The sequence below is a fragment of the Chelmon rostratus genome, chromosome 1 (genome assembly GCF_017976325.1).
Source record: "Chelmon rostratus isolate fCheRos1 chromosome 1, fCheRos1.pri, whole genome shotgun sequence".
In the NCBI taxonomy this organism is placed as follows: Eukaryota; Metazoa; Chordata; class Actinopteri; order Chaetodontiformes; family Chaetodontidae; genus Chelmon; species Chelmon rostratus.
The window spans coordinates 8,349,732-8,462,534 of NC_055658.1; the positions used below are offsets into that span (position 1 = coordinate 8,349,732).

A 112,803-nucleotide genomic window follows, 5' to 3' on the forward strand; every position below is an offset into this window, starting at 1 on the left:
TTTTTGAATTACTTTTTTAATATATTCTGCATAGGGCCGAACAATTAATCAAAATGTCTAAACTGCAATAAAGGCCTCACAACATGCTACTATAAACTACAAATCAAATTCTCCAGATGTAAGGAAACATGCTTGTTATAAATATTGAACACTCAGCAGCTTTTCCACATTTTTTTGTTTGGGCTCTAAACAGTTCATACTGACATGAGTGGAGTGGCAAACCCTAATAAATCTCATCTCCAATCTCTCTAATCACCTGATTCCATTGGAAAAGCATGTAAATGCATCAGTAGTTCATGTGAAGCAATGCACTGAGAAACTGAACAGCTAAAATAGTTGCACACAAAATTGTACTGCAACTATACGATTGTTTAACAGTTAAAATGTGTTGAACTGACACTGTGGTGGGTTGTGGCTCAGAGTACAAAAGCTCAACTTGGATTGGGCACTATTCATTAACAATGTTTTTGATCAAATAGCTCAATAAACTGTGATAGTGTTTGAGTTCACTGACATAGATGCATTAATGAGGTAAATTATTAATGGTTCACGTCACTCAGCTACAGCAGTCAGATAAGCTCAGAAATTCCATTGAAGGGCAGCATCAAACTCTCCAGTACTGTGAATGGACGCTTATGTTAATTAACATGATTTACTGTGATCGGAGCACGTCGGACACCATCCAGGCCACCAAGCTAACTGTGATTCTCCCTTTCATTTGAACACAACCTCATTTTCCATGTTTTGTGTCTGTATTTTGTTCAACTTTAATAATAATTTTACAAACTACTAACATTGTGATTTTTGCTTGTGTGTTATGTGAATAAATAATTGAAAAACAAAGTGTGAGATGGTCTTTCCGTCCCGCAGTATGTTGGCATGCTCAGTGATGTTTCAGCATTAGTTAGACCAGTCTGGACAGTGGGCTGCTTTGCTTTTTTATTTAAAACATCTCATTTTACTGTCCAGTCGTCTTCTCTGTGCAGACAGATAATGACTGTCCCATCATCCCCGCCTTGCTCTCGTGTTTGCGTATCTACAGTGTGATTGTTCCCTGCAGCACGGTCACAGTCTGGCCAGCTATGTTGATTCTTCCGTCGTCTCTCACTTCTAGTTTCAGCTCCCCGCCTCGACTGGAGCACTGGTAAGCTACACAAACGCACAGGGAACGATGAGAGTGTCAGTATGAGTTAGTTCAGTAGCAATGGACCATTTATATTGGGAAACAGCACCTGCCTTCAAGTGAATGACACATTGTGTGTAATGGATGGTAAAAGTCTAGGGCTTAGTTGAACTGCACTGGTACAGAGTTTGACATGTTGCTGATCAAATGTTAATGTGGAAATAGTTAAATTAATCACCCAACATCTTCTTCTTTCCCAGTTTCATAGACCAGTAGCTTCCCAGCACAGTGTGGGCGGAACCTGCAGGGACAGAGGAGACACATGTATACACTGTGGGTGACTGTTTTGCTCTTTGCTGTCCCTCTATGTTAAAAAGTGGTAGCAACTGATGGCAGGATTGGTTGTCAATGGCAACCCTTGTTGTCGAACCCTGGATCACACACTTTAACCCAACAGAGTCTGTGTGTGTAGTGGTAGTAGTAGTAGTAGTAGTCTACCAGTGGTAGGATCCTCAGGGATGCCGTTCCATGGAGCAAAGTATCTGGAGTAGAAGTCATATCCTTGCTGGCAGTCTGGGGATCCTATTGGTCGATACAGATGGACTTTGATTGGTTTGTTGTTTTTGCACAGGGTTGGTCTCAATACGGTTCTGTTACCAATAAAGGGTCCAGAATGGGCATTTTAGGCAACAAACAAGTGTTGAATTAACTTTGGCACCACAATAAACTTAAAATTACTTCAAGTCATAAAGCTACAACAGTCTCCACCTGGTCAGGCTAAAGGATGTCATTTTTAGCTCTGGCTCACCTTTTGTGGTGATGATTAGTCCTGTGACTCTTCCACTCCTCTCACTTCTCTCAAGAGAAACAGGGTCAACTTTCAGACTGGCCAGCACTGAACTGGAGAAAACACATATGCAGCACTTAAGCAGAGTCACAAACAAACCTGGAAGGGCACAAGAGAGACTAGCTTGTGTTGGAGAGGTCGGTGGTTTGAATTTCTGGCTGGCTCTGGGTACATTTATGGGAATGTGTGTGAGTAAGCGGCTCCCCAGCGAGGCACTTTATCCCTCTTGTTCCTGTGGAGCTGCTCACAGGCCAACAGTGACAAACAGCGTGAAGTGTGAAGTTTAATTACTATAGTGCATACTTCTATCCACTGGTCTTATTGCATGCATGTGTGCATGTGTCTTGATTGTAACCTGTCACAGCTGTCAGCCAGTCGAACCAACAGTTTTTTAGTGTTGGAGCTCAGATAAACATCCTGGACTGGGTGGTTTCCCACTGCAGCCTGTATCACACATGCAGAGGCAGAGACACAGGTAAGCATGCAAACACAAGAACTCAAGAAGGTCATCACACTGGCACGTACTACACATATAGAGGGGTTAATGTAGACCATGCAGCAGGAAGCATTCACTCACAGCCACAGTAGGTGTCTGTTATAAAAGTAAAAGTCTTACTGACCTTGATGATGTCTCTGAACTCATTGGGGTCCTTGGAAAAGGGATTTTCGAAGAAAAAAAAAACCTATTAGAATAATAACATTTTATAGTCTGCAAACAGTTTGCAAAGGTACTGAAACACTTTCTTGCAGTGCTAATGCTAATCCAGCTCCAGCTGTATGTTACATTATCGTAGGATGGTTACAGAGTTTCTGGGTTTCACAAAAGCTGCTTTCTTAGTAGTGATGCTGATTTACATGATGGTGTTGTTGGCAATGAAAATGAATGGTAAAGACTGGCAAAGAGGACTGAGTGTGTGTGTGTGTGTGTGTGTGTGTGTGTGTGTGTGTGTGTGTTTGTTTGTTTCACTGAATGACTGTCACTATATTGCTTTCTTTCTAGTGCTCAGTTGCATCCTGTTAGTTATAATTTTGTACCTTTTAGCCCTGCAGATCCACAATGTGTCCTTAACTTCTTGACATTAATACACATGAAGAGATTATAATCTTAACTGACCACATACTGTACCTGCTGGGTGGATGGGTTGAGAGGAAAGTCCATGACGTACCCTTCCCCCTGCCGGGTGACAGCCAGATCTCCACTCCTGGTCTCAAACACCACGGTGGGATTCACATTCTCTAACAGACACACACACACAAAATATTATGCTCGCAGGATAGCTGATTAATGTGGGTGTATTGACCAACAATTCTTCATCCTTTCTTGTATTTGGCTGTGCTCTGTTTTACATTGAAGAAGCTCTGTGATTGTCAGTAAACCACTACAAATCAAGCCAATGCTTCAACTGGAAATAAACCTTGATATGCTGTCCATGCTGGTGTGTGTGTTCATTTAGTATCTCACTCTTTTGCTGGAACAGCACTGCTGCAGAGGCCAGAGTGGCATGACCACACAGATTCACTTCAGTGGTTGGTGTAAACCATCGAAGGCAGAACCTTGATCCTGATAATCACATCACAATGTCAGACAAACACAAACTTTAACATGAGGTCCACACGTACAGTAACTGTCCACAGAGAGTGACATTTAAAACCACAATTATCTGGAAAAAAAAGATCTTTGCTTCAGAATTGTGCATGTCCACAGTGAGCTGCAAGCACAGACAAAGGCAGACTGAGTTATATTCACTTATAAGTTATATGATGCTAGTTCTGGGATGACTGCCTTTATACCAAATGTCATGCAATGTCATCCTGTTTCTTAAGAGCCATACAGTTTATCCAGTTAAATGACTTCAATAAGAAATGTAGTGCTTGTAAAATTGATTATTTTTTAAGTATCATTATACTCAATTTGCCTTTAACAGGATTTTTGCATGTAAACTGTGCATATATACAGTTGTAGGTTTCATCATCATCAAACAACATGAAGCCTGAGGCATATTCAAATCCTGTGGTGATATACAGTGACTTTGGTGAAAATGTTGACATTCTTAAGCTGTGTCTAAATGACACTGACATTCCTCTGTGTGCAGTTGTACCATATGTGAAACACTGACAAAACACACACTGCATTTTGAACTGACAACTCATTGCATTGTTCTTCCCATACCTAACAATGCAAGTCTTAGCTGTGTGTTTAACATTGTTACCTGCCAGACTGCTGAGGACAGGTGTTTTTTTCAGTTTGTGCACACACAACAACACACAGAGGCAAAATGGCCTTTTGGGGGTGTCCTATGATTCCTGTGTCTGCTATGCTTTATGTACTGTAGTCGCAGCCACACAGTATGCTCAACTCTGCCCATTTATTTTATGCAATATGCCAAGCCAGCTGGAATGAGCACATTATCTTAAAATTGACTGTGCACATTAGACACTGAGTTTTGTGCACAACATCTCTAAAAGTTGATCTGTTGTGAAATTTGATGTGAATATGGGCAATCATCAGAGCCTGAATTATGAAAAAAAAAGCTCAAACAAAAATTTGTGCATACCATCAAATGTTTGCAGATAAACTTAGAAACCTTTGGACAGAGTGATTGATTTTATGGCTTGTTCTATAGTGTCACTCTGAAGACACATTTTCACATGTTTAGCCCTATTAATCTTGAGGCTATAACCATAGCAACAGTTCCAGCCAACACTTTAATAATTGGAGTTAAAGTCAGTGGCCACTAGCAGGTATTTATGGCTTCATTCTTGTGTCTTTACAGTTACAAAAATAAATTGAATTGCTAACAGCACTTTTATCTCCATTCAAACATCCTCAGTAACAATACAAAGGATTGTACATATTAGTTGAATCCATCTGTTGAATCCATCTGAATAATAATCGAAAATGATAGCTATGATCCATAATAACTGCTGTCATGGTGATACACTGAACAGAAATGATCTGACCTGTAGTAAAGTCATCAGAGGGGTTGATCCTGGTGATGAAAGCAGTTTCTGACAGGTTCATCTCTGCTGCTATCTTCTGATACAAGTCATCACTGAGCTCCTGTTAGAGACACAGACATACAAATACAAACCCTGTGTTGTGACATGTAATCTCTATACGCTGCGGGGCGTCCACAGATGGAGATATAAAAATAAAACTAAGGAGCAGCTGTGATCCTTGAACAAACAACCTAATACACAATTCAGAAGCAGCAAGGTGAAGCATCTCGACATCTTTTTCAATGCTGTTACATTTTCTAAAGCCCAACTGGAGGCTTCATTATGGCATGACTATACTTAAACCTAACCATTCTTACTCACATGCATAAGTGGACAAACTGCCGCGGGGTTTCCTTTGAATGGTAAATTAGTAAAGGCGTCTAATGTAATTACAGGGATCTCCATGGTAAGGCTAAATCTGAAAATAGGTTGAAAATGAGAGTCTCCAGTAAATGTGGTGGTGATAGTCGTCCCACTGCTGCCGGTGGACTTTGCACCCCGTCTGTTTTGTTTCAAGAGACGCCCCTCAGCGTCACCCTCTGACTGTCACCTTGCTGGGGTTGCCAGATTTTTAATATTAAGCCATAAAATGTACATTTCTAGGTCTGACGTTAAATGTGACATTATACATACATGACTAATAAACCAACACCAGAGTGATTAATACTTACAATAAATGTCTGAGTTGTGCTTTTATAGATAAGAATAATCAGTCTGGTTGTGGTCTTATAGCCATGGCGTGTATAGCATTCAAAGTGCTCTGCCCGCCTGCCTCTCGTCACTTGTTCTGCGTGTTATCTGAGTGAAATAATGTGTTTCATGGATTGTAGGCTTTGCCTTCACTGACAGCTCTGAAATCTGCCTCATTGAACAGGGACAGAAGACACAGCGAGGCTGATAAAGTTCAGGTCAGAAAATGACCACCTGTTCACCGGGAAGAGGCGTCCAGCCGATAATGAAGCCATTCATTCTCACGTGCGCTAATAAAAGTGTTTCATACTTATGTGCTAGTGCTGGAGACTGTTTTCTAATAATGAAAGGGCGGGGGAGGTGGGGGTGTGAATATAACGGTGAAAGCAGCTGATCCAGCTGTGTTACGTCATCAGAAACCGACGTCGCTTTACGTGACGCTCCAGAAGAAAGGACGTCTCAATCCTCTTAAAACTTTTCCTCGTTTCTTCTATCCTTGCGTGGTTTCCTTGCGTTTCTCCATGCATCCCCTGATGGGGCGGACTAAGACGCAAGGAAAAGACGCAAGTGAGGGAAAATGGATGCATTTAAGAGAGATGAGATGCACCCAGAGGAGGTGACGCTGAGGGGCGCCTGCGGAAACAAAACAAACGGGGTGCAAGTCCACCGGTAGCAGTGGGACGACTGTCACCAACACAATCCCGGAAAATATTTTCAGATTTAGCCTCACCACAATGGAGATCCCTTTATTTACAATAGACGCCTTCACTAATTTACCATTCAAAGGAAACCCCGCGGCAGTTTGCCCACTTATGCATGTGAGTAAGAATGGTTAGGTTAAGCACAGTCATGTCATAATGCAGCCTCCAGTTGGGTATAGCGTATAGAGATTACATGTCACAACACAGGATTTGTATTTGTATGTCTGTGTCTCTAACAGGAGCTCAGTGATGACTTGTATCAGAAGATAGCAGCAGAGATGAACCTGTCAGACACAGCTTTCATCACCAGGATCAACCCCTCTGATGACTTTACTACAGGTCAGATCATTTCTGTTCAATATATCACCATGACAGCAGTTATTATGGATCATAGCTATCATTTTCGATCATTATTCAGATGGATTCAACAGATGGATTCAACTAATATGTACAATCCTTTGTATTGTTACTGAGGATGTTTGAATGGAGATAAAAGTGCTGTTAGCAATTCAATTTATTTTTGTAACTGTAAAGACACAAGAATGAAGCCATAAATACCTGCTAGTGGCCACTGACTTTAACTCCAATTATTAAAGTGTTGGCTGGAACTGTTGCTATGGTTATAGCCTCAAGATTAATAGGGCTAAACATGTGAAAATGTGTCTTCAGAATGACACTATAGAACAAGCCATAAAATCAATCACTCTGTCCAAAGGTTTCTAAGTTTATCTGCAAACATTTGATGGTATGCACAAATTTTTGTTTGAGCTTTTTTTTTTCATAATTCAGGCTCTGATGATTGCCCATATTCACATCAAATTTCACAACAGATCAACTTTTAGAGATGTTGTGCACAAAACTCAGTGTCTAATGTGCACAGTCAATTTTAAGATAATGTGCTCATTCCAGCTGGCTTGGCATATTGCATAAAATAAATGGGCAGAGTTGAGCATACTGTGTGGCTGCGACTACAGTACATAAAGCATAGCAGACACAGGAATCATAGGAAACCCCCAAAAGGCCATTTTGCCTCTGTGTGTTGTTGTGTGTGCACAAACTGAAAAAAACACCTGTCCTCAGCAGTCTGGCAGGTAACAATGTTAAACACACAGCTAAGACTTGCATTGTTAGGTATGGGAAGAACAATGCAATGAGTTGTCAGTTCAAAATGCAGTGTGTGTTTTGTCAGTGTTTCACATATGGTACAACTGCACACAGAGGAATGTCAGTGTCATTTAGACACAGCTTAAGAATGTCAACATTTCCACCAAAGTCACTGTATATCACCACAGGATTTGAATATGCCTCAGGCTTCATGTTGTTTGATGATGATGAAACCTACAACTGTATATATGCACAGTTTACATGCAAAAATCCTGTTAAAGGCAAATTGAGTATAATGATACTTAAAAAATTATCAATTTTGCAAGCACTACATTTCTTATTGAAGTCATTTAACTGGATAAACTGTATGGCTCTTAAGAAACAGGATGACATTGCATGACATTTGGTATAAAGGCAGTCATCCCAGAACTAGCATCATATAACTTATAAGTGAATATAACTCAGTCTGCCTTTGTCTGTGCTTGCAGCTCACTGTGGACATGCACAATTCTGAAGCAAAGATCTTTTTTTTCCAGATAATTGTGGTTTTAAATGTCACTCTCTGTGGACAGTTACTGTACGTGTGGACCTCATGTTAAAGTTTGTGTTTGTCTGACATTGTGATGTGATTACCAGGATCAAGGTTCTGCCTTCGATGGTTTACACCAACCACTGAAGTGAATCTGTGTGGTCATGCCACTCTGGCCTCTGCAGCAGTGCTGTTCCAGCAAAAGAGTGAGATACTAAATGAACACACACACCAGCATGGACAGCATATCAAGGTTTATTTCCAGTTGAAGCATTGGCTTGATTTGTAGTGGTTTACTGACAATCACAGAGCTTCTTCAATGTAAAACAGAGCACAGCCAAATACAAGAAAGGATGAAGAATTGTTGGTCAATACACCCACATTAATCAGCTATCCTGCGAGCATAATATTTTGTGTGTGTGTGTCTGTTAGAGAATGTGAATCCCACCGTGGTGTTTGAGACCAGGAGTGGAGATCTGGCTGTCACCCGGCAGGGGGAAGGGTACGTCATGGACTTTCCTCTCAACCCATCCACCCAGCAGGTACAGTATGTGGTCAGATAAACACATCAGGACATTTGCAATTAGAGTTAAGATTATAATCTCTCCATGTGTATTAATGCCAAGAAGTGAAAGACACATTGTGGATCTGCAGGGCTAAAAGGTACGAAATTATAACTAACAGGATGCAACTGAGCACTAGAAAGAAAGCAATATAGTGACAGTCATTCAGTGAAACACACACACACACACACACACACACTCACACTCAGTCCTCTCTCTGCCAGTCTTTACCATTCATTTTCATTGCCAACAACACCATCATGTAAATCGGCATCACTACTAAGAAAGTAGCTTTTGTGAAACCCAGAAACTCTGTAACCATCCTACGATAATGTAACATACAGCTGGAGCTGGATTAGCATTAGCACTGCAAGAAAGTGTTTCAGTACCTTTGCAAACTGTTTCCAGACTATACAATGTTATTATTCTAACAGCTTTTTTTTCTAAAATCCCTTTTCCAAGGACCCCAATGAGTTCAGGGACATCATCAAGGTCAGTAAGACTTTTACTTTTATAACAGACACCTACTGTGGCTGTGAGTGAATGCTTCCTGCTGCATGGTCTACATTAACCCCTCTATATGTGTAGTACGTGCCAGTGTGATGACCTTCTTGAGTTCTTGTGTTTGCATGCTTACCTGTGTCTCTGCCTCTGCATGTGTGATACAGGCTGCAGTGGGAAACCACCCAGTCCAGGATGTTTATCTGAGCTCCAACACTCAAGACCTGTTGATTCGGCTGGCTGACAGCTGTGACAGGTTACAATCAAGACACATGCATGCAATAAGACCAGTGGATAGAAGTATGCACTATAGTAATTAAACTTCACACTTCACGCTGTTTGTCACTGTTGGCCTGTGAGCAGCTCCACAGGAACAAGAGGGATAAAGTGCCTCGCTGGGGAGCCGCTTACTCACTCACATTCCCATAAATGTACCCAGAGCCAGCCAGAAATTCAAACCACCGACCTCTCCAACACAAGCTAGTCTCTCTTGTGCCCTTCCAGGTTTGTTTGTGACTCTGCTTAAGTGCTGCATGTGTGTTTTCTCCAGTTCAGTGCTGGCCAGTCTGAAAGTTGACCCTGTTTCTCTTGAGAGAAGTGAGAGGAGTGGAAGAGTCACAGGACTAATCATCACCACAAAAGGTGAGCCAGAGCTAAAAATGACATCCTTTAGCCTGACCAGGTGGAGACTGTTGTAGGTTTATGACTTGAAGTAATTTCAAGTTTATTGTGGTGCCAAAGTTAATTCAACACTTGTTTGTTGCCTAAAATTTCCATTCTGGACCCTTTATTGGTAACAGAACCCTATTGAGACCAACCCCGTGCAAAAATTACAAACCAAGTCCATCTGTATCGACCAATAGGATCCCCAGACTGCCAGCAAGGACATGACTTCTACTCCAGATACTTTGCTCCATGGAAAGGCGTTCCTGAGGATCCTACCACTGGTAGACTACTACTACTACTACTACACACACACTAACTCTGTTGGGTTACAGTGTGTGATCCGGGGTTGGACAGCAAGGGTTGCCATTGACAACCAATCCTGCCATCAGTTGCTACCACTTTTTAACATAGAGGGACAGCTAAGAGCAAGACAGTCACCCACAGTGTATACATGTGTCTCCTCTGTCCCTGCAGGTTCCGCCCACACTGTGCTGGGAAGCTACTGGTCTATGAAACTGGGAAAGAAGAAGATGTTGGGTGATTAATTTAACTATTTCCACGTTAACATTTGATCAGCAACATGTCAAACTCTGTACCAGTGCAGTTCAACTAAGCCCTAGACTTTTACCATCCATTACACACAATGTGTCATTCACTTGAAGGCAGGTGCTGTTTCCCCAATATAAATGGTCCATTGCTACTGAACTAACTCATACTGACACTCTCATCGTTCCCTGTGCGTTTGTGTAGCTTACCAGTGCTCCAGTCGAGGCGGGGAGCTGAAACTAGAAGTGAGAGACGACGGAAGAATCAACATAGCTGGCCAGACTGTGACCGTGCTGCAGGGAACAATCACACTGTAGATACGCAAACACGAGAGCAAGGCGGGGATGATGGGACAGTCATTATCTGTCTGCACAGAGAAGACGACTGGACAGTAAAATGAGATGTTTTAAATAAAAAAGCAAAGCAGCCCACTGTCCAGACTGGTCTAACTAATGCTGAAACATCACTGAGCATGCCAACATACTGCGGGACGGAAAGACCATCTCACACTTTGTTTTTCAATTATTTATTCACATAACACACAAGCAAAAATCACAATGTTAGTAGTTTGTAAAATTATTATTAAAGTTGAACAAAATACAGACACAAAACATGGAAAATGAGGTTGTGTTCAAATGAAAGGGAGAATCACAGTTAGCTTGGTGGCCTGGATGGTGTCCGACGTGCTCCGATCACAGTAAATCATGTTAATTAACATAAGCGTCCATTCACAGTACTGGAGAGTTTGATGCTGCCCTTCAATGGAATTTCTGAGCTTATCTGACTGCTGTAGCTGAGTGACGTGAACCATTAATAATTTACCTCATTAATGCATCTATGTCAGTGAACTCAAACACTATCACAGTTTATTGAGCTATTTGATCAAAAACATTGTTAATGAATAGTGCCCAATCCAAGTTGAGCTTTTGTACTCTGAGCCACAACCCACCACAGTGTCAGTTCAACACATTTTAACTGTTAAACAATCTACAATCAACTATTTTAGCTGTTCAGTTTCTCAGTGCATTGTTTCACATGAACTACTGATGCATTTCCCTGCATTTCCAATGGAATCAGGTGATTAGAGATTGGAGATTAGATTTATTAGGGTTTGCCACTCCACTCATGTCAGTATGAACTGTTTAGAGCCCAAACAAAAAAATGTGGAAAAACAGGAAAAGCTGCTGAGTGTTCAATATTTAAATTTGATGATACAAAGCCACCGCTTTCTCTAAGTGCTTTGTATAATAAAAAATTTAACCAGTATGGTGCAGACCAGAGACCTACATGTTCCTCAGGTGTTGATTAGTGTCACCTGTATCTCCAGTTATACTCCACCAAACGCTTGTTAGGAGGGACACAAATAACCACAGGTGGATAAGGTAACAGTGGCATCTGCAGCCCACAGCCTCTGAGATACTTTTAGCTGAATTATCAGTTCAAAGATGGACGGGACCACAGTGACGTCTGAGCCTCCTGACAGATCACTGTGCAGACCAGCAGTACCCCGTTGAGATGATCCACAGCCGCTGGCTGCTCCTCTGAGAGACAGGTGAGCTGAAAACACCATCATGGCTTCATAGTTTTCTGTCACAGGGGAATGCTTGGTAAGGCCTTGTGGGCAGCTGGTGGGAGCTGGATAATGTGAAGTAAGAGTTCAGGAGAAAACTTTATAGACACAAAATTAGACCTTAAAGATACAGTATGCAAAAAAAAACAAACATTGCAATTATTTTGACAGATATTGTGATTGTGATATGAGTCTGGGAATGGTCATTTTTTCACTTCATTTTCAATGAATAAATAAATAAATGATTACTATTATTATTTTTTTTTTTTGCTGGGGTCTGTACGAAACAAGCATGTTTCCTTACATCTGGAGAATTTGATTTGTAGTTTATAGTTGTATGTTGTGACACATTTGACCTTTATTGCAGTTTAGATATTTTGATTAATTGTTCGGCCCTGTGCAGAATATATTAAAAAAGTAATTAAAAAACTGAAGCGGTAATCAGCTTCGTATAACACCAGATTCTGCATTAAATGACTGGAATTAATGCCAACAGCACTCCCATTCAAGAGTATCTGAATTTGTACTGCAAATGAAGAAATGTTTAGTGGCAGCGACCAGTTATAACAATTATTTAAAGGATATCATGTTCTCTTGCTGGAGATGGTTGAGTAGTTTCTCCACAGGTGCGTAGCGCCGTAGTGTTGCGGCAGAGCCCACCATCAGCAGCTTGTGTTTAGCCCTGGTAATGGCTACATTCAGGCGACGCCAGTCCTTCAACAGCTCTCCTAACTGTGAATGGAAAAGCAGGAGAGAGTCAGGTGCTTGTTTATCCATCTAGGGATCGAGGCACAGAGAGCAGGACAGACAAAGATGAGTCAGGAAAGGAAGCAGGGGAAGAGAAACACTCACGGTTCCTTCCTCTGCAGTGCTCCTGACAAAGGAGAGAACGATCACACTTTTGTCTCGTCCTTGGTATCTGTCCACTGTATTCACCTCCACACCGGTGAACACAGAGGACTGCAGCAGAGCAGAGATACTCTTTAACTGCTGCCTGTAGGGGGCGATAACACCTATATCACTGGGCTTACACCCTGCCTGAAAAAAGAAAAATAAGAAGGGGTCAGTGTGATAAGAAGCTAAATCACTTCCTGCTATACTCTTTTACACTTTTCTCTACACTTTTTTCACAGCATTCAAAATAACTCATGACCCTAAAAACTAAGCCAGGACTAGATTATGAGTTGGGCTGCTGATGTACCTTTATCAGCAGTGACAGCAGCTTGTGAATGAGAGCAGCCTCAGTGTGATTGCTTATGCCTCCCTGCTCCACAGACTCCAGTGCTGGTACCTAAAGGCAGCAGCAGAGAGAAATTAGATGTAGACCAGCATATTGTCCATTGTCTTGCTCACAACAGCAGCCCTATGTCACATGTCGCAAAATCTCTCATAAATCACCCTCTTCTGCAGGTAAAGCAGCTGACTTAATTCCTTGACCTTTCATCAGATAACAGAACTAACAAAGCCTCTGTATCAGTCGTCTGAGCTAAAAACGTGGCTAGCAAAAGCCAGATCCAAACTTTAAGTATTTTAGCACAACTCAAAACATTCAACAGATGTTAGGCTGATGTTTTTCTTTGATTACAGAAGCAGTTTGTACACTGCAGGAAATGCAATAATTGACAGAGGTGCTTGATCACAGATCTCAGAAGCTTTGGATGGTTTCAGATAACCAGCACCTTCATTCACACTTTAATTTTCCAGTCAAATACCAACTTCTTTTCTCTGAATCATTTCTAGTTCAACCCAACACATTTCAAAAACTACTGCTTGTAGTGCACTGTATATCACACCCACCATTGAGCAATCTAGGAAGCAAACAGGGTTGCTAGGCAACAAAGTGGCCTGTATCCAAGCGAGGTCGTGCTGGGGATCAGTCTCCGAGCAGGAGCTGAGCTCCGACTGGACAGAAAGCAGGACGGGCAGGGTGAGCAGGGCCGTGGCCGTCCTCTCTGACCCACACTCCAGCCGGCCCTCGTACATCAGGGAGTTACTGAGAGACATTATCTGCCTGAAACACAGAGCACACACTGTTGACCACAGGGCGCCAAAGCCTTCCATTATCCAGACTACTCTTGCCATGCTGTTTTGTATTTGTCGTTTAACAGAATTATGTTTTCTTAGTCTTCTAAATTAGTTTTAAGATTAACGTGCTAAAGGATGAGCTCCCAAGAAAGAAGGCTGGATTACCGAAGCATATGGTGTTGCCTGTGTATGTGGCTTTACCTGTTCATCCGGTACTGTACGTTGAGTTGGACCACTGCTTCACTGTGGAGCTCCAGTCGCTTAAACAGACTTTCGTCCATTCCAAGTGACCTGGAGAAACAAAGACATTCATAACTGATATTTATATGGACACTATTTTAACTTTCCATGGAGAACAGAATCTGTCCATAACCATAAATTAACATGAAGACAAATAAGTACATAAGGTTACTTAAGGCATTAACTTTCTCCCCAGCATGCACGTACGCACATATTACCTGGCTTCCTGATTTTGTACTATTGGTGGCAGTTGTTGGTGATCTCCAACCAGGACAAATCTCTTGGCATAGAACAGGGGCCCCAAACAGATAGGCTGGCTGATCTGTGAAGCTTCATCAACGATGCAGAAATCAAACCGGCGGTGTGTGAAGATGGGATGCTTGATGCCCATACAGGTGGTTCCCACTACCAGCTGGACAGAGAGAGAGAGAGAGAATTGGCATGGAGTGGTTAGACGCATCTTGAAGCAGGAAAAGACTGAGATCAGATGTCAAACATTCTGTGATTATAATTCTCCACAATCTAACGCCTCACCTCCTTGTTGTAAAGCTGCTCCAACTCTGACACAGTGTGAACTCCCGTCTTCCTCATACTTTCCTCCGTGTAAGGCAGGATGTCTGGATGAACCTGGAGGCACAAAACAAGTCAGAGGGGGGGAAACTGTAAGGGGGCAAAACAAGAAATCTAGACTTCTGTGTTGTTAAGATGCTAATTTTTTTGGGTGAACTGTTCCTTTAATATTTTAAACACAGATTATTCCAATGCACAAATGTTACTGTTTTTGCTCACCTTCTGTCCCTGCCCAAGACGCAGAAACCCAACGCGGAAACGCTTCAGCTTTAGCAGGATGTTGTCAACGGCAGAGTGGGTGTAGCTGGTCAGCAGCACGCTGAACCCACATGCGTGAAGGATGCGAACCTGAAAGAAAAATGTCAGTAAGGGACAAAGGTCAAAGGAGGAAGGGGAGAACGGTGGAGGGTGCAACATCAGAAGTGAAAGAAAGATGAGGGAGAGAGGGTCAGAGTTCTCACTAAGGAGAAGATGATGTTGAAGGGTATAGGTCATGGTTAAGAGTTTACCAGGGTGCAGATGGTTGTGGTCTTGCCTGTGCCTGGCATGCCAACAATCAGTGTGTAGTCTTTAGATAACAACACCTTCTTCATGGCCTGCTTCTGCGGTTTGTTGAGACCTAATCACACACACATACACACAAATTGACCAAACAGACACAAGTGATGAGCTGTCACTGGTGAGGACAGTGTTCTGTCTGCCAGTTGTTGTTGATCATTTATAGCGTTCTCCTCCACAGCAATGGGAAGTAGAGCAAACCTGAATATAGAAAAGGACAAAGGAAAGAAGGCAGCGTAGAAGAACAGAGCAGCGCTGTCACCTTTGAGGATGTTGGCCACAGTGTCCTTGGCCTCTCTGGGCAGAACAGAACTGAGGTTGGAAATAAACTCTGGAGGACGAAGGTCGACAACCAGCTCCCTCAGACGATCACTGCACAGACAGACATTTCTATTACATGACATCTTTTAACATTTTCAGGACAAAGTCGGATGGGCTATTTTCACACAACAAAGAATAAAAACAAAAAGTGTGACTGTCACAACATTAATTTCTAATGGAGAAGTTGGTTTTATCCTCATAGCTTAATTTTGCTCCTGTGCCTACCTGTCCGGACTGTTTTCCATCAGTCTGGAGAGATTGGTGAGGTGAGTGCTGAGGCCCACCACACCTTCATCACCATCCAGCCGAAACAACACACCACTGAACTTAGACAGGTCTCTGTAACACACATTAAACAACAAATCAGGCTAATGATTTCAATTGACCGGCTGGTGAAAGAAAACTCCAAAAGTTTTAGTTGTCCTTTGGTTAAAATACTGTACTTCAGGCAGCAGGTGTACGTGGGTTCCCTCTCACCTGTCCAGAGTGCAGCTGATCGATGCCCTGCTGACCTCACGCAGGTAGCCTGTTGCCAAACCAACCAGGCGACCTTCCTGGTCGCTAACGACGATGCGATCCCCACTGGCCAAACCGCTGTTGGCCAGACCCTTCTGTGGCACTGCGCCGCTGCGCTGGAAACGATGGAGGTAAACCCCTTCGGCCTGCACGGTGACTGGGCCACCGAGCTGCACATTCCCCACACAGCTCCCATTCTTCTCACTGGAAACACACGTCCGTGAGTACACGGAGGGAAATAATTTAAATGGGCTCTTAAGTAAACACTGCAAAGTGTTTTATACAGTTTTCACTGTATAAAACACAGTGTGGCTCACAACAAGACCACAAACATGCTTCTTACCTCTCCTCTGCCGTCTGAAGCCACACACGCTTTCGGCCGTTTTTGCTCTCCATGGTGGCAGCCTCGAGGCAGCAGAGCAGCAGCCAATGGGAAAAATAGCTCAGGTGCGGTGGGGTCAGGTGACCCGTCTCCTGCTGCAAGAAGTCTTGCACAACATCCTCGGGGACGTCTGCAGAGCTGCCGCCCACCGCCCTGCGGGAAGGGTGAGCACGGGTGTCGAGAGAGGGGAAAGAGGGACGATGAGAGACGTCAGGAAAAGAGGACAAGAAAGATGGTAAGAATGAATCATAGCTTAATGAGACCATTTAACTACACATAAACTGAAGTATCGCTGCTGATAGGTTTATTAAAAATGCTAACGCTTGAGATTTCCAAAAGGTTCACCTCTCATACAGAGCACAGTTTCTCCTCTGAGGACAATACTGGCAGGTCTGTCTGTTCGTCAGGATGTCAGGAAGTCGGGACAAACGGCTCCGCTCCGCCTCTTTCTCCACACAGTTGTGAATGTGATGAACCAAGGTGTTCCTCAGCTTCAGCAGCTCTGAGATAAACACAAGTTAGCGGTAAAGCTGATGGAGGGTGAGCAGACAGGACTCTTCTTCTTTGGTTTCACTGCACCACGCGACTACAGTGGGTCATCAAGTTCTTTCTAGATGTCCGACCTTATTTTGCTGCATTACAAAGATTCTACCATTACATATGAAAAAAAGTAATTGGATACGATTGTTCACTAGTGGTTGGTTAAGATTAAACACATGTAGATGTACTGTACCTCTGCGGTCCATGTGGCTGGCCACTACAGGGTGCAGGTTGCCAGTCTTGAGGTACAGCAGGAAGCCAGCTTCAGGGTTGTATCTCTCCAAGCTCATCAGAGTGTAAAGAATCACCTACACACAGAAAAACACGTCTTGAAACCATGGTTGTGTGAATAAATGTGCATATTTTAATGTAAGCCTGGTGTTTCACCTGACCCCACCAGGCTACGTGTGTGGCTGCCTGGTTGACCACGCTGCGGTCCACAAACCTGACTGCGGTGCTCTATGGAGTTTGACTCCCTCCCAGTTTTCAGCTCCAGGGGCACGGTCCTCTCCTCGGAGATTCTGTGGCTGCCGCCTCGCGGTCTTTGGATTTGAACCCGTGCCGTCACATCGATTTTCCCTTTCAGGCCAAATCTGGGCGACCACACATTCTCTTCTATATCTGCCAGCTCTGTAACCGTGACAACAGTTGGCGAGTCCTGACACCCTCTTGGAGCTCTGCTGTTGTTCGGGCTGAGGGCATTGAGACAGAGACAGACATACAATCAGCTCCTGACGTTGACTAAACCTTGTTTAACCTCCGTTAGTCGTTTTAGGTAATTACTTTTTAAGCTGGGATGAAATTATCAAACAACTATTCTCACTCACTTCTGAAGCCTCACTTTTGACATCCATTACAGCTCCCGCAGAGCTAATGAAGATTAGTTAATAAATCTGTAGCTCTGTGTGTGTGTGTGTGTGTGCGCGCCTACATTTTGAGGCTGACAGCTCTTGGTGTTTGGGAGTCGAGGTATTCCTTTGCCCAGTTTTCCAGGGAGGGCAGATAATCATGCAGCTCCTGCTTCATCTCATCCTGGCTTACACCCAAACTGTACCTACACACACAAAACACAAGCACACCTGATACATCAAGCACTTCAATGAGGGGTTCTTTTTTTTTTTTTTAGATTTTCATTCAAAATACAAAACACTGAATTGCATCATTACAAAGAGGGAAAGCTCTGCAGCACCTGCAGAATATAGTCTAAACACCTACATGTCTCCAAGGTACTGAGGACTGTGCAGTGTCTGTTCAGCCAGCATTGACAGCGTAGCCAAAGAAAAATCTTTAGCTGTAGCTGCTCTCTGGAAGACCTCGTGGACCATGGTGCCGTTCAGCATTTGCTTCGAGCCACCGTCGAAACTCTGCATCACAGCGAACAGAAAGAGCAGGAGCAGGTAAAGAGAATAGCATTTGTTCTTGAGGTATTTGTATTCAAAATGAGATGGACACTAGACAATATAATGTCATTTAAACATCAAACTACAGCCTAAAAGATCATTTAAAGCAAAACGTCTTTGAAAGAGTCTTTAAAAGATAAGCACCTTTTTAGATACTGTAGGTATTAATCTGATATATATATATATATATATATATATATATAGGTGCTAATGTAAACTGCATATTACTTTCTCCTCTTAGAACAGGCTCTCCAACCACTACTACACTCAAACAACCCAAATTCACCTTTTCTGCTACTGTACATAGCAAGATCTTTAAGTACTTACTAAATACTCAAATAAATACTAAACGTGCCTTATCTGCCTTAACAAATCGTTACAAGCTAGCTTTCAGCACGCGAGCACAAAGCATGGCGGCGTAAAACAAACTGGATGCAGCTCAAGGAGGGGCAGCGAGTTAATGCAGGCAGAGTGGCCAAAGGTGTCTCCCTCTCCCCTCCCACACTTACAGATAAATAGCCGTGTTGTCACTGACTCCGGTAAAATATATCCTAAAGTCTGTTTCATTCCCTCTGCTGTGGGCTCTGCTCTGGAGTTATGCTGCTGTCCACTCTGTGAGTAAGGAGCTCAGCAGACAGACAGTGACACCGAGAGGCAGAGAGGCAGCAGACTGACTCTATTTCTGCTGAGTGATTGGCTGTCAGATCCAGAGCACATCTATATCTAGATCACCACTAGTGAGATTATTAACATGTAACTGTAAGCGTTCACATGGTACTTTCCACTTCAAGATGAAATAGGAAAATTCACAATCAACAACAAAAAAAAAAACAAAAAAAAAACAAAACAGGAAGTTGTATCAAGTGTATTAGTACAGGCTTTTACCTTGAACATATCTCCTAGTACTGCACGCCTCATGCAGCGGATGGAGCTCGAGATGCTGGTACCTGAGATGAGGCTGTCAGGCAGTAAAACCAGGAAGCCCTGCTCCCTGTCCACTAACCAGGATCCACCATCAGGGTGGCCCTCCAGATGCACCACATCACCACGACAAACAGGCGTCATCTCCCTGGAAACGACCAAGAAATGATCGCTTTATACAAACGTAAAGACAAAGAAACCCACACACACACACATACGTGCCTAATGAAGAAAAAAAAAACGGCACCAGCTCATAAATTAACAGCCCCACAGGTTACCTTTAAATACCAGAAGAAAAAGGAGAGAATAGAAACAAATGCAAACATAAACATACAGCGCCCACTGAATTTCACCCCGTGGTATTATGCCCTTAATTTAAAATATTGGGCTTTCGGTGAGTAATTAACACATAACAAGACATCAAGCCAAATGTTTTCATGATTAAAAGAATGAAAGGCTGAAACATTTTGAGTTGGCACCGACACTGCACATATTGAAGTTAAAAACATCAGTGTTACTTTCTGAAGGGAAAAATGTGATGTACTGTACATTACTATGAAAATGAGGAACTGACTGGCAGCAGAGGACTCTGACAACCATCATTACCATCCATCTTTCAGCAGACACGTCTCAGTTGGATGGAGAGATCTGGAGCACGAGATAGTCAGTGTTTTGTGGCCAGGCCTCTCCTCCACGTCCAAAACCCAGTAACGGTTGTTTAGGCCTCCAGAAAGGATCACATGATCTGGCACCTTCCTGTTGGGACAGAGAGACATTCCCAGTTTCTCCAATAATCAGCAATGCATCATTTTTTTCCTTAAGCCAGTGCAACACGTGTTTCTTACCGAGGTTTTTTGGATTTATCCCCTGTGACGAGACCTTCGTTATCGTCCATCTGCTCTGCAAACCAGCTCTCGTCCAGCCGTTCGTCCACAGCACACACTGCTGACATCCCTGGATTTTTGTGTGTGTGAAAAAGTCACAAAATACGTTAGAAGAAAATAAAAACATACTACATTCAAAGGAAGTGGTGTGAATTAGAGTTGTGTATATACTGCATTGATTTCTCATTAATATCATAATATGGCACTCAATAAACAGCCATTTGGGACTTTATGACATAATTAAATAGCTTAAATCCTGTTATCTTCTTTCACCATGTTTTTACCTGAAGGTCTATCACACACCTTTCTGAGGAGAAACACTTTTGTACGATTTTCAATGAAAGACGCCATCTAGTGATTTTTTTTTTTGGTAAAAACAATCACAATTCTATACAAAACCTGCAGGTGAGAGTCAGAGTGTACCTCCAGCTCGCTGATGACCTGATGTTGTCACGCTGTCTCCGTCTTCATTTGATGATGCTGTTGCTGTTCTTGCGGCTCCTTTCTTGTTAAGCTCAATCTCTCCCTCTTCTGCACTTCTCTGCGCTGCTGGTGTGATAGCTTGTGCGCTCGATTTGAGCATGTGAGCAGTTAGAGTGTGAGTGTCCTCATCCAGGCGAGGGCGTGGGTTTCCCTTGGCTTTCACCTCAGTTGCCCTCTGCTCTGTTATCACCGTGAAACCAGAATCTTTCTTGTTGTTATCACTCTCTTCCATGTCCGTCTTCCAAACGGACGTCAGTGACATGATCAAGTTTTTGTTGTCATTAAAGACCATTTTATCACCTCTGCTGTGACCGTCTGACCGGTCACTGGAGAAACGAGGCGTCTTCTCAGGGCCAATCACAGGCCTTGTAACTTTCAGGTTGCCACCCGTGGGGCTGAGCACGGTTCTTTGTGCCGATGGATTGGCAGCTCTTGGTTTCTTGGCATTGTGGGACTCTTGAGGAGGGCTGATGAGTCTTTTTATGGCGCCAGAACATCCCTCTTCCCTCTTGGTTTTTCCTCCATCCTTGGTCATAATTCTCCGTACACTCTGCCCTTTGGATCTGGGACTACGACAGATGGGGGACAGCTGGTTGAGCTTGTGCAGGATCGCCACCTCTCCGCTGAGCTCTGGGCTCAGTTGACCTGGATCTCTTGAGGTAGAAAGCCTTATCTGACTCTTAGGGGTCTCAGGCACAGAGAGAAGAAGATCTGGAGAGGAGGGCGGGAGGTTTTCAAGGACCCCGAGGATACTTCTTTTTAAGGGGGAATGCGATGTGAACGAAGAGATCCCACCATCTTTGATCTGAGGTTTAGTCCTGGCGAGTGCAGTGCCGGCGATGGATAACTTTGTGGAAGATGACACGGCCTAAAAGCAACACAGTCAAATAAGTATTTTAATACATAACCAGGGTTTTCTCTGACTTTTCCACAAATATCTTTAAAAAAAAAAAAAAAAAAAAAAAAAAAAAAACCCTACAGCCTTTGCCACCTGGCAGGGAAAACCCTGATAATCTGAAAATGATTCATGGTAAACTGTTGATGTAAATCAGAAGGAAATGCAACAGTGCATTACAGCAGAGAAGAAACAGATTAAAGAAAAAGATGCAAAACTAAAAGTACACGGAAATAGAAAAGATGACAAAGAGACAGGTGAGAATAAAACACAATAAGATAAATAAAACAGCAACATCCTCGGTACAAGCAACTACAAGAGACGCGCGATGAATGTAAGAGCAAACAAGAACGTGCTGCCCACACAACAAAAAAAAAAAAGCACACAGGAATTAGATGTGGCAGATACATTATTGATGCTATATGAATTTTCTAGCAATTGTGTTGTCCTAACATGGTGATATGGGTTGTCTTTTCCTGGTCTTAAAGGTTGTAATGCAGCAATTTACAGTGAAGTGCTATCATTTTCTGAACTTCTCATTGTTTTTGCTGGGTGGCATGAGCAGTATGTGGCTGTACTTGCTTCACAGTTTTACAAAATTATCATTGTATCATGATCATGGTAAAAGTATTAAATAATTATCAGATGTCAACAATTAATGGACTAATTTCCCTTATGTTTAAAAGCAGGCTTAAACTCAGACTAGATGACTACTCAGAAATCCAGAAAACAGTAAAAAAAAAATCAGCACAATTTAATCTATTAAAAACATTGTCCGAAAAAATATTGTGTATCGTGTATAATACAAGAGCCATTTGAAACCATTAATCACATTCTCCAATATCCAAAAAATACATTAAATACCACTGAAATACGTGGCATTTTGCACTGTTCATTATGAACATTACACATTATCCTGTAATGTGTGCATGAATAAAATATTAATAAGTTTAACCGACTGTGTATCTGGTACCAATAAGTGAGGGTCGCAATGTTTTAATTGACTAGCTGACTAATCACACATCCCTCATCAACATCTGGAAGAAATATGGGGGGAAAAGACAAAAAAAAGGAAAAAGGCAGTAAAGAGACAAACATATTTACCTCCTGGTGGTTTTCAGAGGAAAAGAAGGAGGAGATGTTCTTCTGTCCTCCTGGTACCTGACAGAAACCACACAGCAGCAAACAATTAAAAGTATTTCACTGGTGCCATTTCCACAGTCAGACTGTGGAAAGGATGCTGGGCAACATCAAGTCATCACTAACATTTGTCATTGATAAACTCCTGGTGACATCAATAAATCATTGTCCATGTTCATCTAGACAACACGTGCAGGCTGCTTATTTAGCTGATGAGCCATTTAAACCCTCAGTTCTGTGAACGGTATCGTTGTTTATATATAAATGTATGAATAAATGTTTTCCTGCCTCTCACATCCTACTTTGTTGACCACACAAATAAAGAGATGGCTGCACTGCAGGGATGAAGGGAAATCAATCAATTAAACCAGACACACAGCTGAGTTAATAAGAGCCTTTTGACTTAATGAACGACGACAGGTGACGGACATTTAACCGTTAGCACCCGTTAGCTAAACCTGCTGAACTCACCTTGGTTTTCTTCAGTTTGGTCCTGTTCATGATGACTCTGATTAATCCACAGACAGGTGTTTGTATTTATGAGCGTAGCTTGTCCAGCAGAGGTAAATTGACTATTAGCGATGTGTTTTTAGCTAACGGACCGACAACCGAGAGCTAACCTGACCGGCATCAGCTAACCGTACAGCGATCAGAGGAGAGCTTTCTTTGTTAAACTTTGACCGATTGTGCATCTCCATAACCAGGAGGCTGCTGACTCCCGATATCAGCGTTAGCTACCGGTTCTTTTCTGTGAAAACTACCGGACCGGTTCAATATTCGGAGTCATCTTCCTTATGGTCCTTCTGCTGTTTCGGGGCGCCAAAGTTTCATTTTTCGCGCAACGGAAATGACGTTATGGCACTTCCGCTAAAATAGTTACAAAATAGTGACAAAGTAAAGCTGCGTACATCAGCAATACAGATAATTGAATAAATCAAATATACATAAAATCATATAGTATATTTTCCTATAAGTTGTAATAATTTATCTCATGTGAAACAATATTCGTTTAATAATGGAAGGACAGATAAACAAAAAAAGACAAAAGAAAACAATCTGCTGATGGAGCTGTGAAAGGTTTGAGATGAACACTACAGAAAGGAAAACGAGTGGACCTGATAAGATTTAATGAAAAAAAAACAAAACAAGAAATCTTTGATTTTAAACCCTCATATACTTTTTGTCGAAGTTGTTTTAGGAACCAGATGCCATTTGTCAACTGGGAGAAGCAGTCATAAAATATTATTTCAGAATGTACAGATGATATTCCATCAAAGGCACTAACTTGTTTTGTATTTTGTCAGAAAATAAAATGATGCAGTGATACCTTTTAGTTTTTCTGTGTTGAAACATCTCTCAGGTGTTCTGTGGACCATTTCCGTCAGGAAATGTATCCTGCACCATGATAGAGCTACTGACAGGGTGACTTTCTTTGATGGAGTGAAAACAGCAGATAACTGAGTTGCACTTCTCATCTGCCCTACCAATCTGTTCTGTCCTACAGTCATCATGCAACTTCTCATCTGTGAGGCATGACATCCAAAGTAAAGTGCAATAATGTCCAGTTTTGAATATCTGATATATCTAAAAGCTCATTTGCCTCTAAGAATTACGATCAACGAACATGAATACATCCTCCTTCCTCAAATGCAAACTTCTCCAATCTACAGCCTGCAAGTTGGCCAGTCATCATACAACATAAAAAAAAAACAATAGAAATGATTTTTCTTAAGGTTTCACTAAATAGCAACCAGTTAGTATCACATGAGTTAAAATTCACAAAAATGTACATGATATACTGAAAAGAGAATAAACCAAAGACTTCGGGAACTTACACTGCTGGCTACATTTAACCAACAAAGCTTGTAAAGGATCCTTCAGCATCATTCAGAGACATAGGTACTAGAATTCTAGCAGAAAATAAATACTATTAGAGCACAATAAGGTTAAAGTTACTGCATCTTCATAAAAGTACACGTGTAGTTTTCTTATGTAAAACAAAAAGAGAAAAAGTACCTCAGGTAGGTAAGTCTGATGGTGCTCAGCTTCCAGACAAATGAAACTGAAATTCCCAGCTCAATTTCAGTCTTTGATGTGGACTTTGACAATGCATCATACAAGTTAATGATTGATATGAACTGAAGTTGAACGGTGGCAACACTTTTCTGTGCTTTAGACTTGACCTTATAGCAAAAAATGATGGAGAGTAGCTGGCTCCTCTAAAGTCTTACAGTTAACCTTTTTTTATGATTTTTGGACTCATGGACCCGCCTGGCTATCATGTGAGTCATTAAGGTCACATGATAGCCAGAATAGGCCTCTTGCAGGGTCCATGGCCCTGCAAGAGGATAAATGCCTGAGACTTCCCACCAGTCAGTTAGAACTGAAGAGGCCTTTTGGATGAGAGGCGAAACATCTTCTAGAACCTCTAACAAGTCGACTTGTCTTTTGGAAAAACCTTAGAAATTTGAAGAATTCACTCACTTTTTTCACTTACGATCAACTTCACACACACATGCACATACACACACACTCCTCTAAGAAAAAAATTCTATTGGTGAACAAAAGTCAACATGTTTTAACAAAAGCCTTTCAAAGGGTTAAATAATTTAAAATTGACCTTGAGACAGACAAAAAGCAGATATATTAACAGTGGTTTACTTCTTTCAAACATATTTCAAACAAGACATGATAAATAAATATAAACACATTCTTCGCAAAGGGAAACTCCACATAAGCATGAGTATTTATACTAGGCGGAGCATGTTTGATGGCAGCTTTGTCTGGACATCACCGGCAAAGGCAGTGATCACTGATAATCTACGATCTAAATCCATTCAGCCATCTATGATCCCATCATTATAAAAAGACCAGAGGATTCCATTTACTGTTCGTTGTTTCATATACAGACCAAACAATTAATAGATACTACTAACAAGTACTGTCTATCAAAACACATCAGAGACCACAGCGTTGCACAGGGTAGTATGTTCCTTCATTACCACGAGCGTGGTAACTGTACATTAGTGAGTCAATCCCACATACACCACCCTGGTGCTGGAAATACACACTACAGCACCAGATCAAAGTCTGAAATTAGTCCAAACAAATACACTAATTACTCCTGTTTGAGTAATGTTTTAAAACACGGAAAGTACACATGAGGACCAAGAACCAGACCTGGGGCGTCAGAGCCTCCTCTATAGCTGCCCCCCTCCGCCTTGAACTCTCTCCCCAAACACATCCGACACTGCACCGATCTGTAAAAGTTCAGATCACTAACTCACCTCATCAGAACTTTTACTGTGTGACTAATGTTGTGCTCCAAATTTTAGTGTCTTGCGTTCTACGACCGTCTTACCTTCTGTAAAGTGTCTCATAGGCGCTCTATAATAAAAAGGATGACAATGACAAACCGCTGATGATTTTGAAGGAGGTAAAAATGCCTTGTACTTTGTTTGACTAGTTCATTCAACATCTGATGACTGCACTCCACATAAATAATAAACAAAAAATATTACAACTTGCTGAACATTCATTCTGCAGCACCAAACTACATGGCAACAACTTCAAGACAAAATGGTTTGCACAAAGTTTGGGAAGTGGTTAAAAAAAAGTCCTTGTTCTAGAGAGTCTCTCCTGCATGAGTCTTCATATGAATGATTAAATGGGAGCGCCGGATGAATCTCTTCCCACAAGCCGTGCAACTATACGGTCTCTCCCCTGAATGAGTCTTCATGTGGCGCCTGAGATTAGACTGAGCGCTGAATTTCATGTTACACACGGAGCAAACGTAGGGTTTCTCGCCAGTGTGAATAATAGTGTGCTTGATGAGATCTGCTTTCTCTCTAAAGCTTTTGCCGCAGTCGGTGCAGCTGTGAGGTTTCTCCCCCGTGTGGATTCGTATGTGCGCATTCATGTTTCCAACCTGCGTGAACCCCCTGCCGCAGAAAGTACACGTGTACGGCTTCTGTCCGGAGTGAGAGTTCATGTGAGTCTGCAGATAGGAGCGCTGGATGAAGCTTTTGCCGCAAACGCTGCAACTGTAAGGTTTCTCTCCTGTGTGCGTCTTCATGTGGCGAGTCAGAATGGACTTAATCCTGAAGTTCTTGTTGCAGACGCTGCAGGTGTGCGGCCTGTCCGCTGCCTCGCCAGCTTCCTGCGGTTTCTTCTTGTTTCCGCCCGAGTCAAATCCTCCGCCGCCTCTACATTCATCATCGCTGAATTCACTCCCCTCACAGTCACTGTTTGGCTCTGATGCCCCACAGCCTTCATGATCAGGTTCTGATTTCAACTGCTCAGATGAGCTGCCGGACAAACGGTCTCCTTTATTTTCATCTTCTTGGTTTCGATGTGGGTGCTGTCGCCCATCTCCATCACCTCTCTGCACATAAATTATGTTGAACATAGAGTCTTTGGTATCATCCTCCTCCTGCTTTTCACCCGTCTGAGCAGCCCACAGTTCCTCCTCCTGCTCTTCTTTAATCTGCGGGGCCTCCTGGTCATCCTCACACAGGCCAGTCTTCCTCACACAGTGATCCTGCCTGGAGTGGGCGTCATTTTCCTGGACAGGGAGCTGCAGGGGGGCTTGGCCGGTAACACACAAGAAAAAAGAAATTAAGGCTTTAGCTTGATTTTTTGCTAATTATACAGAGAGCTAGAGAAGACAAGCAGGACACGAACATGTGTCACAGTGTTTAAAGCTTTCAGAGTTTTGTCATGGTTATGTTCTGATGTGTAGGCCTGTCACAGTTATCACATAACCACCTGATCGGAGATATTTGAGTGTTTGAGCTGATCGATGATGTATAAGATGTATAAAAACAGCTGGATGACAACTAACAGAAATGTCATATTTCCATCAGTATTTACATAGTGATTTCCACCGTTTCAGGTTTGACTGTTACTCTTTTAATGATTTCATCTCATTGTTCTACTACTCTCACTGCGTTGGACAGGTTCCTTTGTTTCACCTTATATGTCACCATGTTTTTTGCTTATTGTGGCATAAAATGAACAGAGAAAGACAATTAAATTGTTAATCACTATAATTTATATGACAATGAATCAGCAACTGAACTTTCATAATGGTGATGGTGACTGATGAAAAAGATGGGAGCAGCAACGTGTTTCTACAGTCTGCTTCTTCTTCTTGCCAAAAAAAATGTAGAAAAGCAAATACAATCAATGTAAGACGAGTTTACATGCAATTATTTAAAAACAAAGTAAGCCTCATTAGAGCTCTCACTTTGTTATAACCATTAGTATAACTCGATTCATGGTTTAATGAGACCAAAGCTTGGGGTCATGGGTCATTGTGTTTCTGATGCAGCGGGGATAAAGGTGGTTAGTGTGGATCTGTGTTCGTGTTTGGCCACAGAGCATCACAGCAATCAAACAGTCTAAACTGCATCTGCAGTATGTAAGTATGTCAGGTCCCATGTGAACCAGAAAATAAGCTATTAAAACATTTAAAAACTGACAGCTTGGGTGGAAATGTTCATTTTGTATCAAACTCCATTTAATTAAGCATGCAATTTAAGAAGCTGTCACATTTGTCTCTGTGAAACCCATCATTTTCAACTTAATCATAAACAGTAATGCAGAACAAATCTGTTGAAGCTGTAAATGTGCAGTGAAGCTCTCGAGGAGTCTTTGGGAACATGCACTGCCATCTTCTTCTTTCTCTGCATCAACTGTGAGAAAGAGGCGAGCAGGTGCACTGAGGTCTTTTGACAGACGTCTCCTTTACACAAAGCCTGTTTTCATGGTGGTGGTCTAGACTAGAATACTATTATCATAATCCGAAAACAAACATGCCGGGCAAAATGACTAGCTAATTCATGTGGTTTAATGTTTGGCCACCATTCATTAACAATGAACAGGATGCACAGCAAAATACTCACATCACTGATCAGATTTTAGACAGGCACCAACACTTGTCATGAGACATATGGTGGACTAAGGACAGGACCAGAAAGACATCTCTTTATGATTGCAGAGAAAATAAGAGACTAAAATAATAACAATTGTTCTCCTTTCTTCCTTTACTCCATTCATCCGTTTTCCTCTCCATCTGTCTGACAGGAGAGGTGTGGAAGTGAGGAAGAAGAGAAAGACAGAGAGGTGGAGAGGCTTTGGGATCCACATCCTGTAACCTGTAGGCTAATCTGTGCAGTTCACTTAGCAGCATCTGAGAAGAAACCATTGTGCGCCACTGACAGCCATTTTGCATCCCCCTCCTCCTCTCAGGGATGCAAAATGGCGCTACTTGGCGCCTCCTGTGTAACGGGCTGAGCGTTCAGGGAGCGGCCCAGACGACTGAAAGCAGCGGAGCCTGTGAACCTGTTCGGACCAGCACTGAAGACCCTCGGTGTTTGCAGTAAAGTGCTGTGTGGAGGTGAATTTACCTTTCCAGCCGGCCAGACTCCGCTGGTGGTCAATCTGCTGCTTCGAGCGAAAAACTGCCTCCTCATATTCTTTAATAGTTTGTTCAAAGATGCTGAATACTTCCTCGGCGGCGGCGGTCAGTCGCTCACTCACCAAAGCTTTTAGTTTGTCTGTTTTGAACATGTTCGCGGGTGACAGAGGTCCTCCACTCCGGGTCCTGGTGGTCTTAAAGGAGACTGGCTGCCTGCCGGGTCGCCAGATATCGCGAGACAAAGACGCAATCTCATCCGTCAAACGTTAAACAGGCGGTTATTTGTCCGCTCACCTTTTATTGTATTAAATCAATCACATCATGTTAAATGAGCCTTGGTGGCCGTAACACAATCTATGTATTCATACTAAAACGTTTTTTATTTTATTTTTTAGATTCTACATTAAGAGAGTATGTATAAAGGCACAGAAATGTTGAAGATGGTGGTTGATGGATTTCATTGTTTGCCACACCGACTGACAATTGTTCAAACACCCTCATCTCTAATTGATGGAATTGGCCAATGTCTGTGCTTTATGCAGAAGTAAAATGGCAGTCAGTGAAGTGGATATTGTTAATTTTATACGTGATTATTCATTCATAAATATTATTGATCTATTTAAAGGACAGACAGAAGCACAGACAAACAAAAATGTGCAAACCATGTCCAGGTAAACTGGAAGCAACACTATACACAAAGTCTCTTATAATAAATGGACATGGCAACATAGGCCGCTGACAGAAACTGCTGCTAGGCACACAATGGAGCCAGTTCCTCTGCATGATGGGGCTTTGCTGCCGCCTACTGGCCATGAAACAAAACACTGAAGTAAGAGAGCACATGTTCAGGACGTTTCAGCAGTGATTCCGCCAGATCACATCAGGTGATGAGGAAACCCACTTTGCAGTTTACACCTAATGTGGAAAATTCAAAAGATTGAAACAGGAACAAATTAAGAACTGTTTCATTTTGTCAACTGACCTGTATCTACCTGTAATTAAATGTGTGCCTGCCTGTCTTGGTAAGAATAAACCACTTTGTAGTTTGCAGTTGCAGTTGCTGACCATGAGATGACAGCAGATGTCCTGGTTAACCATACAGTCTGAGAGTGAAACTCATGAAACATAAAAGAAAAGTTTAGGCTGTGGCAGTGCTGTTATGCTGTAATCTGATGTGAATATTTGCCTCAGTCAGAAAGCAGGGTTATCGGGATAGATGATGCAGAAACAAGGTGGGATGGGCTACCTGACACTTCCAGCCAATAGGATACATGTTGCAGATTACAGATCATTCTGAGTTGCTCTTTTTGCCCCTTTTCTTCATTTTTCCACTCAAGCCCCAGGTTGGTTGACAGATGTCAGCCAACCTGCTTTAACAAAGCAAAGGTGAACCAAAAAGCCAGAGTCATTAAGTCATGCTTTATTATTTATTATTTAAACTTATTTTCTAACAAAAAATCCAGTATAAAAATGGTTTCTGATATTTTACAAATTATCATGAATGAATCACTATTTCAAATGTATTTATCGTTATTTTATTTAATTTGTTTATACTTTGATTTTTTTTAGATTGTTCCTTTGTGTCCCCTCCAAGCTTTGAAAAATACCAGAAATACCATTCATGGTATTGTTAGTTTAGACATGAGGAATACAGTCCACCATGTCAGCATGGTCAGACAATAACATACCAGTGGGGGGCCCACACACACACACACACACACACACACACGCACACACAGCAGAACAGCCATCATGTAAACTTTACATGCCTGCCTGACGGATGCTTCCACACCAGCTCACTCTGCACAGACCCCACGTCTTTTCATAAAGTCCAGCTCAAATGAAAATTCTGTTTTCCACAGGAACGTACAGTTTTGGCATCTGCTCTGTGACCTCAGCTGTTAGTCAAATGGAAAATGGAGGGGGAAAAAAGAGAAGTAAAATACAGCTTTTTTGTGTTTTTGTGAACGTGCTCACAGATGGCACCCTCGTGAATATTTCTGGTATGTGTCCAGATGTGACACTGCGTCCTGTGTGTTTACACTCTGCTGTGCACTGGTGTAACAGAGACACTTGCAAAAGAGTGCTCAGTAAGTAAGTCTAAAAATAAAGAGGATACCCCAATGTTGCATCTTCTTTAAGCTCATATCTGGATAGTAATCATGTGAAATGGTGAGTGTTGGCTGTGTGGTTTTGGGACAGAGACCCAAAGTTTTTTTCTGTTCCAAACAAAATAAATTGAAAATTAGTAAATGAAGTCGATCAACTGGAACAATTGCTCTTAAATGAATGAAATATACCAGATTTGCTATGCCTCTGTAAAACCACTGCTAACAAACCACTGTGACATAACTTGTGAGCAACAGTCACCACAGCGTTTTCTTTACATCTGTCCTCCTGCAGGAGCAGCTGTCAGTCAAGCCTTTGCTTTCAAGCTCCAGTTTATTGTATTGCTGTTAACAGAAACAGACAGAGAAAGAAAACCTCCTTGTGTCACTTAGTGTTTAATCTTCCTCGCCCTGCACTCATCAATCATCAGTGATATTAAGACTGGTCTATTAGCTTCATTTTAGTTCAATTTTCAATTCATATCTGAGCTTCCTCAGTTATTCTGCCTCTCATAGAAGCAGACGCTCTGCTGAAACGTGAAATAACCATGGTAATTTCCTTCTGGACAGCTATGTTGGATGTTTGCCAAAGAACTGTAATATAGTTATTACACTGTCAGAAAACTGAGCATTGCTCTGTCATTGCACCACAAGAATCAATCCTCCAAAACATACAAGTACAACACAACTGTGCTGCTCAGTAAGAAATAGATGGCTTGTTTATTCAATTTCTTTCATATTGATCAGGTTCTTCTTGCGTATCACAGTGTGTGTAAAAATCCACACGACATACTGACTGGAAAAGTGACAAGTTCACACAGTGTCTCTTGGTTTTTGAGTGGGCATTGTCGGACACTATTGTCTCATATTGCCACGCACAGAGAGAACATAGGAGCATCTCACAGCTGGGACACATTAAACCTAATTACATGTGGTAATGACAGTTTATTTTGCACAAAGGAGCACAAAGTTTGGTCTAGTCTCACTTCCCTCCATCGCAAAAACTGTGAAAGAGTCGCCTAGTCTGTTTACCAGCAACCTGCTCGAGTCCAAAACCGAAACTAAAAACTAAAAGCAGGAAATATGTGTCTGTCCTTTTAATTCCCACCATTTTATTGTTCATTTCTTATATACGAACTGTGAAACAGTATAGAATGAAGATTAGTTTATAGAGCATTACTCGATAACACTCAAGTGTTGCAGCTGTTTAACTGGGCTCTGGTGGGATGACTCAGCTGGCATCACTGAGACTGACTTGCCAATAACAATGGAACAAGATATTGCTGCTAACACGGATGTCATAGAAACACTAATCAGCAGATTGTTGTCAGTCTCTCTCAGATAACACAATTACTGCCCAATCAGTTTTGATAGACGTGCTCATTGTCTGATCACAGCACACACTGCAGATAATCATGTCTGTCTTCTTTTTTGGTATTTCGATGTAACACAATGAGAATAAAATGTTTTAATAAAAAATAAGATCATGGTTTGACACAATCTGTGGCAAACCACAGAAGGATCAATTACTCCTTGATTCTAATGTACAGCTGGCAGAAGTCACAGATCTCGACATTTCTGACACACATGTTGTCATTTGGTGTGTATGGATATTGATTTGCTGCAGAGCTGTCAGGTCACTGCTGGTGAAACTGTTATCTTGCAGCAGCTCAGAGAGATTACTGGATGGGTCTCTAACACAGGCTGGCTGTGACCCTCCATAATGCATTTATCAAGGAGCTAAAGCCCTGTGAGGGGTGAGGATCACAGTCAGTGAATTCCAGTGTTTACTGCATATTAACACAGTCTGACCCGCTCACTCTGCCGCCTCATTCATTCACTTCCCTTCTTTGTGCCGTTTCATTTTGTCTTTGTTACAGGCCCGAGACGTTTGCCCGCATCACCACCACGTCTCGCAAAGGTCACCACCAAATTTAGAGAAGGAAAAGAAAGAGAGACACACATAGAAGGCAGAGAAAGACAAGAGGTAGTTGGTCTTTGGTAGACTCATTAGCAGCACACATTCAAAGGGGAACCTGATAGCTGACTGAATTGACCTTTCGATCTCTTTCTACATATTGATGATCAAGCTTTTTAATACACACAGTTATGCGGACCTCTCATTCAATGTAGTTTTTCAAAGACTGGATTTCTGCAGGCACGTTCCTCACTTCACAGGGCAAAACTTTTCATTTTCAGCATGTAAGAGAAAAAAAAAATTCATCTTCTCCTTTCTGAATGTTTGTCTCCATGTGGACAGAGTGTCCAAAGTCCAAAAAAGCCCACATGGCATGAGTCGAGTTCTCTTTCTGTTTGGTGAAGTCAAGCCTGAAATCATCAAAGTCATAAATGGTGAATTGAGTCCAAACCCCTGAGAAACACCAACAACAAACCAAAACAGAACAAAGCTAGCAGGTGTACCTGGAGAACAGTTTTATGTAAATATACAGTCTCAGCTACTGATGACCTCAAATCACATTAGAGAAATAATTTCCTACCAGGCAGAAAAACATTCACTGAGAAGGATGTAGATTTGAAACAGGCAATCGTGATATTTGACTAGAGGGTCTTGTTGCCCTTTAGAGCTCTGCTTTCCTGCCCGACTCAGATGTTGTTTTTCTCTAAATTGTATTATATAGGTGATGAAAATGCAACGTAAACGTCTGGACTTCCTTTTAATCAGGAAAGTAGTTTCATTTGTTTGTAACTTTGATCAAGAATTTGAGAGAGATGTGTAGAATTAAAGAAGAGACTCACTCTCACTCACTCAGAGAGGGAGTGCAAGTCCGGACACTCCCTGTAGTGACCAAGGAAACTTCGTATTAACCTATAATATAACCAAATAAATCCTAGTAGGCTCTGAACAGATGTGCCACCACACACCAGAATATTGATGTAAAAGTAGTTCTTGTTCATTAATTTTTAACATTACTATTGCTACCTTGATGCCAGCTGAAGGAACCAGAACTCCCTCTGAGCCTAACGAGCCTGCGTTAGAAACTGTAAATGTCACCCAGGAAATGTTGATGGTTGGAGAAAGACTGACAAAATGTCAGACCAATTTCCTGGTCTTAGCTACCATGTTTGCACACATATGATAGTTGGGATTTAAAGTGACACTAAGTGTCACTTCAGTGTTTTCTTAGTGAATCAGATACCTCACAACATGTTAGCAGTGGGGCAGCAGGTGGTGTACTGTCGTAGTGGTTGACGCTGGTGCAGCCACAATGTTACATCACAAATTTTATTTGTGCTTTTGCATTTGAATGGAAATAGTAAAAGACAGCTGGTGTTGTATATGTGACGGTGGGACGTGACAGACCTCCATTCAGCAGAAGTTCTCCACCCGCTGATCAAAGGTGACAGCGGGTGGAGAACGTGTTGAACTGAGCACGTGCACTTTGGATGAGCTATAAAACCAAGTGGGAAAAACCCAAATTGGCACCATGAGTACAACACTCACCTGAGACAGAGGCTGCATGTGGACATGTGACAAAAATCAGAATGACTGATACATGTTTCCGTCCTCAATTACCTCCAAGAGAGGAGGAATCAGGTGGGGATGAGGAAGAGCTTTCTTGGTAATGACACATAGGAGGATTTAGTATGAGCCTGTGCACATTTTACACCCTCCTGCTGAAGCTCCTTGCTGGCAGGTGAAAAGGAGCAGCTGGTGACTCCATATGAGCTTCCTCAGCCAGGTGACACAAAGTAGTAAACGCTGTCGCTTTCCTTTGGGTCACTTTGAACAGTCCATTTCTGAGGGTAGCTTTGTGGCTTTATATTGTCCACAGACAAAAAAATGACCTGCAAGAAAGGTGACTAAATAAAGTACAAAGTTTCTTTTTTGAATAGTGTGAAAAGTTATGCTGTTTACAGTTGTCCAGCTGCTGTCTCGATCACACAGCGGCTGATGTTTCATGTCCAACCCCAGCTGTATAAATCACCACTGCAGCTTTGCCACAGAGAACCATACGGCCACGCCTCACTCCGCAGCAGGTGCACGATGAACCATACGTTCACTCACAGCTGGACTGCATTGCTGCACTATTTGCATTACTGTCCTGCAAGCACAAAGATTAGCAGAGCTGAGCTCCACATCCAGATGAGGAGGAGAGCTTTTGGTGAACTGCTAGCTGGTCATTTGCAGAAACTGAACATTGTAAAACATGTCCTATGCTTTGGGAAGAAGCGCTTGGTGATCTCCTGTAGAGTGCATGTAGAGAAAACAACATCAGAATGTATTATATTCAATAAATCATTCCTATTTTCAATAATGAAAAGCTTAAAGTAGCAGTTAATGTCTGAATACAAGATTTGTACATTGTATATGATAGCCTGATCCTGATCTGAACCTTCAGCACACATGTGAAAATCAAACCTGACCCACATGTCAGGACCAGTGTGAACATCTAGTCCACACATTAACTCTTCAACTGCAATGGCAGTTTATCTGTGTACACATGCGTGCAGAAGCAGGTATTTATGTTATTATAATGTCATTGTTGTTATGTGGTTATGTGTGTGTGAAAGATTTCAGGTTGTTAGCACTTTAACCGGAGGGACTCTGACCAATCACAGCTCTCCTCTGGTAAAAAAAAAAACACATTATGTAAATGTCATTCAGGAAGCGATAATATGGCTGGAGAAAAAATGTCAGAAAAATTTCATAGTTAATCTGTTCGACTCATTATGGAAAATTACCATCCCCTTCCTTTCTTCACATATCTATTCTGTTTCCTCAGATTTTTTCGCCCTGGTATATTTCGGTCCTCTCATTTCCTCCCACTGACATTCTTGTGCTCTTACCATGTCAGGTGTCTTTTGTTCTCCTCCTCTTGTCTTCTCAATGACTCCATAAAATCTGACTTTACAGTGGTCAGGATGATTATTAGCTTCGCATAAAATGCTAAAAAGGATTAGAAGAAATCACATAATGCAGCTGCAGTGTAAAGCATTTAATCAACTAAACTGTTATTGGAAAATCATACATACGAACAACTTATGTAAGTTTTTTTTTTTGCAGCCATTTAATTCCATGTATCATAAAATGTAGCCAAAGCTCAAATAACAATCTCTTTGCACCTTGCAAGGCAGTACAGCTCACTGTAATGAAATAATACAGTTTAACACTCACGAGACAGTGATCCTATAATATCTGCCACAGCTGTGTGTGAGCCCGCAGGAAACTCATAACCAACTGGAAGTGGACAATATTGAATGACAGATAATCATAATGTCATGTGTCAGATCAAATCTGCAGTCTATTCATAATCCAGCGTCACCTTTGGGGGCTGAAGATGTATGTTTTGAAGACATTGCTTATTCATTTTACAAATCTCAACATTTACATATTTTACAAAAAGTAATATGCTTTCTCATCTTTTACTGTAAAAAATACATTAAATCTGCTCTTAATTCTTCACACAGTTCTGTTTACTGACATGCAGTTAAACAAGTTAATCTCACATTCAAAATGACTGAACACTCTGACATTTGTCTCCCAAAAGTAAGACTTATTACTTATTAATAATAATAATGACCACAAAATCACTTACAACATGAAGCATTACAATAAATCCCTCTGTTGTATTTGTAAAACTATCTTTTATTTATGTAATATGACCCTGATCCCAACGCCACGTTGACCAATCAGGTCCAAACAGAGTTTTTGAATATCTTCATCTTGGAAGGTGTTTTCCAAAAGCTCTGTTTTCAGTAAGGCTAAAACGTATGCAAAAAGCTATGTTCTGAAAAATACCTGTGGATCTGTGGACTAGGCAACAGGCAGCTAAACTGAATTCACCATCATTCATTTCATTATTTACACCTGTGACATGTCAAAATGTTGCCTGTGAAAAGGCCTGTGGTGCACTAGAAGCTGTGTGTAAAATGTACAATATTCAAAGTCTAATAAGAGGCACTGGCAGATGACCTTAATATCACCTTGTGAGAAGAACAAATTTATTTAACCTCACACTTAAACACAGGTGAAAACACCTTATACATGCAGGTTTAGGTTTAATCAGCCATAAAGTCAATGAAGGAGTGAAAACAGGCTCAGTGCAGAGCAGCATCAGGGGGCTCATGTGTAGTGACACACACCCAGCCATGTGGCAGAGGGTGCATGCTGGGATGTGCAGAGCGGGAGGAGACGCCATTAGAATTAATGAGGTGATGAGAATGTCATCACATATATGATTACAACAACACACACACACAGGAAGTACAAAGCATGGAGACCACGGCACACACCTCCTGCCTGCAGTCATCATGCTCAGTCAGCACCCTGGTGGTTAGGCCATGTGAGATTCTCACACTATAGTTACAGCTTTACTCTCTGATGCAATTATTACCACTTTGGTGCACAAGTTGCACGAATTCAAGCCAAACCACGCTGTCTGGATTTGCAAAAGGGATCTATGAAAGAAAATAATTGACACCACAATTTATAATATCACATCTGGAGCTGCTTGAATTGTAGTTATGAGTCCACTTCATGTCAGTGCAGTTCTGCCACTAGTTTTTACAAAATCACTGAGAGGCTGCTTTAAGTTTCACTAAACTGGTCTCCCATTTGCTGTCACTGTGAATTTCCTCAGTTGTGGGGGAGAACGTGTAGACTTCAAATGTTAATCAAGGGATTAATGGGCAGCTACTATTAACTGTGACTGTATGTTACAAATTATCTCATACTTTTAGTTACTTTGACTCCTGTGCTCGCTTGCTTACAGCTTTTCATGAGCTCTCAGTCATAGTGCATGTTGAGGTGTTTCAAATAGGTCAGGCTGGTGGTGTACTCATCTGGAAAAAACAAGATATAATTGACAACTGCAATTTATCTAAATGTGGCAAATCTTTAAGCCAACTCCCAACAAGTTCGAAAAGGGAAGTTTGAATAATTTCCGATGTATTTTTCCAGATTTTCTCAAGACAAAATAGTATAAGACTTTCCTGTGTTATGTTATTTTAATGAATGCCACTGCCTCCTCTGCCCATGCTGCTCTGTGTGGTGCTTTTGTTAGCTGCCTTCTGTGCAGCTTTCTGGTAAAGTCAATGCATGTGCTCTGACTTTTGTTGCAGGTCACCCCCCTGCACTATTACAGACCAAATGCATAAAGAAAAAATCCATGGGTATTTATTCTCTATTTTAAGACCATTAGTCATTTAACCTTTGGAGGTTGGAGGTTGGTATTATGGCAGGATGTACAGTGTCCCCGCTAGCTTTCACAATGGCTATGGAGGTAATTATTAGGGCTTCCAAGTGGGTCGTAGGTGGAGAGAGACGGCAGAATGGAATGCGTCTTCCACCAATTAGGGCTTATATGGATGATATGACACTGCTAACTTCAACAGTGCCATGTACAAGGAGGTTGTTAGATAAAGTCAATCAGAATCTCAAGTGGGCTAGTATGAAGATTAAGCCTAGTAAGTCAAGGAGTATTTCAATATACAGAGGGAAAGTAAGTGATAGAAAGTTTGCTATAGATGGTGAGGAAATCCCAACAATTAGGGAGAAATCAGTTAAGAGTCTAGGACGGTGGTACAATGTGGACCTGAATGATGTTGAACAGGTTGTGCAATTTAGAAAGGATGTTGCAGAAGGGCTGGAGAGAATAGATAAATCAGGGCTCCCAGGAAAACTGAGGTTGTGGTGCTTGCAGTTTGGCTTGTATCCTAGGTTAATGTGGCCAATGTCAGTATATGAAGTCCCATTATCTGTAGCAGAGAGAATGGAAAGGCTAGTTAGCTCTTATATTAGAAAATGGTTGGGTGCTCCCAGGTGCTTAAGCAATGTAGCTTTGTATGGGAAAGGAATGCTTCAGCTGCCAGTATCCAGTCTAACAGAGGAGTTTAAATGCACTAAGGTTAGGACAGAACTTTTATTATCTGGGAGTAAGGACATGTTAGTTAGCAATGTGGTTCCGAACCCTTCTGGGGGGAGGAAATGGAACCCAAGGGCAGCAGTGCAGGAGGCAGAGGCAGCTCTTAGGCATGCAGAAATAGTAGGAAATGTTCAATTTGGCCAGGGAGGCTTGGGGCTTGGCCCAGGCAAACCAGTGTGGAATAAAGCAGGTCTAAAGGAGAAAAGAAAGCTTGTAGTGGAACAGGTGCGTAGACAGGAGGAGTTGTTAAGAGGGGCAAAAGCAGTTGGTCAAGCCAAACAGGGACAATGGTTGAATTGGGAAGGTGTTGAGAAGAGGAAACTTAGTTGGAGGGACCTGTGGAATATGGAGGAAGGCCGTATTAAATTTCTGATAGGGGCGACATACGATGTGTTGCCAACCCCGCAGAACCTAAGTCTCTGGGTACAGGGCGATCAATCGTGCCCACTCTGCTCAGGTACAGCAAGTTTAAAGCACATTTTGTCAGGTTGTAGAATTAGCTTATCACAAGGCCGGTATACATGGCGGCATAATCAGGTGCTGAGAAGCTTAGCCGCAGGCATTGAGGAGAGAAGGAAGCAGGTGAATTCTGGAAGTTCTAGAAAGGAGAGGTTAGATGTGCAGTTTGTTCGAGAGGGGGAGAAAAATAAAGCTGCTAAGTCAGGGAGAAAGCAGGTAGGTGGCTGCCTGGTAGGGGCTGATGATTGGCAAATGCAGGTCGACTTGGGAGGAAAGCTAGTTGTGCCCCAGGAAATAGTTTATAGTAATCTGAGGCCAGACATTGTCTTATGGTCCATGAGTAAAAAGACTGTGTATTTTATTGAGTTAACAGTCCCTTGGGAAAATTCAGTGGAGGCAGCTTATGAAAGGAAGAAGACTAAGTATGCAGATTTAAAGACAGAATCTGAGCAGAGGGGATGGAAGACCAGGGTCTGTCCGGTTGAAGTGGGGTGTAGAGGTTTTGTTGCAGGGTCAGCTGTTTCACTGTTGAGGGAGCTGGGAGTGCATGGGCAAAATTTAAGAAAGACAGTGAGGGAGATGTCAGATGAGGCTGCTAGGTCTAGTCAGTGGATATGGATCAGGAGAAATAATAGTAGTTGGGGGGTGAAATAGGGACAGTGAGGGAGGGGGGGGGGCAGAGGACATGCATGCCTAACCCGGCAAGAGAAGAGGTTAAAGTCTGAACAAGACACCTCTCCTCTGCTCTGCTTTCCCCGCCCCATCTTCTCGCTCTGCCAATAGGAAGAGAACCAGGAAGTTTAGATAAGGTGGGGGTGTGGCCAGCTAGAGTCTCTCTTTGGGACCATGCGGCCTGTTCAGGTGAGTGTGCGTGGTAAGATACAGAGTTGGCTTGTTTTTTGATCTTTTTGGTTGTTTTCCTGTTTTGTTTGCTTCTTGAAGGAAATGTTAGGGTTTGTTTTCCTGCTCTGTTTGCTTTTTGAAGGAAATGGTAGGGTTTGCTGCTTCTTGAAGGAAATGTTAGAAGAGGCTGTTAAATCTAGTCTGTGGTTTAGGCCTCCACCTTCAGCACCCTCTAAATTTTCCACCCCCTACCCGAACAAGGGTCTGTATCCAATCCCTACTTTCATCTTTTGACTCTACCTCTTTATTTTCCATCCCCTACCCGAACCAGGGTTTGTATTCCCACCCCGCTTTTTCTTGGTGCAGTTGGTGAGAGGCAGGGGTAGATGATGGTAGTGTGGCAATCAGCAGTTACATGTGGCATCTAGGCCTGTGGTAGCATTGTAGCAGCTAACAATAGCTAAAGCGGTGAGAGTACGATAGTATCTTAGCAGTTAGTATTGGTAGCTAGCAATTAACATTAACAGTATAGGTGAATCTAGCTTTATTGTCTTCTTCTGTTCCTCTTAGCAGGTAGCGGTTAGCACGTAACATTAGCTAAATGGTAGCATCGGAACTGTATTGTCTTCTTCTGTTCTTCCTAGCGGTTAGCATTAGCATTAGCAATAGTTAAATGGTAGCATCGGTACTGGCCACTACCTGGAGCATCTCTGGGTCAGTTGAACGTGGCGGTGCTGTTTGGATTGTGTAGGAGCAGTGTGAACTGGCACTAGGGGGGGTGACTCTGGGACGCCGGAGTTCACTGCCTAACCTCCTGGAGGTGTAGTGGGACTAAGTAGGCGAAACACTGTTGAAGGGAGGTTTCCACCTGATGACCCCCAGAGACGTGTTAGGAATCACTGCTCTTTGGCAGGTAAAGAGGCAGATTAGAGCTCCAAGGTTCTTCACTGAGAATGAATCCTCTTTTTGAGCACAAGTATCTTGTGTTTAAATTAACTCTATTTTAAGACCATTAGTCATTTAACCTTTTCGGAAACACCACATATCAGAGAGCATACACAGCAGTTCAGTTCAACCACAAACATGTACCAGGGGCCACTGGGCAGCTCCACTAGACGAGGTGGAGGGGGACATTTTTCAAGGACATCTGTGCAGAAGTTATTAAAGGAGGGGATGGTGTTACTCAGATCATTCATCAAAGTCATCCTGGCCTTAAACCTGAACTGGCAATTATCAGGTCACAAGTGTGCCTTTTTCTTCAGTACCATTATCTCCAAAGACTACAGCTTTGATGCTTCAACACGTATGAACATGAGCTTCATGATCACTGCCATGCACTTCTGCCCCTCTGCAATCATCCCTCTGCTTTGCAGCCCCTGCATCGAGCGACGCTGAGCTCAGAGTGGGATTCAATTTAGAAAGCTGTTGTGTGATAACAACAAATAAAATAAAAATAAAAATACATTTTAATGGAATTCTACACTCTGCAGTGCATGCAACCCAGCCCCCCCACCCAGCAAAAATTAATCCACCTATAAAATCAGCTTCAAGCCAACGAATCACACACGAAACTCAGTACATGACAAAAATCATAATGAGCCAGCTACATGACACACACTGAAGGCTGCACAGCGATATACAGCAGGAGGCTATTGGCTATTGCAAACTGTGTGAGGAGGTTTGTGACTTCAGAGCACGTTCCTGTTTTTTATGTCAGTGCTTTAGGTTGTCATTAAAAAAAAAACAATGTATTCAAGAGAGGTTCGCTCAACTGGAAAATTTCAAATACACTGAATGGAAGTGGTTGTCACTTCATTTCAGGGTAATGGTCTGTGCAGACTGTTTAGCTATGACCTCAAAGACAACAACTTTGCCTTTGCAGTCATGGCGACACAATGCTTCCCCAAAAGTATGTCACACCAGTGACACTTGTGATATGGAGCAGAAATCACAGTGCAAACTGGAAGACACTCTAATACAGAAGGAAGTACAAAGCACAGTAAGGCTTCACAAATCACATGAGCAAAATCCAAACCACCATAACAGATACAGCAGACAGAGGAGAGACATAGATGAAGTGTCTGCACCAAAAAGTTTGATTTACTTCCCTTTTATCATTTTGTGTATTTTGAATATAATTGTCATTGGACATGAGTGCAGAAGCTGGGCATCACACTTCATTGTTACCAGTTTCATGTCTTTTATTCATAGATAATTTCCCGGTTTCTCTTCTGGGCGTGGTATATAAATATAATCTGCACTATTAACCGTCACCCTCCTGGCACCAGAACTCCTTCCTTCCCGGTTGAATCTTTGACATTAGGAGCTCTGCTGGTGGAGAATTTAGGCTAAAGAGCTTGTTAAAGAACCATGAAGTCACCTAGAAGTATCTGATGGCATCACCTAAAATACACTCTTTCATTTCAGAGCGATATCTCAGCGTAGATGATGAGAACAACTGCTTTAGTGCTGGAGGTGCATGACTGAACGTACTTTAATGGCACACTATATGACAGAAAAGATAAAAAACGATCTAGGTTGTATATAGTCAGTGTCTGTTCATCTAGATTCTGGTTCATCATTTAGTTTCCCTTGCTGACCTTTTAATTTTCAAGCTCATTGGTTCACAATCTTTTACAACTTGGAACTCAAACAGAGTAAATATAGTCTGTCACCTGGGGCCCATTTTCATTCCAAAAAACACATTTTCATTTGGAGACCCAACAGAAAACTGCCTGAATCCAGAACTATAAACAACTCATTTTCAGTTTCCCTTACTGCACGGCCATTTCAATTACTGCCGGTACATGGAAGCAGAGATGGTGTACAGGCATTAAAGACTGACTCTACAAGCGTTGACCACACATTTAAAAGTAAAAGCGGCTTTTATAGTGGCAGGAAAAATGTCCAAAACGTAATTTGTTTCATATCATGTGGATGATGATATATTTGATTAGATCTGTGCTGTGCTGTTGTTGCATTTCAGACTCAATCTATTCCTGCTGTTAGTTTATTGAGTGTTTTCATCAGTGTTAAATGCCAGCGTCAGATCAGACTGATTACCAGACTAATAAATGAGTCTCACATAATATTGGTTGTCGCTGTGCAGTCATTTGCGTTGATACATTCAAAACAGCGTGTCTGCGTGCTGAAGAATAAACCTTTACCCGGCCACAGTGAGCGGAGGAGTACAGGCAGGTGGAGCATACAGTCGTGGTCCACGGGAACGTTTTTGATGTGGTGCGTATACACGCATGTGTTGGCTGAACATCTGTTCCACTGCTAAGAGGCATGAAGAGAAACAAGTAGCATCATGAGCCAGTTATAGTTCAACTGTGTAAGTGTGTGTAGGACCATGTGGCTCAAATGATACATCTGTGCTCCTGCTGCTTTCCACTCTAAAGGGCTAAATGTCAGCATCAGACCAGACAGCAGACTATTTACCAGACTAACAAATGACTAGCACCCTCCCACGCACTAATGGACACAGTGCCACAGTCAGTGAGTGTGTGACACAGTGTGTGTGTGTGTGTCTACAAAGTTGGAAAAGAAGAGAAGAGAATATATATGTGCAGGCAAAATGATATTAATGTGCTCCTAAGCTGAATGCTCCATGATTTATTATTTTCCTACAAGAAGAACATCATAGTTGGAGTGCACAAAACTCACATGGATCCAGCTGTTTGAAGCGGTTTTCTCTTGCTAGTTAGAAATTTGTCCCTGGATATATGTTATATCAAAAAAATCCTTTCCTGTCAGCTAAATTAATTAGAAAAAGTCTATCGTTCCTGTATGTGCTGATTAGCTCCCTGACTGAACTGATCAGACAAGAGCTAATAGTAAACAACCCATTAGGTATTCTAAAGCAGCTCTGTGAAAATTAAATGCACTTTCTCACATTTCAGGAGGGGTGGGTTATGTTGGTGGGCAGGCAGTCTAATCCAGATGAGCCTTTGGAAAAAGATTAATTTAAATTCAGTGAGTTCACTTTGTGGAAAGTGAAAGTTCGGTCATGTAACATCAATAACAGCAGTTACACGATGACATTGGCTCATACATGACAAAACGATGCGTGAGTACAGATGTGTTACGTTAGTTTCTGTTTTGCCTCAGGTTTGTTTTACTTCACATTGATGAATATGGCTGAATTAACATTTTCATTTTTGGTGAATGTATCAGCAGTTTCTTTACATTGTTTATATTATTGCATCAAATGATGATGATTTTGTTTTTTTGAAGATTATCTGCTTCTTGATCCAAACCTCAAACATTTAACCAAAGCTTCTATGGTTATAAATTCTCATATTGCAGTTACTGAGATGTGGTATTATTGAGCTATGTGCATTCCTACAGCTATGAGCATTTCACCGTATGTATTGATAACTGATATGATCAGTGGCTCGGATTTGAATTGAGCTTATCGGGCATGTTTTTAATGTAACAGTTTAGTAGTTGTGCCAGGACCATTAACTTCATACAAGCAGTCTATTAGCAGAGGCTGAATGGGCAGGAGGAGAGAGCGCACTGTTTTTGTGTGTGGGGGGGGTGTATGTGAATATGTGTGTATGTGTGTGTGTGTTTGCCAGCTTGGTGGGTCCAGCTGTACCCAGAAGAGTAGAAAAAACAGAGCCTGTGTGACAGTTCTGGTTTCTGTATGTTGTGTTAAAGCTAGACAGTCATAATAAATAGCACTTGATGAAATGCCTGAAAGCCATACCTTTGCACGCAGGCATGCAGACAGAGAGACAGACAGAGAGACAGACAAGTTTGTTCAAATGGTCTTTTGTTGCTGATGTACTTCTTGCTTTCAGCTGAATAGATAACTGCTCAGTTTGAGAAAAGTCTTAGCAAATAAAATCAGCTACTCTGCACTAATAGCAGTGCAAGCTCTGGCTGCCACTGGGACAATTTAAACCAAAAACTACATTTGGCTCAGGAGGGTGCACAAGATAAAAGTCAAGGCCAGTTTACAAGACTTTGTGCACCTTCCTGAGCCAAATGTAGTTTTATGGCAGCCTGCTCTACATAACTGGACTGAGAATTATATTACACCTGTTGGTCGTACAGCTAGACCATAGTCAACATGCTTTCAGTAACAAAATATGTTCAGCATCAATGAATGGCAAGATTACAGAGCCTTCCATAAACATGCTTGATGTTGTCTTCACTATGAGCATCTCTCCTGATACTGAAAACCTGGAGGTGAAAATGTTTGGTAAATCACTGTCACTGAAAGGCTGTACTAAAGACTATAAATGATAAATAAAAAGGGGAACAAAATGTAGATTGAAGCAGCGGTGTACTGACGGAGCACAGGCCTCACTCCCCTCGGCTCTCCGTACATCTGTCTGCTCATGTGGTTCAGCGTGAACAGCTGAAGAGGAGAAGTGAAAGTCAGACTGAGAGTGAGTCACACGGAGCAGCTCAAAGTTTCTCACAGCAGAGAGGAAGAGAGGGAAATAAACGCTGTCAGCAAGGTCAGTGACGGTCCGCACTGTAGAAGAAGACTGTCTGATCTCTCATTGGTAGTTAGTATCAACATCAACAACAACAACAACAACAACAAACGTTATTTGCATAACACCTCCCATCCAAGACATGTGAAGTGCTTTACAGTGAGATTACAAGCACCAACTGCTTCATGTTAAAAAGACATAGAATGGACAAAAAAACACCAACAGGTGGAAAATAAGACGGAAAATAAAACCCACTGAGAAAATAAAACCCTAAAATATGATCATAGCTGACAGGATGACAGACAAAACTACAAGTAAAAAACCATGCATGAGATTGGTCCAGTTTCTGAACAATTGCGGCCATATTGGACATTTCTACACCTGCCAGCATTTGTGCCAATGCATGAAGCAGCGAGTTCTATGCATGTAGCAAAAAATAGGGTGGTGGTGCATGAGCGTTTGGCATGTCAGACTCTGATGCAGGAGATGACAGCTCACCTCCTGTCACAGGCCTGCAACAAACACTTCATTTAACACATTTTTCTTTATCTGTAAAGCAAAAAGGCAAGAATTAAAATGACTGTTGGCAGTGGACTTAAAGAATCTTGGAGCTTGAACTTAATGCAGGGTTCTGCAGAATGATCCTGCACTTGTCAACCACTGTGGGCTTGACAGAGGAATGTATGGTACATCTTGTTCTCATAAGCTCGGCTCGGCTCGGCAAGGGAGACAAATAGCAGCAATTTTTAAAACCTACTTTATCCAATCCACGACAACAATTAGTGGGTTGACATCGCACGGAATGAGAGCTGGTGGAAAAAAAAAACAAAAAACAGTTATTTTAAGATGTGCGTTGGTGGAGCGGAGCTACGTGACCGCTCCATCCAGACCATTCACAGCTTCTTCCTTCCTTGTTGGCATTGCAGGAAAATCATTTTCTCTTCTGTGGTGGTGGTAGGAGTGAAATATTAATAGGTTCCAAGCAGCAGGAAGTCCTCAAAGCAGCAGGAGAAAGGGGAGTAAGAGGGAAAAAGAAAACACAACAGGAAAACACCAAATAAAGACGGTTTGCTCTTCGTTGGGACACTTTCCACACAAGCTCTTCTGATGTGTGAAGGAGTTGTTGGTTTAACTGGGATCAAGTAATGCTGAGGTGACACACAGATGACGCCTGTGCATGAGAAGCAAATGTATGTTTCAAAAGGACGCTGATGGAAGCACAATCCTGCCTTCATTCACATGAAACTTCAGTTGTTTTTCATTATTAAACCCCAGTGAATGGTTACGTCTTCAGTGTGAAAAACAATGACATTTTGTTCTGATTTAAACACGCTTTCATTGACACTAATGTTGTTCGCCACTTATTCTACAGTACAGCTCATTCTTCATTTGCATATTTTGGAGGACTTTTTAAAAATTCACGAAGAGGTTTGATTTGTGTTCCAACCTTTTTCACTTCACAGAACTTGTAGAAATCCCTGTCAACAAATCAGTTTCTTTTCCCGAATGTTTGTCTTAATCTTCATTTGCTCATCTTCGAATCTGCAGTTTGTTACAAACGCAACGTTTTAGATAACACAAGAACTTGAATGTCACTACTTTTAATTCAGCTAATACGCTTTGTGATTTGTATATTTTATTTTTCCATAAACATTGTATTCATACTACAAATGTGCATGCATGAAAAATGTATACACTGCTAGTGGCTCAGGGTGCGGCCTGCCCTAGAAAATACACAGTGTGATGCCGTGGTAGCCATAATTTATTTAACAAGCCCCGACCCCCAAATATCCCTTGACAGGAGGATCAACTCAGTGCTACAGCCAGATGAAGGTAAACAACAGAACTCATCAAACAGCAGTAAATCACTTTATTTTCCACCCTCTACCAGGCAACATGCTTCTATCAGAAAGTGTGGTTTTGTGCAACTCAATGAGCTGAAGATGACACCACAGACTGATACTAATAACAGAACTTTGGACATACATTTGTGTATCATGTTAGACAACACTGGCACTTTACCTGTGATAGTAGGCTATAGTGATGATTAATGCATCATCACTACATTCACATTACAGCCTTCAGAAAACTTTCAAGCATGAATGGACTGGGTTTGGTTTTAAGTCTTACAATAAAAACACAAAACTGCCTCTAAAATAAATAACATACTTTTTTATCAGAGCTGGATCAATAGATTTTAAGTTTAAGAAAGTAAAATTGCTGAGAGTTTTATACTTCCAATTCCCCCGACACGCTGGATGACCAGTGAGGCTGCTAAATGTGTGATGACTCGTTAATTAGCCAAGAAGGTCGTTTTAGCTTCACCCCCATTAGGTATGTCTGGCTTAACGAGGCAGACAAATGAAGTAACCCGAGTGGAAACAGTCTTTACTTCCTAATCCATTACGTCATAAAACATGAAAGTCAGAGCTTCTCTTCTCGTTGCTGTTTCACCAGCGAGAAGCTGTGGTTTGTTGCAGTACATTGAATCTGATGTGTCTCCTAATTACTGATATTCAGAGAGATATGCAGCCATACTGGCACATATTAAACAAACCCTCAACAAATTAATTATATACACATAACTTTTACCTTCAACCCAGCAGCCAACAGTCAAGTAAAGACTGAGCTGAAACATGAAAAGACACTTTTCTCATGAAGGCCTGCCAGACCGAATCAGGGTGACGGACAACACAACATGTTGACGTTAAAATCAAATGTATTCTTTTCCAGCAGCCACCTGGACATGAGCTGAATGAATTCAGCCGGGATTATTATACAGTGTGTCTGGCCCTGGTATGTGACCATGCTAATGAGGATAAAGTCCATCTCTAATTGACTGTTCAGTGCAAACAAGGCTAACATGTAAACCCTGGTGAGTCCTGTTTCCTGACACTCTGTCTCCTACAAATTACACTTCTAATCATTTTCCCAAATCTGTTATTGGGCCAGTGTAATTGTAGAAACTGGGGTTTGAATCCTGAGGCCTGTGTGTGCTGATGCGTAGGCAACAAAACAAAGAATGAAGATTGAATGCAGCCCACTGCTCCTGTGTGTTCACTGCATGTTGCATGTGTGTGTTTCAAGTACAGTGATGGGTGAAATGCAGAGAATAATTTCCCAGTTTGGGATCAATAAAGTGAATTTAAAAAAAAAAGCTTATATTTAGTCAAATCTCCGAGTAGTTCCAGCTTTATATACAAATAAGGCTTCCAGATGAAGATGATATCTTATTCTACAATACCTAGCAGTTTACTTGTTTTTGCAAACAGCAGTGAGTCAATGATGGGACTTGCTTCATCAGTGGTTCTATAGAGGAGTCAAGTGACATTTTAATTGGCAGCAGAAGATAAAAAATGAACACAGATCAGAAAAAGGCCAGTGCAATAGATTGTGGTTGTGTGATGTGACAAATGTCATATTACAAAAGTAGAAGCACCAGTGGTTGTATTTCTGTGATTATCCCTGAGACTGTCTGAGGCACAACGTGGCTAAAAACAAGCAAAGAACTCTCATTTCCCACTCATGCATTAGTACACTGTAAGATAACACTCAAACTCTCAATAAACTGGTTCATGAACAATTTCTTCCTCCCAAAAAAATAATTTTAAAAATCCTCCACAGTGGAGTGAGTGTATGGTAAACTTGCAGTCCAAAGGCAGGCTCCTGCAGTGGCTGCGGCAGTCTCTGGATCGACTGGACTGCTTTAACCAGCTGAGCATTGGCTTTTTGGATTCATCAGTCGATCTCTGGCATACACTTGAACCATTTTGACACACGGCCCTGCCTCTTGGATTGTCTTTCATGCGTGTTTGAGTTCAGTAGTCCGTCCATGTAGTGACCGTACTCACTGATGGCGTCTTCCACGCGCGTGATGTACAGCCAGCTCACGATCACGCCGAAGAACTGGAGAGAGAGGGAGTAAGAAAGTCAGTGTCAGAGGGGAGGGAAGGGAGGCCATCATGGGTGCTTCTCATTTGTCTTTAGTCCCTCCTTTGTGAAAAGAGATGCAAGGAGAGAGGACTCGGGGAAACACACTTTTAGAGAAATGAGAGTCTTTTCCTCTGAAGTGATGCTGGTTTCTTCGACAGTCTGCAGGTGTTAGCAGCTCTGTAGCCTCTGGATTTTGTATTTGCACAGATAACGTGATGCACTGTTTACATAATAATAAAGTCACTACTGGCAGTGCAGCAGTGCAGTGAAGGGAACAGGAAATATCTCTGCATGTTTTGTGATATTACACCTGAGTTGAGCCTGTTATTTGTCCTGCTGTAAAACTGTGGTGATGCTGCAGCATTCAATCACTGAGCAACTTCTAATAAAGACATCCTCAAAGGATGGTCTCTTGTGTCCTCGACCTAGTCGCCCTCCTTGTGGTTGCTCCTCCGACCAGAAATAAAGGAACTGAAACGTCGTTCATTGTGGCGGACCACATTGACTTTCTGGTCACGTGAGGGGCGAGGAGACATGAAATAAGACGAATGAGAAGCATCCCATGTTCAGATTGGACCACTGACTGAAAGCTTCTGCGCTCCTTTCCTGAACTCACAGCTCAGTGAAGGCCAACATGCTTATTAAAGTCAGGCGCAATCTACATTCATACATTCACAGCTGTCAGTGTGTGTGTCTGAATATTAATGAGTCATGTGATTTCAAACGAGATGAAATAGGGCAGAAATTAATGAAGAAAAGCTTTCATGTCTGTCAGGTCTGCACCCTCTAATAGTCTGGTGAAAAAAGCTGAATATGAAGGGAACATAGCAGATGTATAATGTAAATGAATAATGGATGTATATATATGTGGTTTTATATGTTTCACAGTGCCTTATTGCTTTTTAATGCTAGAAAAATAGTAGGACATTTATCAAAATCAAACATTCAGCGGTTTGACTTAAATGTAGAGCAAACATATATGAAATGGACCAGCCTGCTGAGCATTTTGTGAAAACTGCACTGCACTTTATCACTGCTGCTGCAGTGGTGTTGTCAGATGTACCTGATGGGAGGCAATTCACATTTTCTCCTACCTCGTCATCAGAGTTGCTTGCTTAAAGGCTGTAATTCAATGTGCTTCCAATGTTCACGGACGTACTGAAATTAAAGCTGCTCGTGTGAAATCCCTGCCAGCTTTGACATTGTTGGTAAATACTGGAACAAGAGTACATGAGTTGTTCTGTGAAAGTCACACGCACAAACAACAAGCCTACCCTTTAAGTATTGCAAAAAAAATTATAATAAAAAAGTATGCACACACATGCCGGGCATTGAGATGAGACACATTTTATAGGACACCTCAGTCTTATATCAGAATTATAGTTGATGGTGTTGTGGGGACATAAAGCTGCTTACACACTGCATCACACTGTGGGGAGCTCCATGTGTGGGGTTAAGCTTGTACTGGTTATGGTTAAAGTTAAGTCTTTATGGAATGAATGTGAGCCAATGTCTCTTTAGTTAAGTGTCATGCACATACAAGTGTTCAGGCCACACGGGGCAGGATAATTTAGTGGAAAAAACAAAAAATTTAACAAACAAAAAATACAGTTGGAGCAGTGAAGCAATTGTTGGATCTGAACATAACGCCTTACACCACAAACAAAGAAGCATTAAAACATTTTAGTGAAATGTGTAGCCCTTAAATCATCACATGCTGATCAATAAAACATGAAATGGACTTCATCCTCAATCTCAACAGTATCACATGAAGTCCTCTTTCTTCAGTAAACCTGCCTGTTTCTTCAGCTAATGGCAGTGAATATCGGTGTAAGTGTGCACACAGAGATCTTTGACTTCCAGCTCAGTTCAGCTCCACACTGTTACTGTCTTTCATCGCACTGTATGTTCACAATTTTTGGTTTTAACCAAACATCAGCAGACCATTTTTCTTTACACATAAGGAACAATTTGTCCCGAGCTCCATGAGTATTACACTGACTTCAGTGATCGTTAGTGGCAGGTATAAGTTTGTGTGTGTGTGTGCGTGTGTGTGTGTGTGCGTGTGTGTGTGTGTGTACCTGAGGCAGCAGGATGCCTAAAAGCAGCCCTGCCATAGTCTTATAGTTGTCCATCAGCCAGATGAAGAAAGCATCGGTGCAGCCTCTGATATGGATGGTTTTGATTAAGTCCAAGCGCTACAAGACACAAATCACCTGTTAGCTTTAGCTTTCACTGTTACAGCCAAGGAATTATTATTTTACCAGTCTTTGTAAATTATCTAAGACCAGCAGCACATCAGATATGAATGACAAATGCACTGGTAGTGAAGTGTGCATCAAGTTTTTTAAGACGTTTGGTTTTTTACATTATTTCATACTAAATTCTAACTTAAGAGGCCTAAATTTCTAAATGAACTTTTCACTTTATAAAACAACTGAAAATAATCAAGTCCCAGCCACAGTCCTGGACCTGTGCGACCAGACCTCTACTCAAAAGGTCAAACTGGAGAGGAGACATCCCCACTTCCAGAAATATAAAAGCTTTGTTTCATTTGCTGATTTAATTTTGCTTGGACTCATGACTGAAATGTCTTTATTTGTGAGTTGTGCTCTGCTGAGAGGATTTGCAGCAGTAATGGAGAGTACCACACAGTGCACGGGGCAGCCCATCACTGAGCCGAATACACAGAACAACTGCCTGAAACTGCCACTTTCAATTAATAATGTCTCACTTTCTGACATTACAGGCAAGGGGCTGCGCTGGCATTAAAATGATATCAGTCTTTTCTTTTTTCAGTCTTACCTCTTTTTCCAACACCTTGTACCCACACAAAGTGTTGGCCACTTCATTAGGCTGGAGGGGAGAGAAGCAGAGAGAAAGAGATCAGGTTCAGAGGTATGAATAGTAAGTGAGGTTTCATCACTCAGCAGCAGACAGAAGAACATACGTTTTCAGTGAAACTTTATCTTTCAAGAGGGAAACTGCACATAAACCAGAGACAGACTTCCAGGGAAATACTGTTGCCTGCTGAAAGCTCATAAGGCCTAAAAGGCAGGCATAAAAATGTCTAATACTCAAATTTTCCCCAGACGTCCTGCGTTATTCCAGGCCCTGCTGTGTAAGTGTGGCCTCTTTGTAGCCCCTGATTGTAGGAAGTGTTGTTGCTTTTGCATGAAGACTGTGTGAGTGTGTGTGTGCATGAAAAGCTGTGGATGCGGGTATGTGCCTCATGACTTTCAGCTTGTAGCGTTCCATATTCAAATATATTCAAATATTCAAATAAGATACAATAAACTGACAACCTCCTGTAGCCTTCTGACACCGGAGGAAGAGGAGGGGAGGAGGGACCACCTCTTTTAAGTCATTATACACCACAATGTCACAATTTTTTGCCCACGATTCTCTGATAAACAGTATCATGTCATGTATCAAGTGAAGAAGAAAATCCTAGAATGACAAAAACCAGGAATCAGTGGCACAGATATGAGCTTGGCTGCAGGTGTTGTTGACTCTGGCCCATTCATTTGAATGAAACAGATGGGTGAACATCCTCTGTCGAAGCAGAAAATGAGATGCTCAATCAAGTGCAGTTAATTGCTGCTTCGTGTTAATAGGAACATGCAGGCGTGGAATTACTAAGACTAGTTATTTTATTGATTACAACAATTATAAATTAGAAAACTGAACTTCTGAAGCGTCGTCGTCGACCAGTCACTGGGGCTGATACCGATGGGCAGCCACTGATTATGTGCAATGAATAGATGTGAACCTAAATGTGTACAACATATATCATCTAAAAACGGATGAAATGAGATGAGATCTTAAAAATAATTTACAGAAACCTTTCATCTGAATGATTACTGATGGACAAGAAAGACGTAGCTTTGATCCATGAAGAAGAACAGAGTACAAATGCATTTCACTGTTCGTCTAGGAAATGACAAATTACTTGTAATTGCATTATGTCAAATGTAATAATGTCATTTGTTCTATATTGCAATGTGCTTCTTTTCAACAATGATATGGTGTCTCTGACTTTCACCTGTACTTAATACTTGTAAGGAAGTAGTGTTATTGATAAACCTCTAAATCTGTGAATTTCTTGTTTGTTCTTAATGGCTCCAACTATAGCTGAGCCCTTTATTAACAGTTCTTGTAGAATACATGATGCTGAATAAAGGAAATAACAACAAACCAAATAGAGAATCAATTCATTATTAGCTCATTATTTTACCATAACTTCAAACTTAAAGGTTACAATAAACATATTATTCTGGCTGCCTTTATGCTGCTTAACAATGTTTCCTCTACAGTTAATAGTGGTGAGCCTCTACTGCAAGAACCCGACATTAATAGGGAAAACATTTACTGTATATATGTTATGTATTATACTGTAACAGTGGAGCAGAAAGCAAAAAATACTTGACAGGATAAAGGAGCAGTGGTTTCATGAGTGCAGCTGTGAGGCGGAGTTGGCCGGTTCATCAAACTGCAGTCTGTCTATCTGAATACGAAAACGATGTAGTTTGTTCTGTCTTTCCTGGGAAACTCTGGGGAGTGTAGGTGTGTAAATTAAAGGGTGTACATGTGCTGTTGTGTGTGGGAGAAAATTGCCTGTGAGTGTGTGTGTGGAACAGCGAAGGCTTAATCACCATCATAAACATGATGAGGTGCATTTCAAACATAACTCCACACTATTACAGCTATTAATGTAATGACATACAAACTGAACCGAGTGTTCGGGGCTTCACAGGCTCACTATAAATGTGGTGATGGAATGTTTACTTTATACATTTTGGCAGACATAGTTGGCAGAGATTGAAGGTTGCTTCATAAAGTCATGATTCCAGCATGTAACATACATGAAAACTGGCATGTTAGACTCAATTGTTCCAAGAGTACTGCATTGATTTAGCATCGCACGTCTGCGACATTATCAGACTCATGAGGGACAGTCAACAGAGGATCACAAATGACGCAGCAGAAACCAGATATCCTCCATACATTCTTCTTCATACAGCTCAACCGCTGACACTTCAGTGGGGTGTGTTACGCTCGTAGCGTCTGATGTAGCCTCGAGTCGCCAGCCTCAAGCAGAGGTGAGGAGCGGGCTACGGATGTCTGGTCGAGTGCTTTCTAACTCCACATCCCTTCAGACCCAACTGAAGCTGACTCAAGGGACATCACCGGTGGCCATTTATCAGACTGCGTGCCACAAAGGCACACATTCTCCACACATGCAGTACTAATCCCCATGCTCTGTTCACAGAGTTTGATGTGTAAAATTTGGTGCTATTCCCCTTTAATTTAAAGTGAGATACAAAACAGCACATGAAGTGAGGACATCCTGTGCCCGTGTCTGCAAAGCCTCTGAGCTCATGATGGCACGGATGCACATTTGCTGTTTTCTAGGTCAGTGCTCTTTGTTTTATATATTATATATTTATTTATATATTTTGTCTCTGCATCTTGGACCTTTGCCGAGATATAGTGTTTACAGAAAAAAAAACTTGACATCGACAGACATAATGTTTGCAATACATCTTTTTATGAGAAGAAAAACACATGTTGGTTTGGTTTTAGTACTTGAATTCAAGCTGTTATATAATTGTCATATTTGCTGCTATGTAATGCAGTAGCAGTAGTACAAAAGGGGCAGAAATGGTCAGAACAATCCCTGATAAAACAGGAAACCCATAAGAGAAAGCCAGCACATGCTGCTGCACAACAGTTACAGCTGGTAGATAATACTAACAGTAATGGTAATAGTGATACCTACCTTAGTTGTGATGCAGCAGGTATAAGGGACACCGCAGGCCAATGGACCAGGTGCAGAACAGTTGTGGTACATGTTGACCGACCAGTCTGTATACTCTTGACCTCCACAACACTTAAACTGCCAAGAGACGAGAAAGATGTCAGAGTAGAGACAAGTGCAGAAATTGGAAGGAGAGGGAAAGACAAAAAGAGAGATTAAGAGAGTGATGGAAGAAGATATGTGATGTGAATAAGAGAGAGAGAGAAAGGAGACAGGAACGAGGGAGTGGGGAGGGATGGGAACGAAAGCAAACAACTTGATAAACAACATTGTTCTGTTGTGCTGGCATAAACCCAGTAACATTATGGGATGAAATGAGCCATGATTAACTAGAATTTGCATGTACTTACGAGTCTGTTTTACGTGTCAGTGCAAAATCAGTGCACAGGTGGTGGCAGGGCTGGGCGATACGGTTGATTTCAATATAATATTAGAACGTAAAGTTTTTAAAAACTCCAAATCATCATCAGCACCTGAAAATATAATCCAATCCAGTACAACAACCCAACAATGAACCCTTCCTTTGTGTAATGTTCTGTGTTGTGTAATGAGTCCATACTTTGTGGTGATCAATCATATATATAATTATTATTATTATTATATATAAAATGTTTCCAGTTGTACGTAGCATTTTCACCCTGATCTACGTAGGAAAAATAACCACACAAAACATCCAAAGATCCGGTTTTCAGCAGTTGTTACCCAGATTACATGCATCCAGATCAAGACCTTTGCAGTTCAGTGGGACATAAAGCTCTACTTGTCCTCTCGCTCAAATTAGAAATAAAAACTTTCAGATTCACACACTTTTAGTTTCTGCTGCCAACCCCACACAACCAGCCAGCACTTGAAAGCAGCAGCCTCACAGACAGAAGTGTTTCCTCCAGAATCAATAACACTTGCAGCTTAAAACAACCAATTGATACCAGCCCACCTCTTGTTTTTGGTTCACAGGCACGAAATAGCGCAACATCATCCAATTCACTTTTATTGCCCCTTATTTCAGGCATTACTGGCAAACCTTGAAGAAAATAAAATACCATTACTTCACAGGGAAAACAAATGAGCTTTGATAAGCCATCTAAAGGAAGATAATTATTATTGGTTTTATCTGAGAGCTTTTTAGTCACATTAACTAAATGCTTCAATCAACTCAATTCAGCTTCATCAACTGTATTAACTGAGTGTTTCTGATTCATGTCGTTAGAGGCTGTCTTGTCGACCACCCTGCTGGGCAGCCGCAGTGATATCACATACTCATCAAAAAATGGACAAAAAAATATGACTGAAGGCGAACCCTGTAAATAACATCCGATCATCTTCTCCGGGTCATCTAGACCTTTCTCAAGGTGGGAAGTCTGATTTCTGATAGCCGCAAAAGCACAACAAATAACTTAATGTGATCAATTAAACCCATGCTTGACAAGTCAAAATATACACAACCTGAAAAATCAATTTATATACAACATCTGAGAATAAATGTTTTTCAACATTTTAATAATAACTGACACTCGACATAAATTACACCTACTCTATAAGGCCCCCCATTCAATAACTTCCATTCGATTCATACTGTCTGTGCGGTAGATAGCAGCCGCACAGCACTCAGAAAAACACTGAGAGCCACACTTTGACTCTGTTTTGCAGCAGTTAACAAGACCATATTCCATTGGCATGGAGAAAGTGAGTCAGAGAGACTCAGTAAGAGAGAGAGAGAGAGAAAACAAACAGGACAAAGGGTCAGACACCGAGAGACAGCAAGAGACGACAAGAAAAAAGATAAAGAGAAGATTAATAAATGAATAAATATGAGGCTGCTCTTTGCAAGGCAGTGTGATCAGTATGCTGACATGATGCCAGTGTGGCAGCCAGTTACTCCCTCTTGTCTCCGGTGTGACTCCACGGAGGGTAGTTTTTCCAGCCCTGGGTCAGGAGCCAAACAAGGGTCAAGCAATTATGATTTGACTAACGTAGAAGTCCAAAAACAATACAGCTTCACACCGAGTTAACAGTTCAGTGGGCGCAGCTGAGCGGTGTAATGCAATCAAACAGTCCTGCAGTACATCATATCTTTGTGAAGATTGATATCGACTTCAGTTTGGGGGATTTGGCATCCTCATGAGACCAGCCCGATAGACTAATCCCTCAAAACACCAATGAGACGGCAGGAGACGAGGGAAGTCCCTCCACCATCTCAGGCTGTGCAGACTCTCCCTGTCACTTTCAGACTGATGACTGGATTACTCAAGTTATTGTAAAATACAACACAGATCAAATGAAATGTGACGAACATTTCATGCTTTTTCCTTCATTCCTTCAGCTGCCACACTGACTGATGACCAGCCGGCCACTGGCCGACTGGGGGACTAACTGGGTGGCTAATTGGCTAGCTGAATGCTCAACGTGTGGGCAGCGAGACAGAAGTCAGTCCATCTCTCCCTGCCTTCATTATTACATGGCATGCATGAAGAAACGTTGTGACAGACCTTTCATGCGTGACTAGAGGTTAGCATTTATAAAAATGTAATTAAAAACAGAGCCATTGGCGATCGCATAATCACAATTAAAAGCCGTCTATTTTGAAAAATTAGATGTGACAGAGCAGATATTTGACTCCTTCCTTTCTGAGACTCTGAGTTCTGTGTCGGCTTCCAAAATCAAGCTTTTAACCAGTAGCTGATGCTCTCTGAAATTATGTTGGGACTAATAAACCCACTCAGGCCTAAAAACAAGCCGAAGCAAAGTGCTAATATTCAAGTTATTAACGGGTAGCTTTTATACGATCCTATCTGATCTTAAGTTACCTGTATTACCAGTTCAGATAATTATACTCTCTTCCTTTTAGGGAATTACTGATCAGTTTAATGAGTTTAATAATCCATAACTCCTTTTGGTCAAAAATAGAGTGATGTAGATAATATACAGGGAGAGAAGACTGTATTACAGTCAGTAATGTCCCATTGCTTTCTTTCCTTACTGACCAGTTATGGGGGTTCAATAATGAGGGATCGACCGCTGACAGAGTCTGCAAACTGTTATCTTCTTTTCACAGTAAACACTGCTTTACATGCACACTCAGGTATTAACTTTGCTGCTTCAACTTCCAAATGGGTCTAAATCAGCCCAGTAATGATGGATTTGCATGAAAGTTAACATCCCTATTTTCATTTGAACCCTAGGGAGCTATAATACAGTTTTTTTTAGGGCCCTCCCTGTGATGCTTTAGGCAACATGTGTACCTATCAAAACTGCCATCAGGCCCACTTAGGTTGTGTTTCCTGGGGAGTTCTTTAAAACAATTATCCATAATTCTGCCAAATGTCATGTCCCTGTCATGTGCTATCCCAAAGCAATTAGAGAGCCAGCAGAAGAGGAAGCAGAAGAAAACAAAAGGGTCTCAACCCTACAGATATCTGCTGTCACTGCAACATCAGCTGATAAATTGAAGAGGGAAACCACCCAGGTAATTGAAGGTTCTGGTTACAAATAGAGCAGGCTGTGGTATTTTATATTATATGTTTCGAGAATCAGAGGCAATTAAAATGTCAATGCTTTGAAAAAGATGTTTTTTCTAATAGACTTGGGGTAAGGACAAAAAACACTTACTCAAGTGAGCTGCTACTGTTGCAAGTGGTGCTGCTATATTTAACAATGTTTCTCTCAGCAGAAAATACCTGAAGTGTCCATAGTCTTTCCTCTATTTCTCCATCCATCTGAACACATTCCAGCTATTCCTGCAGACAATCTAGTTTCATCTTCCTCTCCCAAACCTATTTCCTTTATGGTTTGCCTGGCAGGAGCTGTGGCTCACATACTCCATGTTTTATTCCTTACACAAATGAAGAGTTCAGCATGTGAAAACCCCTCTGTGCACTGGAACAAGCAAGGGCGATGCATTCAATGATTTAGGGGAAAGTATGTTTTTGGCTGATATATGCTGACATTATGCATATCTATAGCACCTTGCAGAGACTTTATGAGTAAAAATAAAACATACAAATAAACAGCTTTGCCAGCAAATTTAACACTAACAGTGTGCACATGATTGAGATTGCTGTATTTGACTGCTTAAAGCTCCGAGTGTCTCGTCTTGTCAAGAAAGAGTGGCAGCAACGGAGGCTCTGCAGAAATACGACCTCACCAAACGAACAATCTATCGTACAGCCTGAATGATGGCATATTCCCACCAATCCTTACACAGCCTCCAATCTGATGGCTGAACACACTGTGTAGATCAAACTGATCAATTAGGGCTTCTGTAGGCGTGATAGATGAAGCCAGCCAGGTGTCAATAAAAAGACAAACAGAGTGACTAATTAGCTTTTCTGAGAGGGCAACATTGACCCATCCATTTTAAATAACACCACACTTAGATTCTGATCGTTTTGTTGGTGTTTATTGTGTTGGTGTTTTCCTACAGTTGCACACCTCTGGTTACATAGTGCCACCCAGTCTTGTTTAATACTTGTGTGTCAGTCAGGAGATTAATGAATCATGGAAGATGACGCACACTATTTATGTGGCCACAGAGGCTAAATACTTCTACAGACAAGATGGCAGCAAAGGTAACAAAAGCAGGCACTAATTCATCTGTCATTGTGCCTAACTTGAGTGCATTATAACACATCGGGTATGGAGTTAACCAGCAGATGCTCTGCTTCAGGACGAAACCAAACTTTTCTATTGATGTCAGTTTTTGAGCGACAACAAAGGCCAAACTGTTTGGCCTGGTTGCTGAAACCTATTGGCGAGCTGTCACTTTGCTGTTTTTCTGTGTGCTGTTATTGCATTTTCTCGTGTATTATTTATCAGATATTCATATACACACACTGCGTGTTGCTGTACGCAATTTTACTGTCAAGCACATTGGTTTCCTTCTAATAAACTGTGCTATGTAAATACAACTGCTTTGCCTTGCTTGCCTAAATGCCACCAACGCCCGTTGTGATGAATCCAAAATGAACTTATAAATATGCATGACCACTTTTGTGTCAAGCAACCACACAGTGCTGAGGAAATGCAGTCAGTGTCTGTCCAAATGACTGAATGGCTTTGTTGTTTGCACTGCTGTAAGACTTTTTGACATAAACCACAAAATCCTCTGTGACTGATGTGTGAATAAAAGAATGGTCTGAAATATTGTAGCTGAATTATCTCCTCTGATGACTTCTTGCTATAAGACACCTCAGTAGTCAACGTTGTGATCTTAGCAAAGAAAAGCTCACTGTCATTCCCAGCGCTGAAGACAAGGTCTGGTGGAATCAATGTCACATTTCCATTAGAACACTGCGGCGGAGCGGATGGAAAGGTCATCTTCAAATTAACATAATACAGGATGTGATATGACCTGCCACTAATCCAGTGATTCTAGTTGGGGCTCCGGGAGGAGATTTTTCAAATTCTCTGTTGCTGCAAACCTGACACAATTTAGGGCTACACCTGGAACAAAAAGCTTACAGGGGGGGCTGCAAAAAGAGAGCTCCAGAGAGAAGTTCAACAAACTTCTGCACACTTGGCTGATCAGTGCATGAAGTGATGGTGCTTGTCAGATTGACAGTTCGGGAAAGGGTCACAGGTTGGAATTTGTGCTCTGACAAATGACACTGTTAAGAAGGCGGGTCCTTCATCATCCCAGGAGTATTTTGGTTTGGTTTTTGTGTGTGTCTGTTTGTCCACCTAAATGAAGTGGAATCAATGCAGAGCTCAGTGGATGGCTGGTCTGGCCAATCCAGCCAAGTCAAGCTCACCCAAATTCAATTATTTTCTGCAAAACTGAGAAAAACAGCTGAACGTGATCTCTTCCAATTCTGATGTCGGAAATGTGTGTGGAGAGGGAATATTCGACGTTCCGACAAGCACTTTGCTTGAGGCACGCTAAAGCTTCAACACGGGCTTCACAGCCAACTTTTCAGGTAATCAAGTATGTTTTCAAATGTACAGAGTGGTCATGACAGTCAGCCTCTGCTGCTGCAGTGCTCAGGAAATGCCACAGCATCTGTTGCTCACCAAAATCAAATCATGTCTATCATCGTGGTGCGTTTCCTTCCTCATGAAACATTTGTAAGGCCCATTTTTTAATAACAATAATTCAGAGTTGTTATTGTAAATGACAGCTAATAAATGAAGTCTCTGAAGACAGCAAGCTGCAAACGGGTTATCACGACCAATACTGAGGTTCATGGTTAAATAATTGGAATCATCATGAAGGGAGCAAAGAGGGAATTTTAGAGAGCAAGAAAATCTGCATATGGAGGTGGTGGGGTGGATGGACGGGTCAAACAAAGACAGGACTTTCACCCAGGAGAATGCTGTTAGTGTGAAACCGAAAGCCAACACAAGCTACATCACACACATAACAGTAAGGTACTTATTTTAACCCAACCCTGATCTTTTCCTAAACCTAAGTTCGAAATGTTAACCACGTGAGGATGAAGGTCTGGCGCAGGTAATCTCCAACATTCAGATGAGTAGTTTGAGATGTCATTGGCAACGGACCTATTCAGTCATTTAGGCATGAGGAGGTGTTGCTCTGATCACACACACAAACACACCCAAAACTCCCATGCAGTCATCAACCCATGCACAACAAAAGTTTCCATGTTAGATGTGCCACCACTGACTCATTTACTCAACAGAAACACATGACCATGGCTCATGCAGGCCATTGTCCTCACAAACGGAGACACAGTAAATCCACAACGCCCGTTTACGTGTGGAAACAGCCTCAAAATCCCACAGAGGTTTTCTGATTGTTTTTCATCCTCAGGGAAACACTTAAATCTCCCCTATAGCAGGGTGTTGGAGCTAACGGCAGCTTTAAACCATGACAGGGAAAATATACTGTAGAAGAAGCGTCATGCTGCTGCCGCCAAATGGCTTATCATTATTACTGAAACACTGTTTGTTACCAGAGCGAGCAGATCAGCGCGCCAGCAAGTTCAGATCTTCAGAAAATCACATCACAAGATAGATATTAAACATCTGATGCCAAAGCAAGCTGGCCTTCGTTTGTGTGGAGTGATAATGAAGTGGAAATGGCTCTCAGGGTAATATTAGAAATCTGTCAAAGCTGTTGAGAACGTCAACAAAGTGTGGCAAAGCATTTTTTTGACCTCAGCTTGAACTGCACCAGCACCGGCTATTCCTGGCAGCCCTGCAACAACTGACACAGATGCCAAAGTCTCTTGATCAACTAAGACATTAATTTGGCCTCTTGTGGGGCAGTTGGAAAAACAATCTGTGAACATATCATGGCATATTACCACGCTGTATGGGGAACTTGCTAGTTTACCATTTCCATACTCAGCTCATTTGGAGTGATACTTTTAGCTCTATTTTGGTCTCCACCCACTCCTGAGGGAAATATCTGGCTCTTTAGCTAATTGCTCCAGTGTGTTCACCAGCTTGTTGTTAACTGTGTCTGTCTGCTGTTTGGTGCTGGGCGGATGGCGCACCGCTGCGATCCAAAACAACGCTATGAGAGAGGTGAGAGTGAACCAAAACGTTCAAGATGACGTCAGCTGATCAATGAGCTGAAACTCTTTTAAATACTTGTTTATACGGGGAAACGTGCCTGTTAGGTCTGCCAGTCTACAAATGTGTGGCAGCTCAGACTTTAAATTCCAGTATTTAAAAGCTGTCCTGCTCCATAGTGAACTGAGGCAGGTGCTACTGCAGCATCCATTTGCCAACCAATTAAATTATGGCCAAAAAAAAAACTACCAAGAAACAGTCAAGAAACCCATTCTGGGCCTTCAAGCACCCAAAATATCATTAAATCAAGCCGCAATCCTCACACTTCTTAATTATTGTATGGCATGTAGCCTGCTGACTGATGGATCATTTGTCTTTTCTCTGCTGTTAATCAGTGGAGATTGTTGCAGGCTGCCTCTTAATTCCAATGTGTGATCAGTCTGCTGACCCCAGATTCAACATCATCATGTGCTTGACAAAAGTTGGTAATGAGATCTTCAGCTTCAGGCTGTGTGTGGCAGCACAATGTCTTCTGGGAGCAGATCCACACGATGGATCTGCTCTTTGATCATTTTGGACACGACTTGATGTGATCAGGTTTGTTGCATATTTGGAAAGCTAATACAGACCTTTCAGTCCTTTTACTCCTTAAGAGAAATGTTCAGCGGCACAACCTCACCTTCTTCTGTACGAAGTCCATGATGTTTTTGAAGTCCAGGTCATCGTAGTAGTTCACTATGCCTCTTCGGATGTTCTTGTTAAGCAAATCCACCGTCTGTAAAAGGGAGAAAATAAAACAATGTGTGCTAAATGGGACGGAGGAGGTCATGCTACCACATACGTTTTGTTTGCACGACACAGCTGAGCTACAATCAATGTGTCAGACCAGCAGCTCTGGAGAGGAAATGCTCCGATTAGTCAAGGTGACTGATCCACTGGACTGGAATATTAAAGCATAACAGTTTGACAGCTCACATCTGTCAGTCACAATCTGGAGCAGCGGGGTCACATCAGGTTAATGTATCAGTTGACAGAATAAATATTTGCAACTTGGCACTGAAGCTAAGTACATTCATGGAGAGCTTTTCATTAAATGTTTTCACTTATTCCACTTGTTTCACTTCAGTCCGCTCTTTGTTTGTGGTACATTAGTCTCATTTATAACTCATTGGAAATTGGGACAACATAGCATCTGGCTTTTTTGCCGATTCAGGCCTGCGGATTCGCCGTCATTTCACTCTTCTAACCACAGATAATGAATGTAGAGTGCTCCCCTTGTGGGAGTCACATCACAGTGAATCTATAGAGGCGAGGCTGCCACTTTTAAACCACATTACAATGAGCAGAGTTACAGACTTGGTGTGAGTCAAGTGAAGCATTCCCTTTGAGACTTGGACCATTTTTTTTCAACCTAAACATCATGTTTATGGAAATGAGAGCCCGAAAAGAAGATTGCATCTTTATAAATATCTCATTTCGCGTTTCCTCATGCAGTGCTATGTCGTTGCTGTAATCTCAATGTAAATGAGATTACAGTAAAATAAAGATATGATATAATAACAGCTGGGTCTTTGTTGTATTTTAAATAAAACTTTTCATCAACACACTGAAATGTGCAACCATAATGTTGATAATTTAGCTTTTCTTTCTTTCTCACACATACATTAACATTAAAATACATCACTTGATATTATTAAAAAAGTAATTCTCAGGCAGGCCATTATGTTTAATGTAAGAGTCATGTAATTGAGATGATTGAACGGACACTCAAGCTTTTCCCCACAGAGCCACATTAAGATATTCATTAATGAAAAGTGATGGAATGAAGATCTCACTGGTGGACTGTCATAATCCATTTGGCACCATAATCATAAATCATGGTCACGTGACCACAAGTGTCTATCACAACTTCCTCCCAATAAATTTACACTGTGAATTGAATTCATTTCCTAAAAGGCCTTTTTACATACAGTTCAAAAAAACTTTTCATCTGACAAAAATAATATGGAGTCTAATGACTCACGCACCAGCAGTTGTAACATGCATGTAAATGAGACGTAGAAAAAACTATTTAAAAAACACAGACATACTTTGCGCTCCAGTATTTTTTATGTTCGATACATCTTCAAGTGGCTTCCATAAAATCACACAAATGCAAAAAGACTAAACTAGTGTTGATGATGGGTTGCTTTTCAGCACAAAGGACTAATTCCAGAAACAGCAGGAACAGATGTGATGAAACACAGTTTAGCAGCAACCACAGTGAAGAGTTCAGTAGCTCTCCTACAAGTCTGGATGCAAATTTAAAGCTGTTTCATGCAGTTATGTTTGTTAGAGAACAATGGTGAGCACCTGAACTACTGTGAAAAATCAGGTACAGTCTTTGTCATGTGCTAAATGTTTATAGCAACTGATAATAAACATATATATAAAATACTGGATATTTTGAAATATAAGTCAGAGTCCATAACATGAACATTTGCTTTGCATTAAAAGTTAAATCAAGGTTGGTGAGAGTGTCTTCACTGTATTTGTTTGGGAAAAGTTTTTCATTCATTTGCATAACTTCATAACAAGGCTTTCATAACATAACGTAACAGTTCTATGTGTTCACCCAAACTACAACAAGCCTTTTCAGACTGTGGCTTCCTCTTCAGCCAATCCTCCCTTTACTATATCATAATTATTATATATATAACACAGAAAGAATGTTTGAATTAATAAGCAATTAACTAGCACCATCACCAACCATGGTGACTAAGGCTGCACCTGTAGCTGTTTCACAATATAAGCCTTCAAGACATTTGCCATAAAAGGCTCTTAATAAGACGAAGCAGTAGGAATTGCTTGGTTTACATAAATAGAAGCTCGTTGAAGTTCCAATAGAACAGCAAAGGAGAACATTCAAGTCTTGTTGCCTAATCAGCATTCGCTGGCAGGTGGTCGAGACTCCTGGTCTGGTTACTGCACTCAATGTTTCAGTTATTTCCGGCGATGGAAACTCCTGATCAACTGATAACTTTCTGTCTTTGCAAGTAAAGTAACTACTATGTAGGCTCTCTGGGTCATGCTAAAGTCTTTCCTTTCTGTTTTCCCACTAAAGTATTACTCGTGATGGCAACCTGTTTCGGAGGAAGCTGCTTGTCTCGTCACGACCGCATAAAAATGGCCGAGTACACTGTGCTGTTACACAGAGGAACGCAGGGAGGGAAACGAGAGATAGTAAGCGTTACAATAGGAGAAACAAAGGAAGGATGTGAGAGAAGGATTAGGAGAGAGATATTAAAGACGGGTCAGGAGGCAGAATGTTCCCTCAGCATACTCCTATCTGCTCTTTGAACAGATTAATTCTGAATATAATGTGCACTTCCTGACTAGAAATATGAGTAAATTAGGTTTCAACATGGTGCCAGTGAAGTCTCCATTTAATGAAGGATATTACACTATATCAACTTCTTAGCTTGCGTGGTTTAGTTCATTATGTGTCTGAAATACACCATTTGGTGAAGAATCATCATGACATTCATTTTCTTTTGTTTTCTAAATCATGGCATGGAGTTTTTCTCAGTCTGATCTGATGTAATTAGGTGTGGCTCATTCATCAACAATACCTGCATTCATATTGAATATAAAGAAGAAACATGCAGTGTTTGGTGCATGTCAGTGATACTGAGACCAATCAATAAGCTTTATATCTATATATACAGTTGTGCTCATAAGTTTACATACCCTGGCAGAATTTATGACTTCTTGGCCATTTTTCAGACAATATGAATGATCACACAAAAACCTTTCTTTCACTCATGGTTAGTGTTGTGCTATAGTTATTTATTATCAAACAACTGTGTTTATTCTTTTTAAATTATAATGCCAATAGAAAGTACCCAAAAACCTTTTTTTCGGGGTGCAAAAAAAGCCCTCAAATAACTTCAGCTGAAATACAGGAGTCTCTGAAAAAAGCTGACGCGGCTGTTTCAAGATGCACAATAGGGGGCACTTGAACAAAAATGGGCTCCATGGTCGAGTCGCCGGAAGAAAGCCCTTTCTACGCAAATGCCACAAAGCATCTCACTTACAATATGCCAACAGCACAGAGACAAGCCTCAAAACTTCTGGAACAAAGTCATTTGGAGTGATGAGACCAAAATTGAACTTTTTGGCCAAAACCATCAACGCTACATTTGGAGAGGAGTAAACAAGGCCTATAATGAGAAGAACACAATCACTATTTTGAAATACAGAGGTGGATCGCTGACGTTTTGGGGATGTGTGAGCTACAGAGGCACAGGAAACTCTGTAAAAATTGATGGCAAGATGAACGCAGCGTGTTATCACAAAATACTGGAGGAAAACTTTCACTCATCCTCCCAGAAGCTGCGCATGGGACGTACTTGGATGTTCCAACATGACAACGATCCAAAGCACAAGGCCAAGTCTACCTGTCAGTGGCTACAACAGCATAAAGTAAAGGTTCTGGAGGGGCCACCTCAGTCTCCTGACCTCAATATCATGCGCCACTCTGGGGAGATCTCAAACATGCAGTTCATGCAAGGCAGCCCAAGAATTTACAGGAGCTGGAGGCTTTTTACCAAGAAGAATGGGCAGCTTTACCATCTGACAAAATAAAGACCCTCATCTACAACTACCACAAAAGACTTCAAGCTGTCATTGATGTTAAGGGGGGAATACACTGTATTAAGAACTGGGGCATGTAAACTTTTGATCAGGGTCATTTGAGTAGTTTCTGTTATCAATATGATTTAATGAGAGTAAATACAGTTGTTTCACAATAAATGGCTTCACCCAACCACTTACCATGCATGAAAGAAAGGTTTTTGTGTTATCATTCATTTGCTATGAAAAATGACCAAGAAATCATAAATTCTGCCAGGGTATGTAAACTTATTAGCACAACTGTATATATATACATACAGTATATTTAGCAGGAGCTAAAATTCTCTGCTGTCAGCTTACGGATCAACAGCTCACCTGGTTGCGGAACACCAACGCCAATATTCCTCCCAGCAGCTCCAGGATCAGACACACGGTCAGGGTGTACATGAACTGTGACCCAACAGACAATAGAGAGGAAGAGCGGTTATACACTTCAGATTTCAGGATTTATCTGCACCGCTGGACGCAAGTATGTGTCGCAGGCGCATCACATTTTCAAATATTCCTCATCCTGAGATGTGCTTCATTTTCATCAGATGTTGCTGCAGTTCTTTGGTCTTGCATTTGTAAAAGTGTCTGCCTTTATTTTCTCAACCACCTTCCATTTGAACGCCTGCATTTGTTTTAGCACATGAGGGAAGAACAACACGCCCGCCATATCTTGAATCACTAATATACTGTTTCATTACAACTGAGTTGCTGGAAAACAGGTTTTGTAGTGTTTAAAAGGGATTTGTTGTTTCAAATAGAGGTAAATATTAACACACTGGTTCATTACTAACGCTTCGTAAATATGAAAGTAAACACAGTGAAAGCTTGATGCATTTTTCAATGCAACTGTGTCATTACAAAAAAAAACTACAAACAAATACTACTACTAACATTTACAGACACATCCTGAGCATCCCAGCAACCACTTTGTTGTGTAAAAAAGATAAATTACCCGGCGCTCAGCACACCACTCACCACTTTCAGCAGGGTTAGATTATCCCTCAGCGAAGCCAAGACTCCAATGAACGAAACAATAAACATGACGATCCCCAGGAGGATCAGAATTATAGCTGGGGCCAAAAACACTCCATCCAGTGTCTTGTAGCGTTGTCTCTCCACCTCAGCATAGATGCCAATGGCCAGGATGAAGCCGCCGATCAACTGGAAACACAACGAGAAGCAGTCAGGACGAGTTAGTTCACTAATTCAGGCTCCCCTCAGCATTGTCATTGTGAGCATGTTAGCATGCTGACTTTAGCATTTAGCTCAAAGCACCACTGTGCTGAAGGAAAGCCTCACAGAGCCTCTAACACAGTATTCATGTGGGACTAATATTACCTGGGGATCTCTAGTAATTTGTAATAATTGTGGAGGTGGTCCGTGATCTTAATCCTGTGCACATCTGCCATGTCTAATATTTGCAAAGTAAAAATGCAAATGACCTGCAAACACAGCGATCAAATGATAATATTTCGTCCCATGCATCCCTGTGATTTGGTGTTGTATTTTTTTGAACATCTGTTATTTGCTGTCAGCCACAAAGCATCCACTTCTTCATCTAAATGAGCTGCAAATGTGTACTTATGCTTGCAGCGCAGTTGGTGAAACAACTCAGACACTCTGCTCCTGAAACGCTGATGTTATTCAGAGCCTTGACATCATATCCAGGTGACAACTCAAACAGTAAATTTGAGTTAAACACAGACGTTGCTCATCCAATTTGAATGCGAATGGGGCTTTAGCTTTTGTTTAATCTTCAGTGGACCAAATCTAACTAATCAAAAAGTGACGTTCCTAAGCATTGGCCTAGGATCTCTAGGAAACTAGAGATGCAGCCACTTAGTGTCTAATTATAATCTACATCACCTGCCGGAAGTGGACTGCAATAACAGTAACAACACAGACAGACAGACAGACAGACAGACAGACAGACAGACAGACGCACGCACGCACGCACGCACGCACGCACGCACACACACACACACACGCGCACACACGCACCTCTCTACCACTGTGTTTTTGTGATTCTTTATCTTTTGATCCTGCAGTTCATGTACACATTCATTCTTTGTTTTGTTTCTTACAGACTCATCTCGATCAGAGACGTACGATGCTGGATTTTTTTTTCCTGCATCCTTTGGTCCAGAGGTGCATAAAAATAGACAGATCCCCAGTGTATCATAGAAATACAGAGTGATGACAGGAAGCACAGGACCTTCTTGATGACAGTTTATTTACACCACAACAACATCATCATCATCAAAACACAACATCAACAACATCGCATCACAACAGGTGAAAACTATGTTTTTGTGTGGAAACTTGTCTAGAAAGAACAATTTAGATATTCTGAGTGTTCTAAAATGTGATGAATATAATTGTAGCTATAAAGCAATTTTAATGTTTTAAAAAAATGATCTGGTTGTAAACTAAAATATACAGTCAATCAGCCCCATAATGACAGTGGCATGTATTTTGAAAGAGCAGCGAACACCAATCAGCTGCCTAATTTGGTTTCGTGATGCAGAAGTAAAAGCAGTCTCAACAGGTGCTGTACGGCTGCTAATGGACGGTAATTGCAGGCCTTCTTCTCAAACATGCATATGTACAAGTGACTACCGCAACCGCAGGTGACTGAAGGTTTAAAGTCTCCATTTAATCAGAGTGCAGGTATGTTTGAATAAACCTTCAGAAGCATAATGAGGGCTGAATAATGAGGCACTCAGTTTGAGCCAGCAACTAAAAACATGAAGAAAACCTCTGCTACAGAGCAGCTACACACAGTTCCCTGACACCACATCAAGGCTCATTTAGCCTACGTAGAAAAACTCAAATTGTTAATTTGATCCATCCTCAAAAGGTCAGTTTAATTAGATTATAAGAAACTTTTCATTTAAGTCCACAATCTACCAACTGTTCCCACTGACCTTGTTAACACCGACAGGAGTTCAGACTTGAGCTCACTGCAGAATGAGAGAGGAACAGCCGACTGAGACAGAAGCTGCATTCTTCAGTCAAAAACAATTAGCAGACCATGCTGGCCAGAGTTTTCAACCTTCCTTAACTAATCTGCATGTCTTCACTGTCACATCAGCATACATCAAAGCTGCAACTACAATATGCAGGGAATTAGCATCTGGAAGCAGCTAATTATGTAATCAGCGACTGTCCGTGCCTCACAGGGACATTATACTAGTGAAGAAAAGCTTAAGAGGTCAGTTCACCCACATTACAAATGATAAAATATTCACATCCATTCAGCCCTAATATTATCTAACCATGCAGAAAGTCCTGGATGGAAATATATGATATATCTGCTGCCAACCCAAAACAATACAGAAAGGAATCAAATTAAAATGTGTGGTGCTCAAAACATTGCAAACAATGTCCTGGTTACTCACGATAATCCAAACACTTTGCAGAGAACTGTTTTAATTTAAACTGCTTTGTATGAGAGAAAAAAATGACGAGTTTGGATAACGGACTGATCACTAATTAAACAGTCCATCCATCAGCAGCACAGCAGGTGACACACAGACTGCTAAAATGAGCTGATAAAGCTATGAGATGTCTGTTAACCACCATGTGAAGCGAATTATCAACAGGCCTTGCACTCACACGTTCAGGTCTCATGACAGTTTGCTTCATCGTGCACTGTTGAGGGTGACAGTGGTACTGGAAGGAGGCGTCAGACTCAAAATGCAAAAAAAAAAGAGAAAATTCTGGCAAAGCAGGAGTTGGCAACAGCTTTACATTCTCCCTGTTAATGTGCACTAAAAACTGAGGCAGAAAATGAACACATGACGTAGCATAAGCGAAATGACCGAGTCTATCCCTACAATGAGCTCCTGGCAAAGCTAAAATTATAAAGGCCACACAGATTCAATTTCAGCTAAAGAGCTCATGAGCTAATGTAGGCCTGTAATGTGATCAGGCAGCAAAGGCAATAACTGGCCAAACACCAATGACCCATTTATAGGAACATTCATTATTTTTTTCATCCTTTATACATTCAGGTGGGGTCAATCACACATCTGCTCTGTGCATCCGCCTGGAAGCCTCTGAACACAACACAGCACTAGCACTGGGGCTTGTGCTCCTTTCTCAGGTGAGGAAAGGAGGAAAACAGGTTTCCGTTAAATGAAAACTGTGATTTATTACAACTTGGATTTTATTTTTACAGTTCAGGCAATCTGTTTTTATGGTAATGACTGGCATTGTACACAGGGAAGTAAATGCTCAGATCTGGGAACACAGAGACAAATCCAGCAGCCAAGAGGCGACTGACAGGTGGTCAGACGGGATGTAAACAGTCCTTCCTCTGACTACTGGCTAAGCTAAACGTTGATGTCACAAAGACAATGCTGGCATGCTGACGTTGGGCAGGTGTAATGTTTGCCATGTTCACCATCTTGGCTTGAAAATAATTCAAAGGCGGTGTCAGCCTTATTAATTCAGCCTCGAATTTTCCCTGAAGCAAAGATGACTTCCAGGAAAACACACACACACACACACACACACACACACACACACACACACACACACACCTTAGCTCTGGGTTTGTTGTTAATTGCAGTCTGCCTCAACACGATCTATCTTCAGGCTTCCAACATTAAGACAGACGATATGTCAAAGAGGTAAAGGATGGAAGGAAGGAAAAAAGAGTGTTTATAATCCACCATGATCTCTTTTCCTTACAAGTCCCTGCTTACTGTCTGTCACGGTATCTCAGTGCTGGCTGGTCGCCTGCCCGCTCCACGCTCCCTTACATTCAGCCAACAGGAGAGGAGGGCACTCTGAGCAATAAACAGAGCAACTCTGAATTTCTTTGTAAAGTCGACCATGAGTGATTGTCTTCACAAAGAGTTCACAAATCAAGTTTGCTTGTGTAAACAAACCACCAAAATAACGGAGATAATATAATAACACAGACAGTGCTGTGTTTATCTGCCTGCACTTAGCAGCAGATGAGTTAGTGACAATATCAGGGCATTAGGCCAAGGTTTAGTTGTTTTATATAACCTATTACACTCTGTTCAAACAGCTTCACCGTGCTATTAGTGTGCTTGACTAACTGCTGGAGGGGCGGACGGTGCTGTGCTGAAACTCAAAGGAAGCTCTGAAGCCTGGCGACAAGCCGCAAACACGGGACAAAAATGCACTTACATGAAGACTTCCTGTAGGACTGTGACGTCCTTCAAAGGACTCTTACTGGTAAACAAGAGTAATTGATATAATACTAGATAATCATCAACAATTATTTATAAATAATAATTAAAATTAAATATTAAATATGCATTGAAATGATGGCCTTGAAGTAGAAATCCACTAACACAAACTAATGTATGTGTAGCGAGAGCGCAGCACTAGCAATGATGGTCAAAGTGAGACAAATAACCGCAGAAGAGGGCTGACCAATCAGAGCTCCCTTTACCTCCAGTTGGAGATTATTTCTTTTTCAGGTACCTTTCAGGTACCTTCACACTTTATTGGGGAGGCGTAAAGCAGTAGACAAATAACATATGAGAAGAAACAGGGTGGAGGGACATTAGTATTTAACAGATAGTTAAATTGTAGACGACCTTCATGCCATTTTGTAGCCACATTGGCTCCACAGATACAATGTAGATCTATCCATTGGTCTGTCCACCACATTGAAATATCTCAACTCAAACTGCTAATATTACTGTTTCCTGCTCCTGCTAGTCCCATCAGCCTCAGCATGTAATTAACGTGTCAACTAAGATGATGAACACAACACACACACACACGGTGGGACAAGGGAGTTCATGCACTTGGGGACTTATTTAAAGATATTGATGATGTTGATATTTGATATTCCCAAAGAACATTTCTTCAGATGTCTGCCAATGAGCCGCTTTATTTTTTCTACCTCCTTTTCTGCTAACCTCCCTCGTAGTTATGCAGAGAAATTCATCTTGGAGCCTCAAACTGGAAAACATTTTCTGTCAATCATTTTATTCACTACTCGGTTCCTCTGACACAGACAAGTTGACAAAAATTTGTTGTAAATAAGAACAAGACTTCCATGTTTACATGAAACACACTGAGGGAATTCTTCACAGGCTGCTTATCAGCCCTGTTACCTTAAATAAATCGCTCCAGTTCTCCTCTATGGATTACATCCTCCTGCATGCATGCATGCAAGTGCCACTCTGACAGGGGGGCATGTTTCCAGTGCTTCTGGGAGTGTAAATCAATTTCCACCTTTTGGTCATTCATTTCCAAGGTGATCACTGGGATATTCAAAATAAAAAAAAAAAAAAACAGGTTGGGACAGAGGCAAAAAAAGACTGGATGAACACTGAACCCCGACATTAAATCTGCTAAACACCAGCATGTTAGCATTGTCCCTGCCTGTTAGCATGCTGACATTAATGTTTAAAACACTACGTTCCAACTCTGCTATGCCAATCAGATGCACTGCTTATAATGCATCACATCACCACACACACGAGCACAACAACTTATCCAGGATGACTTTCACACACTGTAAAACGTGACCTTTGGAATAATCGTCTTTTGGTTTCAGTGTTTGTCAGCGTCTGATCATACACTATAAAGCCACATCAGATAACGTCACTTCTCCTGTAAGACCTAAATCATTTTCTACAATACGCAGGAAATAACTCAACTTCTCCAGGACATTGTTCCTCTAGCATGTGCTACTTCACTTGGCTGTTTGCAGCCTCAGCAGCTGATGTCCAGCACATGGACATCCTGTCCTGTGTCCTGTGAATCAGTGTGACGAACGGGTCAGAAAAGAAGAAAAAGAAAGAGCCCATAATGCTCTAAAGCTTCTTTTCAAATGTCAGTTAATGTATGAGAAAGCAAATGTAGAGAAAATGAAACAGTGATTGATCAACAAAGACTTTCCAAAAAATCACTAACGCTGCCTCTTGTATCACAGTTTGCTGTTTCCATAACTAATTACAAGAAATGCGGGAAAATATTACTAATTTCAACATGCAGCCGACTAAAAATGTCTTTATATTACCCCACCCACACATGTTTCATGAAACTTTGTGGCAGAAAACTGTTGGTGTTGGTGATTTTAATCAAAACAGACCATTTAAATGCCGCATTTGCTACTGTCAATGTTTCCTGGAGGATGTGACAATTGGACCTAAACCGCTCTTTATTCTTCAGGAAGAGCAAAGTAAATATAACAAGTTCACCTGTTTCACGTCCCCTATCAAGGCAGCATTCATGTTCCATAATAAACCCATTACTGACTCCCCTGCTCCTCTCTGACTCACTCTCTCTGTCTATTCATGAATAAACATTTCAGAAATATCTCATGGAGGAAACAACTGAGTGATATTCTTTGTACAGCGAGTGTTGTGTCAATCAGCCATCTGTCTGCACAAATATACAATCTGCCATGTTGTCTGTGAGAGGGAGCAGCTGCGGGGTTTGACGCACAGAGACTTTATTCTTTAAAAAGCTGACATGATGGCAGCCTCCGTCGCCGCCGAGGATCTCGTTTCCATTGCTTCGACGTTATTTCAATACACTTGTTGAAACAAAGTAGCGGTCAAATTATAGCCTTTAAAATACGTAAACTGATGCAAGTAAATTATTATCATTACAGCATTTCATCCTTGTTTTTGACAGATTGCAGCATCTTAGAACATATTTTAGCACTAAACCACTTAAACTGGATTTAGACAATGCTTCCTTGCAGCTGAAGGTGTGACTGTTAGGCTGCCAAAGATCTCTACTGCCAATCAAATCTCTCCTCAGGAGACAGTTCACCTCACCCAACCCCTTAGCCGCAAACAGCAATAACTGATTTGTGTCTAGTGTGTAAATATCTAACAAATCTTACTTTTACTGAACTCTACTGACTGAAAAACAGCAGCACTTCAACCATACATTACTATCATTTCATGACTTACAAGCTCCTACAATCATCATTTAAAATACAGTGATGAGCATCAAATCGGTCGACGGGTGTCTTTTAAAGGCCGTTCTTCTCTCAAACTGAGAATCCATCTTGCCAGGCTTCAAGTTAATTTGCCCGTGGCCAAACCACAGTGGTTCGGACCAATCAGCATCCTTTGAGGAAACTACTGGCTTCAGCAAGAGTCCTTCTACGTCATATGGTTCATTGATCTGATTGGACAAACCATCTGTCAACCAATCACCTGTATTTATTTTAAAGACTTGCCCTTTTCCAAACGTTTCCATGGATGATTTCCCAGATGGTTCTGTGTAACAAACCATCCGACCTGTCAGCTCAGTTCTTTTATCCTCCACAAAACACTTTTTAATAATTTTATTAAGTACCTGTACACTATGACTGCCATTCTGGAGCAAGTGAGCATGTACAGTGGACTCCCACTATGGTCTGAGATCACAGTGTGGAAGTATTTAACTATAAAAAAAGAAGTAAAGCCTTTTACCAGAGGTTGTTTTCTATCTGTACAATACAATTACTGCACCAACTCTGTCATTTAGAGCAATCATTTACTGAAAACATGAGGCTGATGTGTCCTGTGGTGGCCCACACATGACTTATGCTGTGGGCCAGTCTGACCACAGCAGGACACAACAAAAATACACATGCAGCTTGTGGAATTTCCGAGAAACCCCCTCCCAACAAGCTCCTGAATGTGCTGTTCCTCTTTTCTTTTTCTCTTTATCTGCTCTGTCGGCGTGTTTACCCAGCACGGATCGGCCAGGTAAGAGTAGGGTAAAGGTGCACGGGGGAGGGTGTGGCCACGTTGTAACAGACAGACGGTTATCCAAGTCGCCAGCCCGCAGATCAACTACTCCACAGGTACAACACCTGTCGCTGCACAGCTGCAGATCAACAAACTGGACGATGCAATGCCAAGTATCTCTGCCTTTTTCTCGCCATAACAAAACCTCTTCTTTTTTTCCCTACGGAGATCAACAACATACACAGCCCCAGCTGAAACACACACACACACTAACACACACACACACACACACACACACACCCTGTCTACCCCCTGAAGCCTGGACATGGCGCAAACAAAGCGCACGCTCCTGTTTAATAAACGATAATAATGACGCTACTCACCCAAAAGACGATGGCGTAGGCGAACAGGATGAACTTGAGGAAGATGTAGGAGAACCTGTGACAGTAGCGGATCTCTTCGTTGTTGGACATCGTGTCTGGTTGAGGACAGTTGACTTCAGCGGCTCTCTGCGCTGTTGACAGCTCACTTCCGCGTTGTCATCGTCGCCACACCTGGGAGCGCACGTTTGCGTGATGGATGCATCATTTAAATGGATGTTTTTTTGAGTGATTTTATTTTTTAGAAGGTATTAGTTTATGTTTTTCCCATTATTTTTGCTCATATTTTTATTTGTATATTTAATTATGTATATGTTTAAATCAAATTGTTTCTATCATTGTATTGCTGAGGAAATTAAAAAATGAAGGGGATCGGATTAAAACACTGAGATTTCTGTGTCGGATGATTGATGGGTTACGTGCCAAACTCCGTCTGTTTAGGGGCGTATCCAGAAATTATGGGCACGGTGTACTTCCTGCTCTTTTCCTCTATTTGACCAGGTAGGAATCTCAATGAGATTAGGTCAGGAAGCCCTTTCCAAGAGAGTTTCGGCCAAGAAGACAAGCATAAAAAAAGTTTCAGTTTGTATTGCATGTAGACACTAAGTGATGCTTTTAAAAATGTATTTATCTTTGTACAAATACCAGCGGACCTGTGTTGCCGGTGAATATTTGTGTGTCAGATGCTGATACATTGATTTAAAAATGGCTGATTCTCAGCTAGAACATGGTGAAATGTGTGACAGTGGCAGGAACAGCAATGGCAAACACAATTTTATCTCTGTTTTTTTTAAGCACAATCTTTAAAGTTTTCTTTGGTCTAATGTAGCAGCTAAATAGCACATGATGTATTACACAATAACTCAAAACATATAACTCTTCCCCCTGGTGGTAAAGTACAGCATAGAGATTTGGCATTGGACACCCCTGCTGTGTTTCGTCAGGGGCTGGATCCCGACTGCTGAATTTACTAATACTGATACAAAGCTTAGAAATATAAAGTTGAAAAAAACATAAATAAAAACATAAATAGTAACTTTCTGTCTGCACATCACCAGAAAAAATTGTGAATTTGAGGAGGTTTTACACCAAAAGACTACCCTCGAGACGCTCATGCAAAGAGTGTGAACCATTTATGGATATAGTGGACCACAAAAGACATTTTAGCACCCAGATACACCAAAAACAACAGGTAGCCATCTTTGAGCAGTCTGTGCATCGCCCTGAGTGTACAGAGTGCGTCCGGCACCACTGGCTCTGGTTGACCCTTATCAGCAGCCGTTCAGCTGATAAAGCATGTTGAGTCTCAGACGGAGCTGCATGAGCGGCTGTTCAGTGAAGTGAATTACTATTTTCGCCCTGTGAGTTTTTTTTTTTAATTCATCATGCCTTTTCTTATCTTTGTCCATAAGCAAAAGACCTTGAGCTGAGACCAACCATGTGAAGTAAAGTCAAGCAAGCCTGGACAGTTTCAGGTTTTATCAGACATATTCTTTATTTGTATTCTGAGACCGAATTACATTGACTTTGAGATGAAAATGATCGATTCTGTTAGCCTTTCAGTGAGGTTTTTGTACTTGGCACACAGACCGGTGACTCTTTATTAGTATGTGTGAAACGTTCATGCTTGTCAGATTCAGTCTTTGAGATGTCTTCAGGTGCAACATTTAACACATGATGCAGTGTGAGTTGATGCTTCCATCTGTCTATGTCTGCTTGTTTCAGGCCAGACAGGATCTGGTTCATCCCTTCCTCATTAGTTGAGCTGTTATTCGTCCCTCCACGGTGCCTCAGGCTCATATTCACCCAAGAGACCAGACTTACTATGTACAGTCACACCAGCTCGGTTGAAACTTTTCTTTCCCCTGCCTGTACCCTTCAACACGCCCTTCACCAGGCCCTGCTGGCCAATAAGGATCTGTGAGCATGTGAAAGTACACATATGCAGTGCATACTGTACACACACAACAGAGAAAAGAGAGAGTTCAGCTGAAGTCAACAGGCTTTCCCTCTGTCCGTTCTTTCACACACACACACACACACACACACACACACACACACACACAGTAGATTTTCTCTGAGATGGAGGAGGGAACGGCAAGAGCACAAATGTGAGGAATGACGGACAACAAACAGGTGAGAACAAAAGCAACAGACACCACAAAAAAGACAGAATGAGAGGCATGGACACTATTACACACTTAAAAGCACAAAGCCAATGTATCACCGACCACCTGAAGAACACAAAATAACTGTGAGGATCAGAATTTCTGCAAATGCAAACATGGTAAAAGTACAGCAAGTGTGCATGTGTGTCTTTGTGACGATTGAAAACTACTAGTCATGCTATATATGTCTTTAAAACATACATACATGCAGTGCACGTATTTGAAGAAATACCAGGAGAATACAAAGACACTGACTGAGTGCCTTCTGTTTATGCCCTTTTATATCCACTCAAATCTTAACACTTTTGTTTATGTTCACAGTTTTAAACCAGCAGGACATAAACACTGACTCATGCAGTCTCAGGGGGGGCTTTAAGTGTTTTGTCATGTTTCAGATGCCACAGCTCTAACTTGATGTAGACAGGAGAGGTTCTTTGACATGTTTAACTGCCAGTAATTTCAAACACAGAGCTGTACATTGCAAGTTCTTCAGCACTGGTGATCAGCCCCATTTTTAACTCTGCACCCCCTCAGTTCATCCCAGATAAATGCTCAATCTGTGAGAGCCAGGGAAGCAGTTAGTTAAGCCGTCAGAAATGTCACGTAGTTCTTCTTCACTGAGAAACAGGGCTTATTAAATGAGTGGGATCAGCACAGAAATGACAGTCAATGATGCAAGGACAAAAAACCCAGGAACACAGAGAAACAGGGATCCTCCATTAGCCCTAAAAGAGAAAGATGGATTCATCGCAGAAAATTCACCCTCAGGAGGATCATCTTCCTCAATCCTGAGAGGTTTCAGATGACTGAATGTGTGTTACAGAAATTACACTGTGTTGGAGGCATGTAGACCTAACACAACCGCTGCAAGAACATTCCCTACTGGACCGCAGGTGTTTCAGTGTAAAACTCCAAGAGATTGTAATTAGTATTCACGGAAGGTTATGCTCCATTAAAGAAGGATTTTAATGAGGAAGTGGTGATTTCAGATGCATCTACGTCCACACGCATAATGAAAACCAGTGAAAAATCAAAGCTCCAGAGAGCTCACCTTCTGTCCGGCCCTGCAAACATTGCACATCATCATCATCACCTCGTCTCCGTGCATCTTCTTTACCGTGTCAAACAGAAAGAGAGGACGATGGGTCATGAGTTGGTAGAGATGGCTGCAGAGATAACAGGCAGCAGTAGAGACTGGGGATGTACCTCTCACTTCTTAACCATTCTTTATGTAGCTTAGCTTCTATGCAGCAGTCAGCCTTTCTCCTCTCAGCATCTTGATGATTTGCTCTTTGTTTCACACACAGGCACACACACACACACGCATCTTGCTTTCTTGAAAGTTGCATTAATGCACAGCCAACACAAGCCTTCAACTGAAGCCACTTCTCTCACATTCATTCTCTCTCTCTCTCTCTCTCTCTCTGTCTGTCTGTCTCTTGGCTTGAGTTGGTGCAGCTCCACGCGCACAGTCGCGTGGCTGCCTGCCTCTCAGCAGCTTGTACTGTAATCACCTTGTTACACATTCCAGGAGAGTGAGAGAGAGAGAGAGAGAGACAGACAGGGAGAGAGAGAGAGAGAGAGAGAGAGAGAGAGAGTATCTTCATGGATTATTGGATGGACCTAGTTGTCCATTACGCAGCAGGACTCTAATTTTTTGGACATTATTAGCGATGGATCGGACGAACTGATGTCGAAACTGACAACAAGTGCCTGATCAGAGAGGTAAGACAGATGAAAGTAATGATGTGACAGAGATTTTGTGGGGGGGTTTTGTAGAGAACATATTTCCTGCAGCTTACTGTAGCCAAAGAAACACGTCTCCACGTCTGCCAAGTGTCCTGGCCGTATGCCAGTCCGTGTGCATGAATTTTGTATTAATAACAGTTATTAGAACATCGTTTCAGTCGATCAGTTAGCTTTATTTAACGCACAAGGAAATGTTTTATCAAAACTATGGTGCGCTACTGAGATTAGACTATTAGCACACAGTGGAACTTGCCACCATAGTGATATAATGTATGATTATTAACTCAGGCGTCAAATGCGCTCAAAGTGTAATTTAACACTTGGTATGATCTGATCAGATCTGAAATGCATTCTTTCAGTGTTCCATAACTCTAAATTCAAGCTCCGCCAACGAATAGGCTGCAGCTGGGAGTGTACAACATCTTATTTATGCTGTGGGACATTTTTCCAAATGCAGCTGACTCAAATATCTTTAAGAAGAAAATGGAAAGGTGGAAGATCGTAAGAGGTTAAATGACCTAATGCATAGAGATAAAACATTTTCATGTTTGTGGAATTTGACTGAAAATCAAAGGGAATCTTTAACTATTTCAATACTAACTAATGACGGATCGTTATGCCACATTACGCATGACGCATAGCGCACGCACACTTCTAAAGTTTCTGTCTGCAGGGTGAACATCATGGACGCCGAGAGTCTTGTTCGGCACATTGAACGAGACATGGAGGCCACTTCATTCCCGTTATCAGTGACCGACGACTGGTTGGAGGACGGAAACGAGACGACTGGGAATCAGTTCCAGCAGCCCGACTGGCAGGTGGGAGAATACCGCGAGACGAGAAAATCAGAGCCGGCTCAGCAGATCTGGGAAGCGTTCAGAGGAAACTTTGATGGAAGAAAAATGTGACAAAATGAATGAAAGAGAGAACTGGAGTATTCAAGTTCTTTGATAAAACCTGTTATCAATAGTGTCTTTGAAAAAGGTGGAGATGGTCCTCAGAATGTCTGGATTATTTTCTATGTGATGTACATGAAGGGTTAACCAAACAAGGCTCACAAAAGAAGCATTTTGGGGAGACTGACATCACACTAATATTATTTTTCAGTTAATATGGTCTTTATTTCTGTTCTTTACTCTTTTGATTGTTCTGCTGCCCAACTATATTTATTGATTTACCTTTATTAACTTTATTTATTTCCCCTCTCTCCTCTCCTCTCCTCTCCTCTCCTCCCATGTTTTCTCTAATCTCTTCCTCTCCTCTCCTCTCCTCTCCTCCCATGTTTTCTCTAATCTCTTCCTCTCCTCTCCTCTCCTCTCTTCCTCTCGTCTCGTCTCGTCTCCACTTCCTCTCCTCTCCTCTCCTCTCCTCTCCTCTCTGCTTTCCTCTCCTCTCCTCTCCTCTCCTCTCCTCTCCTCTCCTCTCCTCTCCTCTCCTCTCTCAGGTGGCTCTGTGGGCTATAGCCTACTCCCTCATCATCCTGGTGTCCATCACCGGGAATGTCACAGTGATCTGGATTATTCTCGCTCACAGGCGCATGAGGACTGTAACCAACTACTTCATTGTCAACCTGGCCTTCTCTGATGTTTCCATGGCAACCTTCAACACTCTTTTTAACTTCGTCTATGCGCTTCACAACGACTGGTACTTTGGCCTGGGCTACTGCCGATTTCAGAACTTCTTCCCCATCACGGCCATGTTTTCATCAATATACTCGATGGCTGCCATCGCGGTGGACAGGTGAGAAAGCTCTCTTACAACCTGAGACCATATTAAGACTAATTTGAACTATTTAATGTTTCTCAAGGGAGAATTACATCTCATCCAAATCGCCTTTAAAATGAACAGCACCTAAGAAACTGTTCTGTAGCAGCTATTAGACACTAATGGGATGACTGATCCTCATCTCCTGCAGCACCCCATTTAGGAGCTGCATTATGCAAACAGTCAAAAAGGGATGGAACACCACTTACTGAACCAGTCAACTCAGCAGTACAGAAACCTTAAGGACAATGTAGGAAACCCAACCTTAAGTACCACATTACTACACCACATGCAGCAACATTTTTCCCCAGTTAAGTCTTCGCTGATAATTTTCAGAGCTTTGTCATTTGAGGCTGAACAGCAGCCCCTTGTGAAATTTCCTTTCACTCAGACACATGACTCGATCTCATCAGCTGCATCAACTGTTCACCCAGTACAGAGGAAGATGCTGCATGAAGGAGAGATGGGTCAACAAGCAGCAGAGATACAGATGTTATTAATGCCTACCAGAGCATGAATGGTCAGTCTGTTCTTAGTCTGAAACTGCACTTAACATGCAATACATGAGGTACAAGATTATTAGGTACAATCTATTGCAATAAAATCTGACACGCTGCAATAGACATGGAATTAATGAAGCGTATGTTCAATTTGAGGCTGCGGTTAGAGGTGGTGTTTTATTAAACTGATCTGGTGTTTTTAATATTTTGTCAACCCCCATCTACAGACATGAGGGGGACAGAATGTTAATCCAGTCCAGTACAAGAACATCACTAATTATGGCCTCAAAAATGGCCATTTCAACAAAAAACTGAACATTATACGCTTCCTAAAGATGGGACCTATCGCAGGGCTGTTGTATTCAACTGCATTTAACACAGCAGCACCTGGTAAACTCATAACTGTATGTACACTGCAGTGCATTTGTTCCAGAGGAGAGGGTTTCATTGGAGCATTTCATCATTCTGTCACACCTGTATGTGCACAGGACATAGAGATGTATGATGCATGGCTCTGTGTGTGGCTCAGGACTTGATGAGGCGTGTGCTGAGATCAGAGCAGGTGTAAAATCTGCTTATAACTCGATAACTCCTCTTCATTAGTTTCCAGTTTGTGGAATCATCAGTTTCTTTATTCAGGCATTTCCTTCTGTGTCATCGGCCACAGCGGCAAGCAGAAAGCAATTAAGATAAACTGTGAAACATAATCTGCATTCATAAATCAGAACAAGGTGTTTGACTCTCTGCCACCTTCATATCAGCAATAGCGCCGACCCTAAAGGCTCTGCCTGCCTTGTAGAGGTGAGTCTGACATGGTTTAAGAGGGAGGCCGCTGGAACTGAGACTTGAGACCTGAGAGTTAGGGTTGATGTAAAAGCAAGTAAGTTTTTCATGCTGCACTGAGCTTCATTTGAGGCCAGAATACAACACAGCAGAAGACAATGAATAAGTACTTCGAAATTGCGTCTTTAATGCGATAATTTTATGCAAGTTAACACACTTATTATCCATAAAGATGAAATAAGCCCCAGGGGCACAGCCACTCAAACATATACACGCCAGTCCTGAGTAATTCAAATGAATGATTCATAGTCATTCATAGTTGATTGAAGTGGTGACAATACTGAGTAATATTCCTAAGCAATATATATACATACATGGCAATATAAATACATGGCAAAAGGGTCATGATGGATTGCCATGGTCGCCATGATTATTGCAATGGTTATAATTTTTTCTTCTTTTTAAGTATCATTCCATCTCTCTTGACACAACTTCTCCATGTCAGTCACACCAGCCATCAGTGAACAAAACTCGGCTGATACACCAGAGGACACTTTTTCTTATGATAGGGCACTTTTCTTCCACTAACATAAAGGTTCTTGTTGTCACAAATCACATATGCAAATGCAAGCCGTAGCTTTTATCCATTCATATTATATACATATTCACTGGGGTTAATTCATATCTGCTGCATTATTTAGTCATTCACAGAAATTCCATTAAATCATGATGACATATACAAATATACATAAGATATAAGTATGACTTTTAACCATTTGTGGCACAGATGTCCACACAGGTAGGAGTCTTTATGGAGTCACTCTGGTTCCCTTATGTTCCTGTGAGTGAAACATCAGATCAGACTGTGAAAAACATAGATATGAACGAGTAAACCTTGTTATCTCCTTTCAGGTACATGGCCATCATCCACCCTCTGAAGCCCCGCCTGTCGTCCACCTCTACAAAGGTTGTGATTGCCCTGATTTGGATTGTAGCCGTCTCACTGGCTTTCCCTCAGTGCTACTACAGCGTGACAAGATTTTACTACCCCAGAACCGTGTGCATGGTCGACTGGCCTGACGATTATGGAGGAACACATCAACTCAGGTGAAAGAACAAGAGTGTGTTTTTTAAATAACAAAACTAAGACAATTATCTATTCAACCCTCATGTTAGGAATCCTTTTCTAAGTATGCCATATTCTTAAATATTGCCATTGGTCGCCTCATGAGTTTGCGGGCTCTATTTTTTCCTCTGTAGTTACCAGTTTGCAGTGATTTTGCTGATCTACTTGCTCCCTCTGCTGGTGATGCTGGTGACCTACAGTTTAGTTGGCCAGTCGCTGTGGGGTGGCCACATCCCTGGAGAGGCGACAGACCACTACCACAGCCAGATAACAGCTAAGAGAAAGGTCTGTGGGCTTTTAATGTGTTATTATCTGACTATTATCACAATGCTCAGATAGCCACGGCTGAATTTAGCCCCTCCCTTTGATTTGCTGCAGGTGGTGAAGATGATGGTTGTCGTGGTGGTGACCTTTGCCCTGTGCTGGTTGCCCTACCACATCTACTTCATACTGGGATCATTTAACAGAGACATTTATAAACAGCAGTACATTCAACAGGTTAGCAGCAGCCTTTCTGCCTGTTATTCATTCTTTTTAGTGTGATGTATTTATTATTGGGCATCATGTTCCCCCCTGTTTTTCAGGTGTATCTGGCCATATTCTGGTTGGCGATGAGTTCGACCATGTACAACCCTATAATTTACTGCTGCCTAAACCAAAGGTAAAAGGCATATTCACGGCCAGAAAGTTCCTCCATCCCAAAACTCAAGGCAAAAAAACAATTCTCCTCTCTGTCCGCAGGTTTCGTGCTGGCTTCCGTCACGCGTTTGCTTGGTGCCCCTTCATTAAAGTGTCGGAGGAGGACAAGATGGAGCTGCAGCACACACACACCTTCAGAGTCACCATGACACGCAGCCACCACAAGGACAGCACATACGCGCACACCTCCATCAAAACAAACCACACCTTCGACTCAAGCATGGCTGTCAGCGCGGAGCTGAACGCAGAGAGAGATGCTTGCATGCAGCTTAAAAAACAGACATCACAAAAAACATGCAGCACACACAACGCACATGTGATGAAGAGGCCGGAGGATACGACACCCTCATCTGCTAAACTTATGCAGCACAACCACTGACCGCTGAAACGAATGGAGACATCCTCAAAGGGAGGGCAGCAGGGTTTGTCTGTCGCAGCAGCAGAGCCGACAGCAGCCAATAAAGACAGAGGAGAGCTGACCGGAGCAAACTACGGTGACATTCATCCCCGTGGAAAACCTTGAAGAAAAGAGTTGTTCACTGGACGTGGGACCATTTACCTTTTCTGTTGAAGAGGAATATGAATGAATGTGAATATCAAGCTGATGGATGTTTTGCTTTTGTGAAAACATAGCTTGAAGTGGAAGAAACTACGTCTGTGTATGCTGTTAGTCTGGAGATAAATCCATCCACCATTCATGTCTTTTACTTAAGCACTTCCTCCGCCCTCCAGCTTCTCCATCACTCCCCCCATCATTGACACTTTTTCTTTACTTTTTCCTCTTTTCCTTTGTAAAGCTGTGAACTGTGGCAGCTACATTCATACAGCTCAAGTATCTCATGCAAGAGGATTTGGCAGAATAATGTGTTAAATTCCAACTTGTTGCACATATGAAATTAACAGGAAAATCAGCCTTGAATTTATCTTATTTCACAGACTTTGCTGGCTCTCCCTCATTATTAGTTAAATAGTTAACATGCGTTACTGTACAACACTGTTCTTTTCTTTCACATCGTACGCATTCATATAGATGGTTGCTCATATTTAGTGAGTTCACTGCTTCATACAGCTGTTCTATGGTCAGTGTACAGTGGAGTCCAGACTGAAAAATCAAAGTGCTGCTTGAAGAATCTTATTTGAAATGTAACATTGTCATTTAATGAGAATATTAATGTAGAATATGCTGATTAAGTGCAAATGTAAATATGACACTTGTTGACATTGTAAATACTGTAGCCTGCTAGCTTTAACATTTTGAATGTGGAGAAAACCTTTTTATTCCTTGTGACGTTTTGACATTTAAAACACACAGAGACACATCTGTATTTGTCGTCTACACAAAAGAGCAGGTTAGATGTTTGTGGCCTGAATAAAAATCAATATAATGTTTAATAAATGTGACAGTATATGTATGTGTGCAGTGGTTGTACTCTCGTGCCCACTGGTGGGACTCAGGGGGGTGAAGTGCCCTCTGGGGATCCCCTCCAGTGGGGAAATCGCAGTGCAGTGTCATACAAGCTGTCCTATACGCTGGAAAATGTGTTGGCTTCCAGGTGCCTCTAAATGGTTAAATAGCTATTGCCTGTGTGTTGTTATTACAGAGGTGCAGTAATTATACTCTAAAATCTGAATCTCTAATAATAAAACATGAATTTTGTGTCCATTACTGTTGTCTTTACGATAAGTGTACAAAAAATACAGTCACAATTATTGTCAAGTTCTTCAGGGCTGAGGAAATGGCTGGACTTCCAATGCAGGACACAGACAAATGATCCAGGTAGATGTGGGGAGGAGCCAGCAGGCAGGTGGTGGACTGCAGCTGGGCAGACTTGGCAGGTTGAGACAAAAGGACAGACTTAGTAAGAAAGACAGACTTAGGCAAGAAAATTTGAGGGTGGACAAGAAAAAGACAAGCTGTGTGGGCAAAGTGAGGAGATCCGCATGTTGATCCTGTGGCTGGTGATTATGGATTGGCTGAAGCTGAGACGGCTGATTGGAACGAGGAGCAGGAGTAGGTGAGCCATGATTGCAGGGAGTGCCCAGTCCAGACACACACACACACACACACACACACACACACACAGAGAGAGATAGACACAAGGAGAGACTACCATGACAACGACACAAAGGGACAGTGGAGAAACACAGGGAAACACAAGGAAAGGGAGGAGGAGGCTCATCTAATGCATGAATAAATGCAGGATGTGTCATGTCCTGCTGCTCGCCATTCACTAAAGAGCAAGATACTAAGATTTTATGCGATTTGTTCACACTTAGAAGATCAGTGAGATGAGTTAAGGAATTCAGTTACTTCATACACTGACTGATATGCAAGCTGGATCTGAGTTACTGATCTGCTTTCAGAGAGGCTGAGCACATACATGGGTCTGAGATAAAGTTTTATTGCCTCCAGCAGCTCTCCCACCTCCTCTCCACTAGAAAAAGGCTTTTTGTGCCTTGTTTTTTTGAGGTTCCTGAGAATAAGGTGGACTACAGTATGTGGCAGATTTAGTGAATTGCTAAAGGACACATCAAAGGGTCTGAACACACTAACAACACCACTGAACAGAACATGTACATGAGCACAAAAACACCATCAGATTGACACAGGTTTGTCTTTATTTAGTGACTGATTGATTGACAGCATTGGACAGACACAGTCTGGGTTTTGTGAACAGAAGCAGAGATAAAGTGTCTAGGTGATGTGGAGCTGGCTTTCAGTCTGACTACGTCAGGAAAAATCTCAAATCAGGGTAGCTTACAACCTGCTGGTGAGGCTGACCCTCTTTATTCTGGCAGTTTAGCTTCAGGTTGGGTTTGTGCTAATCTGTCCCCAGAAACCAGGATTTGAACTGTGTTTAACAAAGATGGCAGTGAACGCATGTTAGCATCTCAGAGATCCATCCTTGGACAACAGCTGCAGACTGACCCTGATTTTAAAGACCTTTTGTCTTTTTATTGTCTAGAATTTAAAAAAAACAAAAGACCAGGCTCCACATTGAAAATATGTCTCATAAAAATTAGAGCAAATCCACCAGTCGCTCAACGAGTATTATTAATGCAATCATTTGATTCTATTTAAGAGAAAAATAAACTTTATGATTGCCTGAACTGTGCAACTTGAATGAGCCATTCAGTAGTTCACTTGCATGCCCTCCTGAGCTTTTAGGAGCATATACAGTAAAGTGAGTGAGTACAGGGACAAGCTTTATTTTCCAACATGTTAAAATTCCCCTTGAAGTTTCAGCTACTGTGATATTCTTCTAATACACAGTTGGCCATTGTTGTTCCACTGGCATCCATGTTAGCACCACATTCATGTTCCATGGCTGGTGCCAGCGCTTCTTAAGACAAAACCAGCTGTGATTAGTGCCAACAGGATTTCTACTTAAAATATGAGTGCTCTTTGGACATATTAGAGTACATTAGAGTAGGATTGTTGTCATAAATTAGACCAGATCTACACATTAGGCATGGCTTTCCCTACAGATCGAGCATCGTGCAGAAGTCCCTCTTTTGTCACGTGGTTCATTAAATCCTGAAACCGTCTGAGGGGACTTTGACGATGGCCTCCTCCGTGTGCCTTCTTATTGCAACAGTAACATTTTTCATCATCTCCCGATATAAAAATAAAATAAATAGCAACAATGTACGTATAATATATTGCTCTATATCTGGGTGAGACATCAAAAACTTTAAAGCTAAAATATTCCCTTTCTTCTCATTACACATTTATATATGAGCTCATATCCATTTTATGCCTTCTTGTACAAACAGACAGTAGCCTACAGCGAACAACAGACACACCTTTGTCACTTTGGCCTGAAACAGTGCTTTTTGTCTCTGCATCTACTGACTTTGTTGCAAGGATAAATATTTTGTGCAGCAGTGTTTGGAAACTGTCTTGCAACTGTTGCACTGGGTACGTAGTAACAGACTGCAGTTATCAGAGGAATCCTCCAGGTGGCGATGATAAACAGCTCATGGGAGCATTTCAGGAGCATGTGGCCTCTTTTCTGATGCATGTGCATGTTTCATCTCTATGATAAGTTATACCTCAGAAATCACAAAACTGAAAAACCCTGACGAGTCCGGGTATTGTTACAATGGTTAATCAAACGTAATCTAACTACAACACAGTGCCTGATTCTGCTGCATAACACAGCAGAGAAAGCTACGTCCTCTCTCTCAGCCATGTACACGAGCTAAAGCAGATACTGGAGTGAGATACACTGACTGGACTGGTTTGATTCAGGAGGGAAGGAGACGAGGGGAAAGGACAGAGGGGAGGAGAGAGAGTGTAACAGTGAGGCAGAAGAGATATTTTCTATTTATTGTTCATCTCCTGTCTCAGCCGGCAGCCCACGGCCGTGATCAGCGCCGCTCCTTTCCCGCTCCCGTCCTCTGACAGCAGGAAGTTGACTTTACACTGAGGGGCCAGTTCTTTTACTGTCTGGTGCATGACCTTGGAGAAGCTGGACAAGAGACAACAGATTTGACATAATGTTAAAGAGTGAATGGATTTGACTCTACAACACAGTGAGTGAGATCAGCGGTTACATGTTTAACAAGTTAAACAAAAACTTGTATACATGTGCCACAAAGCCAGTGAGAGCTGCCAAAATACAAAAGTTACAGCCTCTTTGGGTTATGTTAGCTTGGCTTGTGATATTGCTAGTCATGCTGAAAGGACAGAATAATGCAATTAGTCTATGACACGTGCTAAACCTAGCATGCTGAAAGGTGGAGGTGGAGTGAGACATTTTATTTAACCTCAAATATCTCTCTTGTATTGTGCAACTGTCAACACTTCCTGTACTTAACGAGTTTCAAACTAAGCATGATTCAACATGATCTGCATGCAATGATGCATGAGGCTCTTCTCTACATGCCATAAACCTGTTTGGCTCAATGATAATGAAACAATTATGTCACTGTTAGTTAAATGTTTGTTTGTGGATCATGAGTCTCTGATCATTCACTCGTTGTTTTTGACGTGTCAGACCAGTGCTGTGATCAGGAGCCTTCTCTTTCATTTAGATGACGTGAATAGTTTTGTTACTGATGAGCTCAACTCACTGTGGATGTAGTTTGTAGAGTGTCCCGTCCACCCCCACAGTGATGTTCAGATGGTCCAGTCCTCGGTTCTCTCTGATCTTATCCACCACGGCCGCCATTCCTGCCCCACACAGCTGGGCTGCACGATGTGACACCACTCCACACACCTGTGTAAGAATCAAAACCCTTATCATTATTGCAACACTTAACAGACTATACCTGCAACCGTTTGCAGAGCCATAAAATATGATATCACTCCACAAATGTTGAAAATAAATATAACTTAACATGGCCTCTTTCACAAGACATGCTCAGTAACAATGTACTGTGGGGTTCAGACTCTTTCACAGTGTCCACACTAACTGTATTGCATTACCAGCGTTTCTGCTGTTGAGCATACCCTGAATGGATTAAATGGAGTGGACAAAATAATAGAAACACCTATCCGTATAAGGCTATGTATAGTTGAATCAACACTTCTCTAAAACAGCTTCAACAAAAACTGAACACTAAAACCTTCATGGATTTATTGCAGGACTTTTGTATTAGCCTGCAATAGTTTTAGTTATATGGACCTAATAAGCTGTCAGTTGAGTTCATATTCACTCCAAACAGGTGCAAAAACGGTCCCCACAGCTCTGAATGTACTATCAAGGGTTAAGCATGAGGCTGGATTAGCTACTAAACATACTTGTGCTTTTGTGTTTTGACTGGGTACAAATTTGAAAAACAGATTTTAACATAATGCTCACATATGTATCTCTCTATACCTTACCTCTTTGACTATGATACTGTCATCGCAGGTGCTGTCCAGCCCTAAGTGTTGCAGGATGGATCTCACCTGCAGCAAAGCCAACCTGTCGCTAGAGAAAGACAAAGACAGAACGGCTGAACATTTAGCAGAGGGGAAATAAACTCAACCAAAGACTCAAGTACACTTTTAAGAAGAGCCCAACAGGGAAATAAGTGAAGTTAATTTGCTGCAGATGCTGTTCTACAAGAGGTGTTAATGGAGTGCAGACTACTGGCACTGATGTTGCTGCTTTCACAGCTTAGCATGATGACAGACACAAGGCCAGAATACTTTTCACCTCCTTGAACAACACAGTGCCCTTCTTCTTCTATTTTTTTTACCTCTCTATCTGTGACAGGAACTTTGTTTCGAAGATGCCTCTGGTCTTCAGTGTTTCAGAAATCTGTCCTCTGAACAGGAATCCTCTCTTGGTCATATCTATCAGGATGTTTCGCACAATTTCGCCAAGATACATGCCGCTGCACATTTTCTCATATCTGTAAAACACATGCAAGCACAAAACATGCACGTAAATGGACACGTACATGCATCCGCACATGTTGGAGGTCATTTATAACATGAGTCCAGGAAATAAAGGGTTCATAGGCTAACAGGTGTTTCTGAGGTTTTTTGTGTGTGAAGGGGATTTTAACCTTTGTTTGCCTGGATTGAGGGAGTAATCGTCCACAGCTCGGTCGTACTCTGTCCTCATGTCGTCAAGGCATCCGTTGTCTCCGAAAGCCCCCCACTCCATGTTGACACACATCCGTCCCTCATCTCCCTCTATCATCTCAACGTTCCTCATCTCCTCCATGTAACACGCGTTGCTGCCAGTGCCTGTGATCAGACGGACACATTAGACTGAGAGTGCACGGAAAACTGTGGATGCATCAAAAAGACTTAATAAAGGGGAAACTAACCAGCGATGAGTCCAACCTCACAGGTGGGTTCTTCGTAGGCACAGGTCATCATGGTGCCCACTGTATCGTTCACTATGGCCACTACATCCAGGTCAAATTCCTAAAGGGGAAACACATAATGTGATTGCAGCGTTAAGTTCCAGACACGAGCCATGCTTACCCACGGCACTGTGCTCTCATAACCTACCTCCCTCCTCTTGATAGCCTCTCTCAACAGTCCCACCACATCTTCTCCTTCACAGTCTGTCGCCTTGAAGCCCTTGGTCCATGTCACCAAGATGCCCTGCGCGCGCACACACACACACACACACACACACACACACACACACACACAAATACACACAGAATTGAAAAAATGTCATATCTTTAGCAGGATGTGAGCATTTTTTTGTCTTCTCTGGGTTCAGAAAATTCTACTGGGCTCATGAAACAGTGTTACTAAAAACAAAACCACTCCCAGAAAAGTCAGTACAGTACATTATGTCAGAGAGGAAGGAGGAGTCGTGCACTCACAGCGTCCAGGCTGGTCTGTCTGCAGGGGAACGAGAAGGTGAAGCCCAGAGGAAGACGAGTGTTCTTCATCCCCATGTAGTCCAGGAAGTCGCTGATACACTGCACAATGTGGTCAAACAGCTGGAAGAAGGAATGTATGACAATATGTGAAACTACACTTCCATTTTTAGCAGTGATTAGTTTTTTTAATTACAACCTCTAATATTCGGTGTTTATTGCTGGTCAGATTAGTGTGTGGCATGAGTGGCATTTTTCTTCCCCATGCAACTCAGTGTTGGGCAGTGATATGATGTGCAATATTACCTACTGCACATTAAAAGGTGCAACTTGTCCCATTGCCAGGGTCTCAGCGGAGGAAACATAAGGGAAATTACAATAATCAATTATCTCTTGTCCTTCATCCTCAGGACAGCGTGACAAGGCCAAAGGTGACAGACAAGATTAGCCTTAAATTCAAATCTATGTTCTAAAGACTGTCAAATCAATGCTAATCTCAACCAACTGTCGAGACTTCTTCCCTACTTCTATCCTGTCTTCTCACCTCTGAGTCAACAGGTGTCACCCCTGACCTCCTACCTAACTACCTAACCATAATCTTTGCAGTAACACTGAGGTAACAGGAGGCTAAGTTCAAAGATTCTCCTCCATCCTTCTGGCGTTCTTTCAAATGTTGTTTGTTGTTGTGTGCATCACCTCAGTCGGTTTAACACAGATGAGTGTGTCTGATTGCTGCTGGATCTCACCTCCTCTCCTGTGCCCTGCATCACTTCGAGAGGGATGGCGTAGATCTTGTTGTGCATCTCCACTGTTCTCCTCTTGCCAGAACGAATCTTGACCAGCAGAACTCTGAAGTTGGTTCCACCTAAATCCAAGGCCAGGAAGTCACCGTGCTCTGGATGAAGAGAAAGGCAGACAAGCAGACATGTAAGAAGCTACCGGCGAGGCTGTTAGTGGCCATGTTTGTATTCTGTTAAACAAATGTTAGGGTTGAATTAGGAAAATGTTTTTTGAAAAAAATGTAAGCACAGAACCAAATCGTATCATCCAAAAGTACCAGCTTGTGTGAGTGTGTATGTGTCACCTGTGCCATCAGGAGTGCTTTGTACGAAGGTTGGCAGCATTTTGACAGTAGCAGTGTCCTGAGTGCTCTTTGAAAGGCCATTTTGGATCTCTATCCTCATTCGCTTCTTTACCTGAACAAAATGAAGAATATCTTAAATAGTGAAGTAACACACAGTGAAAGACACACACACACACACACACACACACACACACACACACACACGCGCGCACACACACACACACACACACACACACACACACTCACAACAGTATCTCTCTGCTCTCACCTCCAGCAGCTGTTCGGTCGTCAGGCGGAATTCGGATAGCGTTTGGGCGATTTGTCGTGAATGTTCGGCGAGTCGGTACGCCACAGCTGTCACCATGGCTGCCCCTTTTCCACTGCCGCTCTCTGATAGGAGGAACCGAACATCAGTGTCCGGGACCAAACGGCGGACTGTCTTATGAAGACGACGGGCATATCTGAAATAGATATAGGAGAATCTAAGTTAAACTTTTCATAAGAACAGTGGTCTCCTGCACAACACAAGCCACCTCCAAACACCGGACAGCAGCTCTTAATGATTTTTGTGGAAACATGAGGAGCAATGAGACGCCTAATATCAAAAGTTAATCAAACAAAATGAAGGGTTTACAAATCACCACACACGCATGCATTCTTATCTTATCTTTAACCTTATCGCCACTCACTGTGGGTGCATCTTGTATAGAGATCCATCGATGCCAACAGTGGTTCGGAGGCGTGCCACTCCTTTGTTCTCCTTTAGCCTCAGTAGGATGCCTGCCAGCACGGCAGCTATCAGGCTGGCAGAGCGGAAAGACACAATGGTGCAAACCTGAGGGACGAGGGGAGGAGAGACACTTCATTGACTGCAGAATAAAATAAACAAAGCAGCTTTCCATTTTTGTAAACTCTACGGCAGAACCTGCTCCAAACCCTCGGATCTCACATGCAAAGCTACGTGATTATGTTTGCAAAAGCATCTCAACATCTGTTTCAATTTTGTTCTTCCCACATGCTTTAGAGAGTCAAACATAATACTTCCAAGCAAACTAAGCATTGCGTCCCTAATTGAAATGGCTTCTCTGAACAGGATTCAAGTGCAATTTCTGCAACAGTACGCACATGCTGCACAGCGATGCAGTCGTCAGTTGAGGGCTCCACACCGAGTCTGCTTAAAATCTCTCTGGCCTTGGACAGCCCCTCCTTACTCCTAAACATGAAAGACAGAGAAGCTACGATGGACCAGGCATATACATGATTTCAGGTTTTATTATTCACATTCTACTTCATTAAGGAACTGCACGGGAATGTAAATGAAGTGTGACGTACTTCTCTATGGCTGAGACGTGTTTGGTCTCAAACTTCCCCTTGGTGAGCAGCTCAGGGGTGATCCTCCCCTCGAACAGCAGGCCCTCTCTGGCCATCTTCACCAGGATGAGACGAACCAGCTCCCCCATGTACATACCACTGACCATCTTCTCAAATCTACCACACAGCGAAAGAGAAAGTGAGCGGTGGGTAAAGCAAACACACAAAAGCGTCTCTCTGAGCTTTGGATGAAAATCATCGTACGTTTCCCCAACAGATAGCTGCTCTCTACCAATTAAAGATGCCACTAGTTGAGCTTTTAGTTGCTGAACCTGTTCTACCGGTTTTCAATTCGGAGGAAGCCTTTGATGTGCTCATTCAGATGCTGCTCGCCTCATGCTGACACTAAAGGCATCTCACATTTTTAGAGAAATCACTTACTTTTCTCTGCTAGAGATATTAACAGAGTCAAAGACTTCTGTGTGTAAACAGCAAACATGCAGGCTAACTTGGATCTGAAACCACAGCATTATAAATCAGCTCATGATGAACGCGACTGCAATTGTTTTGGTTTGACTTACAGCTGCTTGCCGGGGTTGATAGAGCCTCGGTCTATCTCTCTGTCAAACTCCGTCCTGATGTCCTCCAGCCTGCCGTCGTCTCCGAAGGCCCCCCACTCAGTGTTCACACACATCCTGCCCTCGTCTCCCTCCACCAGGTCGATGTTACGCAGCTCCTCCATGTAGCACGCATTGGTGCCAGTACCTACACACAGAGAAACACATATCCTCCCAGCTTAATCTCATTTATATGAAACTTACTGGATTTATCCATTAAACTGACAATTACTTCCTTGCCCTTGATAAACAGACGATGGCGCTGAGTTTGCGATGTGCACTAACTTTGTTTTATATCAGTTTTTTTTTTCATTTTACTTGCAACAATGCCAAATACGCTCTTGATTTTGACTGATTCCTCAACCATTCAAGTGCACATTGTTGAGGTACCGATGATAATGCCGACTTCACAGCGCTGGTCATCGAAACCACAGGTCATCATGGTTCCCACGGTATCATTCACCACTGCCATGATGTCAGCATCATAGTCCTGAAACAAGTGAAAGCACACACGTGAGGTTTTTTTTGCAGCAATGGTTTGCCGTCACCTCCGCCATTCTGCATCCCAGTTTGAATCATACAGTAGGATAAAGAAGTTTGATAACTTCAGACTACAGAACTGAAGTGTAGGGACTAATGATAAGACTCACCCCTCGTTTCTTAATAGCTTTGTTGAGCAGCTTGACGACGTCCATTCCCTCCACTCCGCTGGCTTTGAAACGCTTTGTCCATGTTAGCAGAAAGCCCTGCAGACAAACAGGCAGAGAGGGGAGTGAGAACAGGAAAGAGATTGATATGATGCCGACTATGTAGCAAACTGTAGCAGCAAGAAAGATACTTCCCAGCCTTGATGGAGAAACCTGATCAGTCAATCAGTTTTTACTTTTGTCTTACCTCATCTAGTTTGGTCTGCTGGCAGGGGAAGGAGAAGGTAAATCCAACAGGGAGCTTCTTGTCTTTGATGTTGTGTCTCTCCATGAAGTCACTAAGACACTCTGCCACATGGTCGAACAGCTGGAGCAGAGGTGGAAAGAGAGAGAGAGGATGTCTCAGGTTGGGCTGAAGTGTGTGTGCGTGTGTGTGTGTGTGTATTTCAGTGTAAACCTACTCTTGATCCACTGCCGTGAATGATGTCCTCTGGCGTGTCATAGATCTGACTCTCCATCTGAACGGTCTGTTTCTTCTCGTGGCTCACTCGGACGCGGAGGATCCTGAAGTTACTGCCTCCCAAATCCAACGCAATGAAGTCGCCCTTCTCTGTCGAGGCAGAGACATTTGGAAGACGGGAAGAGGTAAGAGAGGGGGAAAAATGTCCACTTGCAGTTAGATACACAGCCATAGAGCTATACTTTTACATACATTTTAATTTCTAGCAGATGGACTTCCTTAATTAAATTTCACACGGTTTCAACATTAGTTTTCTTCTTAAGAAACAGCTCTGGCCGGGGACATTACTCGGCAGGTAAACATGCATTATCAGGATGTCTTCCGTCTGTTAGCTTAGCAAACAAGCACAGCTCTTACTATTATTCTACAGTGAATTGATGTCACACAGTGTGAGGTCTACAAGGAGCACGGTGAAGAAGGAGTGTGTGGAAAGCTCTTTCAGAAGTTGTGTTGTGTTTGGTCTTAAGCTGTCATCCATCAACTCCAGTTGCAGTCTGTGTATTTTTACACGCATGCATCATGTGGTTTTTCCATGTGTGAATGGTGTTGTGTACACGTTGCTTAAATCTTTGATGCAATATGAACTTCCTGTAGGGTTATGGGTTAATAATTACCCAACCCCACCAGAGGCATTATAGTAGCCATATCACCTGAGCAGGAGCTTATCAGCTAATTAAATTCAACTGTCAACAGAGAAAAAAGGAACAAAGAGCACCCACACCATTGTGATGGTCTATCGTAACTAAAAAAGCTGTAAGGTAATCATGGTCTCTTTGTTATTGTTGTAATTGTTTGTTATCCTCATGAATGGATGCAAGTGTGTTAAAATGAAAAGAAACCTCTCCTCTATACATAAACCTTGACCCTAACCCCTGAGTACACACACACACACACGCACACACACACACACGCACACGCACACGCACACGCACACACACACACACACGATTAAGACCGCTACTTATTCTCACATGAAATATTTACGGCCACTTGACCGTAAGTAGTGACTGTAGTTTATTCATTATGTCTGAATTTGGAACATCACTGGTTTATTGGAATGGAGTAAGTTTATTTATAGAACCTTTCAAGAGCAGATGTCACAAATTGAAAAAAAGCAAGTCTCAACAAAAGGGATTTGAGCTGCTTTTAAAATGTGTTTAAACAGATCTTAAATCCAGGGGTGGACAGTTACAAAGATTAGGAGCTAAAACCTCAAAAGCACAGACTCCTGGAGTGAGGAGCGGCCAACAAACCCTGATCAGAGGACCTCTGCTTCCTACTGGTATGTCTGCAGTAGCTCTTGGTGGCAGATCATGACTACAAGGATCTTGATTCTTAATTTAGGCCAGTGCAAAGACGTCAGGAATAGTGTTACCTGAGACCTTTTGGAGGACTTGGTTAGAAGCTTGAAAGCCGTTTATGGATGCCAGTAGTCAAGACAGGAGGAAATAAACACATACATAACCATCTCCATCTCAGCTAAGTACACAATGGGCCTGAGTTAAGCGATGTGTCTGCCTGGGCCATAGAAACACCTTGAGCAGAAGAGGCTAAAGAGCCAAGGCTTTCCATAACTTTCACCCGCTGGGGCAGAAATGAAAACCTCTGTTTTGTCAGGGTTAAGCTGTAGGAAAAATACTGCTTTCTGTGCTTATCATAGCTCATTAGTAAGAGGACTCAGAGAGTGTACTGGCCTTTGATAAGAAGTGATAAACCAGTCAGTGCCAACACATTGCACACACAGTCTGTGTCCTTTTATTACTTAACTCCTATCCCTCAATGACGTCGTACAATCAAATCAAAGCTTCATCTCAAGTACTAACATGATGTCCCACCGGTCAGAGAGCTGCTGGTGTTGCTGCAGCAGGCATAGTTAAAGTAGATAGCCCACTGATTTATACGGCAACGATTAAAAACAGAAATACCACATTATGCTGATTCTGCCTAAAGGTTCTCATTACATTTTCACCTCTGCCCATTTCACATTGCTGAAACCTTTGGAGAGAGAGGATGCAGAATGAGAATGAGAATGCAAGGTCAGGTCAGTGGTGCAGACTGACCGATAATTTATTTGAAAGGAAGGTAAATGAAGCAGACACAACCAGTATTAAAACTGGATTTGGCCGTGTTAGGTTGGCAGTGCATAAAATATTTCTTGTTATTTGAAATCCTTTGCTGATCAGGTGATGCATTTCTAACCAGACACAGTAATATTCCCATAATTCAGATTAAAGTATTATGTTCAATTACTTGCAATTTCAGGATTCTGACTTGGATTGCCACTGTCTTTTCTAACAACGGCAACAGGATTAGTGCTAATCTCTGATGTGTGTGTGTTTGCATGTGTCTGGAGGTTCAGGTCTCACATTGTAGACTTAAGTAGATTTGTGAGAGAGAGAGCTTTACTTGCATTAATATGCACCTGGCTAAGGTAATAAAATATGTCTCTCAGTTCAAATGGAGGGACAATCACCTCCAAGTACATATTCACGTGAGTTATGAGGGCAGAACAGCTGCAGTAAATTAGGATTTCACAACATGAGACAGACAATGAGAGGGAGAGAGAGGGAGAAGTGCATATGTCACCATACAGCAGAGTTCAGGTTAGATGAATGTAAGCGATGGGGGGCTCTGGGCTGTCAGATAAGGTGAAAGGTACAGTTTGTTTTTTTTCTTCATCCATTTTCTACAAGATCAACATTTCATTAAAACACAATCATCCATCAGAAAGGTTTTATCACTCTGGATTGCATTGCTCTCAGGTTATGTAAACAGCTATCAACAGCTGTCACAATGTGGTTCTGCTTCTAGACTACACATGCTGGGTTAGTTAGTACTGTAGACTCACAGCACCAGAACTGTAAAAGTAAAATAGGCAAACTGGTTCTGACACTGAGATCATCATAGAAAGTGCTTGTAACCATGGTTACAGTAAGCATCAGAGGCACTAACCAGAGCCATCAGGGATCGAGCGCACAAACGTTGGCAGCATCTTCAGCGCAGCGGTGGGGTTGGTGTCCCGACCCAGTCCTTTGACCAGCTCCCTCCGAAACTGCTGCATGATGTCCAGTAACGTCTCATCAGAGAAACGCATGGAGTACAAGTACTTATCGATCTGAAAAAAAAAAAAACAAGTGTTGACTGTTTATCTGTTAATCTTAACTATTAATCATCCATCTGGCACTGCAACAATACCCCACACCCCACTATCCTCTGACACTGGCTTATTAACTTTCAGTCTATAATAATAATAATAATAATAATAACTGAGATTTACTGGTTTTGCTAATGACATGGCCTTTATTTTCTGTAAGCATGATGACGCAGCGAATATGAAAACTCCCAATCCAAAAATGTTTGTTGTCATCCCCCTCCTGAACTGACTGAAATAAAGATAGATCGATCCCTGCCCTGCTTAACCAAGAAATGAATCAGACACAAACTGTCTTTATTACAATCTTTCATAACGACTATTTCTATATTGCTTTATTGCACAATAATTGATGACTCACATCCTGCTGTGTTTTACAGTCAATATCTAATAAAAAGCACAGCACCACCAGCCTGACACACAGCAAGACCAGGAAGTACATGAAACTCACTCAGCGCTGTTATCAGGCAGTATTGCACAGAAGGGTGCTCCCTGTGCCTTTGTTTTATGGGTATGACAGTGACGAGGCTGTGATGATAGTCTCATCACTTACTGACTGAATTTACTGACTGTTTGGTCGCCATACTGGCAGCAGCAGTGCCAGTTGCACAGTCAAAGCACAGTTAGGTGTGCCTTAAAGCTGTTATCAGCAGTTCTGGACACACATCTTGGACCGGTCAGGTTGCCTGTCGAAACTGCCCGCTGTGTAAACTGTCACAGACGCAGCACACAAAAGCCTGAGCTGTGTGGCCTTTTAGGAACAGGATGTTAAACAATCCTGGTGAAATCCATTGTTGCATCACACTGCATGATGACGACAAGACCTACTTTATTCACGAGTGCGACACACCAGCAGATTGTTACAGACACGTAACTCTGGTCAAGTGTCATGCTCATTGTCAGTGGTGGGATGTAAGCGTCAGTGGTACATTCAGTCAAGTACTGTACTGAAGTACAAATTTGATGTACTTGTACTTTTAATGCCACTTTTTACTTCTACTCCACTCAATTTCAGAGGGAAATATTGTATTTTTTATTTCATTACATGTATTTAGCAGATTTAGTTACTAATAAAGTATTTAACTTTTTTTAATTCAAAACCTACAAAGAGTTTATAAAATATAATGCTTGTTATAAGTGAGAGTACCCAGCAGTTTCAAGAAAGACATCTGCAACAATTAGTTGATTAATCAATTGGCCAATATACACAAAATTAATTGGCAACTCTTATTTTTCATCCAAAAAATATTTCACGTCTCCAGCTTCACAAATATGTGAGTAATAATAATCTAATGCTATTTTCTGTAATAGTTTTTTTTCTGTGTGGAGAACTTTTACTTTTAATTCTTTAAGTAGATTTTCCTGAATGTACTTACATTTACTTTAAGTTTAACAGTTCCAAAGCAATACCTTTCTAGTACTTATTATTTTTCAGTGTGGTGTTAGTACTTTTACTTAAGTAAAGGATCTGAATACTTCATCAACCAGCATTTATTATGACTTGCTATGTAAAATGACAGTTTAGTGCGATGGGATTAACTCTTTGAGTTGTCAGAAGGACTCATAACAGGATAATCACCAGTCGGTTTCATAACGAAGACCAGAAAGTGAGATATATATAAAGCACTCACAGGATAAGCCCAGCTCACACAAACATGCTCACATGATTCAGTATTCACACACAAATAATGCTTGTGTGTACTGAGACGTCAATTTGATGATTTACAATTAGTGCTCATTGTAACAGACATCAGATAGGAATGTTGTAATTTCCTGTTTCAGCAGTCACACACTGACTGTATTTCCTGCAGCCCTGGTCTTTGGTAACTGGTGGAGGATAACACCAATTTGGGTGTGAGTGTACTAGCAGGGATGAAGAAAGATTTGGCTTTTGGATCTCTACAAACATTACTGATGTTTAACCATGCAGTATAGTATAAACAAGATGTGAGTCGACATGGATGGAGAGTCACATGTATGAGAAGAGCACTGTTCAACTCTTAACTACTTGGAGGTGTTACATTCCCCATATTCTGTCTAAATGTGGAGTTTGCCTCTGGGATGAAAGCTCATTAGCACACGCTGTTGTCATTCGGGAGCCCACAGGCGAGTAAATGTAACCCCCCACCTTCAGAACCTCAGTGAAATACAGGTATAACCTGCTGGAGCACACCACAAACAGGCCCACAGCCCACCCTGAGTTGTAGTTTACGCTGAGGTCTAGTCGGTGGTTTGAACAGACGTTTAAACTGCAGTGACACGTCAGCACCTGACGACGCCCAGCCCTAATGACGCTCTGGCTTGCCCTCAGCATGTCTTTTTTGAAATACACCATAAACACACACACAAGCAAACCGCATGTCTCTACACAAAAACACTGCACCTGCTATCTCTCACAGCCACACACAGAAACTAGTATGTGCGCTCACATGCAAAGTAAATGCCATTTTATCTAATATTCAGATCTGCACATTGAACAAGCAGCATCACCGAACAGTTCGTCAAACTGTTAGAGATTTGTTGGTGTATCACAACACATTAAACCATTTAAAGCAGAGTATTTGAGAGTCATCTTGGTTCTTTGTGGCATCTTAGTCCTGATGTGCCCTGTGGTAAGGCACCACGCAGGTTACAAACAGGCGGAGCATTTGTATTTGTGTTTTTGCATGTGGTGTGTTTGACCCAGGTCAGCTGTTCACCCTGAGGTAATGAAAGCAGAGCTGATCAAGACAAATGCGCAACAAATATCAGCAGCTTCCACCGATAACATCTCATGTAGAGTTCAGCCACGTACATTTTATGTCATGGCTGAATGAGTACAGAACCAGACCGGATGAGAAAGCCTGGCGTTTCTCCAAACTAACTGCATGGTCTTGTATTGACACATCCCGCTTCTATTCAGTTTACACCTTGTTAAAGTTCCATTTATCAATACTGGTGATACTCACAATGGAACAGATGAATCTGTGTACTGTGAAATGGCTGCGAGTACTGGTGATTCCATTGAGAATCAATACTGTCTGCAGCTCTGTGTTGTTTGTCGCTCACTGGTCCATGCAGCTCTCTCTCAAGCTACTACGGTCTAAGCAACAGGCGTCTGAGGCTGCAAGTCATCTAAGGCTGAAGGTGAACACACCCTAAATTAATCCTGATATAAGAAAATAGCACAAACTTTGCCTGTCAACATTAAAACATATCACAACATTGTGTAAATAATCACTGAAATAGTAAACTGACATTTTTTAATGAAACTTGCCAAATTGCCAAAACTCATTCCATGATGTGAATGCTTGAAGTCCAAACTTGGGACTTGATCCCATCATTACCATCCATCCAAAACAATGTTTACGAGGCTTAAAAGGTAACTCCACCGTTCTTCCACATCAAAATCTGTTTTCAAGTGTGATACAACTGCATGTGTGAAAAACTGTAAAGCTCTGTGGCTAGCTTGGCATTACAGATGGTTTGTTACACAGAGGCACTGGGTAAAACATCCTTGGAAACGGGCTGGCACTTTCAAGCATGGCAGGTGATTGGATAACATCAACCAATCGGATCAACGAGCCATATGATGAGGTAGGACTCTTGCTGAAGCCAGCGGGGGGAACAGCGAAAGCATCTTTTCCATTAAGAAACAGCTTCTGTACCATTCTTTACTCTTCTTTCATGAAGAAATACTCTCCTGTTCTGATATAACTGGTGCTATCGCAGCATCTGAGCTAACCTGAATGAACAGTCGTTTCACTCGCTGTCGTCACACCTAAACCACACCCGCCTGTAGCTGCCAGGAGTTCCTGATGGGGCGCTGTTTGACCCGAAACAACTGTCGTCCTGCCTCATAACTTGACAAGCCCTGGGGTGATCTCGTGAATCCAGCTGCCTCTCAAGGTAATTTTGTTGTTGTTGTTAATTTTTTTTTGCTGAACAGGGAGCTAAATTACCTCAAGTGATGTCACTTAAGTCAGTTGATATCACATGTCAAGTTTAGTGCAGGTCACGTGCACCTCTCAGTAGTCAGCTGATGTAAACAGATCCATTCAGGTTTGACGCCTCAACACGATGATCTGTTTAAGCTGCTTACCCGTTCTGCCCATGCCAACTGCTACACACTGCTGCTGCCTGCCAGCACTGCTGCTCCCTCCTGCTCATTGCTTCTAATGGTTAACGCTCCTGCTATCACCACCTTGTGCAACCAACTGTATCGCTGAATACAACTGTATTTGTAAAATTACTTCCTAGGCTGTGCACATATGCATGGAAATGAGAGCTAATCTTTAATTTACCACTAAGACAAAGGAAACACTAGACAAACTGTGTTGATGGGGCTGAGGTACTTTTAACAGGTCAGAAATGTGTTCATGCTGATACCGTTAACCTACCCACATAATGTTTTGTCACCAGTTTATATATGTGCACTCAGCTAACTAAGTTCAATTGTTATTCAAAAAGCCTGGTTAAAATAAGAATGTGTTCCTAATCAGCTAATTGAATTGTCTACTTAAATAACAATGTGCTCCAGGCTGATCAGCCTGGTCCTGGGTCACAAAAAGGGGAGGATTAAATGGAGGTATTGTCCACATTCCTCCACATCAAACCAAGAGAAATCCACTGAACCCAGACTGAAGTCAATTCATGCTGCAGGGAAGAAATTTGCATCACTGTACCATGACTCAGCCCTCTGCAGCTGGAAACCATGCCTAAGCACTTTAGTACAGCAGAGCATCATCTGATCTCACGTAGCTTAGATAAATATCTCTGCTGTGGGCTGTAGAGAACAACTATGATTCATTGTCAAATTCCTATGAAATTTTGTTTTTCTGAGTTTAATAATTAGATTTATTTTTTTCTGACCAAAGGAGGAGTTTCCAGTTTTTCTGCTGATTTTGAGCAAAGAGACATTCTTTGGTGTGGTGATGCGAGGCCTCTGTGGCCTGCACACATGAGCCTGTAAAGGCCATGTTTTCCCCTCAACACACCTCTGACACACATCCTTCTTTGACACAGCCTGAGGCTTGGTTTAAGTTACAGGAAGAGATCACACACAAACACTCTCTCTTTCTCTCTCTGCCTCTCCTTCCCTCCCTTTTTCGTCCCCCCTTTCTCCTCTTTCCCTCTCCTTTCTGTTTGCATTCCTCCTCTCAACAATGCCGTGTTCTCCTCGTCACCGCGAGTTGGCTTGAGGAAGCACTGAAACCTGACTCCATTGTGTATGTATATGTGCACGATGTTGTGCACACACAGTCTTGCCATGTGGAAAAATACTGTCCTCTACACTGTCCTCTCCTGCACCTTCCCTTCCCGCACACACACACACACTGAAACACTGCTTTAGATGCCCACTATCAGCGCACTGTGTGTCAGAGAGTACAGTCAAGGACACTGCAGTGGATTGAGTGGAGTCGCACTCAGCTGATTGAAGCTCTTTAACAACTGATGAGACACACAGTTTGTCTGAAAACAAATAGGTGATGGGATTATTTGCACACTTTTCACTCATGGTTGCTTAAAACCCTGAGCTGTATGTTGCACAATTTCAGTGGTAGAGAAGCTGTCGTTGAGGCCCGGACAAACGCTGCTCTTTGAAAAACCACACAATGGCTACACACCTGGCACAGCGTGTGTGTGTGTGTGTGTGTAAGCCTTCTCCTCCTGTCACCTATGGTCACATGGTTCAAAGCTGGCCTATTTTAGGGAGAGGAAGAGAGCAGGAGTAAGGAGGGAGGGAGGTGTGTTGTCTTACATCCGATCGTGGCTGCTGATAAATGTCTTTTACCTTTACAAAGTCTGATTTGACTTTGGCACACCTGGGAATGACAGCTTTGTGTATCCTGGATAGTGTGAATAAAGCTTGCCCATTTTCACCGTACTGAAAAAGCAGCTACGGCAGAAAATGGAGGAAGGAAGTGTGATAGCTAACTTTTTCCATTTGTACAGGAAAAACACAAGCGCTTTAATGCAGAATTTGCAGTGGGTGATGACGTGTGACATCATCAGGGAGCGACCTTAAAGGGACCCCGCGCCATGTGAGAATCATAAAACACATTGCAATATGGCAATAAACAAATGGTTCTGAGAGTGTCAACTTCCTATGACTCAGTTTTACCTTAAGGAACTACATTAGTTTACAGGACGGTGTTTATTGCCCAGCAACATTATGTTAAGGCACACTTAAGGAAGACGTACTGGGAACTGCTGGGGTTTGAGTGACTGGAAAAGCTCAGACCCGTCAACACACACACACACACACACGCACACGCACGCCGCTCTACAGGAATGACTGGTCCAGTGAGTTACCATGAGTCTTACAGTGAGGGCTTCAGAGCTGAGAAGCTATGAAAGACGCACATTGATAAGATTCAGCTAATGTCCCTCCACGTTTCTTTCACCATGACCGTTTCATATTCAGCCAGACGCTGCAAGAATCAGCTCTTGGGAGTTTTTTCTAAGTGGCATTTCTATCAGTCCTTTCCTCATTCTGGTTGCTTGAACACACATGAATGCTACAGGAGATAAGCTTTTAACAGACATAAAGCACATAGACACTGGACAGAGGCAGATATGGAGACAAGGAAGATAAGTCACATACATTGCAACTCATTTATTAGATTTTCTCTTTTTTGTGGGAAAAGAAAGAAAACACAGAATATCTTCCTTGAGCATCACAGTGTCAAAGGATCTGCTAACAGACTGCTGTAAAACGATGAAAGGCTGTAAATTTCCTATCTCATTAAAGGAAATGAGAGAGAAATGAGTGAGTGTCATTTTAACGAGAACTTCAGAGAAACTGAAGATGGACTGAACATCCCTCTGCTCATCTGAGCTTTCATCTTTGCCTCTGACTTCCTCTCTCCTCCTCCTCGTGTGTGTCACGTCTCCTCACACATCTTACCACACAAACACACCCCTGTGCAGCGGGTCACGTCCCACTGAGCCACATTGATTTAAAACTTATATTGACAAATAGTGCTCTTGAAATGAAAGCTTTTTCACTTCTCTCCTAACATGATCTATGTTTCATTCACTGTCTCAAGCGATAGAACAAAGGTCTCTGGACTTACTGAAAAACTGCAGTCTTACAGCAAAATTGTGAAGATGACAGTATGAGTAAACTCAATGACCTGCTTTCTGCTCCCCTCAGCCATACAGCGCATTTCACCCAACTCTGCTCCCCTCAGCCATACAGCGCATTTCTTCATATCGGTCTCTATCAGTCATTCAAACATAATGGCAGAAATGGCAGGAGAAGAAACAGAACAGGCTCACCTTTTTAACCTGGTCATCCTTGAGTTCAGTGAAGTAATAGGCTAGTAGCTGGGCTGCAATCATCCTGGTCCTCTTTCCCTCTCACACACACATGCAGACTCACTCAAACCCACACACACACACACACACACTCTCTCTCTCTCACTCTCTGTCTCAGACACACACGTTCAACTACAGTTGGATGGAGAAAAATCCAAAATAAAAAGGTAGTAAAAAGCAAATAAAACTCTGCTCTGGCTGCACTTCGCACATGTAATCTGCTACACACCGCAAGAGATATAAAAATATCCTGAATCCAATCTGGTGTGGTTTAAAATAGACAGAGCTGCTTCATGTGCGGCTAAGACTCTACAGCTCTTCCCTCTCTGAACATGTGAGTGAGGCCAGGAAGCATGGGTGAGACAGCAAGTTTAGCTGCAGGAGGCAGAGAGGGGGGGAGAGAGAGAGGCAGGGAGGGCCAGAACATGAGCCCTGCCCACTATCTCTGAGCTCATTGGTTAGAGAGCGTGAGCGGCCACTGGGAGGGTGAGTGCCACATCCTCTCCTCTGCTATTGGCTGTTTGGCTGACGCCTTGGAGGCAAGCTCCGTGATGGAGGTGGTAGAAGAAGGAAGGGGGGGCAGTCTAATTAGGGAGGAGGAGATAAAGGGAGGGTGAGGGAGGCGGAACAGAGAGAAAAGAGGGTGGTAAGGTGAGGAGAGAATTTGGCTTTTTACTGTTTCTAGGAAGTTGTAAAGCTACATACCATTCAGCTTGTGTTAGTAAGAAAATGACTCACACAGTCGTAGTAGTCAAAGCACTGCATGGCTTTTCATTCAGTAGTTATTTGGTTTAGAGACGAGGAAGAGGAGGGAGAGCTCTTTGACCTGACCAGGAACAGGACAGTAAAGACCTCAGGGAGCAGATCAGTTTCAGTGATACCTGCAGGGCAGAGCTGGACAAACTCCTGAACCTGTGCACCATGTTTTTCAACCCCTCTGGCTTTACTGTCTGCTGCCTGTATGAAGATAGGGTCGGGGTTCCTCACAGGTTTGTACATACTGGAGCTGATGTGTGATCAAAAGTTAAAAGTGTTAGGAAGAGGTTTGATGAGGCGAATCGAGTTCGGGGTTCCCCCCAGGAAGCTGCTGAGCAGTGAAATGTGTGTTATTTCCTGTGTCAAATAGTATCTCTGCTTATTTTAACATTTTTTTTCATTAATGTATTAACTTTTATGATGCTTTCAGAGCACCTCTCACAGCAGGAAACCCTGAAGCTGTCGGGTGGTGGGTTGGGGGGTTGAATTTTCAGATCCTCCAGTCTTGATGATATGATAGAACTGAATATATGTGTGTTCTGGAAAATGATTAACTGAGTGTATGCATGTCTCAGTCCCTCACTCTACTCACTCTCTGTTACTGTGTTCCTCTTTCTCTTTCCTCTGTCACTTCTCTTTTCATTTAGTTTCATTTTATCAAACAGGAAACGATTAAAAGTAACAGTAAACACGTTGAATGTCACATTTAAAGTGGCCTGACTCAGTTAAAACCGGTTTACAGCAGGTTCCTGTTCAACAGCACATGAAAGACAGAATCACATTACGATACAAAATAAAAGCACAAACAAAAAGAATCAATAAAAACAAGACGACCACAAATCACCAAAACTCAGATCAGACATGTCGCTCTCTGGTGACCATGAATGGATCTTAACTTGGTTATCTAGGTTTACTCCTGTCATGTCATTGTTGGGTTTCCCGTCAAGCATCAACAAACATGGAAAAAATAAACATTTAAAAACACCATCTTGTCCTATAATGTTGTAATGTTGCACCCTCGAAAGGTTTTTGCCTTTTATCACCTCAGGAGTGCTAACTGAATATTTATGACCCTGCCTCCCTGCATGTGAGAGCCAGCTGGTCTGTTAGACAGGAAACCAGATGTTTGAAATAGAGATCAGTGTGCAGACGCTGAGACTTCTTTTCATTTGTCTTTTTATCTAAAAAAAGAGCACAATAATCCAAAATCCGCTCCACTAGCCTTTCTATAATTCATGTGGAAAGAGAGCCAGTCACTCACTCCACCATCCTGAGAGTCAGCCCATCAGACAGCCACTCTGACCTCCGTCCTTTCAGACAGACGTGACATCACCGCCAACACAACAACAGCAGCTGTGTGTTGTCTGGACTCTCCACCGGACAACCACAGACACAGAGGGACTGTAATCCTTCATACACTCATTATGTGGACTGCAGAGTTAATTCCACCTTAATGCTTTATCTGATATGCAGCGGTACGGAAAAGCGAGCAGCCAGGGCCGGCCCGAACCCTCTGAAGTCTCCTCCCTGATGCTGTGTGCAGATCAGCCTCTGTAACTGAGTTCATTTTTGGGAAGGTTTGAGCAGAAACTACAGCACTCCTGGGCCTAAAGTACACAGCAAAATTCATCACATCCAAATCTGCAATGTCTGATTGTTCAACATAGAAAACCTCCACTGCAGATTTTCATGATATCTCTGTTTTGTTGGACAGAATACAGCACTGAGCCCTGAATCTGTGCTCTTCATTAGAAACTCCATGCTCAGACATTTTTACACTTTTACTACACCATCTGTGGTGTTTTAATTAATGAATGCATTCCAGAAATCCCACTGTGTTTTTAATGCTGTGATTTTGTTTTTCTTGTCATTTCACCCATCTGCCTCTTCTGGCTGTGATTTCCTCCTCCCTGCCAACCTGCCTGGACTTGTCGCATTCATGTGCGCAGTGAGCAGCACTGACACTTGTGCTGCTGAAGCTCTGCTGTGGCTGATGCCTAAAAAGCATTAAAGACGGTTTCTCCTATTGATCTGATCTGAAAATCTCACCTCTAATGTTCATTCAAGGTGAACCAAAAAGAATCAATGTCAGTGCAAGAAACAAAGAAATAGCAATAAATACATATATTAATAAATGTAAAGGTGTGGTAATCAATATGTCTTCTGCTCTATCTCTCTTTCGTCCAAATAATTGGGCTGTAACAATCAGCTACCTGTTAGCATGTCTCTCATTGTAAAGATGTTTGCTGATGGTAAAAAGATACCACAGATCAGCGAACAATCATTAGCCGCCTTGCTCCTGCTAGTTTGACTGATCTCTGCAGCTTGATGTTACATGACTGCACACAGTATTTTCAAGATCTGTACACTCCACGGACCCAGCAGCTCTATTCCAAATAACCCCAGCAGCTTTAGCTTCTCCAGATGATTACACTATGTGGATAATTGAATTACCTCCAAGGTTAAAGTTTTCCCATGATCAAGCGGAGTCGGCATCCTACAGTTATCGCTGTGTTTTGGGGCATTGCGGCGTCTCATTTTTCCGCTGTCCGCTCCAAATAGAGGTTCACATCCCGGCTTCAATCTTCCATTCATCGTATGAAATAAAAAATGAAAGCCTGTGCTCCCTGAAAACTACTGTTTTTGTCGGAATCACAGTCCTACCAGAGAAGGGCCAGAGCTCGTCCCTTTGTAGGCCCTGGAGAAAGCGCCCCAGCGTCTGCCCGTCTGCAGTTGACCATTTCTGTTTGTGTTTGCATGCATGTGTGTCAAAGCTCTTATTGTTGGTTTACAGGGGAGACAAAGACACACACCCACATGCTCACAGAGACGTGAAAACACACACACACACACACAAAGTGAATGTATAATAAGCCTCACACACCTTGCTCCCTGAAGAATGCCCATTCAGGAAGACTGAAAAATGTGAGGGCTATTTGAGGTAATTCAGAATAAAAGCTCAAATGAAAGGAAGGGATGTGCCGTAAAGGTGTACGGCAGAGAGGAGGCAGCTGATGTAGGATGAAAGGACATAGGAAGGGACATACAGGAAACAGAGGACAAGAGTGACAGGACTGCAGCTTCTGCATCAGTCACCTAACTGTGCTGCACGAGCTGTAGAATCAGCAGCACAGCTGTGTGTGTGTGTGTGTGTGTGTGTGTGTGTGTGTGTGACACGTAGCCCTCATCTGGTAGCATTCCAACATGTTAATCCCTGACAGATTACCTAATGTTTCACTCCAATTGGCACGTCAATTTCCTTCCTTCCTTTCTTTAATCCTTTCTAATTTGCTCCTTTCCTTTAGTCTTTCTTTCCTGATGCTCTGGTTTTGATTTGCATCTTCTTCTGCTGCTGTCCGCCTGCATCTTCAACCCATTATCTAATCTGTCATGAATGGATTATCATAAATACTACACTCATTATCGCTGCAGTATTGTCAAAATCAGTAGTTCGATCTTATAATGCAACTTGTAAACACAAAAACTAATTGTCATTTTTTGCCTAAAAGGACTAATAAAAAAGTCCAATCATCACATTCACAAAGACATACGATACTAAAACCCTCCAGCGTCAGTGCACTTGTTACGTCAAATGTCTAAAACTTTGAGGTCCATGTCTCTGCCTGTGCTGTTACTTCAGCATGTACTGTGCAGACAGACAGATAAAGACCCAGGCGAATGGGCAAGGATCCAGCAAGACAGATAAAGCAGACAGACAGGATGACCAAAATGGCACAGATGTACAGACAGACAGACAGAGAGGAGACAGACCAGTGATCACAAGGACAGAGTCAGTCCAGAATGACAGAACAGAGCGCTGCTTGTTTTTATTGTTGGGAAGTGTGGTCAGCGGCATTCCAATCCTCCTCCTGCCCTTCATCAATACTGAAATACACACACACACACACACACACACACACACACACACCTTCTCTTTGTCTCTCTTTTATCCAACATTTTTATCCAACACTATATATTTCTGAATAGATTGATATAAAATATTATCAACATTATATAAGAACTGAAGAACTTATTTACCAAATTACGAACACAGCAAGAATAACGATTTACAGATGTGAAGTTTTTATCTTTTATAATTTATTACCGAGATATTTGTATCCGTTGCTGCTAAAGCTTTGGTCATTCACATCATTTACACAAACCAGTGTGCGGTGGGAACACACTGTAAGGAGTCAGTGTGGGGGAATGTTTGAGCAGAAGGAACGAGACCGTTCAGTTCTTATCGTCACAGAATCACATCAGACTGTGTGTACCGAACGGTCACATTTTGACATCTGAACTGGCAGCTAGAACAGCAGCGTGTATCCTTTTTGTTCGGTTGCACATGAAGTGCAAACTGTGCGTAGTTTGCAGTGTGTGATTTTTGATACGGGCGTTGTTTCTTTTCCAAACCCAGCTGGTCCTATCAGAGGCAGAGAGCGTAATCAGTGCACGGCTGATGCTGGCATGTGACGGAGCGGCCGTGGGTGTTCCC

At 42.1% G+C, this 112,803-nt stretch overlaps 7 protein-coding genes across 8 annotated transcripts; 2 read left to right on the forward strand and 5 right to left on the reverse strand.

Annotated features, from left to right (window-relative positions):
• Positions 1–636: 636 nt before the first annotated feature.
• Positions 637–5,375, reverse strand: LOC121609118 (phenazine biosynthesis-like domain-containing protein 1). Its single transcript, XM_041940671.1, has 10 exons — positions 5,292–5,375; positions 4,932–5,031; positions 3,433–3,531; positions 3,097–3,206; positions 2,591–2,620; positions 2,326–2,414; positions 1,932–2,023; positions 1,622–1,705; positions 1,362–1,424; positions 637–1,149 (listed from the first exon to the last, which is right to left on the reverse strand). The coding sequence occupies exons 1-10, from the start codon at positions 5,373–5,375 to the stop codon at positions 1,037–1,039; spliced, it is 864 nt and encodes a 287-aa protein (XP_041796605.1). The 3' UTR covers positions 637–1,036.
• Positions 5,376–6,094: 719 nt separating this feature from the next.
• Positions 6,095–10,979, forward strand: LOC121606662 (phenazine biosynthesis-like domain-containing protein 1). Its single transcript, XM_041937133.1, has 10 exons — positions 6,095–6,478; positions 6,601–6,700; positions 8,102–8,200; positions 8,427–8,536; positions 9,020–9,049; positions 9,226–9,314; positions 9,609–9,700; positions 9,922–10,005; positions 10,199–10,261; positions 10,475–10,979. The coding sequence occupies exons 1-10, from the start codon at positions 6,395–6,397 to the stop codon at positions 10,585–10,587; spliced, it is 864 nt and encodes a 287-aa protein (XP_041793067.1). The 5' UTR covers positions 6,095–6,394; the 3' UTR covers positions 10,588–10,979.
• On the reverse strand, positions 10,787–23,526 carry dna2 (DNA replication helicase/nuclease 2). 2 transcript variants are annotated; one of them, XM_041937120.1, is made up of 25 exons: positions 23,187–23,526; positions 22,680–22,736; positions 20,621–21,548; positions 20,159–20,267; positions 19,920–20,069; positions 19,278–19,461; positions 18,208–18,356; positions 17,924–18,046; positions 17,438–17,684; positions 17,186–17,300; positions 16,798–16,954; positions 16,414–16,605; positions 16,032–16,274; positions 15,780–15,893; positions 15,496–15,605; positions 15,185–15,294; positions 14,895–15,023; positions 14,640–14,732; positions 14,324–14,517; positions 14,067–14,156; positions 13,638–13,851; positions 13,042–13,131; positions 12,693–12,878; positions 12,426–12,572; positions 10,787–11,914 (listed from the first exon to the last, which is right to left on the reverse strand). In XM_041937120.1, exons 1-25 carry the CDS (start codon positions 23,214–23,216, stop codon positions 11,861–11,863), a joined length of 4,215 nt encoding a protein of 1,404 aa, XP_041793054.1. In that variant the 5' UTR covers positions 23,217–23,526; the 3' UTR covers positions 10,787–11,860. The 2 variants fall into 2 exon arrangements, with proteins under 2 accessions (XP_041793054.1, XP_041793046.1); XM_041937112.1 differs by having other exon boundaries at positions 15,496–15,623.
• A 1,968-nt stretch (positions 23,527–25,494) lies between these two features.
• LOC121608359 (oocyte zinc finger protein XlCOF6.1-like) lies at positions 25,495–29,288 on the reverse strand. The gene is made up of 2 exons (XM_041939620.1): positions 29,126–29,288; positions 25,495–27,302 (listed from the first exon to the last, which is right to left on the reverse strand). Exons 1-2 carry the CDS (start codon positions 29,286–29,288, stop codon positions 26,341–26,343), a joined length of 1,125 nt encoding a protein of 374 aa, XP_041795554.1. The 3' UTR covers positions 25,495–26,340.
• An 18,268-nt stretch (positions 29,289–47,556) lies between these two features.
• tspan15 (tetraspanin 15) lies at positions 47,557–77,006 on the reverse strand. The gene is made up of 8 exons (XM_041942399.1): positions 76,854–77,006; positions 68,756–68,941; positions 68,105–68,179; positions 63,795–63,890; positions 55,604–55,720; positions 52,627–52,677; positions 51,903–52,019; positions 47,557–49,794 (listed from the first exon to the last, which is right to left on the reverse strand). The coding sequence occupies exons 1-8, from the start codon at positions 76,941–76,943 to the stop codon at positions 49,627–49,629; spliced, it is 900 nt and encodes a 299-aa protein (XP_041798333.1). The 5' UTR covers positions 76,944–77,006; the 3' UTR covers positions 47,557–49,626.
• A 4,444-nt stretch (positions 77,007–81,450) lies between these two features.
• On the forward strand, positions 81,451–86,358 carry tacr2 (tachykinin receptor 2). Its single transcript, XM_041936969.1, has 7 exons — positions 81,451–81,585; positions 82,212–82,507; positions 84,727–84,921; positions 85,075–85,225; positions 85,319–85,438; positions 85,525–85,601; positions 85,682–86,358. The coding sequence occupies exons 1-7, from the start codon at positions 81,451–81,453 to the stop codon at positions 86,016–86,018; spliced, it is 1,311 nt and encodes a 436-aa protein (XP_041792903.1). The 3' UTR covers positions 86,019–86,358.
• Positions 86,359–89,077: 2,719 nt separating this feature from the next.
• On the reverse strand, positions 89,078–107,885 carry hk1 (hexokinase 1). The gene is made up of 21 exons (XM_041954779.1): positions 107,514–107,885; positions 100,052–100,214; positions 97,041–97,189; positions 96,827–96,946; positions 96,583–96,678; positions 96,323–96,422; positions 95,897–96,080; positions 95,337–95,492; positions 95,130–95,217; positions 94,694–94,839; positions 94,273–94,465; positions 94,005–94,116; positions 93,667–93,815; positions 92,924–93,043; positions 92,598–92,693; positions 92,411–92,510; positions 92,144–92,327; positions 91,832–91,987; positions 91,473–91,560; positions 90,719–90,864; positions 89,078–90,114 (listed from the first exon to the last, which is right to left on the reverse strand). Exons 1-21 carry the CDS (start codon positions 107,574–107,576, stop codon positions 89,967–89,969), a joined length of 2,757 nt encoding a protein of 918 aa, XP_041810713.1. The 5' UTR covers positions 107,577–107,885; the 3' UTR covers positions 89,078–89,966.
• Positions 107,886–112,803: the final 4,918 nt, after the last annotated feature.

Excerpts from the sequence above, each read along its gene's own strand:
- LOC121609118 (XM_041940671.1), bottom strand. The coding sequence starts at position 5,375 with ATGGAGATCCCTGTAATTACATTAGACGCCTTTACTAATTTACCATTC. Across the intron at positions 5,032-5,291 it reads CAGTTTGTCCACTTATGCAT|GAGCTCAGTGATGACTTGTA; the intron begins GTGAGTAAGAAT and ends TGTCTCTAACAG. Across the intron at positions 3,207-3,432 it reads AGTGCTGTTCCAGCAAAAGA|AGAATGTGAATCCCACCGTG; the intron begins GTGAGATACTAA and ends TGTGTCTGTTAG.
- LOC121606662 (XM_041937133.1), top strand. The coding sequence starts at position 6,395 with ATGGAGATCCCTTTATTTACAATAGACGCCTTCACTAATTTACCATTC. Across the intron at positions 6,701-8,101 it reads CTCTGATGACTTTACTACAG|GATCAAGGTTCTGCCTTCGA; the intron begins GTCAGATCATTT and ends TGTGATTACCAG. Across the intron at positions 9,315-9,608 it reads CTGGCTGACAGCTGTGACAG|TTCAGTGCTGGCCAGTCTGA; the intron begins GTTACAATCAAG and ends TGTTTTCTCCAG.
- hk1 (XM_041954779.1), bottom strand. The coding sequence starts at position 107,576 with ATGATTGCAGCCCAGCTACTAGCCTATTACTTCACTGAACTCAAGGAT. Across the intron at positions 96,679-96,826 it reads AGCAGACCAAACTAGATGAG|GGCTTTCTGCTAACATGGAC; the intron begins GTAAGACAAAAG and ends GTTTGTCTGCAG. Across the intron at positions 93,816-94,004 it reads AAGCACTCCTGATGGCACAG|AGCACGGTGACTTCCTGGCC; the intron begins GTGACACATACA and ends CTCTTCATCCAG.
- tspan15 (XM_041942399.1), bottom strand. The coding sequence starts at position 76,943 with ATGTCCAACAACGAAGAGATCCGCTACTGTCACAGGTTCTCCTACATC. Across the intron at positions 68,180-68,755 it reads ATCTAACCCTGCTGAAAGTG|TTCATGTACACCCTGACCGT; the intron begins GTGAGTGGTGTG and ends GTTGGGTCACAG. Across the intron at positions 52,678-55,603 it reads CCTGCTGCATCACAACTAAG|CCTAATGAAGTGGCCAACAC; the intron begins GTAGGTATCACT and ends TCTCCCCTCCAG.
- LOC121608359 (XM_041939620.1), bottom strand. The coding sequence starts at position 29,288 with ATGTTCAAAACAGACAAACTAAAAGCTTTGGTGAGTGAGCGACTGACC. Across the intron at positions 27,303-29,125 it reads GAGTCTGGCCGGCTGGAAAG|CCCCCCTGCAGCTCCCTGTC; the intron begins GTAAATTCACCT and ends TTACCGGCCAAG.
- tacr2 (XM_041936969.1), top strand. The coding sequence starts at position 81,451 with ATGGACGCCGAGAGTCTTGTTCGGCACATTGAACGAGACATGGAGGCC. Across the intron at positions 81,586-82,211 it reads TCCAGCAGCCCGACTGGCAG|GTGGCTCTGTGGGCTATAGC; the intron begins GTGGGAGAATAC and ends CTCCTCTCTCAG. Across the intron at positions 82,508-84,726 it reads GCTGCCATCGCGGTGGACAG|GTACATGGCCATCATCCACC; the intron begins GTGAGAAAGCTC and ends ATCTCCTTTCAG.
- dna2 (XM_041937112.1), bottom strand. The coding sequence starts at position 23,216 with ATGAACAGGACCAAACTGAAGAAAACCAAG. Across the intron at positions 13,852-14,066 it reads GTACAGTACCGGATGAACAG|GCAGATAATGTCTCTCAGTA; the intron begins GTAAAGCCACAT and ends TCTGTGTTTCAG. Across the intron at positions 12,573-12,692 it reads GCACTGCAGAGGAAGGAACC|TTAGGAGAGCTGTTGAAGGA; the intron begins GTGAGTGTTTCT and ends TTCCATTCACAG.